Consider the following 133,823-nt stretch of genomic DNA (forward strand, 5'->3'; position numbering starts at 1 on the left):
GACAAGATGGAACTTTCAGCATCCGCACAGATGAAATGTTGTATCTTCTTGCTTCCTTTCAATCCTGGTAATTTAATTGGAAAACCTTTTAGGCTTCCCTTTCCAAAGACATTCTATAAGTGACATGGATGTATTCTGTGCTGTGCTAACAGATTTATCACTAAGTGAAAGGCTCTGGCAGTCTGAACAAAACTGTAACATTAAACACAGCGGAATCTTCTTAGACTGAATGAATTCATTCACAGAAAGCTTTGTTATAAGTAAAGGTTTGCTGCGACTGGAGTCGCAGTTAGCACTGTGTAGTGTATTGAAACAATAATGGAGTTTCACCTATCACAGTTCACTATGAGTATTTTTATGTGCCATTTTTATTTTTTGAATTACTTGTAAGTAGCTATATTATTATTTTATTAATTAGGTATATTATCAGAGCCTCTCGGAGCCTTAGTCATAGACCAGGATCCCGTTGTGCTGGGCACAGTACAAACACAGAACGAAAAGATAGTCCCTGCCCCAAAGTGCTTACAATCAAAGTATATAGTACTGTCAACATTTAAGACGTGTCTTCCCCAGAAATATGTTGCCAGCATGTTATTAAAGAGGGGAAATTCTGCTATCTCGTAGGTGCTCATAACCCCTACTGGCTACAGTGGGAGCAGTGTACATATATCTGTCTACAAATGGCTCTATTCGACACTATGTTAATACATGCTCTAGAAGATCTCATGAGAATGCATCTGTATGCTAGATAAGTGAGAGGGCTGTGTATTGTAACTGAGTCATTTTGACATCCATAAGATAAAAATGACAAAAAACCTAGCCCTCTCATCAGTTACTCATTACTTCCTCAGCAGCTGCTCAGAACTGAGATTGTTCCAAAGACTTTGTTTGTTTAGCATGTTGTCTGATACAGCTCTCTCTTCAGTTCTTATCACAGAACTCTGTAGAGCTCGAAATTTGTTTCTCTCACCAACAGAAATTGGTTCAACCTTGTCTCTCTCATATCCTGGGTCCACCTAGCTAGAACACCACTGCAAACAACGACTATTAGCAACAAGTGGGAAAGAAGGGAAGCCAAAATAGGGAAAGAATAGGTTAAAGAATATTTAGATTAGTTGGATGTATTCAAGTTGGCAGAACCAGTGAAATTCATCCTAGGATACTTAAGGAACTACGTGAAACAATCTCAGAACCATTAGCGATTATTTTTGAGAACTCATGAAGGATGGGTGAGATCCTAGAGGACTGGAACAGGGCAAACATAATACCAATCTTTAGAAAGGAGAAGAAAGAGGACCCAGAGAATTATAGTCCAGTCAGCCTAACTTTGATACCTGGAAAGATACTGGAACAAATTTGTAAGCAATTGGTTTCTAAGCAGCTAGAGGGTAATGTGTAAACACTAATAGGGTAATAAGTAATTGCCAACATAGATTTGTCTAGAACAAATCCTGCCAAAGAAGGAGGTTGTTTTGGCAGGGTTACTGGCCAAGAGGATAGGGGAAAGCTGAACGTTTGCTATATTGTGATTTTAGTAACGCTTTTGACACAATCCCACATGACATTCTCATAAGCAAATTAGGGAAATGTGGACTAGATTAAATTAATATAGGTAGGTGAATGACTCTTTGAGAAACTGTACTCAGAGACTAGTTATCAATGGTTCACTGTCCAACTGGGGGGACGTATCTAGTAGGCCTCTGCAGGGGTCTGTACTGGGTCCAGTACCATTCAGTCTTTTAATTAAAGATTTGGATAACAGAGTGGAGAGTATGTCTAGGAGCAGGGCCTACAGCAGAGGCAATCTGGAAGCAACATAATGAGCGCAGCTGGTCTGTAATAGGCTGCCTGATAGGCTACCCTGCCTGATTGGTTGAAAGTGTCAGCAGACTGGCTCTTAAGCCCAGCAGCAGTGGCAGTTCAATGCCTAGTTAAAGGCTTCAAATGTTTAGGTGTGATATTTAGCTCACTTGGAAGGATCATATTGAAAAAATTAGAGATAAGTGTAAAGGCAGAATCAACTATTATTTAAAAGTATTTCTAGAACTTCCTGGGGTTTGGGAATACTAACAGAAAGCTAAAAAGACTAATTATGGACTATGGGTGCCAGGCTTTTAGTTTGGCATTGAAAATGAATTTGAGAAGCTTGAATCCAAGCTCAGATGTTGCGAATTGCATGAATGCCTTCATCACAATACCTCTGTGTGTATTGCAGGTAGCTGCAGGTGAAATGCCCATTACTTTAAGAATGAAGCTTTTAAACTTAACCTTTTGGGCTAAAGTCATTGAAAACACTAAATTAATATATGATGAATGCTGGGAATTAAGTGGTTAACATATAGGGCAAAAACTCAAAATGTCTCATATGAGTAGGGTTAAAGCAATTAACAGGATTAATTACTGTTAATACATCCCCCTATTACTGTTACAGTAACAGGATGTTAACATCCTGATTCTTTTTGGTTCATACCCCTTAGCTAAAGGAATAGAATAAATGAGATTGTGAGCACAGAAAGAGGTATATTTTTAATGTGCTTTTTCGGTTTATATTGTATTACATTCATCTAGAAAATCAGCTGTGGTTATCCTTAAATGCTTCCTCACCCTATAACCTAACTGAGGATTACAACTCAAAATCCATCTATGTCCTGGTGATTCCCATTCACTAACTTCAGACTATCAGGATTATTTCTCATGATTAAACATAACCCGTTTTTTAACCTTTTCCTCATATATCAGGTTTTTCTAAAGATCACGTTTTCTAAATCTTTTATCATTTTTATTGCTCTCCTCTGAACTCTCCCATTTGTTCAAATCTTTCCTAAAATGTGGTGCCCAGCGGGGCCTCACTACTGCTGAGTAGCAGGGGACAGTTACCTCCTGTGTCTTACATACAACACTCCTGTTAATACACCTAAGAATTATATTACCCTTTTTAGTAATTATTTATTACTTTATTATTATTATTCTTATTTTATTTTTAGTAATTATATTACCCTTTTTAGTAATTATTGACTCATATTTAATTTATGGTCCACTATAACCCTGAGATCTTTTTCAGAAGTACTACTGCCTAGCTAGGTGTTCCCCATTTTGTAACTGTGTATTTTATTTTTCTTTCCTACTGAAGTACTTTGCCCTTGTCTTTATTGAATTTCATCTTGTTGATTTCAGATCAGTTATCCAATTTGTCAAGGTCCTTCTGAATTCTAATCTTGTCTTCCAAAGTGCTTGCAACCCTTCCCAGTGTGGTGTCATCTGCAAATTTTATAAGCATACCATGTCAGCGACTGGTATGTGGGCAATGGTGGCTAGTGGTTAGAGTAGGAGTCAGGAATCAGAGTCAAAGGCCAGGCACCAGAGCCAAGGGTCAGAGCCAAAGTCAGGAATCAGAGCTAAGAATCAGGATTGGGTTACCCAGAGTCAGGCAAGACAGGAGCAGGGCCGGGAACAAGCAGGTAAAGGAGCTATTACAGCTATAGACGAATGCTTTGGGCAGCCACTGAACTTCTTTTTCTTCTTCTTGTGTTTTATGGTGAAGCTGACTCACATGCTGCATCTATGACCGCCAAGCACTGGACACCATTGTCAGGCACTGGACCAGCTGCTGGCCTGCTTCCTGACTAACTCTGCTGCTAGGCAACCAGTGAGGCCAGCTGCACTGGCCCTGATTGGCTGATGGTTTAGCAGCCCTTTTTATAAGCCTGACCCCCATAGCAGATCAGTGGCTGGCTGGAGGCCCTGGCCTGTGGGAGGGAGATGGAGGATTTTCTGGCCCTGAATGAAGTCACTCTGGAAACTGAAAAAGAGTCTATTAGAGAAGGAGAATGGATGGGGGGAGGGGAGAAGAGAGTAGAAGCAGAATCAGATGATGATCATATCAGCAAAAAAAGGAAAGATGAGGAAGGAAATAAACCAAAATGTTATAATTATGAAATCCCTAGCTAAAGAAATAAGATTAGGTGTTAATCCTGTGAGAGTAGCTGACTGGAATAAAAAAGTATAGAGGGAATTGTAAGAGCTGGAGGATTGTGAGATGGTGATCTTTTAGCTGAATGTAAAAACAAAGAGCAAGCTGATAAACTGCGAAAAACTAAAATAGTAGGGAAAGTTAAAATAAGTTGCCAGCTACCCAAGTATTTGACTGAAATGGAGGAGGTAATATACAGAGTGCCATTAGAGCTGGCCAATGATGAGATAACCAAAAGCATAGGAGAAGTTAAAGTGTTAGTAAGTGACTAATTAGTAAATGGGGAGGAGAAAGGAAGCTATCAGCAGCTGTAGTGATTACATTTAAGGGAAAGCTGTACCTGAGAAAGTAACAGTAGGGTTTCAGATATTCAGAACCAAGTTGTAACACCTTGGTGGAGAGGGATATATAAATGCCAACAGGTATGGGCATGTAGCAGCTGTTTGCAAAGGGAAAACAAGATCTGGTAAATGTGGGGGAGAGCATTCCTATGAAAATTGTATAGAAGGGACAGAGGTCAAATGTAGTAACTGTGATGGTAGTCACAGACAGTCTGGCTTATAGGGGTGAATTGCAGTAAGTTGACTTAAAGAGTTACAAAAGACAAACGTTAATATATTTTAGTGGAAGCTGTGAGGACATTCTCAAAGTATCAGGTGGAGAAAGAAGAGACAATCAGCACAGAAAAAGGGGAAGTGTAGACAGCCTCATTCTATAAAGAATATGAAACACTGTGGAAGGAATAGGCAATGATATACTAGTAATGAAAAAATAAAGGTTTATTGAATTTATGATAGAAATGATAAATTGTACATCACAAACTGGTGAAAAATCAGAAAAATGAAAATCATAACAAGGGCAGCAGAAAAATATGTGTATGTTAGCAACTTGTCAATGGACCATATTCATGTAATTTTGAATGAAATTAATGGTGAAATATGATTAGTATGGGGATCTCAATCTTTTGTTGGAATGGACACAGTCCGATAGCACATGGTCAAGAACTAAAAGAAAATATAGTGGAAATGAAAACTAAACTGGATGTCATATGTATCCAGGAAACATGGGGGGTTGAAAAGCTTGCTTTTAGAATTCCAGAGTAGACTGCCTTTAGGCAAGACCGAAAACTAAGTCCTGGTCTACACTTGGGGGGGAGGGGAGGAATTGATCTAAGTTATGCAAAACTTCAGCTACGTGAATAATGTAGCTGAAGTTGACGTACTTAGATCGACTTTCCATGGTGTCTTCACCACAGTGAGTCCACTGCTGCCGCTCCCCATCGACTCTGCCCGCGCCTCTCGCGGTGGTGGAGTACAGGAGTCGATGGGAGAGTGCTCTGGGGTTGATTTATTGCGTCTAGTCTAGATGCGATAAATTGATCCCCACCCGCTGATCCGGTGGGTAGTGTAGACATATCCTAAGAAGAAGAGGAAGCATTTGTATTTTCATAAGAGAAAGATTAAACTACATAGCAGCAGAGAATAAAGAATTAAGATTAAAATATAATGCTGTTGAGATCCCAATGCAGAAGAACAATATTTCTTTAATGATTTACAATATATATAACCCGTATGGGAAATTAGAAAGTTCAAAGTTACAAGAAATGGAGAAGAATGCTAAAAGACCATATATCATATGCGGTGACCTAAACAGTCATCATAATATTTGCTACTAAATTACTTTGGAAAGATCATATAAACTATGTTAAAGATACATGTAGGGCAGCAGTTCTCAATCTTTAGTAACTTGAGGACCCCCATTTTGATTTAAAATTTTGCTGTGGACTGCCAAGCCTCCCCAATCAGCCCCAGGCCCTGCCCCCACTCAACCCCTTTCCCCAAGGCCCCACCCCTGCCCTGCGTCTTCCCCGCCTCTTTGTGCCCCCTCCTCCCTCTCCCTTCCAGCACCTCCTGCATTGGGATGGGAGGAGTTGAGGGAGGGAGGGGAAGGAGTTGATTAGCAGGCCCTGCAGACCCCAGTTTGAGAAACGCTGATGTACAGGAAGGATTAACCTGCTTAAAAGTCTTGCTGGGACTAATTGGAGGGTGGAAAGAAAATACTGATGATGGTATACAGAGCCTTAATCAGACCAGTTATTGACTATGGCTGCCAAGCTTTTGGGTCAGTATCAAAATCAGATCTTAAAAAATTAGTTTTAATACAAGCCCAGGCACTATGAATTGCATGCGATGCATTTAATACAACACCTATAGGCATGCTACAGATAGTGTAAGTGGTATTTCACTAGAAGTTATGAATGAAACTACAGGACTTAACTTTATGGCCAGAGTTAATGGGAATCACAATGATGAAAGTACCAAACAAATATGAGAATTGTTGGGAATTAGATAGGCAAACTATATCACATAATATTAGAATGCCACGTCATTTGAGTTAATGTGTGGATACAGGAGTTGAAAGAGAGGGAAAAGCTGAACAAAGTCAAAACTTTTAGTCATTGGAAAATTAGTTATAGATGGAAAGTCACATATCCAAATGTCAATTTAGATTTATTTTATAAACATAATGGTAAAAAAGAGATTGGGGGTTGATTTGGCGGGTCTTCACTAGACCCACTAAATCGACCCCCCGGTGGATTGATTGCCGCAGCGTTGATCCACTGGTAAATGGAGACGAGCCCCTAATATATAGATGAAAAGTGGAGTTGGTTTTGTCAAATATATACAGATGGATCCAAACAAGAAAAAACAGGAAGAGTAGGAAAGGCATATTGTGTGCCAAAATTGGGAATTAGTACATCTAAAAGAATATCTGATTATGCAGCTGTCATAACAGCTGAACTAGTAGCAATAATGCTAGCATTAAATTGGATCTGGGATGTACGTCCAGCAGCAGCAGTCGTTTTTCCAGATTCAATCTCAGGCCTTATGGCCATCAAAAAGGGTATCTCAGTATGCAGAAGTGATTTATTCAGTGAAATTGTATTTCTAGTAACAGAGTTAGTACATGTAGCATTAGCGTGGATCCCCACACATATTGGGATAACGGAAAATGAAATGATGGACAAACCAGCAAAAGTTGTAAGAAATGAAAGGATTGACATAGAAATAACCTTGAGTAAACAGGAATTAAAAAGCCAAGTACAGAAAAATTTAAAAGGAGAATGCCAAAAGTTTGGATTAATGAAAAAAGAGGAAGAAGATTTTTTTGAATTGTGCCCTAGAGTTGAGGCTTATGATATACTTTATGGCCTGGATAGGACTAATGAAGTACTTTTGTTTTGAGTACTATATGGTCATTGGTTTCAGAGGGGTAGCCATGTTAGTCTGTATCAGCAAGAACAATGAGGAGTCCTTTTGGCACCTTGGAGACTAAGGAGATTTAGTTTGGGCTTTCATGGGCTATAACGGGCAGGCAACTCCTGTCTTTTTATGTGCTGTATGTTTATACCTGCCTACTGTATTTTTCACTCCATGCATCTGATGAAGTGGGTTATAGCCCATGAAAGCTTATGTCCAGATAAATTTGTTAGTCTCTAAGGTGCCACAAGGACTCCTCGTTGCTTTTATATGGTCATTGTGGCTTAAACAAAAATCTTTTTCAAATAAGTAGATACAGTGATGGAATATATGCACTCTGTAAAGTGGAAGAAACAACTGATCACCGTTTATGGGTATGTAAGGGCTTTGATAAAGAAAGGGAAAATGTTTTTGAGAAATTCAAACATTTTAGGATTAAAAAATTATATTGTTATTTAGTAAAAATTAATAAAAAGACACTGTTCCATTACCTGAAAGACAAGGGGCAGAGTGGGAGGGTATAAAGCACTAAATACTGAGGAATTATAGTTGGTAGTGGTTGTAGACTATTCAGTCAAGTCTGTTTTGCCATAAAAAGGAGAAAAAGAAAAGAAAGATGAGTGGCTGCTCAACACATACCATGACAGAAGCTGCGCTTGCCCTTGTTCCAGCCCCTGCTCCCCTCTGGTTTCAATCCCTGGCTCTGCCTCTGGCTTATGACTCTGGTTGACCCTTTTGTGTCTCTGGTACTAATCCCTGCCTCTGCCTCCAGCTGACTGCTCCAGTTTACCCTCCAGTTCTAGCATTTGACTTGTTTCCTGGACTCGGCCTACCCTGGACCCAGCGCTAACTAGTAGGCCAAATCTCCTTTCCACCAAGAAGCCTGACTGTCCATTGCCCAATCGGTTACAAACACAGATAATTCAAGAAAAAATGGTTACTAACCTTTCCCTAACTGTTGTTCTTCAAGATGTGTTGCACATGTCCCTTCTATTGTAGGTGTGTGCATGTCCCAACCACAGTCATCAGAAATTTTTCCCTTAGTGGTGCCTGTCGGGGTGGCTCAGGTGCCCTCTGGTGCCACGCACTTATAGCGCTGGTATAAAGGATTCAGTTGGCGACGCACCCCCTCAGTTCCTTCTTTACCGCCAGTTCTGGTGTTGAGGGGTAGCAGGGCGGCTCGTGGAATGGAGATTTGTAAAACATCTCAAAGAACAACTGTTACGGAGAGGTTAGTAACTATTTTTCTTATTAGAGTGCTTGCACACGTGCCTTCCACTGTAGGTTACTCCCAAACAGTTGAATAGGAGGTGGGATCAGAGTTTATGGGCATGCTGACTGTAAGACAGCTCGACCAAATCTTGCATTGTCCCTAGACTGCTGAGTGATGGCATAGTGAGAAGAGAACGCATGCACTGATGACCAAGTTGATCCTCTTCAAATATCCTGAATAGAGATCTGTGCTAGAAATGCTGCTGCTGATGCTTATGCTCTCGTGGAGTGAGCAGTCAGGATAGCTGGAAGTGGAGCACCTGCCTGTTGTAACATTTGTGGATACATGATGTGATCCAGCTAAATTGCATGAATGCTCCCTGAATCATACAGAGAGAGGCACCAGCCAATCAACCCAGTGTTGCACCCTAGAAATATACCATCTTACACTGTTGAAAATTCTCTTGGACAGCTTAAACTCCTTAATTAGTTCATCACTCCAACAAAAGGGCAATGGATATGCAACAGCCCTTGTTAACCCAACCTGAGATTCCCCAAGCACTTCAACCAAAACCACAATTTTTTAGGTAAAATATAAAACAGATTTATTAACTACAGAAAGATAGATTTTAAGTGATAAGTAGCAGGCATAGAGATCAAAACTGGTTACCTAAGAAATAAAAATAGATATGCAGGCAAAATCTAACTTTCATAGACTAAGCAAGATTTGAATCAAACAATCTCTCACCTTAATAGATGTTACAGGTAGCTCACAGTTCCTAATACACAGACTGAACTCCCATCCAGCCTGGACCAATCTTCCTAGTTTGGGGGTGGGCAAACTTTTTGGCTCGAGGGCCACATCTGGGTATGGAAATTGTATGATGGGCCATGAATGCTCATTAAATTGGGGGTTGGGGTGTGGGAGTGGGGAAGGACTCCAGCTGGGGGTGTGGACTCTGGGGTGATGCTGCGGATGAGGGGTTGGGGGTGCAGTAGGGTGCTGTGGGCTGGGACCAAGGGGTTCGGAGGGCGGGAGGGGGATCAGGGCTGGGGCAGGGGGTTGGAGTGTCAGAGGGGGTCAGGGGTGCAGGCTCCAGGTGGTGCTTACCTCAAGCAGCTCCCAGAAGCAGCAGCATGTCCCCACTGCGGCTCCTACATGGAGGTGCGGCCAGGCAGCTCTGTGTGCTGCCCCATCCGCAGGTGCCACCCCTGGAGCTCCCATTGGCCTTGGTTCCCAGCCAATGAGAGCTGCGGGGCCAGTGCTTGGGGTGGGGCAACAACCGCATAGCAGCAACAACTGCATAGGCAAGACTCCACAATAGGAAGCCCAGATGGAGAACCGCTTCCATTCTGAGAACCGCTTCCATTCCAAGTAGCCCTGGTGGAGGGCTTTCTTCTACCTAATAGGACTAGACAGACCTGCTCTGAGCAGCCCAGTTCTGTGGGGTTTAACCATGGAGCTTCCAGACTGTCAGGTGGAGGGAGCTGAGGTTCAGGTGGAGTAGCTGATCATGATCCTGAGAAATCAGGTCTGGGTATAGAAAGAGCAGGATCAGAGCCACTACAGAGAGGCCTAGCAGAGTGGCAAACCAGTGATGATGGGGCCAAGTTGGGGCTATTTGAATGACTTGCGCCCGGTCCCACTTGATCTTTAGCAGAACCTGGAGCATGAGTGGGATATGCAGGAAACTGTAGTACAGGTGACCTGCCCCCGAGAGCAGGAAGGCAGCCAAGGGTGATCCCAGACTGTGACCTCACAAGGAACAGAACTGGTAACACTTTCTGTCGTACTGGGTTGCAAACAGATCTACCCGGGGAGCCCTCCACTGCTGAAAAATGACCCTCATGATGTCTGGACGAAGGGATCATTCATGGTGACTGCAGAAAGACCTACTGAGGGCTGCCAGCTTGTTCTCTGCTCCCTGCAGATGGAAAGCCTCGAGGTAAATTGAGTGGCTCATGCAGAACTTCCATAGTTGAATTGCCTCTTGACGCTGGAGGGAAGAGCAAGCCTCTTGCTGCCTGTTAAGATAGAACATGGCTGCCATGTTGTCTGTAAGAACCAACATGCTCTTGCCCATAACATGAGGCAGGGACCTCTGACAAGCCAGGCAAACTGTCTGAGCTTTCTGATGTTGATGTGCAGAGAGCTTTTCTGGAGACCAAAGGCCTTGAGTCCTGAAGGGCCCCAGGTGAACTCTCCAGCCTAGCGCCAATGCATCTGAGACCAGAGATATTGATGGGGGCTGGAGCTGTGAAAATGGAACACCCATACAAACAGCAAGTGGATCCATCCACCAGTTGAGGGAGGGAAGAACTGGGGGAGGTACTGAGAGAACCAAGTCCAGATGGTGGAGGTTTGGGAAATACATTGAGGCCAGCCATGCCTGGAGGGGTCTGAGGTGTATGCACTATGGTTGCTGAACTATGTATGTACATGAGACCATGTGACCCAAAAGCCTCAGATAATTCCAGGCTGATGTAATTGAATGGCCCTTGAGGTGTACTATCAGGGATGTGATCACCTGAAACCAGTCTTTTGGGATGAAGGCTCTGGCCTGAGTAAAGTCAAGCACCACTCCAAAAAACTCTATCCCCTGCACCACAGTGCAGGTGGACTTCTGTACATTTATTATCAGGCATAAGGCCTTGAATGGTGACTGGATGAGGTGGATACTGGACTCCACCTCGGCCCTGGACTCACCCTTGACTAGCCAGTCATCCAGATACAGGTAGGCTTGTATCCCTGTCTCCTCAGGAAGGCCACCACTCCCACCATGCATTTTGTAAACACCTGCAGGTCTGCCGACAGGCTGAATGGGAAAACTGTGAATTGGTAGTGTGTGTGGTTCACAATGAACCTGAGGAACCTTTGTGGCCCTGAAGAATCGATATATGAAAGTAGATGTCTCTCAAATCAAGGGTGCTGTACCAGTCTCCAGGATCCATGGAAGGAATAATGGAAGCCTGGGAGACCATGCGGAACTTCAGTTTCTTGAGGTAGCTGTTGAGCTGGCGCAGGTCTGAGACCACCCTTGGCTTTCAGGATTAGGAAACAACAGGAGTACAACTCCTTGCCCCTTAGATTATGTGTAATCTCTTTCACAGCTCCCACCCAAAGGAGAAATTGAAACTTCTGGGCCAGAAGTTGCTCATGAGAGGGGTCCCTGAAGAGGGACAGCAAGGGAGGGTGGTAAGGAAAGGTAAAAATGAACTGGCACCAGCTTCTAATTTCCCACAAAGGTGCTCAACGCCTGCTCAGCTCCACCCCCACTCCACTCCTGCCCTCAAGGCCCCACCTCCGCCCTGCCTCTTCCTGGCCCCACTTCACCCCTACCCCGCCTCTTCCCTGCCTCTTTCCTCCCCTGAGTGTGCCCCGTCCTCACTCCTCCCCCTCTCTCCTGTGCAGGAGGCACAGGGGCTGCCGGTGGCTGGGAGTGGGAGGGAGAGAGGGGAGCTTGGCTGCTGGTGTGTGCTAAGCGCCCGCTAATTTTTCTCCATGGGTGCTCCAGGATTGGAGCACCCATGGAATCGGCACCTATGCCTACTTCCACCATGTACAGCACCCAATGGTCTGTAGTGATATGGGACCATGCATGGACGAAATGGGACAGGAGGTCTGCAATTAAAGGGGAAACAGGGTCCTGAAACCTGGGAACTGGTACGTCCTCGAGTGCCCCATCAAAAGGCCTGGTTGGAGCTTCTCAGGTGTCTGGGTGTGGCAGTCATTGATGCTGAGGTAGAAGGGGGAAGTGGTCTACACCTAAAGCTCCTGCTCCTTTTCTTCTGCATGTCTTGACAGGCCAGTGGGATGGAGTACCAGGAGGACTGCTGAGATCTGTAGTGCTTCCTTAAAGTCGCTGAAGTATACAATCCCAGGGACTTAAAGGTCACCCAGCAGTCCTTCAGTATATGAAGTTTCACATGAGTCTGATCCAAAAAGAGCAAAGCTCCCTCAAAGGGAAGGTCCTGGAGAGTTTGCTGGACTTCCTGGGGGAGGCCAGAGGACTGTAGACATGAACTCCTACACGTGGCTACTGCGGAAGCCATGGACCTGGCTGCTGAATCTGCTACATTCAGGGCAGCTTGCAGGAAAGCCCTCACTATGGATTTCCCCTCATCCACCAGCAAGGAAAACTCCAGCCTGGCCTCTTTAGGCAGCAAGTCTTTGAACTTCAACATGGGGTCCCATATGTTGAAGTCATATCTGCCCAGCAACACCTGCTGGTTAGCAATCCTGAGCTGCAAACCCCTGGTAGAGTAGACCTTTCTTCTAAACAAATCCAAGTTTTTGGAGTCCTTTGCTTTTGGTGTCGCACCTTGCAGACCCTTCCTTTCCCTTTTTTTGGCAACAGAGACCACCAGGGATCCCAGGGTGGGGGGAGGGATAGCTCAGTGGTTTGAGCATTGGTCTGCTAAACCCAGGGTTGTGAGTTCAATCCTTGAGGGGGCCATTTAGGGATCTGGGGCAAAAATTGGGGATGGGTCCTGCTTTGAGCAGGGGGTTGGACTAGATGACCTCCTGAGGTCCCTTCCAGGTATTCTATGAAGACTTAATGCAGGGTGGGGTGGAGGCGGGGGAGATGCAGGGGTGAGTGTACAAGAACTCATAACACTGGGCAGGAACAAAGTATTTTGTCTCAGCTCTCTTTGATGTGAGGGGAAGGGAAGCCGGGGGTGAGTGGGGATGTGCCACAAGGCCTTCACAGGGTCCATGATTGCCACATTTAGAGGCAGGGCTACTTTCAATGGGACCGCCATGGCCACAATGTGAACCAGACTATGGGAGGACTCTTTTACTACCTCCACCTGTATGTCCAAATATTGGGCCACCCTCTTCAGCAATTCCTGATGAGCCTTATAGTCATCTAGGGGAGGCGACATGCCCACTCCTGATACAGCATCATCAGGAGAGGAGGAGGCCAGCACCAGCTGAGGGCACTCCTTTCTTTCTGTGCCAACTGGATCCTGCAGAGCCGGTTCCTGGAACTCGGTACAGAGCGTGGTACCAGAGTCCAGAGTGGGTGCTGCCCAATGGGGTGGCAGGGCCCTTCTCTCGGAGGCCACCAAATAGGAACACTTCGAATGGGCCCCAGGATAGAGGGAAAAGGGCCATTGCATCAGCATAGGCCTCAGCTACCACTAGGCCAAGCACTCGAGGGCACTCCTGTTTCCGGATGCAGGGTAGGGATGACTGGAGAGGTGGTGGGGTCAACTCCTCGAACAAGACCCAACCCAGAGGCGGTTATGGTTTTGTGGGGCCTTAGACCAGAGCAAACCCCGGCACCCCGACCCCCCATCCCCTCCATCTCCTCCCTGCATTGCTCCTGCTGGGGAAATGGAGTCGGGGTGCAGTGGCTTGCCCCGCTCCACCCGTGCACCTGGTGCTCCAGCCGGGGAGTGGGGTTGGGGCATGGGGCTTTGCCCATTTTTCCAGGGCCCCCAATTGGCTGGGGCCCCTGGGCACGAGCCTTGTTGGCTAAGTGGCTAATCTGCCACTGACCCAACCTCTGATTCCGAAGATGAGGTGTGTACGTCTGGTGACCATGGAGGAGTGGTTCCCACAGGTGCTGGAGACCAGTGCTGGGGCAGAGAAGGCTGTGTCGGGGTCAGCATGGTTGGTTTCCCCTTAGACTGTACCGAATGGTAACTAATGGCCATATACTGTCTCCTGCCCACTGGCATCAATGCCACTGACTCATGAGTGGCATGTGAGTCCCCCCTTTGGGGAGGATAGCCATGTGGCCCCACCCCTACTCCACATCCGCTGGGGCCCCGAGCACCCGCCCCCCTGTGCACAAGGAGCCCTGAGTCCACCGCACCCCCACCAGCCAGAGGAGTATGGGCCAAAGCGCCATGGGTCCCTGGCTGGCACCAGGGTGCTGGCCGGCCTCAATGCCAGAAGGGACCAGAAGTTATTGCATATTGGGTCATAATAATTTTCTGTATGACTGTATTGATCTAACTTATACTGGGGGCTGTGAGAAGAACAAACCAGGAAACAATTCAATAGCTTCCCAGCTAATGCTCAAGCATGTAGTAGAAATACAACAGGTAAAGCTATCAGCTTCAAGGACCTTACTCCAGCCTCCAAGGAAGACGCAAGCTTGATTTGCCTGGCTGGCAACTTGGAGAGCTAAAGGATATTAAACAGTTAAAAACCCTCTGAAAAAAAGGGGTGGGGGGTGCCACTTGTCAGAAGCTGTCAGACAGGGTGACCCAGGGAGAGAGACTCTGCAGAGGACATTTAAAGACATTGGATCCTTCCAGATGCACAGAATGGTAAGCCTTAGGGAAAAGCAAGATATGTATGCTCTGTTTTATTGTTTTTAAGATGTGCTTTCTCTGAAATGCTTTTGTTCTAAATAAATAATGCTTTGTTTTAAGTGTAATCCCTTGGGGTTTGGTTTAGAGAGCATGGCCCCTTTAAATCTTTTTTTTTTTTTTAAACTGAAAGTCACTCAGGGGTTTCTTTGCTCTGTGAAGGAGAGCCCAGGGTGTGCAGCGTAGGTGTGTGTACTTGTGTGTACTGCAAAGGCCCCATACAGGCCACCAAGTGTAACTTTAGTGCCCTCGTGGCCAAGATGGAGTTTGCTCTGCAGGCAGCTCTGGCCAAGAGATGTTGCGTGCAGGAATGCAGCAGGAAAAATTCCTTCCACCCCAGGGGCACCTGTTCCAAACCCCACTGAGTGAACACACACCCACCCACAGGAAAAGTACAATGGATATAACAAAGGAAGATATTTATTTACAGAGGGATGAGAGGAGAAAAACAACAAGGGGAAATGTAGGGGGAGCAGTAGAACAGGGGGTTGCATCCAAATCAAGGCTCCACAGGCCCAGTGGTAGCACAGTCTGAAAGGGCAGACACTGAGCAATGTGTCTGCACACAGAGTTCAGGAGGCCTGAGCAGAGTTCCAGTTCAACGGTGAGTCTTGGGTGCTTCTGGTCGTCTTCGGCGCCAGTGAACTTTGCCAACAAACCCCTGTGGTGCCCTCTTCTGCCACTCTCTGCAAAGCCACACAGAGTGACAACCTCTCCACTTAACTAACTAGCAGCCTCCCTCCTTATTCCCAATGCAGAGTCACAAGCCCCAGTACTCTCAGCCCCATGCAGCTCTGGGCAGCAGTGATACTGGGTCCAGCTCCGGCCCTTCTAGGGCGATTTCTCCCTGGCACAGTGCTCCTCCTGGCTCCTGTGCTGGGGTGTCCCCGATCAGCCGCCCTGTCCTTCCCAGGCTTCAGGGAGGTTCTCTATCCTTCACTTTGTCCAGGGCTTCCTGGCTGCAGCCCTTCTCTCCCTGGGCTCCAGAGCCACACCCGCAAGTTTCCCCCCTTTCTCTCACTGCTCCCCCTCCCCAATAGGAAAAAGATTTAAAGGGGCCATGCTCTCTAAACCCCAAGGGGTTACATAAGAAAGCCATCTGGTTGTTATTACCATGGCCATTGCTCCTGGAGGGAACAGAACTGCAGGGTGTGAGCCGAAGGCCTGATCTACACTATGAGTTTAGGTCGAATATAGCATCGTTATCTCCATTTAACCCTGCACCCATCCACACGATGAAGCCCTTTTTTTCGACTTAAAGGGATCTTAAAATTGATTTCTTTACTCCACCCCCGACGAGGGGATTAGTGCTGAAATCGGCCTTGCCGGGTTGAATTTGGGGTACTGTGGACGCAATTTGACGGTATTGGCCTCCAGGAGCTATCCCAGAGTGCTCAGTTGTGACTGCTCTGGACAGTGCTCTCAATTCAGATGCACTGGCCAGGTAGACAGGAAACTTTTGAATCTCATTTCCTGTTTGGCCAGTGTGGCGAGCTCACCTGCACAGGTCACCATGCAGAGCTCATCATCACAGGAGACCATGCAGTCCCAGAATCACCGAAGAGCTCCAGCATGGACCGAACGGGAGGTATGGGATCTGATCGCTGTATGGGGAGACGAATCCATGCTGGCAGAACTCTGTTCGAAAAGATGAAATGCCAAAATATTTTTAAAAATCTCCAATGGCATGAAGGACAGAGCCTATAACAGGGACCCGCAGCAGTGCTGCCTGAAAATTAAGAAGCTCAGGCAAGCCTACCAGAAAACCAGAGAGGCAAATGGCCGCTCCAGTTCAGAGCTCCAGACATGTTGCTTCTATGATGAGTTGCATGCCATTCTAGGGGGTGCAGCCACCACTACCCCAACCCTGTGCTTTGACTCCGTCCAAGGAGTGGGAGGCAACACAGAAGCAGGTTTTGGGGGCAAGGAAGATGATGATGATGAGGAGGTTATAGATAGCTCACAGCAAGGAAGTGGAAAAACCGGTTTCCCCAACAACCAGGATCTGATTATCACCCTGGACCTGGACCAAGTACCTCCCGAACCCACCCAAGGCGGGCTCCCGGACCCTGAAGGCGGAGAAGGGACCTCTGGTGAGTGTACCTTTGTAAGTATTATACATGGTTTAAAAGCAAGCGTGTTTAATGATTAATTTGCCCTGGCATTCACGGCTAGTACAGCTACTGGAAAAGTCTGTTAATGTGTCTGGGGATGGAGCGGAAATCCTCCAGGGACATCTCCATAAAGCTCTCCTGGATGTACTCCCAAAGCCTTTGCAAAAGGTTTCTGGGGAGGGCAGCCTTATTCCATCCTCCATGGTAGGACGCTTTACCACCCCAGGCCAGTAGCACGTAGTTGGGAATCATTGCAGAACAAAGCATTGAACTGTATGGTCCCAGTGTTTGCTAGCATTCAAACAACATCCGTTCTTTATCTCTCTGTGTTACCCTCAGGAGAGTGATATCATTCATGGTCACCTGGTAGTTTTAGTAAGCGGACATTCAGAGGTGCCCTTTCCTGCTGGGCTGGTTGCCTGTGGCTGAACAGAAATCTTCCCCGCTGTTAGCCACACAGTGTGGGGAGGAGTGAAGCCATCATCCCAGAGAATTGGGTGTGTGTGTGTGTATGGGGGTTAGTTGGGTTTCTGCTGCATGTGAACCTGGAAACCGCAGCCCCTCTTTTTAAATTGCCAACCCATTTTTAATGGCCAACCTAACGGCTACTTCATATGGGAAATGAAGGCGCTGCTGTTTGAAACCATTCCCACATGTTATGAAGGTTAAAGAAGCCAAAAGACTGTGGCTTACCATGGCTGCCTGCAAGCCGAATTCTGTTGCCCAGCCCTGCGTGAGTGATCCCTCACACCAAACCGGCATACCCTCAATAAGAGGAGAAAATGCGATCTTGTAATGAAAGCACATGTGCTATGTAATGTTAACAGCAAGGTTTACCATGAAAGAGTGTACCCATTGTTCTATAAAATGTGTCTTTTTAACTACCACTCTCCTTTTTTTTTTCCAACAGCTGCATATGTTTCTCCTTCCCAGAGGCTAGCAAAGATTAGAAGGCGAAAGAAATGCACTCGCGATGAAATGTTCTCTGACCTCATGCTGTCCTCCCACACTGACAGAGCACAGCAAAATACTTGGAGGCAGACAATCTCAGAGTGTAGGAAAACACAATATGACCGTGAGGAGAGGTGGTGGGCTGAAGATGGTAGGTGGCGTCAGCTTGTTGAAAGAAGGCAGGAGTCAATGCTCAGGCTGCTGGAGGATCAAACTCATATGTGCCAGCATGTGGTTGAGCTGCAGGAAAGGCAGCAGGAGCACAGACCACCGCTCCAGCCCCTGTGTAACCAATCGTCCTCCTCCCCAAGTTCCATAGCCTCCTCACCCAGACGCCCAAGAACGCGGTTGTGGGGGCCTCCGGCCACCCAGCCACTCCACCCCAGAGGATTGCCCAAGTAACAGAAGGCTGGCACTCAATAAGTTTTAGAGTTTTAGTTTTAAAGTTCTGTGTGGCCTTGTCCTTCCCTTCTCCATGACCCCACCCGGTGCTTCCCTCCTCCACCACCCCTCCTGGGCTACTTTGGCAGTTATCTCCCTATTTATATGATGAATAAATAAAGAATGCATGAATTTGAAGCAACAATGACTTTACTGCCTCTGTAAGCGGTGATCAAAGGGGGGGAGGGGAGGGTGCTTAGCTTACAGGAAAGTAGAGTGAATCTGGGGGCGCGGGGGATTTCCATCAAGGAGAAACAAACAGAACTTTCACACCGTAGCCTGGCCATTCCTGAAACTGGTTTTCAAAGCTTCTCTGATGTGCATCGCACCCTCCTGTACTCTTCTAACCGCCCTGGTGTCTGGCTGCGCGTAATCAGTGGCCAGGCGATTTGCCTCAACCTCCCACCCTGCCATAAACGTCTTCCCCCTTACTCTCACAGATATTGTGGAGCGCACAGCAAGCAGTAATAACAATGGGAATATTGGTTTCGCTGAGGTTTAACCGAGTCAGTAAACTGCGCCAGCGCTCTTTTAAATGCCCAAATGCACATTCTACCACCATTCTGCACTTGCTCAGCCTATAGTTGAACAGCTCCTGACTACTGTCCAGGGTGCCTGTGTATGGCTTCATGAGCCATGGCATTAAGGGGTAGGCTGGGTCCCCAAGGATAACTATAGGCATTTCAACATCGCTAATGGTTATTTTCTGGTCTGGAAAGTAAGTCCCTTTCTGCAGCTGTTCAGACAGACCAGAGTTCCTGAAGATGCGAGCGTCATGTACCTTTCCCGGCCATCCCACATTGCAGCACCATTGAAAAGTACCCCTTTCGGTTTATGTACTCCCTGCCTTGGTGCTCCAGTGCCAAGATAGGGATATGGGTTCCATCTGTCACCCCACCACAGTTAGGGAATCCCATTGCAGCAAAGCTATCCACTATGACCTGCACATTTCCCAGAGTCACTACCCTTGATATCAGCAGTTCAGTGATTGTGTTGGCTACTTGAATCACAGCAGCCCGCACAGTAGATTTGTCCACTCCAAATTTATTACCGACTGACTGGTAGCTGTCTGGAGTTGCAAGCTTCCATAGGGCTATTGCCACTCGCTTCTCAACTGTGAGGGCTGCTCTGATCTTGGTATTCTAGTGCTTCAGGGAGGGGAAAGCAAGTCACAAAGTTCCATGAAAGTGCCCTTACGCATGCAAAAGTTTTGCAGCCACTGGGAATCGTCCCAGACCTGCAACACTATGTGGTCCCACCAGTCTGTGCTTGTTTCCCCAGGCCCAGAATCGGCATTCCACACTATGAACCTGCCCAATTGACACCATGATGTGCACATTGCAGGGGCCCATACTTTGTGAGAAGTCTGTGTCCATGTCCTCATCACTCTCGTCACCGCGCTGCAGTTGCCTCCTCCTTGCCTGGTTTCGCTTTTCTTGCAGGTTATGGTTCTGCATATCCTGCTGGATAATGCATGCAGTGTTTATAGTGCTCATAATTGCTGTGGTGATCTGAGCGGGCTCCATGTTCTCAGTGCTATGGCGTCTGCGCTGAAAAAATGTGCGAAATGATTGTCTGCTGTTGCTCTGACGGAGGGAGGGGCGACTGACAATATGTCTTACAAGGTTGACTTACAGGGAATTAAAATCAACAAAGGGGGTGGCTTTGCATCAAGGAGAAACAGAATGGCCCCCTCAAGGATAGAACTCAAAACCCTGGGTTTAGCGGGCCGTTGATTTCACCGAGGGAGGGAGGGAGGAAGGGGGGAGAAAATGAATACAAAACAAATCTGGTCTATTTCTTGTTTTGATCCACTTCATCTATCTTTATACATCTTGCTGGCAGGAGACGGTGCAGTGTGACTGCTAGCCATCGTCATCTCCTCGGTGCTTGGCAGAAGACGGTGCAGTATGACTGCTGGCCATCGTTGTCTCCTGGCTGCTCATTAGAAGATGGTGCAGTACAACTGCCTGCAGGACTGAATCACCATGAGACGAAACTTAAAAAGGAAATGACCTGGCTGAGTCACTCCCATGTTTGCCCGGGTGCCCCTGACCAACCTCACCAAGGTCGGCTAAAAGAGCACCCTGGAGTACGGTGATGATGGCTACCAGTCATACTGCACTGTCTGTTGCCAAAAGGCAATGAGCTGCTGCTGTGTAGCAATGCAGTACTGCGTCTGCCAGCACCCAGGAGACATACGGTGACAGTGAGCTGAGTGGGCTCCATGCTTGCTGTGGTATGGCGTCTGTAACCCAGGAAAAAAGGCACGAAATGATTGTCTGCCGTTGCTTTCACGGAGGGAGGGAGGGAAGGGGGGGGCTGAAAATATGTACCCAGAACCACACACGACAATGTTTTTGTCCCATCAGGCATTGGGATTTCTACCCAGAATTCAAATGGGCGGTGGAGACCGCGGGAACTGTGGGATAGCTACCCACAGTGCAATGCTCCGGAAGTCGACGGGTTGCCTTGGTACTGTGGACACACTCCGCCGACTAAATGCACTTAGAGCATTTGTGAGGGGACACACACAATCGACTATATAAAAACGCTTTCTACAAAACCGACTTCTATAAATTCTACAAAACCGACTTCTAATTTCGTAGACCTGCTGAAGTACATCACAGTTGATACACAGTAGACTACATCCAAGGCCTAGTCTCAAAAGTGGGAGAATCATGTGATTCCACCTTGAGAGACAGGTGATGGCTAGAGGTCTGAGAGAGCGGTGGCTTGGAGAGACCAGGAGGGTTAGAGGTGCTGTTAGCCCAGTAACTATGACTGTACCAACCAGCAATTTTCCCCTGCTCCTGTAAAATAGTCACCTTTTTCCTTTATTCTCTTTCTCCTCACACCCCCTTACTTTTATGTGCATATATGATCCTCTCCAGTGTAGGATTTTCCATGTTACATAGGGATGCACAGTGACATGCTAGAAGTTCTTGCATTGCTGCTCCAGTTAGTTTGGTACGTCTTTCTCAGAAATAGTGCTAGTCTTTACTAAGGGCTAGTCTACACTGGAATCGCTACCCAGCGCAGCCGTACCGAATTTGCTGTGCTGCTGTAGCACTGCTGGTGCAGACAGTCTATGCTGACAGAAGAGCGCTTTCCTGTCAGTATAATTAGGGCTCCATGTCTGTCACAGAGGTGACGGAAGTCATGGATGCAGTGTGGTCAGCTGCTCAGGCAGCACCGGGGACAGCCACACTGGCCGCTGCTGGAACAGCTCCGCACCAGCTGCTGCTTGGGTGGCCCCACAGCCAGCCGCACTGGCTGCTGCTGGAGCTGCCCTGGGGCCAGGTGGCCCTGGGCAACTGGCCCCGGCAACCACCCGAGCAGCGGCTGGTGTGGCTGGCCCCAAGGACTGCCTGAGCAGCAGTCCCGGGGGCGGCGGGAACAGCCGGAGCAGCAGCGGGGGGGTGGCCCTGGGGGTGGCTGGAGCAGCTGCTGCTTGGCAGCCCCAGGCAGCTGGGGCCATTGGCCCCGCCCCCAGAACAGTGGCCCCAGCCCATCCCAAGCAGTGGCTCCCCGAGGGCCCCCCAGAGCAGTGGCTCCCCCACCCACCCTCAGCATTACTCCCCCAGAGCAATGGCTCCTCCCATAGCAGCGCCCCCCTCCAGCTAAGATTTAATCAGAGGTATTTATAGTACAAGTCATGAACATGTTACAGGCCATGAATTTTTCTTTATTGCCCGTGACCTGTCCAAGACTTTTATTAAAAATATCTATGACTAAATGCATCCGATGAAGTGAGCTGTAGTTAACGAAAGCTTATGCTCAAATAAATTTGTTAGTCTCCAAGGTGCCACAAGTACTCCTTTTCTTTTTATGACTAAATCATAGTCTTAGGCATAATTACTGCAGCTCCCCAAGCGCTGGTTGCTATGTTGGTGGGAGAAGTTCTCCCGCCAACACAGTGTTGTCCACGCCGGTGCTTAGATCAGTGTAAAGTATGTCACTAAGGGGTGGTAGTCTTTTCATACCCCTGAGCGACTTAAATTATACCAAAGTAAGTGCTAGTGTGTACAACCCATAAAAGTGTGACTTACTGAATTTCATTCTTGGAAAAGTGGAGTTGTTTGGTGAATCGTTTTGTAAAATATTTCTGTAATATTTTTATGTTTGTTTTAATAGTGTAGGTGAACAATTCATTCAAAGACCTAGGGTTTCTTTTTGCAGTGGACCACTGCTATTTTCTAAGGTAACATTTCACTGGGTCTGTATTTCATAAAAGTGCTTTGTAGCTTTATCTACCTTTGCTTTCTTTTGGAGGACATCAACGTGTGTCTCATCTATCGGATAACAGGGCACATATTCCTTCTAAGGAGCAACAGTGCTGTCCTATGGATTGGTTATACCCACAATCATCTTTCAACCAAAACTATAGGGTCATCTTTGATTCCTTCTCTTTCTTGCACATTTAGGCTGTCACCAAGTCCTATCTCTTTTTCCTCCATAAAATATAACCATGTAATCTTTCCCTTCTGTCCAGACACTCCTTGTCCAGGTCATCTCCTGCCATGATTATTATAGCCTTCTGCTGTCTAACCTCCCTGCCATACACATTGTTTCCCTCTCATTTGTCCAGAATTACCTTCCTATTTTGTCAACCAGTAGCTTCTCTCTTTGAATCCTCATTGGGTCCCCTTTGTCTTCTCTATCAACTTTTAAACTTCATGGCTTTTCCTGCACGGCCCTGCACAACTCCACTCCGGCCTACATCATTACTGCCTTCATGTTCTCCTACTCTCAGATCTGTGCTTTCTTTCAATGGGTTTCCTATACATGGAATAACTTCCCTGTCCTTGTAACTAAGCCCTACCCTCTTCTCAATGTAACTTCCCCAAAGGATTCACCTGAGGTCACTGAACCAATTCACACTCACCTGTTACTCGTTCTATTCCAATATTATAGAAAAAGGAGATTATAGGAAACAATCAAATAATTATTCTAAGTTCAAGCCTTCATCTGGGTTTCTGAATGAGTCTTCTGAATGAGTCTGGATGGTGAGCTTCTTGTACAGCGTCTGACTTTTACTTTTGTGCTTTGTACAGCAGCAGAATCTGGCCCACTGTGTCCACTACTTTTCCCCCAAAAAGGTGAATGCATAAGCTGACTTTCTGTACCAATAACTAAGATTGAGATGGTCCCTTCCTCTGTCCCCAGATCCAGGTGCTGAGAGTTCCCTCTGCATACACATTCCCCCTTCCCACTATAAGCCAGTTGTTTCCCTGGCACTACTCCCTTCCTCTTCTCCTCCTTTGGACTTCACAAGGCCCTTCCATGGGTGGGTGTGTATAGAGGGAGAGGAAGGAGAATAAGTGGATCTGGGCATAAATCCTCCCTCCACTGATCAGTGGACCCATCCATGCCTAGGGCTGTAATATCTTCTCTATGGAGCATTCATGTACAACTCTGTATTCTATAAATGAAAAGGGACATTCTATTAAAACTGCTGCCAAGATACATCCAAGATACTGCAAGAGCAAAAGAGTTAAAAGGAAAATTTATAAAACAATAGAACAATTCTTCTCTTTGGAACTTTATTTCCAGAGAGCTGGTAAGCAAACGCTTTCCAGTTATGCTCAGAATAGACAGACATATGGTTGGATCCCCCAGTTTTACTCAGAACAAACTCCAGACACTAATCTCTAAAACCCACAAAAACAGTAGGATCCTGAGTAAATACCTGAGCGAACAAATACATTCTAAGCTTCTGTTAAGAACAAACATGAAGATACATATGCATTTGCCTTCCAAAAACATGATTTTTATACCTGCAACATTTTTTCCATACAAATGTATAATATTTTAATTGCAAATAAAAGGAAAACATCCTCACTGAAATATGAAACAAATAAAATACCCCCCAAAAGCCTCCATTTATTTTCATTCATATTAGGCTTTGTACAACCGATTTCTAAAATTTCATTTATTTTGACAAAACCACAGTTTTGGACCTATACAACTTTACAGTACCACAATAATAGATAATTCTTTTGTAAAGTCAGTTTTCAGTTTTATTTTATTTTTAGACATAGTAGAAGTTTATTTCTTTATCAGCTAATAATTTTAAAAGGCCTTACTGGATGTTTGATATTTTGACTTGATACATGGAATATGGATCAATTTTTTTACACTCATTTTATCTAGTAGCTTTTGAAGGGTTTGCTGTATTTTATAGCTCCTATAGTATCTTTGAACAATGATATCCTCTTGCTTACTATAAATTTTATCACTCTCTAGTGATATTGTTATTAAGCAAGTCTGCAAAAAACATATTGATGGAAAATTGTAAAGGTGTTACTGTGTGGACAAAGAATTCTCCAGGTGTTTAAACCTGTCCCCACCAGTAGATGTCATCGTGACAATGGAAAATACAACAGGGGCTACAGATTCTAGAAATATCATTTGCCTAGCAAACAAAAAAGAATGTTCTTTCTCACAATATGCACGGCTTTTATTCAAGCAAGGTAGTTATAACAATGCTTAGCATTTATATAGAGCTTTCTATTTTCACAACACTTTAAAAACATTAACTAATTAAGGTGAATATTAAGAGGTTACAATAGACACTAGCAATGGAATTTTTGCATTATGTGAGTGCGTCTCTATAAATATGTATAATACTATTGTTATATATGTATGTGTGTGCATATAAATGCATGTGTATGTTTCCTTTGTAACCTTCTTACCTTCTCAGTTGTGCACCTTCATTCATGTGGCCTCCTATACTTTGTTTGGAACAGTCTTATGCTTTCTGTCTATAAAACACCTTCTCTCTCCTTCAAATTCGTCTTTAAAATTAATTTCAGGAAATCCTCTGACTTTTTTTTCATCACAACCCCTCTGCATCCTCCATCACTTGAACTGTTGTCATATATCTTGTTAATCTTAGAATATAAACTGTTAAAAATAAGGAAAGTGTCTTCCTCTGGTTATTAAATTCTTTGTAAATTCACAGCCCTATAAAAATGTGTAGTAATAACCTTAATGTATCAAGTGGAGAGCAATTCCTGAGCAAGTGAGAATCCCAAACTTTTTCCCCCCACTTCCAAAACTTCTGATTCGATACTTGATACTGTTATTAATAGTTAGTCTGGGGATTATCTCCTTTAATTTTCATCCAATGCCACATATATGTTCTTCATGACAGAATGAATCAAGGCAGCATACAATCAGATGGAATGTAACCTAAAGTAAGCTGTGTAAGGCAAGTAAGCTGCTGAGCTCCATGTAAGTGGCTTTTTGTAAAATCAACAGGATGTCCACTGCTATCAAATAATAAATCCATAATTTGAATGTTTTCTATTTTGTAGATTACAGCCCTGTGAATAATAAGGCTCTCTTCTTTAAAATGTCAGGCTTTGGGGGAAGGGAAAGCAGAGAAGGCAGCTGTCTTGATTAATTTAAGAATCTTCTTCTCCTTCCCATGGTGTTGGAGGCTGAAACTAATCCCTATGCTCAAAGAGATGAACTGTGTGGAAGATGGCCAAGTGATTATATCAGCTCCATGGCCTTCCTCACCAAGAGGAAAACTTAAAGGCAACTCTTTTATAAAGTATAAACAATTAAAAAATTGTTGGCTCAGGGTTTGTCCTTGACTAAATGGAAAAGAGATTCTTCTGGACTGAAAACAAGTATTTAATCAAAACAAAGCAGCCAGTGTTCCTGATAGAGGAGGAAGAGACACCTGACTATCAGAGTGCTCTGGATCAGTTAATCCATCTCAGAGCTGGACGGATTTATTCTTCTACTATAGCCACATAAGCATCTATTTAATTATATGGAGATGGAGATATGAATGGGGGTGGGTGGAAGACACTCACTTGTTACTTAGTTGAATTCTCTCAAAGTATCCAAGACCTACATAACAAGAAAAAGTGCTTCTGCATCCATGGCAATTTTAAGATGGATTACAACAGTTAATAATTTCAAGAAAATAAGACATAATGTAGTACATATCATAGGTGCGGACTCCATGGGTGCTCAGGGGCTGGAGCACCCAGGAGGAAAAATTAGTGGGTGCTCTGCACCCACCAGCAGCCAAGCTCCCCCCTCCTCACCACCTTCTCCCTGCCCCCCCAGCGCGCCGCATCCCCGCTCCTCACCTTCCCTCCCAGTGCTTCCTGCTGCCCCACCGCCTAACAGCTGTTTGGCGGTGGTTAGGACTTTCCAGGAGGGAGGGAGAGGAGCAGGGATGCTGTGCGCTCAGAGGAAGAGGCGGAGAAGAGGTGGGGCAGGGGCGGGGACTTGGGGGAAGGGGGTGGAATGGGGGCAGGAACTCTGGGAAAGGTTTGGAATCAGGGTGGGGTGAGGGCGGTGCAGGAGCAGGGCCGGGGGCGGGGGGGGGGGAGAGGGGAAGTCGGCACCTATAGTACATATCATTAGTAACATATTATAAGAGCTGGAAAAACACACTGAGTGTTTTTCAGACATTGAGCATCTTGTTTAGAGAACTGGCCTTTAAAGATACAACTCAAATATTAAAAAGGCAAGTGACATAAACTTGGTAATGATCTGCCAGAAAAGGTAACAAGATTAACTGACTGCCTCAAGTATCAATTTTACGTTTTGTTTCAAGTGTGCATATTTTAATGTTGTGCAACTATTTTCTTATAAGAAACAGCAATCCCATTTCAGAATACCTATAAACCCATTCAGATTGTTTCCATAATTATCCTAAAAGCATTCCATAATACAGTAATTTGATACTGTACGTTTGGTTTCACTTAGTCTTAAAAATATTCAAACCTTAACACATTATATGTGTTGTGAAAAAAGGTTACCATTTATTTTATGATAAAAGAACAAATGTGGCCAATCACTGTCCAGAAAAATCAACCGCTATCCGTCACAAATGACACAAACTTTATTAACAATATGAGTAAGCCCATGGTAAGGACCCCAGTAAGGACTGATGGGAGTTGCACAGAGGAGGGGGCTGTGGACCAGTGCTGGCCCCTGTATGATGGTGTCAGTGCTATTAGTGAGATTCGAGTGGCTCAGGACAGGTGGAAAGGCACCTCTGGGTGCATCTTACTGATGCTCCTTTTTGAAATAGCTTCCACTCTGATTAGAATGTGGAGCTAACTGCAGCATATATCTTAGCCACCTCGGGGCCTAGACATACGCAATTGGAGTCAAGGTGTATTAGAAAGTGCACTAGCTGGTACCTCCTCCTATTTGGAACAAATTAAGACATAGGCACTACAGGTGTCTCTAGTGTCTTGGCTCCTGGAGTCATGTCACTACAATAACTTACTTTTTTTGTGTTTAAATGGTAAGATTTTTCTAACACTTATGATTGCAAATAAAAGCTTGAAAATGTGACCCAAGTGTAACAGATGCAGAGATATCTGTCTGAGTCAGCAGATAGCCTGAAACAATAGCTCTGAGAGGTGTGAATTCCAACACTCACTAGTGTACTCTGTTAACCTTTAAAAAGAAAAGGAGTACTTGTGGCACCTTAGAGACTAACACATTTATTTGAGCATAAGCTTTCATGAGCTACAGCTCACTTCATCTGAGCTGTAGCTCACAAAAGCTTATGCTCAAATAAATGTGTTAGTCTCTAAGGTGCCACAAGTACTCCTTTTCTTTTTGCGGATACAGACAAACATGGCTGCTACTCTGAAATCTGTTAACCTTTGTTCTCCACCAAAGGGGGAGAAGAGTGCACAAGACCTGGTCCACCCATCCAATCACATAAATCCCAGATACATAGATATTAAGGTCAGAAGGGACCATTATGATAATCTAGTCTGACCCTGCACAATGCAGGCCACAGAATTTCACCCACCCACTTCTACAATAAACCTCTCACCTATGTCTGTGCTTATTGAAGTTCTCAAATCATGGTTTAAAGACTTCAAGGAGCAGAGAATCCTCCAGCAAGTGACCCCTGCCCCATGCTACAGAGGAAGGCGAAAAACCTCCAGGGCCTCTTCCAATCTTCCCTGGAGGAAAATTCCTTCCCAACCCCAAATATGGTGATCAGCTGAACCCTGAGCATATGGGCAAGATTCACCAGCCAGATACCCAGGAAAGAATTTTCTGTATTAACTCAGATCCCACCCCATCTAACATCCCATCACAGCCATTGGGCCTATTTACCATGAATATTTAAAGATTAATTAATTGCTAAAATCATGTTATCCCATCATACCATCTCCTCCACAAACATATCAAGTTTAATCTCAGAGCCAGATAGGTCATTTTCCCCCACTGCTTCCCTTGGAAGGCTATTCCAAAACTGATGGTTAGAAACCTTCGTCTAATTTGAAGTCTAAACTTCCCGATGACCAGTTTATATCCATTTGTTCTTGTGTCCACATTGGTACTAAGCTTAAATAATTCCTCTCCCCCTCTGGTATTTATCCCTCTGATATATTTATAGAGAGCAATCATATCTCCCCTCAACCTTCTTTTGGTTAGGCTAAACAAGCCAAGCTCCTTGAGTGTCCTTTCATAAGACAGGTTTTCCATTCCTCAGATCATCCTAGTAGCCCTTCTCTGTACCTGTTCCAGTTTGAATTCATCCTTCTTAAACATGGGAGACCAGAATTGTACACAGTATTCCAGGTGAGGTCACCAGTGCCTTGTATAATGGTACTAAAACCTCCTTATCTCTACTGAAAATACCTCGCCTGATGCATCCCAAGACTGCATTAGCTTTTTTCACATTGGCAGGTCATAGTCATCCTGTGATCAACCAATTCTCCAAGGTCCTTCTCCTCCTCTGTTACTTCTAATTGATGCGTCCCCAGCTTATAACTAAAATTCTTGTTATTAATCCCTAAATGCATGACCTTACACTTCTCACTATTAAATTTCATCCTATTACTATTACTCCAGTTTACAAGGTCATCCAGATCTTCCTGTATGATATCCCTGTCTCTCTCTAAATTGGCAATACCTCCCAGCTTTGTATCATCTGCAAACTTTATTAGTACACTCCCACTTTTTGTGCCGAGGTCAGTAATAAAAAGATTAAATAAGATTGGTCCCAAAACTGATCCCTGAGGAACTCCACTGGTAACCTCCCTCCCTCCAGCCTGACAGTTCACCTTTCAGTATGACCCGCTGTAGTCTCCCTGTTAACCAATTCCTTATTCACCTTTCAATTTACATATTGATCCCCATCTTTTTCAATTTAACTACTAATTCCCCATGTGGCACGGGGAATCAAACGCCTTACTGAAATCTAGGTAAATTAGATCCACTGTGTTTCCTTTGTCTAAAAAATCTGTTACTTTCTCAAAGAAGGAGATCAGTTTGGTTTGGCACGATCTACCTTTTGTAAAACCATGTTGTATTTTGTCCCATTTATCATTGACCTCAATGTCCTTAACTACTTTCTCCTTCAAAATTTTTTCCAAGACCTTGCATACTACAGATGTCAAACTAACAGGCCTGTAGTTACCTGGATCACTTTTTTTCCTTTTCTTAAAAATAGGAACTGTGTTAGCAATTCTCCAATCATATGGTACAACCCCTGAGTTTACAGATTCATTAAACATTTTGCTAATGGACTTGCAATTTCATGTGCCAATTCCCTTAATATTCTTGGATGAAGATTATTTGGGCCCACCGATTTAGTCCCATTAAGTTGTTTGAGTTTTGCTTCTACCTCAGATATGGTAATATCTACCTCCATATTCTCATTCCCATTTGTCATGCTATCATTATCCCCAACATCCTCATTAGCCTTATTAAAGACTGAGGCAAAGTATGCTGGTGTAAGTACTGCAGAGCCACCCCTGAGGAAAAGGGAGCCTCATACTACAGCCCCCACTTCCCTGGGATGGCAAGGTGCTCTCACATAGTTGCCAAGTTTTGTGCAGCTCCATGGATGACATTTAATGAGGTAAGTTGCATATTTGAAATTAATTGGCACATAACCATAAACTTCACCCTAAAAATGTGTGGACATAGGACGAGTGAAGTTGTTATCCTGTTTGTCGTCCCTACTAAATGAAGTCCTCTGTTTTTCTACACTCAGCAGAGAGACAAGCTTCATGTAATGGGAGCCCAAGTATCCTTGAGGTTTTGGGACCTGGCACAGCTTCCCTTTTTTTCCTTGCCCCAAATCAGCTTTTTCCATTCTTCAATCATGTCTTCTCTGCTCCCCATCCAGCCCCCACCTCTCTCTGCTTGCTGTTGTTCTGCTGCTGCCACACCCCATAACAATAGAGTCCATCAGGAGGAACTGCAGCCCCTGCTACAGTTTAGCTGGATGCGTGAAATTTCGACTAAGGCAGGCATGACAGGGCTGACAAATGCAGGCGTGTTACACAATGCATGATAGCTCTGCTCTTGGTGCCCCAAATGGTGGGCAGAGCCATAGTGCAGGGAAGGGAATCACAAGGGGCCCTGTGTCATGGTATTCTAGGGCCCCAGATTGCCTTAATCCAGCCTTACTCTGTGGTGCACTTGAGTGCTATACATTCTGTCCCATTGCTGCGTAGACACACTAAATTGGAAGAGATATCTTTATACATTCCTGTCCACCACTTGACCCCCAGTGCATCTGTTCATCACAGGACAAGATTCAGGCCTCTATACATCCAATTGCATGGTAGATGCTACTCACAAACCATTTACTTTGTGGACCTATCCCTGCAAAAGTAAGAATTCATTTTTAACCTCATGGTGGCTCTATTACCCATCCTAACCACAACCCAATGTGTTCTCTAAAAAGTCTGAGAAAGAGGCAGCAAAGGACTTTCTAGCCCTTTTAAGGTAAGAACATATTATTCTTGGTTTGCATTTGTTATGATTTGGTTGCTGCATTTTTTTTTATCTTGTCATACAGTATAATAGGAGTAACATTTGTGGCAGTGGAATTAATAGCTTTCTGATGTTATCAGATACCTTGCAGACACTTCCCTGCAGTATTTAATCAAAATCGGAGTTATTGCTTCCTGTTCTTCAAGGTTATGAACATTATCCGTTAATCATATTTATGTGAGACTCTGGCACTGAGCATCTTGTTTAGAGAACTGGCCTTTAAAGATATACCATCAGCTCAAATTTGACCCTAAATCTGGGTTTTGTGAAAATTAGTATTTGAAAACCTAAGCCCAGCAGAAAAGCTTCCATTATTTTGTTTTAAATTCTATTGGAGTGTTTTTTTTAAATACAGTAAGTACATATTCCTCTGAAGGAATTTGCAACTAAGATATTGCAGCATTATAAAAGCACATGAGACCTGGAAAGAGAAACTGAGTAGAGACAAATGCAAAATAGATTTGTGTATTTCCATTGTCCAAGTCCAGTGCAAGTGAACTGCGCAAAGAAGACAAGAAACATGTGTTAAAAATAAAATTACGTTGTTTGAAAAATTATTTCAGATTTGATAATATAACATATTATCTGTTATAAAGTTAAGGAAATCATTTTTAAAATTGCTGTACCAATATATAATTTTAAAGCTGACCATGTTCCTTTAAGAGGACCATAAGTACAGTCAGTTGATCAATAAAACTTTTGTAACTCTTTTTGTTGTTCTGCTTTTGTAATTTAAAATGTTTTATGAGACTATAAAAAAATAGAACTAATATTCTATGATCTTTGATCTTTGAGTTTGCTAGCCAAGCAACTACTATAAAGATATAGTCTCCATCTTTCTGGCAAAGGTGGTTGAACATTTTCCAGAACAGTATTCAGTCAGAAAATGCTGATTCGGTGACATTGAAATGTTTTGTGGGACTATATTGATTTTATCAAAAAATGTGATGGGAAATGATCAAATAATTTAATTCATTGTTAAAATATTGATATTAATTAATTATATTAATTATATTAAATTTCAAAATGATAAGGCTGAAACAAAATGTTTTGAGCTGATCTAAATGTTTTGTTTTGATAATTTGGTTTCAGTGTTCCCCAAATGAAATATTTAGGAATATTCATTTGGTGGGGAATTTTGACTTTTGGTTCCAATTCAGGACAAAAGGAAATTCTGAAATGTCAGAATTTTCTGTGAAATGGAAATCCTGTTTCCCAACAAGCTCTGCTTTCTGGTGGCTTTTTTCTGACAAGGTCTCAGTTTTTGTTGTTGAGTTTATTCCTTATGAAAGATGTCAGACAGATAGTCCTGAAGACTGAAGTCTTCTATATAGCTACAAGGCAGTACATCATGGGTAGGGGAATTCCAAGCTTTCACACAATCTTCCACTACCACGCCTCACCCTATTCTAGAAGGACAAATTTGAGGGTCAGAGTATAGTTCATTCTGGCATAGCCTGGCAGACTTTTAGGGTCTCAATCCAAAACAAAGTTAATTGAATTCAATGGAAGTCAGGCTATTGACTTCAGTGGTCCTTCAGTCAACTGCTTTGTATGAAAGTAACTTAACACGTGAATAGTTCTATTTAATGGAACTACTTACAGGTTTAAGTGTCTGCATGATTGGGACCTCAGTCTTTGATCTCTTTGAGATTGCTAACCAAGGTTCCAATGAGTGTCCACCTCGAATCTGGTTCTGAGATGTGGATAAGTTTCTGCTGGGAACTGAAGAATGACTACTCCATTCACACAGGCCACCAATGGTCATCAGATGATAATGACTTCCAGCTGCAATTGATCTGACCTAAATTTGAACTGTGACCCAGGAACAAGAAGTCTTAAGAGTCCCAATTTCAGTACCTCTCTCTAAACAGTGTCCTCTATAATGTCTCATATGCTATAGATTTGATATAAGATAATATAACCAGAAGTAACTTCAGATTTTTCATAGCAAAGGCTCAGATTTGTTACTTTAATAATGTGTTACTAGCTGAATTGAGCTCTGGGTACCTAATCATATGACCCCAGATTACAGTTAAGTATTAGTTATCAAGGATTTCTGCTTTTTAAAGAAGCTTACAAATGCATAGTAGTTTGCAATCTAAATATATGAAATTAAAATTAAAACTTTAGTGCAGAATGAACTGCTAAGAAAACAAGTGAAGTTGAGGGTTAGAAATTATTTTCCTGGGGAACAAAAATATTTTCTGAAACCTACAATGAAACAACTTTCTGGAACGCTTATTTTAAAGGCAGCACTGAGTATCACCAATTGTCAGTGGAAGCGCAACTAGGGTGACCAGATGTCCCGATTTTATAGGGACAGTCCTGATATTTGGGCCTTTTTCTTATATAGGCTCCTATAACCCCCCATCCTCTATCCTGATTTTTCACACTTGTATCTGGTTACCTGAAGTGCAACTGAAGTTTTTATTCTTTGTAGTCCTTATCAGCCTGAAAGGAACACTTGATGGGTAATTTGAAATAGCCCTTTGCTAGCGATAAGAGAGCTGCAATGAATAAAAGAAAAAAAGGTCATAAATTTGGGTCATGTGCACACAACAATAAAAATATGATTACTGAAATAAGAATCCACATACTCCTGGGAAAGTATGTGGACCATTAATAACAGTACAAAGCCACTATAGCTAGAAAAGCCATTTAAAATGCTTGAAGCACCAAAATAGTTTAAACAGTATTAAAACCTGTTGAGATAATACAAGGAAAACTAATTTATTTTGATAACATGACCTAAAATCTCAGTATTGTCAGTGTGAGAATATCCTATCACTTTATGGGATTCATAACACCATTACTTGTGTTAACTATTACAATCATAACTCTTCAGTGACAATAAAACTCATAATTGATTAGCTGCATTTAGGATTATGATCATGCTATACCAGTTTTGCAATTAATAGGTGCAATCAGGATGGTTGCTGCTTCTAAGTCACTTTCAAGCTATAGAATTAAAAATAAATCAAAATTCTCTCTCTTACCTCACTGTATGCAGGTGAAGTACCCACCATGCTCCTAGCCCAGTACACATACTGCAGCTGAATCTCCTCTCACTTACATATGTCTAAATTAGAAGACTCAAGCCCTGTTGGAGTTATTCAAATTTATCCTCTTCCTAAGATTAGTCTTTATTTTTAGCTTTACTGAACATAAACAACCACTTGGTTGTTCCAAAAACGATTCTCTCTAACAGTCCCCATTCCTCTTTACCATGGACTGTTGGGGTTGATAAGACCCACCTCTTCCGGCCAGCCTGAGTAAGGAAAATCACTGTATTTTTATCCCATGTCACAAAAACTACCACCCTATTAAATTAAGACTTTTCAGCGGTAACACACTAGGAGTGTGGCAGAGATGAATAACTGAGCAATGGAGGCATACGTAATTATAAATGAACAGGTCTTTAAAAGTAATCATAGATTTGATTGGAAACAAAATAATCTGATATACACATTGGATTATATGCTTCTACATGTATCTATGTCAAAACATCCAAGTATACATCCAGTTCAGCAAGTAAGATATGAATAGGTAAATACAGAGACCTGGCTAAGGCCCCAATTCTGCAACAAGATCCACACATCACACAGACATATGTTGAAGTTAGGGTGACCAGATGTCCCGATTTTTGGGTCTTTTTCTTATATAGGCTCCTATTACTCCCTACCCCCTGTCCTGATTTTTCACACTCGCTGTCTGGTCACCCTAGTTGAAGTCAACAGAGTTTTGTGTGAGCATAGGTATCTACTAGTGCAGGACCATAGGGTGTACTTCACCTCTTAATATTGTCCATATGATATATAAGGGCAGGGCTTTGAAATGAATAATTGTTTGAGAAAACAGTATTATAGAGTAAGTGTCAAAGGGCCCAATCCTGAATTCCAGTGCTGGGTCTGACACTGATTATCATTTAACTTTTGGCAAGTCAAAAATCTCTATGCCTTAGTTTTACCATGTGTAAAATTGCACTAACAACAGTGACTCATTTAATCCTTATAAATCCTTGAAATTACTGTGTAGATATATTTTCATGATTAATACATAATCTTTATAGCACTTTTACAAATGATAAAGTGCCTTCAATTTTATTTTAAATTAATTCTTCATGATCATCCAAATGGTTACTCATAAAAATAAATGACTGAGAAAAAAATTAATTTTGTCTTGTTCCTCACCACCGTAACAGCACTTAATTTTTCCTTTTTAAAAGTGAAGTATCTTTTCTTTTTACAGTGTAGGTTTTGGAATTACAGAGTGTCTGTGATAGAAGAAAGACTTATTTATGATTGATGCAAAGTTGAAATCATCCATCACAGTTGTTTCATTTCCAGGGGGTTGGTAAGAAGACACTACATATGCATATAAAAAAGTTGACAGCGCTGATCAACATTTAACATTTATTCTTTATAAATGGAAGAGATTAAAGGCGAGATGTTCTCATTAAGGCTTCTGAATGCACCACATAAGGGTCTGTCAGCATTTCCATTATAAGCATCTATTTGTCAGGGCTGTATAACTCATACTTCAGATCACTTTAGGTAATAATTTGCTTACATTGTCAACCCTATTATTATTTCTGAACAATTATCAAAATTGGTTGAGATATAGAGAACAGTAAAACAAGTATATGTGGCTGTTCATGCTACCCCACCAATGTGCCTGAACACTGACTTAAAGTTTAAATTGACACATTTCAGGCCTATTGGTCCTTAGTGGGGTTTTTAATTCATGAAAATTTTCCATCCTTTTTGAGCTCCAAATCTGAGACAATTTTTTTTAATCTTGAGTTAAGATTTCATTTTTGCCAAGTTGTATCCTAAAATGAAAGCATCAGTCCTTAAAGTGGATCAAGCTCTTTCAGTGTACTAATTTCTTCCTAAAATTTCATTACGATAATATTTTGTCTGAGTAAGAAATGTTTCCTGAACCTGTGGTGAATGAAATCAGGGAGCGTAGAGCTAATTGGTTATTATTAATAATTTATGTTACAATTTAAATGTACATGGTTCACATTATTTGGTAGCTAGTGTACTTGCCCTGATTTAAATGCACAACGAAAAGTAAGAGAACTAGGCAAAACAGAACATATAGGAATGGGTGTGTGACCACTACAGTTGCTATACTACATAGATTTCAGAGTAGCAGCCGTGTTAGTCTGTATTTGCAAAAAGAAAAGGAGTACTTGTGGCACCTTAGAGACTAACCAGTTTATTTGAGCATAAGCTTTCGTGAGAAGTGAGCTGTAGCAAGTCCTCCTTCATACTACATAGACTAGCTAGCTTTAAGAAGGGTTATTAAAGGAGGAGCTGGTATGTATTATACAGATAGAGCCTTGTAGTTCAGGGCAGGATCCCCAGTGGTTTGGGCCTATCTCTGTTTAAGAGTGAGGCTAAGGTAATGGATTTGCTTCCATTAGTTTCTCTGTAATCCACCCCATAATGTTGTCACGGCCTCTAATGTTTATGGGCTCCATCGTGTGAAGTGCTGAACCACTGCTGCAAGATGCTGAGCCCCTCCACTCCCTCCTCTGTAACAGCCATCCAGGCTCAGCATCTCACAGGATCACGTTCCCGTGTCACTATCAAGGCACCCGGGCCCCGTGTCCTGAGAGAACAGAGCAGCTGCACCCGCAGGGGGACGGCAAGGACACTCTCACCGCCCCTGACCCCAGAACCCTGGGGGCTGAATGGACCCTCTGCTATCAATCAGATGTCGAAAGAAGTCTGGAAACCACGCCCACAGCCTGTCCCGCCCACACACTCCGCCTCCTCCCTCTTCTCCCCCCACCCGCTCGAACAGGACAGCTCCAACCAGTGGAAAAAGGAGGGAGGAGCCCGTTCTAAATCCCACCCTCTGAGCCATCCCATAGGCTAGCGTGACTGCTCGCCGCCTCAGGATTGGCTGACGCCGCAGCCAGGCAGGGACAGGCTAGGCGGGGTTGGCCCCTTACTTTCCCCCGTCGGCGCCAGGCAGCCCCCGAGGCTAGTAAGTCAGTGAGCGGAGGAGCGGTGGCGTCTCGGGACGAGGGAGCGGCGGACCCCGGAGCCGCTGGGCGGGCGGGAGGGGTGAGTCTGACTAACGGGCGTTCGGGCTGAGGGAACTTTTCTTGGCGGGGCTGGGAGACTTTGGCCGTTGGGACTGTCGGAACCGCCGGGTAACGGCAGCGTGGGGAGCTACCGGCGGCCTCCCGGCTCCCTCCAGTCCCGCGTCCGAGAGCTGTCAGGCGCTCCCTGCAGCGGAGTTCCCCTCTCTTCCCCGCCGCCGCGCCTGGGGCTGAGCTGCCACTGCCCGACGGGCTTCAGGGTGCGGATGCCTGGTGCTGCCGCTGCCCCGGCCTGGCGCCCTGGGCTGGCCGTGCTGGGGCGCCCTGACCCGAGGCGGCGGGGACGGTCCCCCCGGCTCGAAGCCGGTTTGCGGAGCCTGCCGACCCCGCCTGGCCTGGGTCATCACAGCGGCGAGGACTGACCTGATCGCTCGTGCCGGGCTTGGGGCCGCGTGTTCCCGGCGCCCTGGCAGCGGGAAGCGAGAGGGTCTCTGCCCCAAGGCGTTTGCTGGGGCGCGCCCGGGCAGCGCCTGGGGCTGGCGGGGCTGGGAGCGCTGCCCCCGCTATGTGCCCGCACAGCGCCCCGACAGGCAGCTAGGGACCCCTCCCGGACAGATGGGAAAGCGGAGGCACAGGCAGCCTAAGCCACTTGCCCATCGTCTCACAACCGAGGAGTCTGGCGCAGCGGCCTGCGCGTGTTTCGCTTTAGGAGAGGGCTTGTGGAGTGTGTGTGTGTGTGTGTGTGTGTATGTTGCCTTGTGGCACTTTGATTATCAGCACTGGTGACTCTCTGATCTCTTGTTCACATCTTCACAGGTTGAGAGTCCCCGAGTCTCTTGGTCTCCTTTCACACAGAGATGGGGTCATGGGGAAGAGCTGGAGAGATAAGGGGATGGTCTTGCTGAGACTGCTTATTCATAAATAGCTGTACATATCCATCTTGCTTCACAAAACGTAGAAAAGACAGCTTGTGCCTTGGAGTGCTTGCAGTCTGCTACAGACAAGACAAAGACGGCTGCTGCTATTTATCTCTTCTGTTACACTAGGATGAGTGTTTCAGATGTCACTTGTGATGTGCTGTTACTTGTAGAATTTCTGCTTCTTATGCTCAGTTATTAGTCTCTACTTCCTCTGTCACTTCTGTTTGTGTTTTTGTTTAAGCATCTGTAATTATAACTTTTTATGGAAAGATTTAAAAGCGAATTTAGTGCTGTGCTGGTTACATTAGTGAAAATTAATCTGCTTTCATTAATCTCTCCACTGCTTTTCCTTTTCTGCATTGATTTCAATCCACTCAGGCACGGGATGTGAAGGTAGCAGAAAGAGCTGTAGTTGTTAGGTAGTAGGTGGCTGGGTTTGCCGCTATGCAGATTTCCTTATCCAGTTCTTGCATATTAAATTCAGGTAACTTAAATTTTGTGCTGTGTACTTAACATTTTTTGAAAGGCAGAGATCAATGTCTAGAGACTTTTAAAAAAAGTCTCTAACCCTGGAAACCACTGAACTTATCCCTCTTCTCATCTAATTGTATCTCTGCCTTGAAAAGCCTTTGGAAGGATTTTCCATTCAGAAGTGTCAGATGGCTGATTGCTATATTTTTACATATTTGGAGGGTTTGTGTGACTTCTCTGATTTGATACTAACTTTGGCAATTTAGATTGTTCACAGTGAAATGTTTTGGAAGTTAGTTCTTTGAGAAGAAGGAAATGGATGAGTAAAAGATGCAGGTGTCTGTAATGGCTACTTCTGAGTAGTCTTGATGACTGCAAGTTCAGACTTCAAAATAGGAACAAATAAATGATTTATTAAAGAATATTTGTGAAGCAGACTGTGATGTAATATTGGTAGTTATTTTAGTGAGATTTTACAAACATTGCTATTATAAAATAGGATGGTGGAAACTGACCCCTTTTGAAGGTTTTTCTTTTTACAGATTAGTGGTCTATTTTTGGGGTACAAGCTGATTTTAACAAATGAATACATACATTTGGAATATGCTTTAGTCCAGTGGTTCTCAATCTATTTACCATTGTGGGCTGCATATGCAGCTCTTTGTGTTATGTGCGTCACATCCATACAATGTATATACTACCTGTGTGGAGTTGAGGGTGTCACATGGGCCAGAGCTGTGTGCCGACTGGGCTGCCAGTGGGCTGTGGGTTGAGAAGCAGTGCTTTAGTCTGCTCTTCATAGAATATCTTTCCTCTAACATATCAGGTTTAGTTCTCTGTTGTTTTGCAAGTGAAATCTTTCTTCAATTTTGTTGCTTTGGCAATAGGGAATACCACTATAATGCTTTGGTTTAATTTCCAGAGTGTTTTAATTCCTAAGATGAAATTTTATTAAGAGTAAAATACTTTAAGTGTAATTTGAGGGACACAATTTCTTTGTCTTAATTTCTTTGGCATACTTTCCTTCATTGTAAGAAAACACAGCATAAATCTTTCTTCCAAAATGAAGATTTTATTTTTGTGTTGTACCAAACTAAGATTTTATTTTGTGTGTGATACCAAAAATACAAGTCACAAGATAACAAGTTTTTAACAAAGCTTATGGCAATCTTGAACTATAGTGTTTTGTTGGCTGTATTTCTAAGTGTAGTAGTTCTTTTGATTTCAGTATTGAGGTGCATTTTAATAGATAAAACTGTTAAAGGAATATCTTTTTTTCCTGTATTACGCTTTCACTGGTGGTAGTGATATATTTTTGGTCTGCCTGTTGGCTCCCCTCCCCCATTTCATTTTGTTTCTATCAAGAGATTGTGCCACAGGAAGATTGACAAATAAGCAGGAACAGCTGGATACTTACTTCCTTAAGCCCCAATCTTGTAAAGACTTTTAAACAAATGCTTAACTTTACTAACAGTGTATAAAGTTAAGCAGCGCATGTGCTTAAGTTGTTGTAAGATCAGGGACTTATGCCAACGTCTTGTTTGAACTGTGCTTAGCACAATGGGACTGGCCAGAACCCATGACTGGGGTGGCCCCCCATGGTACTGCAATACAAATTATTAATAATAGAACTGTTTTCTTTGTGTACAAAATTGAACGGTATTGTTGTGATATGTGCATGCCTTGGACATGTTCCTTTCAGGCAGGTGGTAACAGATGCTTATGTCTCTGTCTGGTCATTTTTGTGTTGTCTGCCTCACAACGAAAGGTTATTTGGATACTGAGCCAGGTGCCAGTCAAAAGGTTGCAAAATCTGCAAGAGAATCTACAGGAAGAAACAAAACAATAGAGAGGTGGGGAGTGACAGCCTGCTTATGAATGAAGTCAAAGGATGGGATTTGTATATATTGGGAGATAAGCTAACAGCATGCCTGCCTTGTGAAAGGAGAATCACAGCCTAGCATGTCTGTAAAATGCTGCAGGACCTTTGGGTGAGCATTACTCTACTCTACAAGACACCAAAGTATCTAGTTAATTAAGTCTAGGTCCTAGAATGTGTGTTAGGACTTTGTTTTATATGTAAACATTTGTTTTCAATGCTACTACTTGCTATTACTTGAATCTCTATGCTTTGTTAAATAAACTTATACTTGATTTCAATATAAATATATCTAAGTTCAGTGTGTTAAGTGGAGAGAGAATCTGAGGTGGAACTGGTAAAATGGGGCGCCCTGTTTCTTTAGAAGCAGCGAATTGGTTAATGCTGTGGGTATAATAACATAGGTCTTCCCCATGTTCAGTGGAACAGAGGCTGGACACTGAGCCCTTCGAGCATCTCCTTTGAGGGTTGGAGTGTGCATATTGCTAACCTGTAGAGTAACAGTGGAGCTGGTGAGGCCTAGAGAGAAGTGCTTGTGTTGCCTGTGGCCATTGGATTTGGGGATATGACCCACGGAAGGCACAAAGCTTCCTCATGCTAAGGTTATGTGGTAGTGAGGTGCCTCACAATCATGGGTACCCTGGGAAGCATTTTTACAATGTTGGCTAATGGGTTAGGAGAGAGCTTAGTGTTTCCCTTGATCTGCTAGCACATGTTAAAATTTTAGCTGTGTTGTACACATTATTAGAGAGAGGAGATGGGGGCAAAAAACATAACTGGTTTCAAGACTGACCTTGATAAGTTTAAGGGGGGGATCGTATGACTAGACTCCCTACAATAGCATGTAACTGATCTGCAACTGCTAGTAGCAAATATCTCCAGTGGCCAGTGATGGAACAATAAATAGAGAGGGATTTGAGTTACTACAGACAGTTTTCCCCAGGTGTCTGGCTGCTGGGTCTTGCTCATGAGCTCACTGTGTAACTGATCACCGTATTTGGGCTTGGGAAGGCATTTCCCCTGAGTCAGATTACATAGGTAAGAACGGCCATACTGGATCAGACCAAAGGTCTATCTAGCCCAGTATCCTGTCTTCTGACACTGGCCAATGCTAGGCGCCCCAGACGGAATGAACAGAACAAGTAATCATCAAGTGATCCATCCCCTGTTGCCCATTCCCAGCTTCTGGCAAACAGAGGCTAGGGACACCATCACTGCCCATTCTGGCTAATAGCCATTGATGGACCTATCCTCCATGAATTTATCTAGTTCTTTTTGGAACCCTGTTATAGTCTTGTTATAGTTTGGCAGAGACCCTGGGAGTTTTTCACTTTCCTCTGCAGCCAGGGTCACTTGCAGGTTTAAACTAGTGTAACTTGAAGTCTTTAAATCATGATTTGAGGATTTGAATAACTCAGCCAGAAGTTATTGGTCTATTACAGGAGTGGGTGGATGGGATTCTGTGGCCTGCAATGTGCAGGGGCTCGGAGTGGATGATCATGATGGTCTCTTCTGGCCTTAAAGTCCTATGATTCTCACCAACAGAAGTTGGTCCAATAAAAGATGTTACCTCATCCATCTTGTTGTCTCTCTAATATCCTGGGACCGACATGGCTACAACAACATTGTCTGCACAGAGATTTTACTTTTTGTACTAGGCCTGATCTACACCTAAAACTTAGGTGAATTCTTCCATCAACCTAGCTACTGCCTCTCAGAGAGATGGATTACCTACGTGAACGGGAAAAACACCATAAATTGCAGGAAGCATCTACATTAGAGTACTGTAGCTATGCAGCTGTAGTGTAGACATGGTGGTTAACCCATTAAAAATGCACCTTTTTTCCTAGTTAAGATGAGGCCTAAATGTATAGAATATATTTACTAATTATGCCTCCCATAATAGCAGATGCATAGTTTTGAGGAATTCGCATGAATTATAACAGGGAAAAACAATTTTAAAGCAGAGTTTTTCTTTAAAAGTTAAGGTATTGGGAGCACACTTGATACTTGAGCTTTTAAAATGAAATCTACATTTTTAATTGAAACTTGAATGTTAAAATTGCTGGATGTATTAAGTACACTAGAACTCGGGCACCTATCAGAATTACACTAGACACTCTCGAAAAATATGCTCTTGAAAAGACACTGCTCTTGTTCTGGACAATTTAAATTAATTGATCAGCTGACAATCATTAATGGATTGATCCCAAAGTCTTTATAGAAGGTAACACCCACTGGAGTCAATGTGGAATTTTGTCAATCTCGGGACCACAAGATTGTGCCCAAAATATGTTGTTTATGCAGGTAATGTGTGAATCACTGTGCTCTGGAGGGAGTATAATTCAAAGATTGGCATTAGTTGTCAAGCATTCTATCTTCCAGAAGTAATATGCATAAAGTTTAAACAAGATACTCTCAAATTGTATCGATATGAAGTACCATGATGTAATCATATAATTATACTTTATACTACTTTAAACAAGATGAAGTACAATTATACTACTTTATTTATAATTTTATAAATTGATTTATTTATAAAGTACAATTATACTACTTTAAACAAGATAAAGACAATTATACTTTATACTACTTTAAACAAGATACTCTCAAACTGTATTGATATGAAGTACCATGATATAATCATATAATTATACTTTATACTAATCTTTATACTGTACATGCTGCTTCTAACATTTTATTGGAATCTAGCAGGCAGGGTCCAAATTGTAGTTTCTTCTGTTTTTTCCCCTTAAATTTGGAAAACTGGCTCAACCAATGAGTATAAAGTAATTTACAATGGTGTAAGTGATATTATATAAAAGACTGTTTCCAATGCATGATGAGGATGTGGGTGAAAAGCAGATCTGACTTGATTCTCCTGGTGCTGTGTATTGGAAAATTATTTCTTAGAGATAGTATCAGATTACAATATGCTAACTGCTCAGCTAAATTGTGGGTTTTGACTTAATGCCATTGCACTTATTTATTATTAGTATTATAGAGGTGTCCAGAGGCCATAATTAAAATCAGGGCTCCCTCATGCTCAGTGATGTACAATCATATGTAAAAGACTATGAACTGTTTTAAGCAGGGACTGCCAAAATAATCAAGATGTAACTGGTGACTCTAGACCAGCATTGTAGAAATGACAATAATGGGGTAGTCATCTGTTTTTTAAACCTCATAATCCACTGTTTCTGCCTTAATTTATAGAATATCAGAAAGATTCTTTTTAAAGCTTACATCCTTTTTTTCCCTAGGCAAGGATGTGGAGATGTGTAAAGCCATTTTTAAGACTTCAGTAAAGGGTAACAGGTATGCACTGGCTGTTTGTGGGGAAACTAACTTAAATGTTTATCAGTATAATGAATTAGTCTGGACTTCAGTGACATTAAAATTTAAGCTCTGTATTTTACCTGCTTTTTTTTTCGTCTTCCAAGATCTTTGTATGGGATTTTCTTTGAATACAACTTTGTTTTTGTATAGTATGTGTGCATGCGTAGTGTCCTCTTGTACGGATGATTGGAGTCTGTCTTTTCCTTGGTGGCCTGTAAAGGATGTTTCTAAACTGATTTAGTGAAATTGGCACAACTTTTGTGTGTAGACTGTTTTACTTTAAGAAGAAAAGGAGTACTTGTGGCACCTTAGAGACTAACCAATTTATTTGAGCACAAGCTTTCGTGAGCTACAGCTCACTTCATCGGACCCCGCTCCATGGTGGGAGTTTGAGGGCCGGATTAAAATGTCTGAAGGACTGGATGTGGCCCCTGAGCCATAGATTGCCCACCCCTGGCTTAAAGGAAGGCACTTGGGTCTTGAGAGAAGAAGATTAGAACATCAGAGTTGTCTGAGACCTGGAAAGTTGGGGTCAAGTATGTGAGGTGCAGGAGAGAGCTGCCTGAGACTCTGACGGGAAGCAGCAAGAAAGGTGTTCCCTAAGACTGAACTTCAGGAGACCCAGTAGAGGGAACTAGCATAAATTGGTTAGTCTCTAAGGTGCCGCAAGTACTCCTTTTCTTTTTGCGAATACAGACTAACACAGCTGTTACTCTGAAACCTGTTTTACTTTAGAAATATTAGGGCTGTCATCTCTGGTCTTTCCCGGTTTTGCTGGAGTGAGAGCCCCTCTGCGAAAGGCACTTATGGAAGTTTATTTTGAGCTGTCACCTGAATTGAAGGAATAGAATGCTGATTCATTTAAAAAACAAAAACAAACCTCCTTTCAACAGGTATTAGGTATTGGAACTAAAGAGACATTGACAAACTATCCCCATATAGCATTTTTTTAACTGTCTCATTAACAATTCCTTGCTTCTCAAGTGCTTCAATTTCTTGTGATTTCGTTATTTGGCTAATGCTCCAGTTGACCATAGCCTTACAATCTGAACAAGATTTAAATTTCTTATTAAAAATGAAAGTAAGCGGAGGAGCATCCTCCCCCACCTCTTTAGGCTTTCTTTATACATAATAAACAAGTGAGAGGGCATAAGATCAATTTTTCCCATTTGATGGTGACTTTATTAAATGTGATCAATTTATTGGTGACTTTATTAAATGGGACTTATTTATGGAAGTTAGTCTTCATTGTGTAGGTACTTGTAAAGGTACTGTAAGCAACTTTATGGGTTTCTCTTACATTATTCCATTTGATGTCTTTGTTGACAAGTCAAGATATGATTAAAAATTGCAGAATATAAACACACAAGGGCAAATCTTTAACTGGTATCAAGTGTCATAGCTTCATTGATGTCAGTAGAACTATGACAACATACTCCAGCTGAGGCTCTGCCCCATCTGATGGAGTTTCACTAGTATCAAGCTAGAACTAGCTGCTGGCTGATACCTTGTCACAAGGTGACACTAGCTCTTTAAGAGGGAAGAGACCTGTGTACTTGTGACTGGTCAGAGGACCCCTTGTTAGGCTTAAAGTAGGGGTGGGCTAACTTTTTGGCCCAAGGGCCACATCTGGGTATGGAAATTGTATAGCGGGCCATGAATGCTCACAAAATTGGGGGTTGGGATGTGGGGGGGAGGGCTCTGGGGTGGGGCCAGAAATGAGGAGTTCAGAGTGTGGGAGGGGGCTCCGGACTGGGGCAGGGGGTTGGGGTGTGTGTGTGTGAGGGCTCCATGTGGGCTATGGCATGGGGCTGGGGATGAGGGGTTAGGGGTGCAAAAGGGTGCTCTGGGCTGAGACCGAGGGGCTCGGAGGGCAGGAGGGGGATCAGGGCTAGGGCAGGGGGTTGGGGCACAGGAGGGGGGTCAGGGGCGCAGGCTCTGGGTGGTGCTTACTTCAAGCAGCTCCCAGACGCAGAGGCATGTCCCCCCTCCAGCTTGTATGCGGAGGCATGGCCAGGCAACTCTGCGCTGCCCCGTCTGCAGGTGCTGCCCTTGCAGCTCCTGTTGGCTGCGGTTCCCAGCCAATGGGAACTGCGGGTGCAGCATTTGGGGCTGGGGCAGCATGCAGAGCTCCCTGGTTGCCCCTACGCTTAGGAGCCGGAGCGGGGACATGCCCCTGCTTTCCGGAGCTGAGTGGGGCAAGCCTTGGACCCCGCTCCCTGGTGGGAGTTTGAGGGCCAGATTAAAACGTCTGAAGGACTGGATGTGGCCCCTGAGCCATAGATTGCCCACCCCTGGCTTAAAGGAAGGCACTTGGGCCTTGAGAGAAGAAGATTAGAACGTCAGAGTTGTCTGAGACCTGGAAAGTTGGGGTCAAGTATGTGAGGTGCAGGAGAGAGCTGCCTGAGACTCGGACAGGAAGCAGCAAGAAAGGTGTTCCCTAAGACTGAACTTCAGGAGACCCAGTAGAGGGAACTAGCACAAAGTTTTTGATGGGAACTGATCAAAGCTGGGGATGCTTGATGAGCAGAAGGCTTGGGCAGTGGGCCCTAGGAAAAAGGGGTCTATCCAGCTTGGACAGGGGAAAGCAACCAGAATGAAAATTTATTGTGTAAGAGTGGATCTTTGCTGCAGAAATTGCAGCTTTTCCATCACTTTCTACCAATTTGGCAAGATTTCTGAATGGTAAGTTCTCTTTGTTTGACAGCATTAAATATTGTTTTCCCAATACCAGATAGGGATGACAGTTGCATTCTGTTAATGCACATACAGCTGGAAGCATTTTGCAGAAATCAGGTGGCATGTCTGAGGTGACACTTGTCAGTTAAGCTGGGAATGGTGCCTGTTTCAATCTACATGTTATCTGTGTGTTCCATTTTTGGAAAGTAGTGAACAGCCAGGACCAAAACGTGTACCAGGTGATCTAACTATTATGGCTTCTTTGATAGCAAGAGGCCCAAAAGCATATTGGCATAGATAGCATGCAGAAGCTTCTTTGCGTCTGCTTCCTCCTCAGTATTGTACAAGCCTTAAGCTTCTTCAAAACCTCTACTGGTAATGGACTTTGCTATTTCGACACAAGAAAAGCCTCCAACAAGTGAATTATACAAGTAAGTGCTTGTTAGATGCTACCTTTAGCAACATTTGCTATGGAGACACAGGCACTGGTGTTCACCAATCACTTGGCATATCTTACATTCAGCCTTAGAGCTGCCTGGCGCTGTCTTGCAGTTGTCAGAGTTTGACAGATATGACAACAATAAAACTTTTGATTATGGAATTAGCTTTGTCAAATCCTTTAAGGACCTGCCTCAAGTACTCAGCAGCCAACTCCTCAAATGTGAGGAATTAAGTCTCCAGTCATCATTTGTATGACTGCCATGGCATCTCTGATGTACACTGTGGTTTCTTTGTTGCATACTGGTAGCTCATGGATTATTTTGGCTTGAGCTTCCAGTTAATACCCTAATTCAGCCTTGTCTATTCTTATTAATCCATCAGCATGGAAGAGGGACATAGGCACAAGCCCTATTGGGTAACTAAGAATAGTTGCCTTTGAAGCATCTGTTCTGCATCTTGCAATTTCTGGACTGATAGCTTCTGGTGGTTGTCTTCTGTGAAATCGTCTTGGCTGTGTCAGCAGATGTTTTGATGCCAGATTTCTTGATGACTGAGGAAGCTGTGTCCCCCATCAGAATCAAGTGCACCTCTCTCAAATCTCTCCATTTTGTTTTTTACCAACATCTGCTATTTTCAGTTGAGACTCTTGTAGATCTGATGTCACATGCAGTCCAGTAAATACGTTGATAAGAACCTCTGGATGTGACTCAGGGTGAGATGAATTTGTCATATTGTTGTTGTGGTTGGTAAGAGCAGTAACCTGCACTTCATCCCTCTTCTGTGCAGAGGCAAGGACTTGTTTGTGGACTTTGTCTTCATTACTTCTTGGGACATTTCTTTCTTTCATAGCTTTTGAATATTCATAATATGAAGCTGTGTAGTGTCATCTTTGACACTAATACTGACCTGTGCATAAGAGTCACTGAATTAAAAACCTAATTTTAGAATATTTCAAAGACTAGTACTGCAGACATAGGCAATTACAAATTAAAATGTTCTACCGGGCAGACTAGATGCTACATTTGTATGTACAACAACTTATTAATGGAAGAGCATTACATTAAGAATTCATATACATTTGTAACTACCCATTATGCAGAACAATCTATGGGCACGCAGTGTTCTACTACTGTTGCACAACCTTCAGCATGAGACTAATCTGGTCAGCAAATTTCAACTGAATATATAGAAAATTATTATAGTCTTATGAGATACTTTTGACAATTAAGAATATGTGATGTGAAAACACTTCATATTAGTGTATCACAAAAATTGCCATTTTTGCCATGTGATAACCACCTTGATCATTTCTGGAAAAAATACTTGCCCATGCAAAACCAATAAAAATCTTAACACATTGTAGTTTTGGTAGCTTTGACCAATAAATGACACATTAAGGTGTTGAAATTAACTTAAACAGTAAGAATTGTAATCATAGCCATGTTGCAGTATTTCTGGAACTGTGCAAAAAAAAAAAGACACTTTCTCATTTTGGGTACCATTGTTTCACCTCACCTACAGGCTTATAGCACCACTTGACAGCTCCACATCCAACCTGATCAAAATGTATATAAAATAAACTCTCAAATGATATGATGTGGGTGTGTGTTAGGGTGTGCACATTACGCCCCAGAAATATCTCCCTTTTTGGAGAATTGCCTCATGCCTAATCGGGCTGGTTGTGTGTGACTTAAAAAAAACAACAAAAAACTACTGCATCTACTGCACAACATTAAAAACCAGTGAAATATTCTGGGTGTACTCTGTCAATTATGGTAAACTTTCGGTTCATGTCATGTTAATGTCCTGGATGCTGCTCTACTAGAACTGAATTTTTTCTTGCATTTTTTAAATCTACTGTGCAGTATCTGCCCTAATTGGAATTTCAGTCAGAACCAAAGACATAAAAAGTAGTAGGCAGGCTTAAAGTCTGGTAAAGTTGCTGTGTTTAGTTTTGGTCTTTGACAGGCATTTCTTTGCATTCATCACCATGTTAACTAGTGAGCACTTGATTGCCTGAGGCATTACAACTGGAAAGAGTGACCAAAAATATAGTGTGTCTTGGATTGCAAATGAATATTACAAGGAAGCAAGTGTTAACATCTGGGACACAGCCTATTGTAGTCATCATAGTAGTGGCAAGGAATAGGTGATGGGTTCTGTTTCAGTGACTTTCTGTGCAGGTATTTTTGTGATTTTAAGATTACTGGGAGTAGAATTGGGTTGTTTGTCAAGTTAGTGACCTATCCATGACTTTTACTATATAGCCCTAACTAAAACTCTAGGTGGGGGGGCCATGGGTGCTCGGGGGCGCTGGTGCTGGGGGGTGGGCAGGTGGGAAGGGCTGGCAGGCTCCCTACTCACCTCTGTGTGTCCCTGCATCTTCTAGGCAGCAGAGGTGCCGGGGGCTCTGTGTGCTACTCCCACCGCAAGTGCTGGCTACGCAGCTCCCATTGGCCAGGAACCACAGCACATGGAGCCCCCTGGCCCCTCTGCCTCAGAGTTGCAGGGAGATGCCAGTGGGAGCTGGGGAGCCCCCCACCTCGAGGTAAGCATCATCCTAGCCCTGAGCCCAGCACTGGCTGCTGCAGAGGTCAGGGACAGTCACGGAATCTGTGACCTCCATGACAGACTTGCAGCCTTACTCATAGTAACAGTCTATCAAAGGTGGAGCCACCAAGATAGCATGTGAAAAGTAGACAATCTCTTAATCCTATTACATTTTATGGATTGAGACGGTGAGTGGAGGCTCAAATAGGTACTACAGAAAGAGGAAACTAAATGGCCACTGTTGTGGAGGATATGACCTAGCGAGAGGAAGATTGAAAGTTGGTTATCTCTCAAGAAGACATTTTCCTCCCTATTTGACCCCCTGAAAAAATACTGCATGGAAAGCATGGCAGAGAAATTAAAATAAAAGTAATATGGCTAAACAGCTACGCTAGTGAAGGCATTTTTATATATGCTTATTAGCTTCCTTTGTTTTTTGTGGATGTACATTCATTCTGTATAAGAGGTAAGTTGGCTTTTTTTTCTTTAAAGTTAGAAGTTAACCTTTCAATTAAAACAGCACAGTATGGTTTGAAGCACTGCACAAATACTAATTAATTCACTTCAATGCTAAAACCATGCTGTCTCTTATGGCTTCCTGTTGTTTGCACTGGATAAATGTTTGTGCTTCACCAAGGCATTAACTTCATCCTGATGATGGATTGTGTATAAAAAACAGCTTCACCTTGTAAAAAATTAATAGAGGCACTTAAGATTATTACACGAAACAGGAAGCCTTTAGGGAATCTTACTAAAAGTCCCATTTTAACACAAAATCACTTAATTGCTTTTCTTTTATTTCAAAATACGGTAAATCGAAATTATAATTTCCCTACTGGAGAATTTCACTTACAGCAATAGTGTAAAATCCCTTAAACCTAACAAGTATATTCTGGAATTAATTTATGTAATTTGCACTATTAAAATAACTTAAAGCCATTTTGAGTAACACACACAGTATAGAATTAAATGAAACTCTAACTCCGATGTCAGAGTAATACAAAAAAACCCCCACTTTCCTCATTTTGACTTTTTCTGTTTTCAGTTTCAAAAGAGTACTTGTAGAGTATTATTTGGCATTCAAAACTTTAAAAGTTAGCTTAGCTTTTTAGTTTTAAACTGACCTAATAAAACATGGTTTTGAAATATTTCCAATATAAGGAAACTGTTAGAGCATTTCAGATTTTAATTCTATTTTAATATGCAAATTATCTCTTCTGGACATGTGGAGAGGAAAGGAGATTTGAATTATTGAAGAGCTACAGATATTTTCAAACATCAGTGAATCTCAGAAGGCACAATGGTTATGCTCTATTAATATAGACCTTGGGATGTGGAAGTGTCTCTTGATAAAGTAGTTTTTGTTTTGTTGGGTTTTTTTTATACAAACGAGAACTTTTCTAGTAACTACTTCTTAGAAACACTTCCTTCTTAGTGGTAATTTAACAGAAAGCCACAATACAGTCGACATCAAGGGAGAAAATGGGTCATATGATTAGGTTGCAACATCAATCATTCTGAGCTGGGATTAGGGATTTGAGAGGTGTGGAGTGGGAGAGAGGATGTGAGGTCGAGAAATAGATAATGGGTCATCCTTCCGCTCTTAGTACTTAAGCACAAGACTGAAAGTTAGGCACTTCACCAGTCCTTGCAGTAGTTTGGGAGTACGCAGTAGTTTGGGAGTACACACTAGTGATGAGATAATTTAGAATCTGCCCTACCATTTAGGTGTAGCAGCTCATTTTTGGCTGAGTAATTTCCTCTGATAATAGCAAAGGTCATTATAAGATATGCCACCTGCTATCTTCTTGGAGTAGTCATTTACGTACAGATAACATACCTTACAGACTGTATAAGTCTGAGAAGGAATTTTATTCCTAAAATGTCCTTTCAGTGGCATTGTAAATACAATTAACTCTTTATTTATTTATTTACCAAATTATTTTAATAATATTGTGGAACATAGCTTGCACTGTCTGAAGTACAGAGAAATTTTTGGTGACTCATGTTTCTTTGTGGCCTATACAAAAAAGGAAACAACTATCTTGTAAAAATATTGCCAATGTTCTTTTAATATGGGAACACTACTGCTATATCCAGTGCCCTTCAAAGGTTAAGACAACTTTAAAAAACTGAAAAGATTTTTGTGTGCCAAGGTCCGAGTTCAAGGTGCTGTTTCTTCTGTTTGCAACAGATAAAAGTACCACTTAAAGGGGGAGCAGCATTTATCAACTATTCAGGGACTGTTGTTTTCCTGCAACTTAGTTCTCCTATGTCAATAAAGTATTTTCTTTTAAAATATGTTTAACTCAAGCCTACTAATGTATTCATACATAAACATTTTTTATACAGCACTAACAGTATTTATAAATCAAAGATGGTCTAGAGCTTATCTTGTATTTACAGAGGTTTGGACAGTATTCAGTCATCTGTGTTCATGAAGCTATGTCCAAGGAAGTTAAGTAGAGAAATTTATGCTTGTCTCCCCTTCACTTAATTGAACCATTGTAGTTCCTCCTGAATGTGGTAACAAAAATGGTGTATGAACTTAGAAGCAGCACAGGATTCAGATATCTTTTGTTTTCATATGAAGAAGGAACCACAGAAGGTAAAATGGAGTGCATATTTAACCTTTTTTTAGTGGTACAGTGAAATAAATTTGTAAATGTTAAATTCAGACATGGGGGGCGGGGAGGGAGTATTGAAATGAAACTAGATCAATTCTTATTGCTATCTTGCTTTTTCCCTTAGCCTGCATCTGAAGTAGAGGTAGAATTTAGCTTCTACCTCACAAAAGTATGAACACTAGCTATTTTTATACCCTTTGGTTGGAATTTTATTTCTGCTCTTAGAAACCAATAATTTCTATTGTCTATCTTTAGCAGTCAAGCTAGCCTCTGAATCAAACTGGGGAATATGAACAAGATGTTAATTAGGTGATAACACTAGTAAGTACCAGATTTTGCCACTCTTAACTCTTTTTAAGGAGTTGCACTGAAATCAGTATGATTGAGTAAGGTCCTATTCAGTGTGAGTAAGGCCCTGTCTACTCTAGTGAATTGGAATACAGTAAGGCCCTGTCTACGCTAGTGAATACACTAGTGAACTACCCTGTCCTGATGCAGCTGTGCCACTGTAAGATCGCTCATGTAGCCACTCTATGCCGGCGAGAAAGAGCTCTTCCCATACAGCAATCAGATCCAGTGTCCCATTTGCTCCATGCTGGAGCTTGTTTGCGATTCTGGGACTGCATGGTCACCTGTTCTGCTGAGCTCACCACGCTGACCAAACAGGAAACGAAATTCAAAGTTCCTGGGGCTTTTCCTGTGTACCTGGCTAGTGCATCGGAATTGAAAGTGCTGTCCAGAGTGGTCACATTGGAGCACTCTGGGATAGCTCCCGGAGGCCAATGCCATCAAATTTCACAGTGCTGCATCTACAATACCCCAACTTCGACCCAGGAAGGTCAATTTTTAGTGCTACTTCCCTCGTCAGGGAGGAGTACGGCAATCAATTTTAAGAGCCCTTTAGGTCGGCGGAACGGGATTGGTTGTGTAGATTCATTCCTTATAAAATCGACCTAACACAGCTAAATTCAACCTAACTTTGTAGTGTAGACCAGGCCTCAGTCTCTAAACTTGTGAAATAGCTGTTAGAAAGGCACCATGAAAGCAATAAGGGGGTTGTTTAACCATTTTTTTTGAGGAAAATCTGTCATTATTTATGAACCAGTAGGCAGCGTGGCAGTGCTTATCTCCTCCTCTCCCCCTTCACTTTGAGAGGCTAATGGTAAGTTCTGTCAACTTAGTGCAAAGAACAAAAGGAAATACTGTGAAATTTAAGGATTCCCCAACCGAATGTTTTTTAATATAGCTGTCCCCCTATGTTGACAAAGCTTATCTCTGTCTAATGTAGAAGTTTACTTTGGTATGTCATTTTACTGGGCTACCAAAACACAGGCTGTGTGGAAGATCACATCAAAACTTTCTCACAATTCTAGATCAGAAAAAGTGGTAGAATACTCGTATTGGGAACATCTCCATTATCCCTGCCCTCTTCACATATGCTTTGGGAGAAGTTCTGGAATGGAAAGACTGCATTGCTCATGTATAAAATTATTCAAGGAGAACAATTCTGTGAATAAGTGGACGACATTTGGTGATATGGAGTTGGCAGAATGTTCATTTTATAAATATGAAATATGGCTCTGGCAAAAGGGTCAAAATGAAAATCATTGCCAAAAATTGATTTGGAAAAGGACTAATGTGTCTGAGTTCTAGGGGGAAAAGTGAGCCTAGGCAAAACAGTAATGACTTATCTGACAAGAGCTAATTAGAGTAATTTGGATTCACATGTAATCTAATGTGTCTTCTCTTTTCCTTGATCATTCTCAGTCTCCTCCCCTCCATTTTATTAATCCAGAAATACAACTTTTCCCACTAGTTCTAAAACTGGATCCACTGCTTGTATTTATGCAGTACTACCAGTGTTAATTGCTGCTTGATATTTATTTTTGCAGCATACAAATTATAGTGGCATCCTGACTATAGTGACTAAGGCCTGGTCTACACTAGAAAAATCCACACTCCAGAGCAGCATAGTTAAGATGAACAAAGTCCCCCCTCCCCGTAGACAGCTCTGGGCTGACAGAACTGAAGAATTCTTCCATTGACCTAGCTACCACAAAATCTACTAAACTCCCCTCCCAAAAAACAGAGTCCAGAGTAGCAAAGGATGGATTCTCCAAGAAAACCTGAAAGTTTAAAAAGATCTCACTAAGAAGAATGTTTCTGGCTGACAGCATGGAGAACCCTCTCTCTCCAAGTGAACACATGGCAGACAAATGAGGCAGAAATGCCAGAGCTGAAGATCATCAAATGTCTACCAAAGACTACAGTCTGCAGATCTCTGAGTTTATTAAGGCCATTAGAGATGATCTGACAATCAAGCTTCTTGAGGTAAAGAAAGAAGTTGCTAACTTGAGAGAGAGAGTGTCCATGTATGCCTACACATGAGTTAGATGTCTGCAGCTGATCTGTGCCCACTGACTCAGCCTGAGCCCCACAAGCCTAAGGGGCTGTTTAATTGTGGTGTAGATGTTCGAGCTTGCAATGCAGCCTGACGTCTGAAGCTCTCCCACCTTGCAGGGTCCTAGAGCCTGGGCTCCAGCCTGAGCCTGAACATCTGCATTACAGCCTTTAGCCTGAGTCCCTTAGCCTGAGCTAGCTGGCATGGGTCAGCTGTGAGTTTTTACTTTCAGTGTGGACATACCCAGTGCTAGAGACTAAGAACAAAAGAACGGACATACTGGGTCAGACCAAAGGTCCATCTAGCCCAGTATCCTGTCTTCCGAAAGTAGCCAGTGCCAGGTTCCCCAGAGGGAATGAACAGGTAATCATCAAGTGATCCATCCCCTGTTGCCCATTTTCCAGCTTCTGGCAAACAGATGCTAGGGGCACCATCCCTGCCCATCCTGGCTAATAGCCATTGATGGACCTATCCTCCATGAATTTTATCTAGTTCTTTTTGGAACCCTGTTATAGTCTTGGCCTTCACAACATCCTCTGGCAAAGAGTTCCACCGGTTGACTGTGCGTTGTGTGAAAAAAATATTTCCTTTTGTTTGTTTTAAACCTGCTGACTTAAAAGAAGCAGGTGAGAGAGAAACAGAGCTTCATTTAGTGATGAAGCAAAGAGAAAAAGATGCAGCTTCAATTGGATGATATAGAAAACCAATCAACAAGGAACATCATCAAAATTAAGGGACTGCCTGAAAAAGTGTAATGAGGAAACATAATCTAGTATGTAAAAACTTTTAATTGTGGGAGATATTACATCTTAGCTCTCTGGAAGAGGTAAAAGTGGAAAGAGGACGTGGAGCGCTACTTGCCTGATCTGGGCTTCGTCATAATAACTAATCCCAGATGGCTAATTGTGAAACATCATGATTATCAGCAGAAAAATTTAATTATGAAAAAAGGCACAGCGCATTCAGCGCTCATCACAAGTTGCAAATTTGAGTGCCTTTTTTTCATGACCTCTCTGCCCTAACTTAAAAAAAAAAAAAAAAAAAAGAGAGAGTGAGCACTGGGGGAAATAGAGCAGCACTCAGAAGGACAGCTATCTGCTACAGATTGCTATTTAAATTGTCATTCAAAATCAGTGTAATACAATAAGAGATTGTAAACAAGGAAAAATACACTCTAGTCAGTTTGGACAGAAATCCAAATTTCAGATGTACAAGACGACTTTCCAGAGGTAGTAACTTTAGATAAGCTACTAAACATTCTTAGAAAATGGTGAAACACAGGAAAAAGCAGACAGAAAAAGAAAAGACAAAAGACTCTGGAGACCATATTGGCAATGGAAGTGAAGTTGAACAAGAGAACTCAGATATCTGAGTAGTAATCGAAAACCCTAATCTGAAGGGACTTCTTGGGAGTCACCAGGAATGAACAGCCAAACAGTAGCTCAGTTAATGTTATAAAGAAAATAGTACAAAGTTCACTTTAATTGGGGTGGTCAGTAATAGCTGTGTGTTTTGAATTTTAAAATGTAGAGGAAATAAAGGACAATAAGAAGGGAATGGGGAAGGGATTTCAAGGTTGGAGAAGATTGGGGGGGAATAAAAAAGAGAAGGGACGGGAAGGAGCCATTAGGGGTTTTGTTTGAATCCTCCACATAACTCAAATGTCAGATGGTAATCTATTCCTATGGGTGAGGTCAAGGTCCCACATATGGAGAATGTACCTCCTTTGGATTGCAAGAGGAGCAGCCCAATTGCTGATGGGGAAAGTACAGGGGTTCCAGGTTCAGCAAAGCAGTTTTTTGAGGACTGTTTTATGTGTTATGTTGATATTTTGTTTGTGGATTTAGAGTAAGGGGAATGCAAAAAAGGAGAGGGAACAGGGAAGGCAAGGGGGAATTTAATACAAAACATGGATATGGAAGTTTCCAAACAGAAACTAAGCCATATTCAGGCATGCAATAGTGAATGCAACTTAGCCCTGGTCTACACTACAAGTTTAGGTTGAATTTAGCAGCATTAGATCAATTTAACCCTGCACCCGTCCACTCAAAGCCATTTTTGTCAACTTAAAGGGCTCTTAAAATTGATTTCTGTACTCCTCCCCGACGAGGGGATTAGCACTGAAATAGACATCGCCGGGTCGAATTTGGGGTAGTGTGGATGCCATTTGATGGTATTGGCCTCCGGGAGCTATCCCAGAGTGCTCCATTGTGACTGCTCTGGATAGCACTTTCAACTCAGATGCACTAGCCAGGTACACAGGAAAAGCACCAGGAACTTTTGAATTTCATTTCCTGTTCGGCCAGTGTGGCGTGACCATGCAGAGCTCATCAGCAGAGGTGACCATTCAGTCCCAGAATCACAAAAGAGCTCCAGCATGGACTAAATGGGAGGTACTGGATCTGATCGTTGTATGGGGAGACTAATCCGTGCTATCAGAACTCCGTTCCAAAGACAAAATGCCAAAATATTTGAAAAAATCTCCAAGGGTATGAAGGACAGAGACTCACAGCAGTGCCATGTGAAAATTAAGGAGCTCAAGCAAGCCTGCCAAAAAAACGAAACAGGCAAACAGCCGCTCCAGGTCAGAACCCCAGAAATGCCGCTTCTATGATGAGCTCCATGCAATTCTAGGTGGTGCCCTTACCACTACCCCACCCCTGTACATAGATTCCTGCAAGGGGGGAGTCTCATGCAACAGAGATGAGGATTTTGGGGATGAGGAAGATGACCGTTCTCCCCGACAGTCAGGAACTGTTTATCACTCTGGAGCCAATACCCTCCCACGGCGGGCTCCCGGACCTTGAAGGTGGAGAAGGCACCTCTGGTGAGTGTACCTTTTGTAAACATAATACATGGTTTAAAACCAAGCATGTTTAATGATTAATTTTCCCTGAAGACTTGGGATGCTACTGGAAAAGTCTGTTAACGTGTCTGGGGATGGAGCGGAAATCCTCCAGGGACATCTCAATGAAGCTCTCTTGGAGGTACTCCCAAAGCCTTTGCAAAAGGTTTCTGGGGAGGGCGACCTTATTCCGTCCTCCATGGTAGGACGCTTTATGATTCCAGGCCAGTAGCACATAGTCTGGAATCATTGCATAACAAAGCGTGGCAGCATGTGGTCCCGGTGTTTGCTGACATTCAAGCAACATCTGTTCTTTATCTCTCTGTGTTATCCTCAGGGGAATGATATCATTCTTGGTCACCTGGTTGAAATAGGGGAATTTTATTAAGGGGACATTCAGAGGTGGCCATTCCTGCTGGGATGTTTGCCTGTGGCTGAAAAGAAATCACCCCTGCTTTTAGCAACGTGGTAGAGGGGGGCCCGTTCACTCTGAGCTGTTTGCGTTTGGCTGGCAGGGATCTTCCCGATACTAGTCACGCAGTGGGAGGAGGGGTGAAGTGATCATCCCAGAGAACTTTAGTTGGGTTTGTGCTGCACTTTAACCCGAAAACCGCAGCCCCTCCTTTTAAATGGCCAACCCAATGGGTGCTTGGTATGGGAAAGGAGGGCGCTGCTGTTTGAAACCATTCACCGTAAATGAGTCTACCCATTGTTCTCTAAAATGCCCTTTTCAATACTGCTCTCCCTTTTTTCCCCTCCCACAGCTGCAAATGTTTCAACCCTCCCCCTATCATCTCCGTCCCAGCTAGCGCAGATAAGGAGGCGAAAAAAACGCACTCGCGATGAAATGCTCTCTGAGCTCATGTAGTCCTCCCGCACTAAAAGAGCTCAGCAGAATGCGTGGAGGCAGACAATTACAGAGTCCAGGAAAGCAGAGAATGAACACGAGGAGAGGTGTCAGGAGCAAGATAATAGGTGGCGGCAGCATGATGAGAGGAGGCAATGCTGAGGCTACTGGAGGATCAAACTGATGTGCTCTGGCATATGGTTGAGCTGCAGGAAAGGCAGCATGAGCACAGACCACTGCTGAAGCCTCTGTGTAACCGCCCACTCTCCTCCCCAAGTTCCATAGCCTCCTCACCCAGATGCCTAAGAATGCGGGGGTGGTGGTGCACGGGCAGCTCTGGGCACCCAACCACTCCACCCCAGAGGACTGCCCAAGCAACAGAAGGCTGGCATTCAATAAGTTTTGAAGTGCAGTGTGGCCTTGTCCTTCCCTCCTCTCCCACCTCTCCTGGGCTACCTTGGCAGTTATCTCCCTATTTGTGTGACGAATTAATAAAGAATGCATGAATTTGAAACAACAGTGACTTTATTGCCTCTGCAAGTGGTGATCGAACGGGAGAAGGGAGGGTGGTTGGCTTACAGGGAAGTAGAGTGAACCAAGGGGGTGGGTTTTCATCAAGGAGAAACAAATAGAACTGTCACACCGTAGCCTGGCCAGTCATGAAACTAGTTTTCAAAGCTTCTCTGATGTGCAGCGCACCCTGCTGTGCTCCTCTAACTGTCTGTCTGGCTGCGTGTAATCAGCGGCCAGGCGATTTGCCTCAACCTCCCACCCTGCCATAAACGTCTTCCCCCTTACTCTCACAGATATTGTGTAGCACACAGCAAGCAGTAATAACAATGGGAATAGTGGTTTCGCCTAGGTCTGAGTCAGTAAACTGCGCCAGCGCGCTTTTAAATGCCCAAATGCATATTCTACCACCGTTCTGCACTTGCTCAGCCTATAGTTGAACAGCTCCTGACTACTGTCCAGGGTGCCTGTGTATGGCTTCATGAGCCATGGCATTAAGGGGTAGGCTGGGTCCCCAAGGATAACTATAGGCATTTCAACATCCTCAACAGTTATTTTCTGGTCTGGAAAGTAAGTCCCTTTCTGCAGCTGTTCATACAGACCAGAGTTCCTGAAGATGCGAGCATCATGTACCTTTCCTGGCCATCCCACGTTGATGTTGGTGAAACGTCCCTTGTAATCCACCAGTGCTTGCAACACCATTGAAAAGTACCCCATTTGGTTTATGTACTGGCTGCCAAGGTGGTCCAGTCCCAAGATAGGGATATGTGTTCCGTCTGTCGCCCCACCACAGTTAGGGAACCCCATTGCAGCAAAGCCATCCACTATGACCTGCACATTTCCCAGAGTCACTACCCTTGATAGCAGCAGCTCAGTGATTGTGTTGGCTACTTGGATCACAGCACCCCCCACAGTAGATTTGCCACTCCAGATTTGATTCCCAACTGACCAGTAGCTGTCTGGTGTTGCAAGCTTCCAGAGGGCTATCGCCACTTGCTTGTGAACTGTGAAGGCTGCTCTCATCTTCGTATTCTTGCACATCAGGGCAGGGGAAAGCAAGTCACAAATTTCCATGAAAGTGCCCTTATGCATGCAAAAGTTTCGTAGCCACTAAGAATTGTCCCAGACCCACAACACTATGCGGTCCCACCAGTCTGTGCTTGTTTCCCTGAGCCCAGAATCGGCATTCCATGCTATGAACCTGCTCCATTGCCACCAGGATGTCCAAATTGCCGGGGCCTGTACTTTGAGAGAAGTCTGTGTCCATGTCCTCATCAGTCTCGTCACCACGCTGCCTCCGCCTCCTCGCCTGGTTTTGCAGGTTCTGGTTCTGAACATACCGCATGATAATGCGCAAGGTGTTTACAGTGCTCATAACTGCTGCGGTGATCTGAGTGGGCTCCATGCTTGCCATGGTATGGCGTCTGCAAGAGAGCAGAGTTGCAGCAGAAGCGGTGGATGATGATGGTTAGCAGGCCTACTGCACAGTCTGCTGCCAGCAGCACAAAGGACACAACAGCGGCGGTGTCGGTGAGCTGAGCTGAGCAGGCTGCACGCTTGCTGTGGTATGGCTTCTGTAGGAGAGCAGGAAAGCAGAGCTGCAGCGGAAGCGGTGACTGACGACCTGCGAGGTGGATTCAGGAGAGCAGAATTGAAGTGGGAGCCTATGACAGCCAACATGGAGAAATTTGCTATCTAGACAAGAGCAGGAGAGCAGAGTTGCAGCAGAAGTGGTTTGATGACTATGGTTAGCAGTCCTACTGCACAGTCTGCTGAAAGCAGTATGGCGTCCGCATGGAAAAAAAGTGCAAAACAATTGTTTGCCGTTGCTTTCATGGAGGGAGGGGTGGCTGATGACATGTACCCAAAACCACCTGTGACGATGTTTTTGCCCCATCAGGCATTGTAGCTTAACTCAGAATTCCAATGGGCAGCAGGAACTGTGGGATAGCTACCCACAGTGCACCGCTCCATAAGTCGATGCTAGCCACAGTACTGTGGACGCACTTGGCCGACTTAATGTGCTTAGTGGGGACACACACAATCGACTGTATAAAATCGCTTCCTAAAAAATAGACTTCTATAAATTTGACCTAATTTCGTAGTGTAGACATACCCTTATAATTAAAAACAAAAGAGACTTTGGCAACAGAAAGATTCATGTCATTACGCAGTTTTTAAAAAAAATCACAATTTCAAATTTTTCAGTAAGATAAATAATTACTCTCAATGTCTCTTCCTTTTAAAGTAGCATTTATGTCAAAAGGCTAAATAATGTCATTAAAAGGAAAAAAGTTCTAACAGAACTTAAAAAAAACCCCTACTCACATTATTCTATTTCAAGAAACTCCTTTTCAGGAGGGGCAAATTATGGATATGAAAGGTAACTGATTTCGACAGACATATTTTGCTTTCTAAAGAAGAGAAGAGTGAATATAGTATTTGCTAAACATGTACCTTTTCAGATTACAGATCAATTTAAGGATAAGGTGGAATGATTTATACTCTTGAAGGTCACAATCACTGAGTTATTAATAACAATATCAATACATGCTCCCAACCCAAAGCAAAACACCTTTTTTTTTTTTTTTTTTTAAAAAGGTCTTCTTTAAACAGTGCAACGTTTTGGGAAAGGGGAAATTATCCTTGGAGGAGACTTCAGTTGTACACCTATTCTATACTGGGACAGATCTGTTAAAAAAGACTTGGGGTGTAGGGAATCAAGTACAGTACTGATGTCTCTGTGCCAGGTCTTTCAGATTGTGAGAGAATTGTACACAGTTGAAAGAAATTGTGGTTTTTTTTTTTGCACCTTCATCAGTTATATATTAAAATAGATTTAATGTTAATGACTATATCCTTAATGAAGCAGACAAGATCTGCAGAAATTGGCAACGTTATGGTCAGATCATGAACCAATGGCAGTAATATTTGATAAGTGGGTTGGGTCCCAAAGACAACTATATTGGAAAGTGAACTGCTTGATTCTCCAAAGATTGGTTTGCAGCAATTAAAGAGGACATTATTCAATACTTCTAAATAAATGATATGGACAATATAAAACAAGTCTTTCCCTGGGAGGCAGGTAAAACAGTATTTAGGGTGTCAGTTGATAAGCAGAGCCTCTCAATTTTAAAATGAAAACTCAAGAAAAAATATAACTATAACCGGAGATGCATTACAAGACATTCATAAAAACACAGGTTCATAAAAAAACAATTAACTAATATTAGGGGAAAGTTGAATATGTTGATGACAGCTGCCACTGAAAAAGCTAATAGGTATATGAAGCAGACGTTTTATGATAAAGGAACTAATAGTGATAATGTATTGGCTCAAAAACTTAAAGGGATTCAAGAGCAGCGTATTATTCCTCCAGTTAAGAACAATCAGCAAAAGATTGTTACACACCCTAATGAAATATGTGCTACTTTTGCTGCTTATTATAAGAATCTTGGTACCTCAGATACTCCAAGCTCTGAAGTTACTCAATAATACCAAAGTAGCAGGCTTGCCAAAGAGAAGCAAAATTGATGATGAAACTTTAGATAAAGAAATAACAGACGAAATGCTAGAGGCAATAGCAAATATGAAAAGTGGTAAAACTCCAGGACCTGATGGCTTTCCAGCTGAATTTTACAAGGCATTTAAGGAGGTATTAGGGAGTTCCTTGAGAGGTACCTCGAGTATCACTCTGTTACAGGAGGAACTTACACAACCTATGAAAGAAGCTACAGTGGTTCTTTCTCTAAAGATGGAAAGGATTTTATCTCATGTTGTTCCTATAGGCTTATATCGCTGTCGAATTATGGCATAAAGATTTTAGCAAAAATACTAACTAGTATAATGCTAGCAAAAGTACAGTCTGTGCTCTCATCTTCTATTAATCCAGATCAAACTGGATTCATTAGGGATAGACAAATGTCAGACAATATTCTGAGTATTTGGAATCATCCATAATACCAGATGGAAAAAAGTTCTATTTCTCTTATCACTAGACTCAGAGAAAGCCTTCTGGAATAGAATGGAATAGAATGGAACTTTCTGTTTCAAGTCCTGTCCCATATGGAGTTTGTCTACCAGTTCCTTAAATGGATAAGGACACCAGTCCAAAAGCAGCTGTGCATTAGTGGGGTTAAATCCCCCCCTTTGTGAATTACACAGAGGGATTAGGTCGGGATGACCATTGTACCCTTGACTTTTTGCACTGGCTGTGGAGCCTTTTGCACAGAGGATGGATAAGGAACAATAGATCCATCACAGGAATAAAACTTGCAGGAACACATCAGAAAATAGCATCATCTGCATATGATGTAATATTTTTATCTAAACCAAGTATTTCCCTAAAATTAATTTCTAAAGTAATCCAGGACTTGGGGAAAGTGTCTGGATTTAAAATAAATTATGCCAGATCTAAAATGTTAGCTACAAACTTGACAGACTCTCAAAAACTGCTCCTCCAGAAAACATTTGGGTACAAATGGGCAACAAATTCCGTAAAATCTCAAACAACTTAGAAGAGCTCTGTGATTTAAATGTCAAAACCACTACTTCAGCAGAAATTTTTTTTTTTTTAAAAAAAAACCTTGAATGTTGAGGGAAGTCTGCAATTTCTTTATTGGGAAGAATAGCCACAGTGAAAATGAATATTCTGCCAAGGATATCTTTCTTATTTCAAAATCTTTCTGTGACCATCCCAGATAAAACCATAGCAGAAATAGAGAAGATATTTGTTAGAATTTATATGGAATAAGAAAAGACCAAAAGTGAGATCAGATACTTTGTAGAGAGCCATTAAACATGGTGGACTAGCCGTTCCAAATATTCTGTGGTACTGTCAAGCCAGCCAGCTTAAAGCGTAGTGGATTCAGAATGCTCTAACCCAGCCAAACACTGGGTCTTTCTTGAACACAAAAATTGTGGCAATGTAAACCTTGTTCAGCTAGTATGGATTAATTAAAAAAAAAACTCAGTAGAAATTTATGCACATCTTTTAGCAAGGCTGCTCTATGAGTTTGGGATAGATCTAGAGATAAGTTCAGTTCTTTTCCCTCACCAATGACTGCCATTGCAAATAATCCAGATTTTAACCCAAATCACAAACCAGAGAGCTTCAAAGATTGGGGGAGCCATGGAATACACATGGTTGGTGAACTATTCAGTAAAGAAACTTTTCTAACTTATTTAGAGATCAAAACAAACCTTAACTGGCCCAGTCTCCCCTGATACCAATACTTTCAAGTCAGGCACTGTTTCTCAACTTTCTAGAAAACCTATTTTATACAGAAAGCTAACTTTTTTAAATAAAAGCAATGGCATCTGGTCAATTAAGAAACAAAATTATAACTTACTAAACTATGTATATCAATCTTTATAGACAGCTTTCCTAACAAAAAAGTGTCCATCTGTGACATGCTGGGAAAAGGATGTGGGTAGACAGTTATCCCAGAGGAGTGGGGTTTGATCTGGAAAAGAGGACCAGCAATGTCAGTCTGGAGCACAATAAAAGAAAATTTCTTTAAGATACTGTTTCAATGGTATCTCTCACACCAGTCAGGTTAATATATAATTATCATTAGAGAATATTGGGATGCAATTCATAACCAAATATCACAAACTGTTGGATATTTATTACCAAATAATCCTTTGATAATCCTGGGGCTTCCTACTGGGAATGGTCCCACAAAAGGAAATGAAGAATTAATCTCTCATCTGCTAGTAGCTGCTCAGCGATTGATAGCCCATGATTGGAAAAAAGAAAAATAGCCTAGCTGTTGAAGAATGGTTAAAAAAGAATTGGAGGTTGTGGTTATGGAAAAATTCACACCGGTTATGTACCCAGCAAAATAGAGGACAGATAACCAAATATCCAAGTGTCTACCTTTTATTTAGTACTCAGAATACATTCACCTGTTCAAAAAGCAAACAAAAAACCCAGCACACCTGACCAGTTGTTCGAATATGAACATTTGGTAGACATTCCTGATCTGTTAAATGTGTGTATAGTTATTTAATTCAATTTTATAACATCAGTAGAAATGACTGGTGGTATTCTCATGCCCATCTTGTTAAATAGAAAGATCTGATGACTTTATTCCTTTATAATGTCTCTTTAAACAAAAGTTAACTGTTCTAATGATTTTGTTTCTGATATTTACATGGCAAGGATTAGTAAACTTGTTAACACTTCTTAAATCATTTAAAAAATAAATAGAAAGATGTTACACGCACTCTGGTCCAATGTGTGTTGTCTGAGGGGCCAGATGATCTGCAGAGCAGTCAGGGTCTCAAATCCCTTTTCAGTTCCAGGGGATGGTCTGAGTTCTCCTCACACTGGGGGAAGGAGCTTAGATATAAGCTTTCTGCTTTTCCTGCTGGCTGAGGTCATTATCAATGATCAGGCTGTAGTCTGAGGTAGCCAGCTGAACCGTTCAACTGGGGAGTCACTTCCTTTACGATGATATGGTAGGTTCCCATAGGGGCTAACTTGACTGAGTTTCCTAACTGAGACTTGAAAAATTGGAAAAAAAAACCCTGTCACTGTGCCTTAGAGCTTGATGCTCTCTGGCTCTCTCTGCTGCATGCTTCCCTCCCACCCACCCCCACTTTCAGCTGTTACCTAGGAGGGAGCTACCACCCCTGACTCTTTCTCAAGTATAGAGACCAGCTGAGTGAAGTAATATCTTTTTTTTTGGACCAACTGCTTTTGGTGAAAGACACACTTTTGAGCTACACAGAGCTCTTCTTCAGGTCCTTTCTCAACTGTCACTCTAAAGGGAGGAGTACTTGTGGCACCTTAGAGACTAACCAATTTATTTGAGCATGAGCTTTCGTGAGCTATAGCTCACTTCATCAGAGCATCCGATGAAGTGAGCTGTAGCTCACGAAAGCTCATGCTCAAATAAATTGGTTAGTCTCTAAGGTGCCACAAGTACTCCTTTTCTTTTTGCAAATACAGACTAACACGGCTGTTACTCTGAAACCTCTAAAGGGAGGAACTACCTCCCTTCTCCCAGGCATCTGGTCTCTGGGTAAAGAACTAATCCGAGCTCTCCTTTTTGGGACATCTGGGGCTGCTGCTTTAGTTCCCGCCCTCTAGCCTCCTCTCTGCACAAGGGAGGGTTGCCTGGCAAGGGGGCAGCAATGCTCCTAGAGTGCAGTCTTTGGCCCTTGCTGGGCTCTGGTAAGATTCACAGCCCCCTTTATGGTAATGGGGGTAGGGGTTACACTTAGAAGGCTCAAGGAGTAGAATGGGCAGAATTGCTTCAGAAGCAATAGTTCATATTTGCAGATGTACAAAAACTTGTCACTATCTGATGCCTTTAATGTGCATCTCCAGTTAGTGAGTTTTTTTAAACTGTATTTGGGAGTGAAGGGTGGCATTTTTAAATACATTGTCCTTGATATCAATAATTGTGTTCAATAAATTACATAAAAATATTTAATATGTGTTTCTGAGAAGTCTGTGTGTGTGTGTGTGTGTGTGTGGCTGGCTAGAAAATATTTCTGGTAGGACACTTAAGTGACCTATTGTCTAGGGATGGGAATTGAAGTGGCAACAAATTCTACAGGATTCAGTAAGTGGCAGAGGATTGGTCGTCGCAGGCTCTGAAGGAGGATACAGCTCTTCCGTTTGACTATATAACTTTTGTCATTCAGTAATGATAGTGGCCCCAAATGCCTTTTCTGCTAGCTTTATCCTTGTCGGCTGTGCTGCTTTACATATGAAGTAAGAAGTGAGATGATTAGAATGGCAGTAGAAATCTGCAGTCTGAGATTTGAAATCTTGTCATTTTGGCTTTGTGGGAGATTCTGGTTTTTTGGCTGCACTGTGGTATCCTTAAAGTCTTACCAGCAGAACTGTTTGGGTCGTGGACAGGCTAGTTAAACCATACTGTCTGTGTTTGGTTAGTTGAGTGTTTTTCTTACTGCAAGAGTTTTGTTACTGAGCTGACTATTTACATGGGATCAAGTCTCCTGAGCAATAAACATTTATATTTCTACTCAACATTTTGGAATAAACCTCCTAGCCCAGGTCGACAGACTCGAGCTAGCGGGGTTTGCACTAGTGTACTAAAAATAGAAGATGGGTAGGCATCTAGGCTTCAGAGCCTGAGCTTCAGTGCAAGATGCATCTTCAAAGCGCTGTCTATATGGCTATTGTTAGAGCACTAGTGTGAACCTCGCTAGCCTGAGTCGATTGACCTGGGCTGGGAGGCACATTCCAAAATGCTGTATAGATGTACCCAAAGAAACGGCCTCTCAGTGTTTTAGCCAGTGTTGCTTACTGAGGTGATGGGATGTGTTGAGACCTCTGACATGCATCCTTGGTTGGTGAAGGTCAGTGGAGAAATACTGTCTGTTCCACTGTATTGCCTCCCCTTTCAGGAGAGCGTCAGCTGATCTTGAAGCTATTGTGAAGCCTCTGCTTAAGAAACACTCTTGACATTGCTGACTTTGCCACTTACTGATCTATTTACACATTTGTTTTTTTGGGATAGGTCGTTGAAGGTTGTGGCAGGCCAAATCTGGTGATAAGACGATTATTAAATTTCTTTGACTGTTGTCAAACTAATTCAATCAAACAGGAGAACCTGTCTTTAAAATTAGCCTTACCGCAGGTGAGACTGAACTCACTAACAATTAGGTTAAATAACAAGTTTCTGTCTGAACAGCGCTTGGTAATTCTACCTTTTCAGTGGTATTGAGAAGCTGGGGAAGGCACTATGAAGAACTAGAGTTCATAGTACGACAGCAAAAGTACTAGTTTTTGCTCTTAAAAGGGCCTTCAATTGGTAATTCAAGCTTTTTACAGCCTGGGTTTCAAAGTAGTTCTTGTGTAGAACAGTATCCTTTCTCTCACCTTATTTATTCATACTTACACTCATACAAGTTTAGAATTCATTTGAATTTGGTTTGGCTTTGGGTGGAACTCCGTGATCACATTACCAAATACCGTACCTTTGGTGCCAAGAGGAATTACAGAATATGATAACGAATATAAATTCCTTAAAGTATCTCAAAGCATAGAAATATGCTTGAAACCAAACGGGCTCCAGATTGCTAAACTTCTGCAGATCCAGTGGTACAAGTTCCCTTATATGAAAAAAGGGTTAAGAGTACTTTTAGATGAGTCACATGGGGATGTGGTTGGCAGCTCTAGACAGATCTCAGTCAAGAGGAGAGCTAGTACATGCAAAATGGACACAGTTTTTAACCACGGCTCTCATAAGAGCACTGGTTCATAAGAGCAGCTTTATGGAACAAGTTACTTTGAGTCCACGTGCCTTGGAATGAAAGTCAAAGAGGCAGAGACCAGAGAAGTGTCCTTTCAGTTGGCAACTTCAGCACTGTGAGTAGCCATCTCTTAATGTTAAAAATAAAGTGTTTATCTAGAGGTTTGTTATTTACTTTTGGCATTTATTTACATCATTTCTTAAAAGGACTAGCCAACATACATAGCTTTGATCAATATTTGTAAAGAGATTAGTCGTTCACTCCCCCGCCCTTTCTTTTTTTTTTAAGTTTGAAGGAACAACAAGCATAAAGAATTTTTTTTTTTTTGTTAAGTTGGTGTGTGTATATATAGAGTGAAGCATACGGAAGCTAATGAACCACAAAAAACAAACAATGTTTGAAGCATTAAAATAGCTGTTTCCTCTTATAGCCTGGTATGTGCAATACTCAAACATTTTCACTGCATTGTACATCTTAAAAACTATAAGACTTATTGCAGCTGGAATGGCTCAGCACATTTGGAATGGAGTAAGGCCTCTGAGATAGAGGCTGTTGATCTGTGGGATATGATCAGGCTAAGTGGAATTGTAGGTAGCCAGCTCTAACTGAGCTTGTAGCCACATACAGAACAAGAAAAAGCAGCAAAGACAGGGTGACAAAAGGTAAAGTGAGACTATATTTACAAATGGATTGTGAGGGCAAATACTGAGTTATCATTCAAAACTATTATTGTAATACCTTTACTCCCACTGGGGCCTTGAGAGCCAGATTCTCCCTGCTTTAGGGCAGTCTTGTGCTGCTTTAACAATGCAAGACTGGTTTACTAGCCAAACAAATATGACTAGGAGTCCTCAAATGGTGGAGAAGCCACGATATGGGTCTGTTGCTTTCCCTGTTGTGACGGATTGGGTCACAGAGACCCCCTTGGGACTGCCACCTGATGTGCTGAGACTACCTCTGAGCCAGTTTTCCCTGGCAGTGTGGGACTTCAGAACCCTGCCTTGTTGAGCCAGATACACCAGTCTGCTCCAACACAGACCCAGAGTCTGAACCAAAAACTGCAGACTTAACTGAAAATGGCTTAGAAAGTGCTCCTGTCTCTAGCACCCAGATACCCAGTTCCCAATGGGATCCAAATCCCAAATAAATCCGTTTTACTCTGTATAAAGTTTATACAGGGTAAACTCATAAATTGTCCGCCCTCTAAAACACTGATAGAGAGAGATGCACAGCTGTCTGCGCCCCCAGGAATTAATTACTTACCCTGGGTCAATTAATTCGCAAAAGTGATTTTATTAAATATAAAAAGTAGGATTTAAGTGGTTCCAAGTAATAACAGACATAACAAAGTAAGTTTTTAATAGATTCATAGATATCCAGGTCAGAAGGGACCATCATGATCATCTAGTCTGACCTCCTGTACAATGCAGGCCACAGAATCTCACGCACCCCCCCCCCAGCAATAAACCTCTTACCAAGTTACCAAGCAAAATAAAACAAAACACGCAAGTCTAAGCCTAATACAGTAGGAAACTGAATACAGATAAAATTTCACCCTCAGAGATGTTCCAATAAGCTGCTTTCACAGACTGGACTTCTTCCTAGTCTGGGCCCAATCCTTTTCCCCGGTACAGTTCTTGTTAGCTCAGATGGTAGCTAGGGGATTTCTCGTGACTGCTGCCCCCTTTGTTCTGTTCCACCCCCTTTTATAGCTTTGGCACAAGGCGGTAATCTTTAGTCTCTCTGGGTCCCTACCCCTCCTTCTAAATGGAAAAGCACCAGGTGACATGGTCACATGTCCTATGAGACCCCAAGCCTTCATTCTTCCCAGCCTGACTCACAGAAAGGCTTGCAAGTAAACAGAGCCAACTACAGTCAATTGTCCTGGTTAATGGGAGCCATCAAGATTCAAAACCACCATTAATGGCTGACGCTTTGCATAATTACAATAGGACCTCAGAGTTATATTTCATATTTCTAGTTTCAGATACAAGAATGATACATTTATACAAATAGGATGACCACACTCAGTAGCTTTGTAATGATACCTTACAAGAGACCTTTTGCATGAAGCTGTGGAAGTAGATACAGGGAATTTGGATGCAGGCCTCTGAAATGAGCAGGAGTCAGGCTAACTCTAGCTTTAATAACGCGAGATTTGTAGAAGAGGGGATTGTGCAAAACAAGTGGGAAAAGAACTGTGAGAGAGTCTGTTGTGACCTTGTATTAGATAAGAATAGAATGTAGACTATAAGAGAAATTGGTGAGGAAAAATAAGATATCATGAAGGAATATCTATAAACAATATGCAGCTGTTGCTCATTATTGTCTGTAATAAAGGTATAAATGCTTGCTCTAATTGTTTATTTTTAGAGAGACCTGCCCAGGTGGGGGAAAACCCTGTGTCTTAGTGCACTCTCTCCCTCTGTGCAATTGCTTGAGAAAATGAAGTGTATCTGACTTGCTGCACCCAACCTGAAGAGTGAGAACTGTGTTTTTCTCTGACAAAGCATATTCCAGTTACATTATATTCACACTCATTAGCATGTTTTCATAAAATCATATGGAGTGCAACACCCGTCCTTGCAAGTGCCATAACTGGGTTGGTCCATTGGGATTATTGACAGCAACCAAAAGTTAGAACAGTCTGGGGACTGGTACAGAGTGACCCCAGGATTGAGGGTGTGCAAGGCTGGCTGAAAGCTCCTCCTCATCTGTGAAAATGTGCTTCTTGATGGGAGCCAAGGATCAGGATGAAAAATTTAAGAATTACTACTACATATAATATTAAAAATCTCAAAGAGTTTTGAAGAGTTGGTGTAGTTCTTGCTTTTCTCCTAGTAAACTTAAACAGTAAACAGACCCTGCCAGAACAATAGATGCAAAACCTGCCAACATATACTACAATCAGAGGCAGATTAATATTTATTGGGGCTGTGGGCACAAAGAACATTTTGGTTCTGGGGGTCTAGGCACACCAGAGCAGAGGGTGGGGGCAGCATGACTGCCCACTTTTTAACATGGGCGTGGGAGCCTCAGGCAGGTGTGTAACGGTGGCAGCATGGGCATAGTTTGTGGGAGAGGCAAGGGCATTGCCTCCCCCCACAAACTGCAAGCTTCTGGCCAGAGGTGACGGGAGGAGCAGTGCCACACGGGATTGCTGCCTCAGGCACAAAGCCTAGGCAGCAGTGGGGGCAGTCTGTCACTGGGAGCAGGAGGGACTTGGCGGGGGCAGCCTAGCAACAATGAGACCCAGTGGGGGGAGCCTGGCAGCAGGAACTGGGCTCAGGATCTGGGCGAGCCCGAGCAGTGTGATGGGTGCTGAGTCTGGGCCAGTAGCAACTGGAGCTTTGCCGGAGAAGCCCTTCTGCCTGGCTCCTCACTGCCTGTGACCTTCCCGGGGTTCCCCACTGGCTCTCAGCCAGGGCAGGGCCTTTTCTCCCTGAAGAGTGTGTCTGCAGGCCCTGGGGAGGGGGCATGAGGCTGGACCAGAGCCCCTGCCCCTGGGTCCCACTGGCAATGGCCTGTACCGCAGGGTGGGGACACGGGCTGGGGGCTCCTCTTGGGCACCCTGGACCCTGCCTAACACTTCCTGGGTGGCTCTTACCATTGTCCAGCTCCAGCTTCTGGCCTGGCTAGGGGGCAAGGCCCTGGGAGGAAGAAGAGGAGCCAGGGGTAGGACCACAGTTCTGGCACTGGTGGCCCCTCCCACTTCTACTCAGGGTCTGGTGGTCCTGAGGGGGCCCCAAAGTTGGCATGGGCCCCTTGGGCCTGTGCATCAATCCACCCCTAACTACAATGACCAACATCCCCCTCAACACACCTTTCAAGATCCAAGGGTTCTACACATACCTATCACAGCATGTGGTGTACCTCATCCTGTGTACTAAATGCCCCAATAGCAGCTACGTGGGTGAAACCAGATAGTCACTACGCTCATGAATTAACTTACACAGAAAAATGATGAGACAAAAACACCACATCACCTGTGCGTGAACACTTTTCACAAAGTTATCACTCTGTATCTGACTTATCAGTCCTCATCCTCAAACGAAACCTACTCAACACTTTCAAAAGACAAGGATGAGAAATTTAAATTCATAACTTTGCTAGACACTGAAAATCATGGACTGAGTAGAGACACTGGATTTGTGGCTTATTACAACAATCTATAACCCACTAACAACCTCCTTCCCCAGCTGCTTCCCCCCACTCTTTTTCTCCTATGGCTGGAGGGGTATTAAAAGGTCACTTCAGCTTGAATGAGCCCTTGAAATGTGTTAACTACTTATGCCAAACAATCTGTTCCACCTTGTATTTAGCTGTGACATTCTGAGGTAAGTTTCCCAGACCTGAAGAAGAGTTCTGTGTAAGCTCAAAAGTGTGTGTCTGTCACCAAGCTGGTCCAATAAAAGATATTACCTCACCCACCTTATCTCTTTAACTAAAATAGATCTGGCACAAAGAAATGCCTCTCCTCCCTAACCCCCACCCCCACGCACTCTCCTTGAAAGGATTCTAATCAAAGTGAGGTTTGACTTCTGAAGCATTAATTGAGCAGAGCACATAGCTTATATTCAATTCTCAAGACAGTTCTCAAACTTCTTTCTCTTGGAAGGCTATGTTAATAAGTTACAGGACTTCCAAACTCCTATAGCTCCTGAATATTGATAACAAGGAGCATGCTGAACTTGAAATCATCCTTTTCTTCTGGAATGCTTTCTAGTGCTCTGCCATATTACTCAAAATATACATACAGTTCTGAGTAATTGCTTTTAAACCAACTTTCATAGCTAAGAATTTGCTCAGTTTGATAAATTACTCTTAATGTAGTACATAATTTCTTATCCACTTAATATTTCACTTGCTTATAAGGCATTTAGAACTTCATATATTTACTATAGCTCATATCCTGCAGTTGTATCCATGTGGTTGTAGCCACAGAGGAAATAGACATGTAAATTTACCAGAACCATAAATGACTTTCAATAAACATATTAAAGGAACATTGTAATTTAGTCCCAAGCTTTGTTATTTTATGTTAGCTAGTGAAGTTTATACATCAAACAGAGAGCTTTGTAAGAGGAAATTCTCATTCTATATCTCCTGGAAACTTCAGATGAATTGGCCTGTTAATAACTAGAACCTGTTGATCTTCCCTTCAGGGCAACGTGAGAAACCTGTGTGCTGGATCTGTGCACCCATCAGTGAGGCCAGCCTTAGCTTACCACTCTACCACATTCTGTCAGCTATCTTTAGTAGCACAGCAGACTGTTAGCCTCCCTGTGCCAGCAGACACTCCACATAGCTAGCATCTGTAGGGGAAAAGGTTTTCTGCTCTCAATTGTTTCATGTGGGCCAGAGCAGCCCTCTGTCTCCTCAAAGAGTAGCTGTAGGAAGTTTACTAACACTCTGCTCCTTCAAAGCCTTAGAAATCCTGAGGTAATGCCCTTGCAGAATGTTGTAACCTGAAGTGGACCTAGAAGATGATTGCTGTCATAACCTAACAGCCTCTTCCTCTGAGTCAGGGAAAATTGGATTCTCTCTCAAACTCATCGTGCCACCCTTAATGGGAGTCAGAAATCTTCTCCTAAGGGAAATTGCCCTGCAATTAATGGGAAACATTGTCTATTCATATGTCATTTTGCACATCACTTCCTATAGTGTTGTCCAAGGTGATATAACGTTGATTGCCCTCTTTCTCCATCTGGGCTTTTACATTTACTTTTCTTTAATTGGATGCCCTTCTGATGACTGTCTTCTAAAAATATTTCTCTTTCTATAGAGTCCAGTAACTGCATCAGCACTTTATTAATTTACTGAACAAATCCTTGGTATTGTCCATCTTGGAGCTCATTTTGAGATAGAACAATGGGAGAATTACCAGATTATGTAATTCCTAAAATTCTAGTTTTAATCCTTTTTTCTCTCTCTCAGGTGGTCTCCTTCAAATATTTATTGTCCACACTACTCTATTGGTGGTATGCATATATTGATCTAATGAGACATGTAGCACTCCATAGCTCTTCATCCTGAACAATTGGTGATAACTTGAGATTCTTAAGACTCCAAAGCAGTCAGTAATGCCATTGAAACACTGCTTCACAAAACTCTCCAAATGGTTGAATTCAATGCGTCTTGTATTGAACAATGATAGTGACATGTGGACAACAAAATGTACATAAACTACCAGGGAGTGACAAAGAACATGAATATGAGCAACGAGGCCTTCAGAATCTTTTCATCATGGAGAAGTAGGACTTGTCTATCAGGGGGAAAAATGTACTGAGTTCAAGGCATAAATCAGCTGGTTCAGTTGTCATGTGCATGCAGCAGACAAATGGGATGATCATCTGTCCACCAGATGACTTCCTTTCATTTAATTTATAATTTAGAACTGGAAGGTAAAAGTATTTCACTCTTAACAATAGCATCTCTGACTGTGGAAGACAGATCACTGTACTAATGTGTGATTATTTAGTTTCCTCTATTTTCTAAAATAGTTCAGAAAATAAGACTAGACAGAACATCTGTAATGCTTTCATGCCATATAGGCTTCACAGACAACTATTTTCTAGGATTAAAAACGGTAGACTGCAAGGCCTGGAGGTTCAACAATCTGCATTATTCCTGATGACTTTTAGTCACAGATTGGGTTTATAGCCTGAAACTAGAGTCTGAACCTGCAACAACATGAATGCTCTTAGAAATTCAGCTAATTCCTATCTGTCTTATGTACTCTGATTATGATGGTTTCTAAGGTTTTAGAAAACTTGTTCACACTGTTATGCAGGCCTTTGTCAAAATTGGCTTCAAATGTCTATCAAATCTTCATTTTCTCATGGGTGGCCTTCATGAGGATCAAGTCTTAGTTACCTAAAGATAATGGTTTTCTGTCCTTTGGGTTATTAATTTAAGAGATCTGGCACCAGCCTTCTCACATCTGTTTATTTGCATATAATTGTGTAAATAGAATTTAATTCTACAGATCTTTGCAAAACCTTTTTTGTTTTCTCACCCCAGATCCTGTAGAAAGAGCCTCGCTGAATAAATTTTCTTTGTGTAGTAATTATTATCTTGAAGAGTAAATTACTTTGGACCTCTGTCAACCAGGCAACCTTGAAAAGATTGTTCTTAGTGTAGGTCCTGACTTTGAACAAATCCAAAACAAGAATAATATACAAATTTAAACCAATCTCTTCTTTTTTTTTTCTGTAAACTAAATGTTATTAGGAAAACCGTTTTATACTTTAAAATTTTTAAATTCTCATTTCATATCTCTTTACACTGGTCCAAAGAATGGAGTATATAATCTTCAAGCAATAAATATCTGATTTAAATCCAAAATCCATTTTTAAAATTATTTTTATTGACCATGGTCATTATTCAGTAAACTTCCTGTCTCAGTGCATAATCTTTTGGAATCTAGTAAACTGCTGCTGGTGAATATTCCCATTTTGTTTTCAGCAGCTGGCATCCGTGAGGCAAAGTAAAAAAATTTGGAGCTGATGTTGATGTATGATAGGTTAGTGAGCTAAAAAAGCAAGATAATAGATTAACATTTATATAATTATGGTGGCTGAGTAAATGCTCTATACTGCAATAACTTCTTAATGATATATGCTATGCATAAATTGTCACTTTTTAACAAATGTGTCTCTTCTTCAGGTATTTAAGGTTGAAGGTTTCAGATCAGATGTGGGAAGATGTTGGCTGTGGACACAGGAGTTGTGGAGGAGTGGTTATCAGAGTTCAAGGTAATATATTGTGTGATCATTAGAAATAAACTTAGTTTTTAAGCATTATATTATTCAGTAGCAGTAGTAGTACCTGATCAGCTCTTGCTTGTTGCTGAGATGGGTGCTATAGAAAACCCCAAGATAAATTTAAGACAGTTGAATTTCAGTCTGAGAGATGAAAAGATGAAATACATTGTCAAGTATATGACTTGAATTTCCTTTCTTGCCATATTCAGGACTGTATGCTATGTTTGGCTCGTGACAGCCCAATGAAATTCATGCTTGGAAAAAGGAATAAACTTTCAATGCAGTAAGATAAAATAGAATAGATAAAATCTGATTTAAAAACAAATCCTTTAAATGTTAGTGTACCAACTAAATACTCTTAGCTGAAGAGCTCTAGGCTTTCATGTTACACCAAAATGGTATTTTTTTAAATCAGGTTCTTACCATACCTGGCATTTTATTTTCATTTACCCTTCTTCTTGAATGTAGCAACAGCACTTACTGTTTGGAATGTAAAGTAACTCCCAAAGATTGACTTGAAGTTTTATCTGTAGATTTTAATGCTGTGTGTTAGCAAGATAACCTTACTTACTTAACAAGTATTATCTTACTTCTCAAATTTGTGGTCTTATTCTGGGGTGACCTTCAGGATTTTTTTGTTCAAATCAGTGATTTAGAGGCAGCTGCTAACTTCTCTCCATCTCTTTGCTGTTTCCTGCTCTACCTGTTGGCACATTGCGGTGTCCTGTGTCAGACCCAGTGCTGTATTTGAGGGGAGCAGCAATTTCCTCTTGTGCTGTTTTTCTGAAAGTTTCTTCCTTACACATATTTTCACTTTCTCCACCTGACCTTACGATGGAGAATATGCCTTTGAAGGGAACAAAGGTGCAGTCATGGGATTCCCTTAAAGCCAACTATTTCCTCATCAGCTTTGCCTCCAGCCATCGTAAAAGCAGCTTCAATGGCTAACCAGAGAGCTGCCATTTTACCACTCCTATCTGAGAGCACCACATGCAGACCGTTGTTCAGCCGATACTCCAGCAAAAATGGGTAAGCTGTGTGCGCACATCAGGGAAGACATCAGAATTCCTGTAGTCAGAACTTCAGGGCAAACCCCTTATAGCATGCCACCGGGCTGTACAGTGTTGCTGTTAAGTTTCTATATAGACACACTGAACACATGATAAATTGAAAGTAGTAAATGAGTCCAATTATTCTGATGAGGTGGTGCACCATGACCAATGTCACAATTACCACAAAAGTTGCAGCTTCAGTGGGGTAACTGAATGGCATCGCCATGCTAAGAGGTACTCTGAGCCTTGCTCTGAGGACCCTAGCCTCGTGGAGAGCCCAAAGAAAGGAGGATCAGGAAATAGTTGTTGAAATTTTTATGGTGGCCTTTGTTATACAAATCTATCAAAACCAAAACCTACAGTTGGCAACTACCTATCTTTTCAGACTAGACCAGATCTGGTCTTCTGGTGTGGGTGAAGTCATGGCCTGGAGAATCTCTCTTCCAGATGTAGTCCAGAAAATTCACAACTATTCCCACCATCTTCCATGACACTATGTATATATTATGTATCATGGAGAAAATGCAAGTCCCTCAGTTGTCCTGAATATATGCATATTACTAGTGTGGAGTTCAACCCTGTTATGTACTGTTCAGAAATGTCATGTTTTACTCCACTATGGAGCAACATAAGAGTAGTATTCTGGCCTCATTTTGTTGAGATTTTGTATTCAACAAATCCAAGGTAGTAAATACACAACATCCTTGATTGTTAAATGCTACTTTCTAGTAATTCCTAGAAAAATGCCTCAAACCAAGATTGTTGTTGCAATTTTTCATTGAAAGGAGAAGTGGAGGGAAGAAACCAGGTTTGCAGACTTATTTTTATGGGTGGTGCGGTGGACACACCACTTCTGGAAAATGGGTAACCTGTACATAAATGAAATATCTTGCTTTAATCTTCTCAACAGTCCATATATTGTATAATTTGTAATAGTCCAACTACAAGATCTTCAAGAATCTAAAGCTAGTCTCCTAAAAGCCAAATTTAGGCACCTAAATAAGTGGCTTTATTTTTGAAAAGTACTGAGCATCAAATGTAAGATTCTGGATGCTCCATTGCATTTGGAAAATCATGCCATTCATTTAGGTACCTAAATATGGTTCTTAAAGACCAGCTTTAGACTCCTATTTTCAAAAATCTTGGGTTTTCTGTATTTTTCTGGACACAGTTTCAGATATAGAGATTAGTAATTTTGGTCTCATTTGTGATGTCTCTCTTTCTATAACAACACTCCTTATTTTGGAGTATAGAGAGGCAGTGTTGCCTAGTGGGCAGAGAAATAGACTAGGACTTGGTAGATTTGGGTTCTATTTCTTGTTCTTTCAGTTGCCTGCTAGGTAACCTTGGACAAATCACATCATTTCTGTGCCTGTTTCCGCATCTGTAAAATGAGGATTATGATTGCATCCTTTGTGAAGCACTTTGAGCTTTGTTGATGAAAAGCACTATGAGAGCTAGGAATGATGAGTTTAAGTGTAACAGCTCTATCTGAAACATATCGTAAACTGTTGAAAATCTAATAGTGACCTCTGTAAACATTGCCAGTCAGAACTCTGATTGGTGCTGGAAAGGGGGTGAAATGCATGCTCAAATGAACCATATTTGATGCCCCATGTATGTATGTAGCAAGAACCCTGTAGCTTCCATATGGCTGTAGACATTCAGATCATCTGGAACAGAGGACCGATAGCTGCTTGCAGACAAAAAAACAAAAACAAAAAAGCGCGCCTGATTGTATGCTTTTCCCAATCTCAAAGTTGCAGTTCCTGTTGCTCTTTTAAACTTATTATTCTTTTTACACATTGTTCAGGATGGGTAAACGCATGGTGAAATTGTTGCCCTTTAGCTGTATTTTCCACCCAATTTAATTAAATTCTGTACAAAACTCTGGAATGGTAAAACGTAAGTTTTAATAACTTGCCTTCCAGCAGTTTGTCTTAAATACTGAGATTTTATTAAACTGTAAAGATGATTAGAAATGTTGTTTCTCTACATGGAACATATTGTCTCCTAGAGTAAATACCAGTGAATGGATACCAGTGAATGGATTGCGGTTGAAAGGATGTTGTAAAAATAGAAAAGCCAGCTGACACAATAAAATGGCCTTCTTTCAATGCACAGACAATAAGATATTGCAGTAATGACATAAAAGGAAAAATATTTTTGTTTGATTTCAGACCCTTCCAGAAGCTTCTATCTCTAACTATGCTACAAATTTGAAAGACAAGAGTTCTCTGGTTTCATCTTTATACAAAGTTATCCGGGAGCCACAGAGTGAGGTAGGTGCACATATCTCTAAGGTTTTAGTTTGGTGTGGCAGCAGACCATGAATGCATGGATGAACAAAAAAAAAAAAAAAAAGGCCACATTTGTAATTCAAATACTATTTATGATACAAATAGTTATGATTAGACTCTGAGTAGGACTCTGTTCTCTCATAACAAAATGTTAAGATATGGGTATGATCCATTCTTTGGCAGTGATATAATATCATGCAATTAGTTTTTCAGTCTCACTACTCACAAACCATATATAATCTTATAGTTCACATTCCTGTGCTTCAGGACTCAGGCATAGGATTAAAAAGTGAATTGGCAAATTGTATAATCTCAGAGTCTGACATTATGATTCAAGCCCAATTGAATATTGAAGACTGTGTCTGGTTGTGGTGTTTCCATGAGAGGAGACCCTGATCAGTGTTTCCTCTTGCAGTTTTTGCTATAAATGTTTTATTACTTTGCTTATAGTTTTTAATTTAGGTGAGAACATCAGTGATTGACTTATACACATTTTTATTTTTTGTTTTGGAAGTGTTTGGAAAAGAAACAAAATGTTTGTTTACATTCAGGATTGTGTAGCTTCCTTCTGGTTGATTTACTTTTTTAACTATGACCTTAAGTTTCAATTACCAAAGTTTTTGAATGTTGAGCTTGACATATATCTAACTGCCATGCACTTAAGTGCATGGCAATCTCTAAAATTATAGTTTATCATGTTACTATAAAAGTCAATTAATATGTGGTACTCAGTAGGTGTGGAGCAAAAGGAAAGGACTCTCCAATAGGAGTGAAAATCTCAAGCAGCTTGTAATTCAAATGGAAGCTCCTCATTGGACTTCTGGAAAGAAACTAATGGCCTGAGGGCATTAGGAGTCCTAAAAAGTAACATGCTTGTAGCTGATAGTGGCACAAGCAAAGACAAAGTCACAGACACCTCCCTGGGAGTTGGAGGTGTCTTTAGCCATGTCCCTGGATATAATTTGAAAGAATGAGGGATCAACTCGCTTGGACCCTTTTTTTCTGGTTGTTGAACTTGCATTTTAGTCCAGCTTGCAACTGGTATCTTTAGGGCTGCTCTAATGCAAGGCAGTTCCTTGAGGCAAGAGAGTCTGTGCTTCCGTGTGTTTAGGTGTACATGGGCTTCCATGCAACTTGCATACCAATATGTCAGTATCTTGGGTCTGTGCTATGAGACACAAACATCTTTGTGGTTCATGTAACATTAAAATTTTAGCACTCTGTGGTGCTTTGAGCCAGTCAAACATTTCTGCATACCATCATGCTATCCCTCCCGAGGGCATAAAGAGTGAAGCATCCTCAGCTGTCACTGAGTTCCTTCTTACTGCCTGTGCCTACTCAGTGTTTTCTTAGATACTGTATTGTCTCTTGGTTGTTAAGTAATTGTTCAGTAGTTCTAGGATGCCTGTCATTGTTTATATGAGCTCCTAGCTTCCACCTCCTGGAGGAGTTAATTGCTTGGTAATCACCAAGATGGGATCCATGTGTACAGATACTCAGAGAACTGTTACTTACATTGCAATAACTGTGCTTCTTCTTTGTTCTGTATAGATGGATTCCATATCCACTATGTTTTCCTGCAGCTCTTGAATCTTATTGGGATTCTGGGCAGCAAAGGAAATGACTTACAGGTTTTTTGGGTGGGGACAGTGTTTATTGGGGGACAGTGGGGGACACAGCATGGCAGGGGGACCCCACAGGGGGACCCCAGCTTTCCCCTCAGGCCTGGATGCTCCCCCCTGGCGCTCAGGGCCAGGTAGTAGACGAGGAGCCTGATGGTGGCGGCCAGCATTTCCGTGGAGACCCAGGGTCTGCTCCAGGTGCCCTGGTGATCCATGCTGACTGTGAACAGGGCTCAGATCGCCGATACGTCCTCGTTGTTGTGCTGGGCCTTGCGCAGGGCGCTGTACGACTCCTCGTCGAAGAACTTCACTTTGTAGGTGCCCGACTGGGCATTCCTGTGCTCCATGAGACCTGGTAGTACCCCACGTCCTGCCCCCGGGTGACAGGGAACTGTTTGCCATTGACGTCAGCATACAGGGCCACATTCTGCGCCCCATTGTGGCAGGTGAGCGCGATCTCTACCACGAAGATGCTCTCGGAGGAGATGACGGCGTTGGCCATGGTGTAATAGGATGGGACGATGGTGGGCTCCTGGTCTTGGGAGGGGTAGCATGAGGTCATGCAGGGAGAATACTAACAGATACTGCTGGCTAAATAAACTCCGATCTCCTGTGCATGGGGTGAATGTGCACAGAGTGGGATCCAGGTGTTACAGAACATCTTGAACCACAGTTACTGTAAGATAAGTTCTTTTCCCCTCCATTATTCACCTAACACAATTGGGTTTACCAAGGACTAATGTGCTGGTGAGGAAGACCAGGTTTCCAGGAGCTTCAGATAAATATTCTGCTTCCAAATTGTTTGGAAATTTGGCCTCATTTTCTAGTATCTGATGGTGCTCACCCTACTCTAGATTCTGACAGATCATCTGTACCAGAGGTGATTTGTATTCCTTGTCCAGTGGTGTCATCTCCTTCCTTGGTTATAGCTAAATTGGGGAGAAATACTTCCTGGTTCCTCAACAGTCTCTTCTACAAGCACACTCCCTTATAACTGAAGTTATCAATTTGGAAGATCACATGGGAATTAAGTGGTGCAGTCAGAAATAATTTTCAATTGACTGTACATAGTTTATACATCATAATTACAGTTACAGTAAACCTGAATCTCTATCACAGTATTTGAGGGAGTTAAAAAATGTTCAATAATACTTTGTCTCATCATAAGTCAGCTCCTTGAATTTATAAGACTTACTTTGTGGGTAATGCAGTGGTGACTTTACTGCTGAATTTACTTTCTCAATAGAAATTTAGTACCACCCTCTCTCATACCCAGCATTATTTTGGTCCCATCATTTTCTAGGATTATAACTTTTGGATTTTGTGTGTGAAAAATGCCAGCAAAGCTGCAGTAGTGGCCAAATATGGTATAGAATCAGAAGTTAGATGACTTGGAATCCATTTCTGAGAGTCTGTCAGATGAACATTTTCAGTTTTGAGTTGGGTGCAACAATATTAATAGAAGGTCTCTGTCACGCTGTCTGGAGTGATTCACAACGTCGAGAGCCAACCTCAGAACAGATTGTCAAAAAGCAGGGCAGACACCCCAAACTGGTGGTACTGAGTTGGTGAAATCTAATTGTAGAACGTAACAAACATGAACTCCTGAAGCACCCTGACCATTTTACCATGGAGTCACAGTCAGTCCAGTCTATATTGCAACCCAGGCAATCTGGACTTGGTGATAAACGGTTGCTGTGCTCCCCAAATCACAAAATATTCAGGTTGCTTCCAGTCCAAAGAGACCAGTCACTTACCCCCAGGTCAATTTGTACTTCAGATCTCACACCAAAGACAGTGCTTGTAGCCAATCCTATAGTAAACTAAGGATTTATTAACTAGGAAGAAGAAACGAGAGAGCTATTTACAGGTTAAAGCAGGCAACATATATACACAAATGAGTTGCAGTTTATGGTTCCAAAAGGTGATGGAGCAAGAGTCCAGCATATTAGTCATCGTTTCAGAATATTATATGGCCTAGTTACCTGGTTGTTATCAGCAGTGGGATTGCTTGGTTCCAATAGAAATCCCAATAAACTTCCATTTTTGTGCATTGGAGTTAATCAGTCAAACTATTATGGGTGATGAGGTTTTCAAAATCACCCACGGGAATTAGGTACTTAGCTTCTATTGACTTTCAGTGGGAATTGGAGGCCTAACTTCCTTAAGCTTTTGGAAATCTCATCCTGTAAAACAAAACTGCGGTATGTTGCAATTTTTTTGCATTGCATGGTTTGAGTAAATTCATTCTTTCATCATCAGTAGTTGTTTTGTGCTCTGCAGTGAGTCTCTCTTTAAAAATAGAGGATTGGAAGTTCTGTGCCACTAAAGGAATTGATCCTGCCGTGAAGCTTGCATACTGTGTTATGTATTTACTAAAAAATGAAACCTGCAATAATTGCCAGCTTCTGGATATGGAAACATATCTTTGATTTAAATGCTGAGGATTGCAGAAGTGGTGCTTGATGTGGCTAACAGTTTCAACACTGAATGGAATAGTGGTATAGGAAACATGCAACTAACTAACACTCGCTACTTTTGTTCTGGTCTTAGCCCATGGAAGTAACTGAGAAAAAAATCTCCTTTCTGTGGGAGATAACCTTTCCACATGAGACCACATTCTGAAGATAGAACGTGGAACAGTATCATATGCAGTAAAAAGTTGTCAAATAACTTAACAGACAGAATTTACATCACCGGGCAAGGAGGACTAGAACATGTAACAACTTGAGCTCTACTCTTCCCTAACACACGGCTGTCTAAATCCTATACTGTTGGATTGTGCATGTGTAGTGTAGTTTTATATACAATATAGAATTGTGCATTCTGTTGCAGTAAGATACATCAAAGGCAAGGTCCGATGAGACCGGGAAAACACTAATCCTCCAAGTATGTGGGTGCTCAGTAACTCAGCAGTATTTGCTCAGGAGTTGTTCTGTCCTACAAGAGTTCAGGAATGTGTAACTTGCTAAAATGTGATCATGGCAATTGTCATGGTTTAGTTATAAGTACTAACTGGAATTGGTTAAAATAAGTTATAAATTGCATGGAGAATCTCAGTAGTGCAAAGCCTGTTAATTTTGGTGCATCAAGGACCTATTTTCTAATCAGTTTCCTTAGGATGGACATACATCTTTATTTTATAGCCAGGATAAGAGCCTCTCCTCTCATTACTTGTAGATAAGAGATTCAGAATCTTGTACTTTTTGTGTGTAGGACTCAGCCCTCTTAAAATTTAGTCCCTGCCTGTTTCATACGGTGCTAACTTTATTCATTTTGGGGTAGGGAAGGAAGTTCTTTGTAGTCTTTTTCCGTAGATTGTGCAGTAAAGCTGTATATGCTGACTCAGTGAGAATACTGTACTGTATTCATACTTAGGTTTCTATTGTTTTACCTGTTGTGCTGCTACTACTACTACTCACTTATGAATAGGAAATATTCACCAAGATCCTCCTTCATCCAGCCTCTTTATGGGATTAGAGAGGGACAAAGGAGGAAGGAAAGGAGCCGTGGGAATTCTTCTGCAGGTAAAAGTGTAATCTTCTGTCCTATCCACTGGGCCAGACTGGAGGGTGAAGGTGGGTATAGGGGAGATTCAGCCAGCCTCTCTGTCACTTCATAACACATGAAATTAATGTATAATTTGTTAATTTTCAAAGCAGAAGTAACCGAACTTTTAACATTTTGGCCTCCATATTTATTGAGCAGAAGGAGACAATATCCTGTGATCAGGTTTTATTCCATTGACAGTCACATCTTATATTATTCCAGCTGCTAGAGCCAGTTTGCCACCAACTTTTTGAGTTCTATCGCAGTGGAGAGGAACGACTACTACGATTCACCCTGCAGTTTCTGCCAGAATTGATGTGGTGTTACCTGGCAGTCTCAGCCAGCAGAGATCTGCAGAGCAGTGGCTGCATAGAGGCTCTTCTCCTAGGAGTTTACAACTTGGTTTGTATATGTACATAATTATTCAAATACCTAAAATGTTAGTGGGCTTTTTTTGGTAGCAGATAAACTCTCGTATTGGAGTGGAGAGTAAACAATCTAAGGTTTCTTTCAAGACAAAAATGAAGAGTTTGTGTGTTTCTATTCTAGGAATCTTATATATGTTGCTTATATGCAGCTGAAAATGCAACTTTATATATTATCAGCAAGTCCAGTCCTATAATTATAAAAGCTGCACTCTCTCCATTTGGCATCGTAGGGCAAAGGCTGCCTGGCTGAAATCCATGCTGAAGATGCCTTCTTTAATCTGCTCCATATCAACTCTCCTTTTGTCATAACATTGTTGTCTTCAGTTTTCTGTCTCCCTCTCTCTTTTTTGGAAAGCTCTGTCTTGGAATTGCCAGCAGTCTCCTCTTCACACTTTAAACTATCATTGTTGGGATAAGCTAAAAGAACCAATTTTCTCACGTTCAGATAAAGAACATGTTTAGCCAAATCTTCTTAGCAGGGAGTATTTCAGAGGCACTGCATTTGAGACAGTTTTTTGTTTCTAAGGATTGTCTGATTACTTTGGGGAGATGTGCTTTTGCTCTTAAAAATAAAGGACCAGGAACTTGTTAAATTGTTGAGACTTGGGGACTTAAATTGATCTCCTTTCATGCTGTAAAATTTTCCATGGAGATCTTATTCATATCTAATATGAGAATAGTAACTTATTTTTCATTGAACAGTTCCCATCTCTATCTAATGGATTTTTGTTTTGTTTTGTTCATTTGCTTGCATCACACCCAAAACTTGGAGCACAGGCACTGGTTGCTTCCCCATCCTGTTATTTCCAGTCTTTCTCTGCCTTGTACCGAGTGTGTAGTCTAAAAGCATAGTGTTTTCTCTTTCAGGATTTTCTCTAATTTAATTCCTTGTACTTTCTAGGAGAGAGACCAGGGCAATGAGGGAGAGGACAACTTTGTGAAAGGCGGCTTGTTTAAAATTCTGAGAAATTAGGAGGGGTGAAAAGGAAGAGTAGATGTGCCCATTTTGTGGCAAAGTAGTGAAACAAGTTCAGCTCAAGAATTTTTTCATGCAAACTTCAAAACAGTTTTGTGCAACTTTCTCTCTAATAGGCTAAATGCATACCTTCAACCATGCATGCATGCTTCTCCACAGACTTAACTGCAGCTGAAAAGACGATAGCATTCCTAGACAATCTCCTGCACAGACAGGACCGTTGACTCTTGCACTGGGTTTATGCCTGGAATTGTGATTCATTTTGAACTAGCATTCCCTAATAACACAGGTATCCAGGGTGGTCAGAGTATAGCTGGATAACCCCTTGTGTATTCCTGCTAGGATAAAGTCACTCACTTGCATTTCAGAAAGAAAAACCTGAAGCTGTACCCACAACCTTCTCCCTTTAGAATAGTCAGTTAAGAGAGGTTTCTCAATTATTAATACAGCTTTGTCTGCTGTTTCCATCTGTCTTCCAGCTTCTTGGTGCAATAAGGATTTGGTTAAGGTAGACTTACATCTCCAAGAGAGTCTCTGCCTAATATTTTTCCAAGACATTCTGAAATAACACTAACCTACTAATGCTGAGTTTTTATTCCTCCTTCTCACACACAGTTACTCATGTAGCCATAAGTACTGTGTAGTGTTTTAAAAACAAACAGGATATTTCTCTGCATTCTGTGGTCCAAAAGATAATTGAAATGAGCTGTTAGACACTTGATTTGTCCTTTCAGCTAATTTTTTTAAGCTCTCAAAAAATGCCAGCAAAAAAGATATGTAGGCTAATGCAAACAGTGATGATCCCTATATATTGAATGCTCTGGTTTCTTGGGGTAGGGGGAATGAGCCTCTTGAAAACACTTGAAAATTTCCTCACCAAAGGAGTAGTGATTTCAGTCCCCTCAGATGAGCCATTCTTATTGGTTTCCAACTTAGTTTTATATTTAATTTACAGAATTATCTGTAATACAGGGAATCAGTTTCATTAAAATTCATATAACTGGACCAATTGGTTACCTGTAACCAAAACGTAGAGACCTAACAGCTAGGTGAATGCATGGCAGAATGTCAGATGAAAGTGTTGACAAATGAAAGGTAATGCATGCTGGAAGGAATTACTTGAATTACTCATACATGTTGTTGGGTTCTAAACTGGCTGCAACTAACTACTCAAGAATGAGACGTTGACATCGATGTGGTCATTTAAATGGAAACATCCACTCATGCATATAGTGATAGTCCAAAAAAACCTTATTTTTAACATGTGCAAAGGATAGGATAGAAAATACTGAAACTATCATCCCTTATAGAGGTCACCTGACCTCTATCTCAAATAAAGCAGAAATGAAAGGGATCTATTGATGACAAAAATGAGTTATAAAAAGACTTCCATGTGGCTCAGACTAGAAAAAACTGGGACTGTTTTAATTGAGTGAAGACATGAAGGTATGATAAATGGTATAAAGTAGAGAGAAATCCATTCACTCCTTTTATGATAAAGAAAAGTAGTCTTTTAGTGAAATTGAAAGGCAACAAACGTAAGATTCTAGAAAGGGAGGCATTCATTTTTACATAATGCATAATGAACCTGTGGAACTTATTGCCACAAGATATCATTGAGACAAAAACTCGGGAGGTGTTGAAAGATTTTATGTTTATGTGGATGAGGACATCTGTTTATGTCTAGATAAAATAAACTGGGGGATAATCCCTCATGCTTTAGAGCATGAACCCACCACTGGCTGATGGGGCAGGGAGTAGGATGAATTTTCCCATATGGAAATGTTACTCTGTAATTGTCCAGGGTTTCATATACCTTCCTCCAAAGTGCCTGATACTAGCCTCTGTCACGCAAGACCCTGGGCAACATATTACAATTCCTATTGTCTGAGAGAACAAAATAGGTGTTGACTGTTGAACACTCTGCAGACAAATGTCTTAAACTGAGGGTTATATGTGAGAGAGAACAAATTCTTCAAAATGTTTCTCTATCCCAAATCACCTCAGTCTTTCCAAGGTTAGCTTAATCTAGCTGCTCCTCATTCAGGGGCTGATCTCACCCAAGCCTTTTGACAGCTTGGTGCTGTTTGCTTCTGAATTACAGGTGGGTAAGATCTGCATTTTGCAGACATTTTAGACCAAGCTGTTTCACAATCCCTCCTCAAGGCTTCATATAGATGGACTGGGATGTGCGGAGATGATGGATCCCTGTGGGACTTCTACAGATAAGGGTTTTGGTTGTGTAGGTGCAAGTGCACCATCTGTTACACTGAACAGTGGTTTAACTCCCGGCCAACTGCTTGCATGCCTTAGAAGTTGAGAGAAAGTAATTTCTGCCCTAAAGGAGCTAGTGCACTTAACTCATTTTGTTAAGACGTGCATAGATCAGAGTTTTAGTTCATTGTTCAGTTTTCCTGCTGTGCTTCTGGGCCTATTTCTGGTGTGAATGGGCCCAATTCAGATAGGGAAATTGTTGGCCAGGCCTACGTCTGTATGGTGCTTGGTATCCTGAAATATTGTCTTAAATGTAGTTGACTTTAGTTGAGAAATAAACTGATAGCATCTCACATTGAGAAGAACTAGGTACTGGAGGTATTCATGGTCATGAATAGTTCAGTGGTGTCTGATTTAGCAGCTGCTACTGTGGAAGGCTCATACGAATTCTTTGCTGCTCCCACAGTCAAACTGCATCTATTCATGGTTACTCCTTTCTGGCTTTGTCTATCAGTTCTAGATCTCTGGAGCAACAAGGAGGGAATGAATGCTTCAGTGGAGTATCTCAGTGGCTCTGGTAACTTTTTCTCAGACTGGAAGTGTCAGTCTAGAAGTGGACAATTGGATAATCATGTCTACCAGCACTCATGGAAACGGCTCAATAGAACAGTTTTAGCACCCAAAGGCTCCCGTAATCATAAGCAGGCATTGCACCACAGTCGGAATTCTGCTTTTCGCATAAGCAGTTTGGTCTTGTAATGCTCTACAGGCAGAGAGAGAACAGTAAAGTACTAGGCATTCCCCCAAAGAGTCTGTTCTTCTTTTGTATGTTCTCTTTTCTTATCTCTTTCCCAGACAGGCCTAAGTAGGGTACTTGGAAAAGACCATTCTGGTGACGCCTGTCTGGCAGGAGGTGCTTTACTTATTCTGGCCACAGAGACTTCCTCCCCCTCTCCATCTTTGGGCCAGTTTGACTATGGGAGCCGTAATCAACTGCCTCTTTCTGGAGATTATGGGTTCATTGGAAGCTTGTGGAGACCAGACTTCTAGTCAATTACTCTTGCCTCCTGGCTAGGGAACGAGGGAATGCCAACAGCTGAAGGATCCATGGTGACATGGAGAATGATGGGGGCTTGTAGTTATATTCTGGCCAAAGAACAGTGTACCTGTGAGATTTCATCTGCTCCAATCTAACCATCTGTCCTGCTTTGCCACTCCCTCACTCCACCTTAATACCTTTGGCTTTCCAACATAGTGATGATATTGTCATAGAGTCCATCTTAAAATCCAATTCTCCTTAAACTTTTTCTCTGCTCCTATCTTTGGAGATATAAATTCTGATGCTGAAGGGTTCAGTTACCTAGAAAATGTTCCATGCTTTAGATAACAAATATTTATAGTACACAGCCTTCGGTATCCTGAATTTCATGTTATTGACTGAATCCATAGAGATAAAGCTAAAAGATGGGGTAAATTATTCATAACTGAAATTTTTTTTCTAAGTATACCATCTATGCAAAATTTTAACTCCTGGATGTTAGGACCTTAACATGAGACTGAAATCCCCTAGCTCCTAGATGTGTTTGACCCTTGAGGAGAGCAGTATTTGGGGTAGAATGTAAGCCAGGCCTGCCTCTGACTGACAGTCCCAGATGACTGCTTGCTGAGTATACATGTTATATCCTGAATGTCTTGGGTCCTTCGTGATCATATTGGCTGTGCTACATTCTCTGTTGCTCCCTCTTTCCTGTGGATTTCAACAGCACAATTGGGTATCATTTGTTGATTCTGCCCCAACTCTTCCAGTCAGGTTTGATTCAAAGTTTCCCATTTCTGAAGCCTTTGCTTTGAAACGCTGTGGACCAGTGCTCTTCTGTGGTATTGTTAGCACATCTTTGCTCGTTCTATTAATCATGCACTAAGATGCAGGGATAAAATGCCCGTTACTCTGAAGGTCTCATCTTGCAGGAAAGTAATTCCCTTTCTTTGAACCCTTGCATCCAGGAATATAGTTTCTTTAGGGTCCTCCCCCCTCACCCATGTGTAGATATGTACTAATAAACTTTGGGTTTCTTGTGCAAATGTTCTGAGATATAATTTAGTGTTAGATCTTAGTGTTAGGCTGGAGTTGGATTTAAAACTTTTAATTAAAAGTGTTGTGGTTTTTGTTTGTTTGTTTTTGTTTTTTTTTTAAATATCCAGTTAGCCATTATTATGCTATTGAGAAGCAGGTTTTCTTACCAGGTTTAGACACCTTCAGCCTTTACTCCTCAGTAGTAGTAAAGAATAGGTACAATATAGCTTTTAAAAATAATGGATAATACTGTTAAATCAAAGAATTATATATCTATTTCAAGACAAATATTTTGCAACAGACTCTATAGAAATGTATATTTCTTTTGTACACTATTAACAATGTCCAGTATGTATCAATTAACAAATACCAACAAATGTCTTTATTTTAAGTGAATTCAAAAATAGCCAACAACACTTAGTTTCGGGGAAAGTATCAAGGCTATGTTAAGCTTCTAGCTGACTATTTGCATTCTAGAGCAGATAATGATATTTAACTAATTCAGAATTTTCCCCTAGAATATAAAATTTCTTGCATGTTAACTGAGCTCTTCTGATTTTCACAATAAAAATTTTAATATCGTAACCCTTGATGTCTTTTGTGTTTTACAGGAAATAGTTGACAAACAGGGGCATAGTAAAATGCTGAGTTTCACAATTCCATCCTTGTCCAAACCTTCAGTGTATCATGAAGTGAGTGAAATTACTTAAATGCATGGTTGTTACCAGATAGACTGTGTAACTTCCTTTTATCCTGAGGCCAGTTAAAGAAGGCAATGTGTTATACCTGATGATGTAATGACACACTTGACTTTTCAAACAATACCTTTTGTGGCTATTGTCTTCTAATGAGGCCATTTAAGCTTGACTTGTTTTTAAAACAATTTTTAGTGCCAACTTTTTCATAGCTTTGTTTCCTAACTTTTTCTCCTAATCTCAGGGCAGTTGCTATATTACATAACATAAGAAAGCAGCCAGATAGATTTATGTAGGTTCAAAATGTATGCACAGGTACAACTTTTCCATCTTTTTTGTCGTTTTTTTACTCCACTTTGTAATGAGACTTTATGAGGACAAATGTTTGGAATCCATTATTCAAATACCTGTTTACTTTAGCCTTCTAGCATTGGTTCCATGGCTCTTACAGAGGGAGCTTTATCCCAACATGGTTTGTCCAGGGTGGTGTACAGTGGACCTCATCCTCAAAGAGAGATGTTAACAGCACAAAACAGGTAAAACTGTAGTAAGATCTTGCATGAAAATCCATAAAAATGGTTAAAGCAGCTTCATTATTTTTTGTTGTGTGTTATCCTGCCATCTTTTTCATCTAATATTTTCTAAGTTTACAGTTGTACGTAGGTATCTTGATAATTTAGAATCTTAGGAATTAGTTGCTAGACATGTGTGTTTAAAAATACTTTCATGAGGCATATTTTTAAAATTACATCTTAATCTAGATTTGCAAATAACTACTTGTGTTGTATTTCACTACATGAAGAGAACGTTGACTTGCAGATTTAAACCATTTAACTGCTTCTGTCTACAGCTTTAATGATATATGTTGCTAAGTCACTATGTGAGAAAATCAAAAAGAGTAAGGCACAAAATGAGTTACACCTAGCAAGGAACACAAAAGGTAATAGAAAGAGATTCTTTAAATACTTTAGGAGAAAGATGAAGTAAAGTTTAGCTCTCCTACTTAGTGGGAAGGAGAGCTAATAACTGATCACATCAAGAAGGCTGAGATATTTATTTTGGTTCCGTCTTCACTAAAAAGGTTAATGGTGACCAGATAGTCAAAACTTAATATTAACAAGGAGGAAGGAACGCAAACAAAATAGGGAAAGAACGTGTTAAAGAATATTTAGATGAATTAGAAGTATTCAAGTTGGCAGGGCCTGATGAAATTCATCCTAGGGTACTTAAGAAACTAGCTGAAGCAATCTTGGAATTGTTAAGAATTACTTTGCAAATTCATGGAGGACAGGTGAGGTTCCAGAGGTCTAGAGAAGGGCAAACATAGTACCTATCTTCTAAAAGGGGAGTAAAGAGGACTTAGGGAATTATAGGCCAGTCACCCTGATTTTGATACCTGGAAAGATACTGGAACAAATTATTAAGAAATCAGTTAGTAACCACCTAGAGAAATAATAGCATTATAAAGAATCAGCATGGATTTGTCATGAACAAGTCATGCCAAACCAATCTAATTTCCTTCTTTAACAGGGTTCCTGGCCTAATGGATGGGGGGAAGCAGTAAATGTGATATATTTTGATTTTTAGTAAGGCTTTTGACAGTCCCACATGACATTCTCATAAGAAAACTAGAGCAATGTGGTCTAGATTAAATTATCATAGGTAGGTGCATAAATGGTTGAAAGACTGTACTCAGAGTAGTTATCAATGGTTTGCTTTCAAACTGGAAGAATGTATCTAGTGAGGTTCTTCAGGGTCAGTCCTGGGTCTGGTACTACCCAATATTTTTGTTAATAACTTGAATATTGGAGGGGTGAGTAGGTTTCTAAAACTCGTAGATGATGCCAAGCAAGGAGGGGTTGCAAACACTTGGAGAACAGGATTCAGAAAGACCTTGACAAATTGGAGAATTACAGTAGAACCTCAAAGAACGAACACCAGAGTTATGGACTGACTGGTCGACTGGACACCATGTGAAACCAGAAGTAACCAAACAGGCAGCAGGAGGGGGAACAAATACTGTATTGTGTCTGTGTGGCATCTTAAAGATAAGCACATCTGGGCTGCCTGTCCCCGCCCCACACCCACCCCCATGTGCGGGGCAGCCACTTACTGCAAGACATGGGCTGCCAGCCAAATGCAGCCGGAGCCAGCAAAGCAGGAGCAGCACTGGGGTCTGCGCCATTTTCACCCTTTCCCCTTCCCCCAGCTGGGAGGGGGATGTGCTGTTTTTACCTCCCTCCCCTGGCTGGAAGCCGGATGCACTGTTTTCACACAGGTATGGGTGAGGAGAGGGTCAAGCTTGCAAACTCCTGTCGGCACTGAGTAGGGAGCTCAGCTGCTGCTGAAGCCGGGCCTGGAGTGTCAGCTGCTGGATCTGGAGCCCGAACTGCGCTTTGTTCAGAGTTACAAACATTTCAGAGTTACGGACAAGCTCCATTCCCAAGGTGTCTGTAACTCTGAGATTCTACTGTAGTCTGAATTCAACAAGATGAAATTCAGTTAATAGAAGTGCAAAGTACTGCACTTAAAGAAAAATCAAATGCACATCTACAAAATGGGGAATAACTGGCTAGCTGATAGTACTGCTGAGAAGGATTTGGGGGTTATAGTAGGTCCCAAATTCAGTGAATCAACGATATGTTGTAGTTGTGAAAAAGGCTAATATTCTGAGGTGTATTAACAGGAGTGTTGTATGTAAGAAACAGGAGGCACTGGTGAGGCCTCAGCTGGAATATAGTGTCCAATTCTGGGTGCCACCCTTTGGGAAAAATATGGGCAAACTGGAGAGAGTCCGGAGGAGAGCAACAAAAATTATAAAATATTTAGAAAACCTGACCTATGAGGAAAGGTTAAAAAAAAACAAAACTGGTCATGTTTAGTCTTGAGAATAGAAGATGGATGCAGGACCTGATAAGTCTTTAAATATATTTAGGGCTGGTATAAAGAGGACAGTGATCAATTGTTCTCCATGTCCACTGAAGATAGGATAAGTAGTAATGGAAACTGCAGCAAGGAAGTTTCTAATTAGATATTAGGAAAAACTGTCAAACTATAAGGATAGTGAGGCTCTGGAATAGGCTTCCAAGGGAGGCTGTGCAATCCTCATCACTGGAGGTTTTTAATAACAGGTTGGACAAACACCTGTCAGGATTGCGCTATGTTTACTTGATTCTGCCTTAGCACAGGGGGCTATACTAGATGACTTCTTGATGTCCCTTCTAATCCTACGTTTCTGTGATTCTACGATGCTGTAAATTTGTGTTACTTATAGTAGAATCTCTTTTATATGGTTCCTGTGCATGGCATAATTTGTTAACTTATTCTCTATAGTCACTTTTAAAAAGGGAAAAGTACTAAAAATATGTTGATATTTTAAACTTACATTTTTGATCATTTTGAAAAAATTTTTCTTTAGGTTTGAAGTGCTGACATTCCTCCTGCTGTGTTATAATGCTGCCTTAAGCTACATGCCTGCAGTTTCTCTTCAATCATTGTGTCAAATTTGCTCAAGGTAAACTTTCTTTAGGCTGACTATATTAAAGGGACACAGGCAACATGAAGTCCAGGCAGTTTTAAACTAGAGGTTAAAACAGTAATGTAGTATACCTGAAAATACTACCATTATGTAGAACACCTGTAGTCCCTGAAACATCCTGTAAATTGTTTTGGTTTACAGTCACATTGTCTACACTTTAAAATGGCTTTTCTTTCCTTTCTTACTGCATGAGACTCATCAGTAGGGGAAACAATGAAACAATCTAGAATTTTTTTTTTCTAATCTTAGTTATAGTAGTAACTTTTTGTTGAAGCACTGAGTAAAAATTGTCAGTATCCTTTAATACTAGTATCTCATTGCAAAGTTTGTTAAACAGAGTTTTGATGCTTTACAGTTTTGTTGCTATACAACTGGGAACTTGACTGACTTAATATTTTACTAAGATTTGAGAAGTCTAAAGAACTTACAATTGTCATGATATTGAAAGTGGAAATACATGTGACAAATGTGTATCAGTCCTTTGAAATTTTTTATTTCTTGTTTCTCATTTTATAAATGTTTGTAGTATATCTTACTTTTAAGCTTAAGGATAACCTGTTTCATATATTTGTTACCCTTATATTTACCTTAAATCAGTCATTCACCTGAAAACTCAGACATATTTGCTCAAGTGTAAGAAATGCCCTGCATTTTTTTCCACAAGAAATATACAACCCAGTAAAGAAGATGCAGTGAAGAACATGACTCTCTTAAAATCCAAACATCCTGTCACAAATCCTGCAAATGTGTCTTGTGGCTAACTTTGAAGTGAGGTGGTGTTAAGGATGGGGTGACACTCTTATGCAGATAAATACAAGAACTAGAATCCTGAAATTCCATAAACAATAACACACAACAGTTTTCCACTAGTCACTAACTCAAAGATCTCAAGCACCATCACACAAGCTTCAAAAGAGCAGCTATTGCTGTCAGGTTTGGGTTTGTGTGTGTTTTTTGTTTTGTTTTTTATCCTGAGGGAATAAGATTAGTAGGATGCTTTTTCTTTTTTGTAAGTACCGTAAAGAATCATAGAATCATAGAATATCAGGGTTGGAAGGGACCCCAGAAGGTCATCTTGTCCAACCCCCTGCTCGAAGCAGGACCAATTCCCAGTTAAATCATCCCAGCCAGGGCTTTGTCAAGCCTGACCTTAAAAACCTCTAAGGAAGGAGATTCTACCACCTCCCTAGGTAACGCATTCCAGTGTTTCACCACCCTCTTAGTGAAAAAGTTTTTCCTAATATCCAATCTAAACCTCCCCCACTGCAACTTGAGACCATTACTCCTCGTTCTGTCATCTGCTACCATTGAGAACAGTCTAGAGCCATCCTCTTTGGAACCCCCTTTCAGGTAGTTGAAAGCAGCTATCAAATCCCCCCTCATTCTTCTCTTCTGCAGGCTAAACAATCCCAGCTCCCTCAGCCTCTCCTCATAACTCATGTGTTCCAGTCCCCTAATCATTTTTGTTGCCCTTCGCTGGACTCTCTCCAATTTATCCACATCCTTCTTGAAGTGTGGGGCCCAAAAGTGGACACAGTACTCCAGATGAGGCCTCACCAATGTCGAATAGAGGGGAACGATCACGTCCCTCGATCTGCTCGCTATGCCCCTACTTATACATCCCAAAATGCCATTGGCCTTCTTGGCAACAAGGGCACACTGCTGACTCATATCCAGCTTCTCGTCCACTGTCACCCCTAGGTCCTTTTCCGCAGAACTGCTGCCTAGCCATTCGGTCCCTAGTCTGTAGCTGTGCATTGGGTTCTTCCGTCCCAAGTGCAGGACCCTGCACTTATCCTTATTGAACCTCATCAGATTTCTTTTGGCCCAATCCTCCAATTTGTCTAGGTCTTTCTGTATCCTATCCCTCCCCTCCAGCGTATCTACCACTCCTCCCAGTTTAGTATCATCCGCAAATTTGCTGAGAGTGCAATCCACACCATCCTCCAGATCCTTTTATACGTGGAGAAGCGTACCTGACATCTTGTTAGATAGTAATGGTATCTTGGAGACCTGAGGAGGAGGTTTCAGAAATGTGTAGCAGTTAAGGGTTGCATAGGAAAGTGAGGCATTGATTATCCTGCTTCATTAAGTTGTGATAGTTATCTTGAGGTTAACCAAATAGAGTGGCTGCAGATGCGAGGTGCAAACCAAAGTTCATTCCTGAGTAAACACTATGAGTTTGGGTACTGAATCATGGTCCATTTTGATGCTTATAAAACTATAAACATGAACTTCGTAATAGCAGGACTTAAATTCCCTCAGTCCCTCATACAGTCTGCCTTCCAAGTCTGTAAGTCTTTCCAAAGATCTCCTGGCTGAAAGCAATTTAGGGAACCAGGGGAATGGAAGAGGTTTGCACAAGAGGTCCAGGATATGTTTCAGTGTGTTTAAGTGTTCAGTGTGTTTAAGTTATGATTTAACTGGGAATTGGTCCTGCTTTGAGCAGGGGGTTGGACTAGATGACCTTCTGGGGTCCCTTCCAACCCTGATATTCTATGATTCTATGATTCTAAGTCTGTAGATGTGGATCTGCTGATGAGCTAAGTCTGAGGAGGATCTGTGGAACAGGTAGTGGGATTCCCTTTTTAAAGAATTTTCCCTTTCTCCTCATTTTAAGTGAATCAGCAGGATATCTTAGGTGTTTCCGGTTCATATGGTTCTGCTGAAGGATCTGCCCAAATAAAGGTAAAAGTCTGAGTTACACTGAACAGCCTTTCTAGAAAGGTTAATTATTTTTATCAGAGATTTGGAAATGTAACGCTGTTGCTATTCATCATGACAAACCTTTACAATATCAGTTTACAAAGGTCAAACTCAAGATTAGAGATAACATTGGCAGCACATCAATTATGTGAATTTACCTAATCTTTGATTTTATTATATATACAGAATTCTCTGTTTAGGTTTTTCTGTTTAGATACCTTTAGTAATACTGGCGGAATGCCTCTGTTTTTATTGTCTTTATCTTACTTTGATGCGGTGTAGCAGAGGAATGCTGCTCCCCTCTCTCCATTTTAGCTCTTTTTTTTTTTTGTGGAAAATAACTTGGCCTAGGGTACCTATTTAGAGTTCTGAGTGGTATTGGCATCAGATGGATGGCTAGATTGGGAAGCCTTTCATGATTTTAGCAATTACAATACATCACAGATTTCTATTTTCAATCTAATACACCTTTTAAAAAAAATAAGTGTAGCTGAAAATCAGAACAAATTTCTGGTTATTTTCTGGTTATAAGCAGGGCCTTATGCTTACTTATGTATTACCGGTAATCATTCCATAAAATAGATGTATCCATACTAAGGAAGCCGTGCCCATTAAAGCATATAAGTAGTTGATGTTGGAATAAAGCTAACGATCCCAATCATTGTAGCCAAATGCCTCTGCTTTTAACCATAGTTGGTTAGCTTTCTATATGCCTAGACTCACACTGCTACTAGACTTACCAAGCAGCCATCTGCTATTGAGTGGTAAACAAGCATATTGTTCACTGAAGCTTATTTCATAATCTCTACTCCCTGTCTCAGATGCAGGTTCCAGTAGGAGTACATGAGTCTCAGCATGACTCTTTTTTTGTCTTTTGCTCTGATGATCCAAAGATAAAATCTTTTGGGTTTCTTTCTTGTTGGATGCATCCTGAAATCAACATGCAAAGTGTCAGGCAGAGTGAAAGTGATAACCATTGCAGTTATTGTACATTTATATTTGTCTCCAAAATATGCCTTTTTTAGATCCAGAAAAATGTGAAAGATGAATGGTGACAATACAGACTTTCCCGCAATAACCTGCTAATGAACCTCAATCCTATAGGTTTGCTTCAGAACAGGAGATTGTTTCCATCTTTGTCCTCTCCACGGATATCAGTCTTGTCTGTGGTTTTCTCACCATCTATCCACTAAAAGATTAGGTATGGGTATGCTACAGAATATATACTGAGGCTACTGTGGTGCTTAGAGGCCCCTATGGGATTATGACCCCATTTTGTCTGCTGTGTAAATAAAATTGGATGTGTTTCCTGCCCTAAAGAGGGTATGATCTAATTTCACAGCCCTGGACCCTAGTCACATGTGCCCTAAAACCATTTATTGGACAATATGGGTTTTAGTTGAATGCTAAAGTGTGTCTTAAGTCCCTAGGCCTTGATCTAGGAAAAGCACTGAAGGAAAGCAAACAAGCGTAAGTTTCCAGATCAGATAGAGTATAAGTCTTGTGACATAATCTTTATATATAGGGGACTTGCTGGATCTCAACTCTATCTCTTTAAGTGGACTATCAGAGAGGGTCCTGAGCAAAGATGAAATAGGTCTTGGGCCTCAGAGTGTTGGTGGCATCTCTTGAAATCCCAGCCTGTGGACTCATGATCTCATGTGCGACTGTCTAGCCTCTCCAGGTATATCACAGGGCTGACACCTGCAAGAGCTCCAGGCCAGTATTTGCCCCTGCAACCAGTGTTTAATGCAGCCAAATATTAAAGGACTCTGCTACCTGAACTATAAAGGGAGGAACAGGTGCCAATGTATTTTGATGGAAAAGAGGGATTGTGGGGGAGAAAAAAGTCCACCACCAAAAGATTGTACCTTCAGATAAGGAGACTGATTGAGTAAAGCAATCAATCAGCCATATTTCTCTTGCTCCTACATAGTGCCCATAATGCATACAGCCTGATGTAAAGGCATTGCCTTTCCCTACACATTACCTTCAAATGGGACCTCTGCAGCAGCAAGAAGCACCAGCACCACTCCAGCCGTTATGCATGTCCCTGCAGAAAAGCACCATCAGGGACCCTAAAATACCACTCTGGCGCTATCCTGTGTAGTCACTGGGCCACTGTATCCTCCTCAGAAGTAAGAACTGATCATAAGGACTAGTGGTTCTTCAGTACTCACTCACATGTGCTAGCCCAGTCCCTGCACCAACATACAGAAGACATGGAGTTGAGCAGTTAGTGGGTCATGGTGAAAAATTAGTACTTGCCAGTGTCCTGATATGTTTTGACAGAGATGCAAGATTATGGGAAGATCACAAAGAAATGAAGCTATCATGCCTCAGAAGCTTTGGCAACACTGAAAGTCTCCTAGCACAGAAAAACTGAGACTTTTTTTCTCTCTGAAATGAATGTTAGTCTTTGGGGCTTTTTCTGCCGGCTTCATTTGGGAGCCAGAGATTAGTTTGGTTTCTGCAGCAACAGAAACAAGTAGTTTGAGCAAGATCTTAGCCAAATCTGTCTTGTTCATCTGCCTCTTCTGTGATACCATGTAAAATACTACCAATATGTCTTAATGTTCTATAGCCTCATTAGCCTCTGCTAGAAGGAGAGGGTGTGAATTAAGCATGGAGATGCTATAATGATGAGCAGGGTATCAGTGAAGGGGAGGGGAAAGGTAGGTGTGTCCACTGTTCCTCCCTACCAACTAAATCAAAATTCCACAGAACTGTCCTTCAAAACCAAGCTGTCAGCTCTCTCATTTCAAGAAAATATATTTGGCCTTTAAAAAGTTTGTCACTGATTAAAAAGATCCTCCTCATGGGTGAGACATTCAATATATCTCAAATTCCAATACATAGGAACATCCAAAAATACTAGAGCTTGTTGACAAGGCAGAGATACCAAAATTGGAGCTCAACAGAAGAAGCAGACTTGACTGGAGTAACTCTTTTTGTTCAAAGGAAGGTTGACATGAAGATCCAGACCATTCACAGAATGCAGTCAGAAGCAGTACATTTAAAACTATTTTATGCATGAGCCTCTATAGCAATAGACCACTCTGGGTTGTATGCTGTGGCAGTCAAGTATCTGATGGAGGATTTCATTTTTAACTAACTTTATTTGTTGCACTGTCCAAACCTTTTCAACAGTGAAACCATTGTGGGCTTAGATAAAGGGGCAGCAATAAATAACTTCTGTGAATTACTGACAGATTGGATAGCAGGAAGCATCAAAAGTACAGTGGTTTGATTAAAGTATCTTGCTGGTGAGCCTGGGGAAATGTGAAATCTTGTGGTAGACAAGGAGATATGCAGAAAATGAGACAAACTTTGACTGTGTATGGACCTCCAAAACAAACACAAAAGCAAGGAGGTAGTTCAGGAAAGTTTAAGAAGTCTGGGGCAAACAGATGACTCGATATGGGTTTTTTCTAGGCAGTCTAGCAGAACTTTGCCATGTTTGCATGGAAGTTAATCCTCCTAGCTCCAGACTGATCTAAGGCCATTGTGCCCATATCTAATAAAGCTGTCCATGATTAAACCATGGACTGAACAGACGGTGAGTCAGAGGATTTCCTCAGAGTCCCTCTTGCTTTAGGCTTTTCTCTGGGCATGAGGCAATCAAACTTTAAGAAAGAGGGAGCTGTCAGATTGTGGGTACTCTCCTGAAAACAACCTACCTCTCTAACCTACTAAGGGATTTAGAGATCTTATTCTTCTTTATGCAAGAGAGTGAAAATAGACCTCTCTCAATCTAGAGTTCCAGACATTCTGGAATTCCTGGCTTTGGGTTTGAGTGCTAGTTTAATTAAAGCACATTCCACAGCTTTTGCAGTGCTCTGTGGTACAGTTATTTTTTAACCCATCACCAGGATCTGGTTTTCTGGGAACTAATTTTTATATAAGTTGAACAAACAAGAGCTGACAGCTCAAGGCTACTTTAATCAGATTCTTAATTAGAGGGGGAGCACCACCCCCAGGTGGTGTCTAACTTTTTCTGTCATAAATGGTTGCATCATTTGTTTGAGAAGCTCAAATACCACTGTTTGCTGCAAGCCTTTGAAATTGGGCAGGGATAAACCAAGACCAGGGAAGTGCTTCTGCTTTGTCCCATTTAATTCCTTTCAGGTTTAGCCAAGACAAACTTTTGAAAATCATTTCCCCCTTCTGTCACTTGTTGTGGTTAAGTTATTTTGGCATAGTGCCAAAATTTTGTAACAGGTTCTCATCTAAGGGAAGGCCCATGTCTCTCCTGCAGCTGCAAAACACACTGCATATGAAACTCCAGGAGCAGGAGAGGAGAGAAGCTGGGTAAGGCTCTTCTAACAAACCCCTCTTCCAGGCCCAGCGTATGATCTCAGTAGCCCATCTTCCCAAGTATTCACCATTCTTTGCAGGCTTTGGCAGGCGTGCAGTAAGAAGGAGACTGGCCATTGACTGGATGATGGTAAAAATGTTGAACAGCTGCTTCATTCCCTGTGCACTGAACGAAGCAGGATCATGTAATTAGACTGTTTTTAATTTATACACATGAGGGACCAAATTAAAGTTTCAGGGCAGCCTAAATTCAGCCATTTCCTAACTTCTGAGTGCTTGACTTTGCAACCTTAAAAGAACATGGAAAGCCAGAGTGAGTGATGTGAGGAAGTGCCTGATGCAGAATAGAGCAAGCATGGTTACCAAGGAAACTCAAAAAGAAAAGGAGGACTTGTGGCACCTTAAGAGACTAACAAATTTATTTGAGCATAAGCTTTCGTGAGCTACAGCTCACTTCACAAGTCCTCCTTTTCTTTTTGCGGATTCAGACTAACACAGCTGCTACTCTGAAACCAAGAAAACTCAGTTTCTGGAAAAAAAGAGGAGATGGAAAAATGGATCCAGAAGAAATGACAAATGTCTATGCTGTAGTGACTGAAAGCACTAATGTGGAAACTCTAGCTAGCATACTCATATAACTTAGTCCACAAAACAACTCCATAATCCTTTTCTCCAATCCCCGATTATCTTATAGCCGACAAACTCTTCTATTTCATAAACTATAGAGACTCGGAAAACACCCTTAAATATACAAGAAAAGTTCAGTTTTCCTAATTTCACATCTCTTATCCTTATTGCCATCTATCTAGACATTCAGTATCAGAGGCAAGACTTTCTTGGTTAAGAAAACTTTTTTGTTACCAGAAAAATACTCTAGTTTATGCCCTGCAAAGATGAAAATAGAAAGGACTATAAAAGTGGGATTTTTTTTTGGAATCCATTAACACATTTTAACAACATTTGTATTACTGCCTGTTGGAATTTTTCTAGTCAGCATTTGTCCAAAAGTAGAATGTGTAAGATCAAACTGCATAGCTAAACCTGGCACTGTTTTTCACCATGGCTGAGCACTTTAAGGAAAAATATTTGTGTTTTTTTTTTCTATTTGCTAAATCACCTGGAATCTAAAGGCTAAGTTGCGTGCTTTGCTACTTAGCATCATCACCAGTAAGGTTGACCCAACATATGTGTATTACAGTGTACTAGTTTAACTGTAATTGGATTATAGACCTTGGTTGGGTCAAGTTTACTAGTGATGAAGACATGCAGAAAAACACAGCCAGTTGGATCTAATGTTCTCTAAAATACCCTTCAGATGAGAAGACTCTGTTATTTTGTGAAGCATGAAATAAAACTCATGAATGGTTGATGAACTCAGAAATGCAGTTTATTTTATGGGTTCATATTCTGAATGTTTCCCTTCATTGACTATCTGTTAAATCACATAAAATCCAAATATAAACTCTGTGGATCCAGATGCTGCTCAGATCACTTATACATCAAAATGAATGCTCGTAATCACCACTGTCAAGACAGACTTGGGGCATGAGACCACATACTTAAGGATAACTAAATGTAAAATTAGCTTCATTCCCCAACAAGACCATCAAAAATCCTCTTCAGACATGTAGGAGGCCTATAAAAATTCATGCAGCATGCCATCACTCTTACCACATAATCAGAGCCCCGCAAATCTGTGGATATCCACGGACCATGTTTGTGGATCGTGGATGAATGTGGACCCAAATTTTATATCGAGAGTCCTGCAAATCTGTCAATATCTGCAGATAAAGCAGATATCCATGGACCGTGTTTGGGAGCCTGGTGTTAGAATTATTTTTATTTAAACATGGAATAAATTATAACAGGAGGAAAATATTGATGTCTGAGGAATAGAGATTTGTAAAGAAGGGATGGCATTACAAGAATAAGATAGAAATTGTGGAGGTGTAGTAAAAAGATTCAAAGGATTGAGAGGAAACATTCAGTCAAAAGTTGTACGACAGTAGTGCCTCGAAACCCAATCACATACAGAGAGAGAAGTTCTTCATCTAAAGAATTTACAATTTTAAATAGGTATGACAAAGACTGGGTGGCAGAATGAGGCACAGAGAGATGAAGTGATATGTCCAAAAATGCCCAGCAAGTCAATGGCAGAACCAGGATTAAAACATAGGACCTCCTAACTATGAAGAACTATTGGCACCTGAAGGCACTGTTCAGTAGAAGATCTTTGGACTCAGTCTCAGAGTCATTTCTTATGTTTATGGCAGAAAAAGTCAGATGCATGTACTAGTTACTGTAAACTGCAAACAGAAACCAGGGGAGTGTTACAAGGATAAAGTATCTGCTAAGAGAGTATTTCATTATAACAGTTCAAAATTAAAGGATCCGATGAAGTGAGCTGTAGCTCACGAAAGCTTATGCTCAAATAAATTGGTTAGTCTCTAAGGTGCCACAAGTACTCCTTTTCTTTTTGCGAATACAGACTAACACGGCTGTTACTCTGAAACCAGTTCAAAATTAGTTTCTGATCTTTAATATCTTCCAGTCTCCACCTTGAGGAAGACGACATAACAAAACTTGATTAAAATACTGCAATTAAATTACATTATGTTCTTTTAGTTTTTGAAAAAAGTCTATTCATGTATATTCCGTGATTTACTATGTGTGTCAAGTTTGTCATTTTTGATCTACAAAAGCCACATATGTTACAATCTGTGATGGAATCTAATTGAAAACTTGCATCAAAGCAGAACAGATTTTTACCATTTTTAGATTAATTTTGTAAATGTAGAGCATGTAATATGCTGTAATACTGGCAAAGATAATTTTCATTTTATGAGGAGCAACATATGGTAGATTCACTAGTGTGTGCGTGTTTGAGAAGTATAGTACAATGAGTAATCTGATACTTCTGTATTTCGTTGCTATATGCTTGTAGGATGAGTGACTTACATTTCTTTTGTGTGTAAATGAAGTATGAAGGACTCATACTCCACCAGTAGAGGGCATTTTGAACACTTATTTGACACACATTTTTCAAAATGGATACATAAGTGTGATCTGGTTCAGAAAAATTGATTGCTGGATGGGTTCGCTTTGTGGTTTCCACTTCTAGCTGTGGCATATAGTAAACTCTTCTTAGCTTTGTAATATTTTAGATAAGGAGTCATCTAAATTAACAGCTGTACTAATGCCAAATGCATGGTTTCTCTAGAATCTGTGTCTGTGGATATCCTCGGCAACAAGTAAGAAAATACAAAGGAGTAAATAGCAGGATTCCAGTTTCTTCTGAATTCATGGTGCAAATGCTAACTGGGATTTACTATGCCTTGTAAGTTTACCATATACATAGGACAGCTTAACTTGTGTATTCTCTCTAGCACAGATGTTCTTTTGTACCTGTTAATTCATGATTGGCAGAATTATGTTTAGGATTATGTTCTCCTAATATTCTCCTAATGGGATAATTCTGTAAGCTGCAAGGAAGCATGCAATTTGAGAAGGAAAATTCCACTTGGTAAATTTAACTAATATCAGAATATTTTTAATAACCATTTGCAACTAGTGTATCTATTCATCCCATATCCATTCTTACTCACATATGTGTTCATGCTTAGAAATGACACATGTGGTTCCAGTTTTGGAAAATTTATTTCAATCTTAAATTTTTCTTGCCACATCCACATTATTGCTTCTCTTGTCTTCAACACTCTTATCATCCACTAATGTTCCAAGGTAAAACTAACTAAATTTTGATGTTGTTGTATTAACTGAAATAACTGATCTCATAGACTTGTTCACAACATTAGTAAATATTCAAAATGTGGAACAGCAGACAGCATACTAGCTATGCAACTTCTATTGAAATTCCATGACTAAAATGCAATAAATTGTTGAACGTTTACCTAAAATTAAACCACTCAGGAGTGTAAGTTATTGATTATAAACAAACTGCTTTTAAACTTGCATTTCTTTTTCTTTAATTAAAAAGTAAAAACTATCTGTTTATAAGAGAATTGTCTCCCTGTACGTTTTGTTCTTATTAATAGTAAGTTTAATGACTCACCTGAACTGATTTCTGAATAAGGTTATTGTTAATGTTTGAAGGTAATGTGACCAAGGAGAGACACTCGGCTTTTACTTAAGATAAAAATGAGGGTGCAGTTTATAAAACTTTGTAATCATACTAAATTATAATTTTTCTAGTTATAATGGAGAATGGGATCTAGCTCGTAAAGCAATGGATGACATTTTATATAGAGCTCAGCTGGAGTTGTATCCAGAACCACTGCTGGTAGGTATTATGTTGGGATTTTTTATACAAATCTAGATACAAAGTAACTAAACTGTAAATCATGCTGGTGATGCAGCATTATAATGAACCAATGAACCATAGGCCCACAAGGAATCATCTGTGTCCTACCTATGCTAAAGATGTTTGGAAGCATGCATTTTTAATACTCCTTCACCCCCATCCCCCCCCCCCCCCCCAAAAAAAAAGTTGTTTATTTTATGCACTCAAACAATGGAAAAGTAGAATTTAAAGCCTTGGGGGAGGCACAAAAGCACCATGAAGCATGTGGTAAGTAGTCATTGTTTTAAATGGGGACTACCATCAAAGCAGCTGTTTAAAGCATTGTGCTGGTTGCTTGATTTAAGACTCCAAACCAACAGGAAATAAAGGCATAATTGCTAACAGATTTTAGTCTAATCTTTGATAATTACTTTGAATCATATAATCATAGCTGATCTCAGATTGCATGTGGTATTATATTTTTTCCAGAGTTGTAAAAATATTCTAATTACTGTAAATAATACTTCTGTTAGAATTCAAATCTTGATAAGAACTTCACCCACATTTTTCCTCCCTAGGTTGCTAATGCAATAAAGGCATCACTGCCTCAAGGTGCCATGAAATCTAGTAAAGAAGGTACAAGATGTATTCAGGTTGAAATTACGCCCACTTCATCTAGAATATCAAGAAATGCTGTGACTAGCATGTCTATTCGGGGGCACAGATGGAAGAGACATGGTAAGAAACACACTGCACACATCAAATGTTATGCTTTTGTTATTAGAGCTATTTTTTTTTAAAAGTTGAAATTCTTAGAGTAATGCACACATTTTCTATTTAATTTTAATCTTAACCAAAATGTCTCTGGTTAGTGAGTGAAAGCTGCTATATACTAGTCTCTCTTTAAAAATCCAATATATTGGATCTTTCTCTGAAGAGTACGAACAGAGCAGTCTTAGCAGCTCACTTGGTTCTGTATTGAGTATTGCCCAGTTGGATGTTTGAGCCATTGTGCTATTGAGTTAGCTTATGTCTAGCTATTATATACTGAGACATAATTGCCAGTAACAGATTCCTTTTTTCTAACTGGGAAATACAGATTTCCTTGCTGTAGCTCTGAGTGAACATTTTCTGTTTCTCTCCTCAGCTATTCAGTTCTTCAAAATTTTTGGTTTTATTTTAAAATGTAGGACTGTACAAAATTCTTGAATCTGTAGCTAAAGAAGTTACACATACCATTTATTTAACTTGAAGCATTAGTATATCAAATATCTGTTAGTGTATCCCACATTTGTGTCCAGAATGAAGCAATTATTAGTTGTAATAACCAAACTAATTTAAAGCAGGTAATGTTCTCCCTATAGAACCTTCATGCAAAATGTTCAAAGAAAGCTGGGCAGGGTGTAGAGTGGGAGAAGATGGTCATGTTACAATGGTATTAATAATTATTATCATTATGCATGAATAGAAGCTTAAAAAATAACTTAATCAGAGGTCTTTAATCATGCCCAGTCTGGGCTGGCAGAAAACAGCACGTTAAGGCTTCTGTTTTTGCGGTAGTCCATTATCTGCACTCTACTTTTCCAGTCTGAGAAGGAAGAACAAATCCAGCACAGATCAGTGCTCATGTTCGCTTGCTGTGCCTAAGGCCTTGTAACTACCACCTTGGGTTGAAAGCCGGTGAAGATCATTAATATTGGCTCTTATATAATATGGTCATTCTTTATCTTTAATTGATGTTTTGACTGTTTTGGGATGGGCTCAGTGTTGGTATTACTATGATAGGCATCATTATTATATAGGCAGTATAATAACTAAATTACTACAAGACTGTTTAAAAAATGGTATATGACCTAGTGATCTTGGATAAGTGCTGATTTTTTAAAAAATGATAACATCCAAATTTGTAGGTAATCTACAAAACTCTCGCTTATTTACCTTGACGTACAATAATGCCCACTGTGGTAGTATTTACATCAATCTCTTCATGAAAAATTTAAAAGTATCAGTGAAAACGGGCTGAGTGCAGTGGTCCTAAGGGATGGCTGTTTATGGGTCAGAGCCAGTGCTGGAGAATACAAGTGCTTAGATAAATTCCAATAGTTATTACTAACTGAAATCATAGGAGTACAAGGAAGTATATCAACCTACAGTGTGTGAAATGGCTACTGGCCCTTTCTAATTAGCGGAAGAAAGTAAGGCAGGATCTGCTGCTGCCTCAGACTTGTCAGAATCTCCTTGAAATCAGTAAGGGGCCAGCAACTCTCAAGCAAATGGCAGCACAGCCTTTTAATCAAGAAACCATCTCTGAACATGATTTAGCCAGTTGTCAGTCTGTCTTTAATCTTGCTCCTCTGTGTGGCTTTGGTGTTGGTAATTCAAACTCATTGATACAGGGAAGCATAGAGCGAAGACAGTGGATCTGTTGTTGCTTCTTTCTGAGAGAAATTGAAGGCAAATTTAACTCTCTCCTGGTGTCTTCTACTTATTGCTTTTGATAATACAGAATAAAAACATGGATTATAATGGGCCAATACTAACAAGTCTTATTTCATGCATTTTAAAGATGCTGACTATCCAGCAAAGATAAAGGTCTTGCAGTCTTTACAAAAATCATGCTTTGATATTGCCTTCTTGCAGGGATCATGCTTCATACAGATGGCGAAGTTCAAGAGACATTGGGTGGGACAAGTATTTGCTGCAGCAGATAACAGTAAGGCAAGAGGTTTGATAGTGTTAGTAGAGACACAAACTCCCATGAAACATAGAAAAAGCTATTCACTTATGAAGAGAGATGGTGTGACCGTTAATAGAGAAAAGCATAATATTAATCTCATTCTAAGCAACTAGTGTGACCCAAGCAAGGAATGATGGTAACCTCTGGGAAAAAAATAAGGGCTCTTTTACAAAAAAATAAGTTCTTGCCAAGATTCCATTTGATTCAGGGAGGGAACTACAATCTAAGACTTTGGATGGTGGCACCAAATGGTTTAACGGGAAAAATTGCACTCCTGGAATAAACTTGTGTAGCCAAAACTTTTCAGCCAAAAATGATTGGGTGTCCCTAATATCCTGTCACTAGACATTTCCAGTATGCCAAAAGTGAATCTGCAATATCTGTTCAATGACTGACAAGGCTTTTGGGGGGTTATAGATGGAAAAGGCTCTGTGTATTATACCAGTTTCAGTCTACCTCATTTCCAAAATGTTGTTTATAAAAATTCTAGCAAAAACCCTGACTATTGGACAGCAGGAATTTCTTCCTGAATCATAAATCCAGGCCGGACAGGCTTTCTTAACAGGCCATTAAATGTAATATATAGACTGGGGGGGAAAAAACCCTCAAACGTTACAGCTGCTCCTTTTTCTAAGGGGTCAGGGTGTACTTTTCTGGGTGGAGGAAAGACTTGCTTGAACCATTCTCCAAATTTGATGTAGACAAACTCATTATAAAGATCAAAATACTGTGAAGTAACTCTTGTGTTGCAGTGGGAACTGACTTATTAATTCCCGATGAATTTCTTCTGAGGAGCTGGATAAGATTTGGGTTTTGGACATAAATCTTGAACCAACAGCTCCTGCAGTGATTAGACACTCATAGACCAGAGAATCCTGAAAAAGATATTGCCATCATACTTGGAATAGTGGGGCTCCAAGGGCTGCCTCACTTTTTCCTGGCCTGTGGGTAGAAGGTAAGAACAAGAACAGCAGCCAGGGATTGGATGTGATATATCTCCTACCTTGCTACCTCTTATCCTTTACTATCATGAAGTCTCTCTCTCTTGTGGTGCGGCGGGGTGGGGATGGATAGCAGCTGCTTTGAAACTGCGTATCCATCTGTCTACCAGCTTCCTCTCACTCTGCCAACTGCCCCTGGACTATTTAGCCATGGAAGCAACATGTGAGGAGGCAGCCACCTGCCCCACCCATGGGAGTAGCAGGCGGTGGTTGCTGTTTTATGAACTACTTGCAGATGTGGTAAGTCAGCAGAGACACTGAAGGTGGGAATGACAAGATGTGGTAAGTCAGCAGAGACACTGAAGGCGGGGAGAGAAAATTGGAATGCCCTTTAGGGACGTGTGTTGTGGAGAGAGGATAGTCTGAACGAGGGTGAACATCCAAGTTGGTGGCAAGAAGGGGGAGGGCTTGTGAAGGCTACTCTACTGACTATATTGTTAGAATTCATCATCTCTTGTTTAATTAGTCTGGGGGCTCTTACTAGGATATGCAGAGAATCCCTGTTCATGACATGAATACAAAGTTAGTCTCAGCTGAAACTTGATATCAGTTTTTAAAAACTAAAGGAGTTTTGAGATTAGTTTATTGTTTAGTAGAAACACTGACAAGCTAGATGTCTTGGTGCAGAAAATAGGAATTTAGATGGACTGCACAGTATAAAAATATTTGGAATACAAATCACACACTCTTACAAGCTGCTATCTCAAGAAAATTCTTTCTTTGCTACAGACCATTTATGGGCTGGGTGTGTGGACTAAGTTAATCAAAATGTGCTATTTACCCCAAATCTTGTTATTGCTGGTGGCTGTAACATATAGATTCTGATAAATAGTTCTAAGAGCTTCAGTGAAATACTTTTATATTTGTTTGAGGAAAATGGCTTTGACTATCCAGTAAAATTTCCTCTATGCAGAAATCCAAGAGGATGGGGATTTCCTGATGTTTACAGCTATTAGCTGCTGATGTCAAATGCATTACACAATGAACACTTTACACTGAAAAGCACAGGCTTTGATTCTGTGAAAATGGAGTGACTTCTGACATCTCAAACTTCCTAATACCAATAGTTAGGTACCTGGAGATAGAACACCCTCTTATGAAAACTTTCAACATATAAGCTGAAAAGAAAATGCAATTAAAATCTGAAAGATCTGTTCTCTGGAGACATTTTGGAATAATTTGAACTCTTAGAATGGAAGTACAGTATTATGATGTCTTCTAGTACAGACTAACCTTCACTAACTTCTGGGAGCATCCAAGTACAGTAGTTTAGTTGGAGAAGTGTGGACTTATGACAAAAAACAAAATAGACGGTTGATTTTTTTTAATGTAATGACTTATTGGAATAAGTAGCCCACGAAAGCTTATGCTCCCAATGCATTTGTTAGCCTCTAAGGTGCCACAAGTACTCCTGTTCTTTTTGCGGATACAGACTAACACGGCTGCTACTCTGAAACCTGGAATTAGACACAACTGCAAAACTAAGATGAGAAAGACAGTGGAGAAAAATGTGTTAAACCACTTAATCCCAAAAACTGGGAAATCCATATGGAGATATACAAGGGCATCTGAAAAGCTGTGTAGTTTAAAATAATTATGCTACATAACTCAGTTGGCTCAGGATGAAATTTCAAAAATGTTCTTATTTAATTTTAGAAAGTATTTGCAATTGGAGAAGTTGTTGACAGCATAAAGCCTATTCAGCATTAAAATCTGTGGACTGGCTGAGGGTTAGATATGCTCCCTATGGATCTGGTGATACTGCTGTGTAAATTCTGATTTCATGACATAAAGGACTGGAAAGTACTTTCGCTAATTCTGACAACAGCTAGTTACTGCCTTTTATGAGGCTGATGTACTGATCTCACATGGAATGCTTAAATTTGAGCCACCAACCTGAGTATTGAAATTTGACTTATTTCCTAATACTGTGACGTGTATGCCCACCCATCGTCCCCTCCTCGTCATCATACACACACAAAATGGAAGACTGTAAAGCAGGAGCATGGGAGGAGGAGTTGAGTGACACATCCTGGAGCAGTGGCTGTAGATTTAATAGAAAAATGCATTCAAACACAAAATAATATACTGTTTATTACTAATGTTTCAGCAGAGTTTTTTTAAATGATTAAAAAATAGTTTTTCCAATTCTTGAAGAAAATAAGCATATGTAAATGGCAGTTGTATAGAGTATAGATAGAAAGGATAAGGACTTATTTAATATTAGATTTTTATCATATCTCAATGGTCTGGACTCTTACAATTTATAATCTTTTAGTCTAATTTTAAAATTTGCTTTTCAGGAGTAATCAATCTCTTGATAAAATGCATTGTTACCTAATGTGGAAAATTTGCATTGAAGTAAGCCTGTCCACACCAAGTTCACTATAAAATATAACTTACTGCTGTGCTATAAATAAAATCTGTCTTTTGAGAAAGATCTGCATATTGTTTAACAGGCTTAGAAATATTACCCCAGTCTCTCTATTGACACTGAAAATCTAGCGAATAGTCTTCATTATAATGGTCACATTTATATGTAACTTCTACTGAAGAAAAATATCATTGTTCTTAGCTGTCTTTCCTGAACAGCACATGCCCTTTAATACCTGTAGTCCAGTCATGACGACTATTCCACTGTTTCCATTATTCCTATAATATGTGGTCTCACTTCCTGTATCAGTAGTTCTAGTTCCTCCATTTCCTTGCAGTGGTGTACAGCCATCTCAGTTGTTCCTTTTTGCCTTCACCCAGATTCCTCACCTGATTAGTCTGTCATTTTACTGCCACTGTTGCCTGTCTGACTGTTACTGTCAGTGGTATTGACACGATCTTTCTTCTTGTTATCCATTCTTCCACCCTCTGTTCTTTTTTTCATTGCTGTTCATTGTCTTTTACATGATTTTCCTTTAGCTCAATATTAGAATGAGGCATGGAGATTATATCTCCCAACCATCTTCCCTGAATACCTAGCTTAAAGCTCTCTTAATCAGTCTGTCCTGTGGGAGACAGATATCTTGATCTGAGCTGTAGCTCACGAAAGCTTATGCTCTAATAAATTGGTTAGTCTCTAAGGTGCCACAAGTCCTCCTTTTCTTTTTGAGTCCACCATCTATTCATCAAATTGTGGCTGGCTTTTTATTATTGTTGCTATTGACTTGGTTTTCCTGTAAATAATCTGCCTAAAGGCAAAATAATTTCTTGCATTATCAGTCCTTATAGTTCTATTTAAAAATAGGTATGTAGGGGCTGTTCTGTCTCCAACCATAAATAGAAAAATATGTAGGAAAATTGAATGTCTTGTATAAGGTTAAAAGTTGTATTATTTAAGGAAGAAAGAAAAAGAAAATTGAAAGCAAATGGGATAAAAGCTCTGGCAGCACTTGTCTAGTGCATCTTAAAGTCTTAGATGCAGACTAACAAATCTATAGTAGCTTTAAGTACATTTTTGTTCAGTTTTGTTTTTATAACGTTTTTGTTTTGTCTTCACTGCTGAAATTTTGACAACAGGCAAGCATATATATCTATATAGATACTGAAAAATATAAACCCCACACACACCTTTCATCCTCAAGAATTCCAAAACACTTCAAAAATATTAATTGCTATCTAGCATGCCAAAAACTACAGTGACCCTTCAGGGTTAGGTGTTTTTTTGTTTTGTTTTGTTTTTTTCTGTCTCATCCCATGTTCTTGGCAGTTAGATGTATTAATTCCTTTGGCATCAAATGAGTAGACCTAAATAGTGTCATTTGAACCAAAACTGTAAAAATTGGCTTTTGGGGGCAGGGTGGGAGAGAGGAAACAAGTTGTTAAATTACAGCTGAAATCTGAAAAATGTGAGGCTATAAATGAAAATACCAATCAATGAATTCTAACTATGTGTTTAAATGTAACTTAGTAACACTTTTGAGATTGGCGTTTCCAGTGCATTGTCATAATGGCTACACACTTAGGCATGCGCATGCAGACAATTTTAAACAGAATTTTAAGATTCCTTATGTCCATTAGAGACAGTTAAAGGTGTTTTTTAGCTATAAAAGATGGGATGTGGAAGAGCTTTGTGGCCAAAATAGGTATTGCCACTGCAAAAAACTGACTTCTCTGCTGCTTTACATAAGTACAGAGCTGTGTAGCCATGTTGAAATGCAGTTGGTTCACCTTATTAGTTAGTACCAGGTGGTGTTCATTTGTTACCTTTCTTCCCTACTGTTGTTATTACTCGCTCTAATCAAAAAAGTTCCTGTTAACTGAAATAGACACAATACAAATAGACACCCTTTGGAGGTAACCTTTGTGCCTCCACTCAGACTCCTAAAAAACCTAACAGTAAGTTTTCCTACTTAATCCCTTCCACAAGTGTTGAAATCAGACTTATCTTCACTGCTGAAATTTTGACAACAGGCATGCATATATATCTATATAGATACTAAAAAATATAAACCGCACACACTTTCATCCTTGAGAATTCCAAAACACTTCACAAACGACAGTACTGTGCTAAAGCCACTTCACTTAGAGAGTGGCAGCCTGCCAGCTGATAAAAATCGTGCTAAGCGGTATGGGAAAAGTTTTTGTTTTGGCCATTGACATACAGGCAAACCCCTAACCTAAACCATTAGAAAGGGTCTTCGGATGTTTGCTCATGCAATGCATGGGGGGGCCTTTTGCCATTAAGTTGTTCTTGAAAACATTTCACAAACATTTCACCATTATAGTAAATTGTCAGGTATTTAACTTACTTTCAAATCATTCTGTCCAGCAGATAGCATGACTCTGGTGGTCAAATAGACTGTGTAGTAGCTGAATGTTTGCGAGGTTTCATGCCCCTGCGACTTCAGTGTTTACTCAGATATTTATCCTAAATTAGTGTTCCTTCAATATTCATATGTAAGCTTCATATCAACAAGTTTGAAAGTAACCTTACAGCCCAGACAGTTGTTGTCTGCAGTTCTAAAAACTCAAATACTCTTAATCTTGATATTCTTTACTTAGTCCTGAGGATTTTGAAAGAACTGTTTCACTAATAAATTACAGGTTTCAGAGGAACAGCCGTGTTAGTCTGTATTCGCAAAAAGAAAAGGAGTACTTGTGGCACCTTAGAGACTAACCAATTTATTTGAGCATGAGCTTTCGTGAGCTACAGCTCACTTCATCAGATGTTTACCGTGGAAACTGCAGCAGACTTTATATACACACAGAAATCATGAAACAATACCTCCTCCCACCCCACTGTCCTGCTGGTAATAGCTTATCTAAAGTGATCAACAGGTGGGCCATTTCCAGCACAAATCCAGGTTTTCTCACCCTCCACCCCCCGACACAAATTCACTCTCCTGCTGGTGTTAGCCCATCCAAAGTGACAACTCTTTACATAATCAAGTCGGGCTATTTCCTGCATAGATCAAGGTTTTCTCACATCCCCCCCACCCCCATACACACACAAACTCACTCTCCTGCTGGTAATAGCTCATCTAAACTGACCATTCTCCAGGTTTAAATCCAAGTTAAACCAGAACATCTGGGGGGGGGGGGTAGGAAAAAACAAGAGGAAACAAGTCTCCCAACAAGTCTTGGGAGACAGGCCAGTCCTTGCCTACAGACAGCCCCGCAACCTGAAGCAAATACTCACCAACAACCACATACCACACAACAGAACCACTAACCCAGGAACTTATCCTTGCAACAAAGCCCGTTGCCAATTGTGCCCACATATCTATTCAGGGGACACCATCACAGGGCCTAATAACATCAGCCACACTATCAGAGGCTCGTTCACCTGCACATCCACCAATGTGATCTATGCCATCATGTGCCAGCAATGCCCCTCTGCCATGTACATTGGTCAAACTGGACAGTCTCTACGTAAAAGAATAAATGGACACAAATCAGATGTCAAGAATTATAACATTCATAAACCAGTCGGAGAACACTTCAATCTCTCTGGTCACGCAATCACAGACATGAAGGTCGCTATCTTAAAACAAAAAAACTTCAAATCCAGACTCCAGCGAGAAACTGCTGAATTGGAATTCATTTGCAAATTGGATACTATTAATTTAGGCTTAAATAGAGACTGGGAGTGGCTAAGTCATTATGCAAGGTAGCCTGTTTCCTCTTGTTTTTTCCTACCCCCCCCCCCCAGATGTTCTGGTTTAACTTGGATTTAAACCTGGAGAATGGTCAGTTTAGATGAGCTATTACCAGCAGGAGAGTGAGTTTGTGTGTGTATGGGGGTGGGGGGGATGTGAGAAAACCTTGATCTATGCAGGAAATAGCCCGACTTGATTATGTAAAGAGTTGTCACTTTGGATGGGCTAACACCAGCAGGAGAGTGAATTTGTGTGGGGGGGTGGAGGGTGAGAAAACCTGGATTTGTGCTGGAAATGGCCCACCTGTTGATCACTTTAGATAAGCTATTACCAGCAGGACAGTGGGGTGGGAGGAGGTATTGTTTCATGATTTCTGTGTGTATATAAAGTCTGCTGCAGTTTCCACGGTAAACATCTGATGAAGTGAGCTGTAGCTCACGAAAGCTCATGCTCAAATAAATTGGTTAGTCTCTAAGGTGCCACAAGTACTCCTTTTCTTTTTACTAATAAATTAAGCACTTCAGAGTAAGGATGAGCTATCATTTCTGGCTATTGCTATGCTTTCATTGGATTTTTTTCATTCTTGTCAAGTTTGTTACTATATGCTCTCAATGTACATAAATAGTATTCTTCTGTGTGATTCTTCTCTCTTCCTGTGCTTGCTTTTGTATGGTATAAATGTGATGATATCAACTTTCATGATGGATACCCAATGACTGCTTACACTTGGTAGCTTCCCCCATCACAAAATCCAGTTCATAGTAGATCTAGTGATGAAAAGCCATTTGACTCCTGAATGTTTTTATTGTCTTAAAGTTTGGAAATCTGTGGTCTAATTCTTTAAAGGTTTTTATAATGCTGGTAGGTTGCTTGGAGTGTAGTTTGTCACATTATATATTGTAAAGTTTGAAAGTTTATTTTTTTCTCTTCCTCCTTCCCCCTCCTCCCCATTCACATTTCTCTCCCTTTCTACCCTTAACCTCTCTTGACGGGTCTTTGTTTATCGGAATCTAACTTTAGATAGTAAACTCTTCAGGGAAGGAATTTGTCTGTAAAGTGCCTTGTGCATCGGGGTGGTGGGAAATAGTTTTTCCATTCTGCAAAAATGTTCATATTTGCAAAATATTTTCATTCAGGTGAAGCCAATACCTTTCAAAATTTTGTACAAGAAACTGGAAGAGTGAGCCTGTTTAGGACACTCACCTTGAATGTGAAAGATGAAAGTTCAGGTCTCTGCTCTGAATTAGGCAGGGACTGTCCTCATCCTAGGTGAGTTCCCTAACCACAGGGCTATTGGCTATTCTAGGGAGGGTTTCTTTCTCTCCCCTCCTCCCAAGCCCCCTAAAAATTTCATCCTGGACCCAAGAAACCTTTGCTGATGAATGGACATAGAAAGTGATGAGTTCCCCTGAAAAATGTAGGTTTTAACAAATTGGCATTTTCTGATGAAAAATTGTTTTGTCAAAATTCTTGACCAGCTCTACTTATGCACCATTGCACTTTAGGTTCTGAAGATCTTCCTGTCCCTTTTTACTATAGAAAAATACCACTTTTCCAGTTCAATGGTACTATTTTTATTCATGTGTATGGTATCAAGAACTGCAGCAATCACTGATTTTTGCCACCATTACTGTAAATATCCAGGAATGTCAAAGTATGCTCATACTACTTTTTAAATGATGGCCCACTCTTCTTTTGCTGTGGGTTTAGTATTGTTTGCTCTCTTCCCCTCCTCATCCATCAGTCAAGTTATAGTACTTTGAAGCTAAGATCATCACTTGTGCCTCAACTTGTTTCCATCATTCTCCAGCATTGCAACAAACTGTTTCTCCCTTATAGCCCATCTTCTCCTGTTTGATGCTGCAGTGAGGTAATTGGCTAGTACTTGAGATCAGTCTGACATGGAAGTGATAAGGATATTATAAACCAAGCTTCACTGTAAGCTCAAATAAGAGCAGAAAATGGGCTGAGGTCAACATGTTTATTGCGCTACTGGGAAGTGCGCAGATGCTATGGAGATGGATGTGATACAGAAATTTCTATAGAATAAATATTCCGTGTTACACCTGCATAGCTTTTGGCAGGTGTTACTTGCAGATTTTATATAAAGGTTAAGTGAATTTTAAGTTGCTGTACTTGAAAGTTTCCTAAGTATGCAGACCTGTTCCAGTTGAAAATAATTTTAAAAAGAGCACAGAGATCAGGTACAATTAGATTGCCACTTTAGCTGATCTGGCTCTCCAGATGTAGGAGTTTCAGTTCAACCACATTCAAGAGATAGTGCTATATCAGTGCATACTGAAGGTATAATCTCTGCTCCTATGTGGTAGTACTTCAAGTTAACATAGAGATAATTGTAAAGATGATTTTAAAAACAAAGTTTTTCTTTACATCTTAGTACAGCTGATACAATATTGTCATAGGGCTTGTCTTCCTGGAGAGCTTTCCTGTTGACATAGTGCTATCTACACAGGGGCTGGGGGTTAAGTTGGTATAACCATGTCACTCAAGAGTGTGGATTTTTCTCACCTCTGAGTGATGTAGTTATACCAATATTGGTCTGTACTGTAGATCTGGCCATAGAAGTGAATTGAGGGGAAAAAAGTTAAACTCAATTTTGATGTCTAAAATAACATTAAATTTTTGAATTTTCAAGAACACATGTTTCAAGAGCATTTTTCAGGTCTTTAACACTGAAAGAAAAAGGATATTGGAGGGGAGCATAGCACAGCATGGGAGAAATTCTATCCCATCCTCACTAATACTGTTCATTAACAAAAAGTTAATATGCAAACATCTGGCTTAATTCATAACGCTTCAGCCATCCAATTCTGTGTTTTGTTGTTTCATGATTTTGTTTCAGACATCTTTTTTTTTTTCCTTCTTTCTTATCCATCTTCATTTCTAGAACAACCAGAGAATGGTAATGATGCTCCTGAATTGGGAAACTTTGTCATACCTGAGATTAGTGTCACAAATGTGGCTGGAGAGAGAACCGGGAATGGGGAAAAAAGCAGAGCACTAACAGAGAATGATTCTCAGCATATACAGGGTGTGCAGGAAACAGCTACAGATCCTAGAACTGACAGCAAAGGCATGCCAGAAATCAGGAGGCAAAAATCTGTAAGAAAAATGATGGAGGATGGAATAAACTCATCTGGCAGAGTGCAGTTTTAGCAGAGCACTTTGTAGCTGCCCTCTAAGGTACCATTGATGGAAAGGGTCACTGCTGCATGTTTGGAGAGTTGCAGTATGCAGTTATCGTGTTTGCATGTTGTCATTTAATAAAAACACAAATGCATGCACTGCACACACAATTTCTTGTTGTGTCTGTGCCACATACAATGATGAAATAACTTGGGGAAACCACACTGTGAAACTCAACACTGACAGAAAATACTTTCCTATTCTTCACTTTGAGCTTATTTTGCATATTTGTTGGATTTACAAATTAAGTTATCAAGGAAACAAAGTGGACTATTTCAAACTTATGCAAAAAGCATTTCAGTACGCTTTACGGTCTCCCCTGCCCCCCCATTATACTATTTGAAACACCTTCATGATGTTGAGACATTCATACTCCAGTGTTAAATTTCTAACCTAGTTATACTGGTAAACAGATAATGCAGAAGGTGACCTTTTAGTCATAAAACTGAAACATTGTTGGGTTTTCTAAACTTTCAGGAGCCATAATGGGTATTTTGTGGCATTGATCTACCTTCATGATTAATTTGCTTTGCAAATAGTATATAGAAGCATTTGCACATAATAGGATTTATACCGTGTGGTATCTTTCTGATCTGTTCCTAATCTTTTGCATGAATAATAGTGCTTTTTTTTCAAAATCACTACAAAATGAGATTATGCAGGCATGCCTTGTGGTTTAGTAAACGCAACTTGATGAAATTTTAAATCATAATGAATCATTTTCTAAAATTTAATGTAATAGGTAAGTGTTTTATGTTTTTCTACTTTGCTCCATACTCTATTGCTTTATTGCTTCGTGTTTGAAAATGACAAAGTCTAACTGTATATATTTGAATTAATCACAATATGAATAACACTTTTTAATTAACACTTTTCTTGTTCCTTTGCATAGATAATACTGATCTAGCAATTCCAGAAGAACTGATAGAAGTATCTGAGGTTGACGAAGGGTTTTACTCTAGAGCAACTTCTACCACAAGCCAATCTGCCTTATCAAACAGCAACAACACCAGCAACAAGATCCTTTTAGGGAAGAGCCAACGAAGGTCTGGAGGAAACAAAGCTGGGGGGAAAGAAAAAGAAGCTTCTGGGGAATCCTGCAAAGAAGACATTTCTCGAAAACAAACTCAAAGAGCCCTGAGTGAGAATTTAGATCTTCTGTCTTTAAAGAGACTGACATTAACTACTAGCCAATCCCTGCCTAAACCTGGCAGTCATAGTTTGGCTAGAACTACCACTACTGTTTTTAGTAAATCCTTTGAGCAGGTCAGCGGTATCACAGTTCCAAATAACCGTAGTGGTGGAAATGGTACTGAAGCAAATAGGTTTTCAGCATGTAGTCTTCAAGAGGAAAAATTGATATATGGAGCAGAAAGAATAGATCTTCCCATTTCAAACAAACAGTCAAATCAGCAACGACCTCCTAGCATCAGCATAACACTGTCAACAGATTGATGTTTGACAAATTACGTAGTATGAACAAGGAATCTGGAGATTCCGTTGATAGTGTTGTACATTGTGCTCCCCATCTTCCCCTTTTAAAATCTAACCCTCCAAATTCTTGATATCGTTAGAGCTTGGCTTGCATTTGACAGTGTGTTTAGATTAAAATTTTAAACTATTTTGCATTGTTTCAAATGTTATTAATAGCCTACAGCATTTTTTTTTTACACTTGCACTTCCTATTATTTACGTCCCCCAGTTGTTAACAAACATTGGCAGCCTCTGTTTAGCCATGCTGGCATAGAGTGTCTGTGTGTTGTAAAATATAGACTGCAGAGCAAAGGGATCCTCTTTCTCAGGATGTAGCTGTTCAGTCACTGATGCAATGTAGTTACTTAAGTTTTCTGTTAACAGGGGTTTGTGACTCAGGAATGAAATTTGGGATGACATTTGAATAGGTCCATACAATAAAATCAAGCATCGCAGACCAGGCCAGAGAAAATGTGCTAATGTGAGAGATGTACTTTGTTATATGCCTACAGCTAGAAGCACCAGTTCAGTGTTCCATATTAAATGGAAACTTTCATAACAGTGGGCCAGATCTTTGCATGTGCCTGACTTAATTCACAAACTCCAATGTGTTTGCACACCACTTGAGTTGCATATTCCTGTAAGTATATGGGTATATGCAAACTGAGTTTTTTGTACGATACATCTCTGTAAACAATTGGTTGAAAACTTTACTCCAAAAGTCATACAATGGCAGATCAAACTTCTGCTGGGGACAGGAGTTTTCTGTGATGAAAATGCCATAATACTCAGAAAAGTGACTAAAAATGGCACTGGGTGGGTTCCATGTTTGATTCTGAGTTACCAAATGTGCTCAGTTCAAAAGCGCCAAAAATAAAATAAACGAAATAAATAAAATTCCACCAGTCCTGTTAACTTAAAGTGGAGTCTAGGAGGGAAGGGTTTTTTTATTATTTCTGGCTCAAAGTTTCACTGGCAACAAATATTATTCAACTGGAACTCTGTGATCAATTCTGATGAGTGAGCTAAAAGAGCTTCCTGCTGTTTCCCCTAGCTGCATTGACTGCAATACCAGTCTGTTTAGTCACATTTTTTACCCGTAACCATGTTTGAAGATCCAGGATAGTCATCCTGCTGGGAAAGACTGTAAACAGTTTTTTCTTTCCATTTCTTCTGCGGTGTGGTGGGATGTAGAATTACAAAGGAGCAAGTCCTCCTCCCAAACTTCCCTCCTGCCCACTCTGAGCCACTATGTTCTGTCAGAACATGCAGTGACTTTGGTTTCTTATCTAAATCATCAGGAGTAGGCACAAAGCTACTAATTAGAAAGTCATGATCAGCATTTTTCATCACTCTGTGGAAAATGTTCATAATTACAATATCAGTACGTTTATGCTGATTTTGACACTTGTTGCATTGAATCAAGCACATAATTTTAATGGAATAATGTGTTTAAAGAGCAGGCTTGTTCTTGAATGAGATTAGGACAATATTACAAAAGGACATATACAAATTAAGAATCTTGCAAGCACAAAGGGAAATGATACTGTAATTATTTTATACCTAATTTCATTTATGTTGTAACTTAATGTTGTTGTAACTTTCATTTATGTTGTAACATGTAACTCATGTCACCATTATTTTGCCAGTTTGAAACTACAAAATATCAACATTCTTTAAGGTTACTATAGTAGTGTTTTAAAAAAATCTTATTAGCTGAGATTATAGCTTTACAATGCTTATTGATTGCAAACTACACACAAATGGGGAGAAGAGAAGCTGGCAATAACCACTCCTCGAAAAGTGAGGGAGTGTTTTACATTGTATAACTATGTGGTCTTTTCTCAGGGGAAGTGGAGAAAGTAAAAGGGAGGTCTAATGTATATCCATTCATGAGTATTCAGATCTCTTTGGTGAGGTTCCTTTATAGGCCAAAAATGTCAAAGGGCATCATGACACAGAGCAAGGACTAAAGCTTTTTTAGACTTCCCCTAGTTGAGTGTTGCCCTGAGATCCATTCTTGATTTGACTGAAAACTAAAGCACAAATACATTTAAATAAGCTCTCATTGTAGACTGTCTGCAGCCTCTTAAGCACCTTTTAGAGTGGGGTGACGATGCTGTGTTAAATTTTGTTAATTTCCAGCCGTTGCCTATTTATAGCATCCAAACCACAGGCAGTGGAAGAGTATTGGGGAGCTGGTAAGAGGTATTACTAGGTAATGTCTACATAATAGACATTCTGCATTTAAGATAACTTGAAATTCCTCCTGGGAGACCAAGAAGGGATGTCCACTAGAGTTTTGCACAAGATCCTTTCCTAGCTCTCACTAAGCAGAAAGCACAGCCTTCCTCTGATTTCCTAGCTGTAGGGTAATACAATTTTAAAATTTGACTTGAACTGTACCTTTAAGTTGACTTATAACTTATTGCTTTAAACTGTAATTCCAGTAAACTTTTTATCATGACAGTATTAAGCATGGATTAGCTTTAAGAATAAATTTGTATTTTAAGTAGTTTCTTTTCTAGAGAAATTGTGATTTTTTTAAAAAATTGTCTCCATAATAGTTAAACCCCCTTTTTGATTCAATAGTGGTAGAAAAGATTTTGCTATACTGGAAGATCCAGCCATTTAAGTTTGAAGCTACAGAGTAACCGAATTAACTGTCTTTTTTAGAAGTGTATTTGAAATGCCAGGGATACAAATGAGTAACTTTAATGTTTACAAAGCTGTCACTTGACTGTTCTCCAAACTACAGATCAAATGGTATTTTTTAAAAGGGTAAACTGGTTTTATCTTGCACATTTAATCATTCTAACTTTGGCTGTTGGTTTTTTTTCTTCCTAGGCTTAAATAAATGTTAAAACAAAATGATAAAACCCACATTCCTCTTATACAATAGAATTTATATAAGGTTTTATGGTTTTCAAGTAAATGTGATTTAAAGGAAAGATTTCTTAATGCTAAAGGGCTACTGCTTGTACTTACACATGCAGCTTTATGTACATAAGTCTTTATAAGCCTATCTATATGGTTTATTCATTGAGTACATTTTGTGTAACTGCCACAACCTAGGTCCTGGCAATACTGAAATTTTACTCTAACAACCTTTTTATAACCATAAGTATTTAAACTTATAACTGTATTATTTAAACAACTGCAGGAAAGTTTTAGGAATACGTATGTTTAGCTTAGTGTCTGAGACTGTCCAAATACCCACCAAGACTTCTACTTGGAGACAGTGTTAATTAGTGAATCTCGAGAGTTTTTAAACTTAAATTTTATACTAATCAAGTTTGCATTGAGAATATAAAAGTTTTCTTTTTTTAAAGTAAATGTTATTGTAGTCTTAAGAAATTACATCTATATTGTACAATGTAGAGTTCATTTTGAATGAATACATTTCAGGAGTTACCACCATTTAATAGAATATTCTGTAGAAGTAAACAAGAGATCTCATTTAAAAACAAAAAACTCAAATAAGTGATACTAAAGAAAAAAATAGCTAATGCTTACACTTAGGTTTGAACTCCATTTCATTATATCAAATGGAAATGTTTCCAGTGCTGCATTAACACAGCAAAATCTAACATCAAAGTATTTGATTACCTAAAGATTAACAGTGAACTACTATTTCCTGTTGTCTAGAACTAGGACACTTTTGTGCAAAGATTGTAGACATTTTAACCACCTTGTGTAGCTATGTTCTGTAGTAATTTTTTTTGTTGAGAAATTGTTGACATTCATGAAAGGTTATTGGAGTTCCTATTGCTAGAAAAAGTAATACTTAAAAAAAAAAAAACTTTCTAGAGGTAACCAGACTCCTTTTGATTAGCATAAGGATTATACAAGTTTTTAGTTTAGTAATTATGGCAAATATTTCTTTAGTCAAAGTTTAATTTTTGAGGTTTAAAATGCTGTATATAGATGTGTAACATATTGGATTTTGTATCTGTGTAACTCCATTTCTAAAAGACTGCAACAATGGACTAGATGTATATTTTTAGTAACACAGGTCTATGGAATAACTGCATCAGTTCACAGGTGTTCTCAGTCTTAACTTGAAAGGTTAAGTTGAAATGAAGGTGCCACACTTTTTCATATTTTTCATGTTTTGCATCGTTTGTGTGATTATTTTTCTGTCTTCTATTTTGGTAATGTAGTGTTTCATTTTCTATATAGTAAAATATGTTTTAAATTGTACTCTAGAGTTAATATTCCTGAAGTATAAACCATGAATTTGCATTGTTTTGTGTTTAATATTTTTGGCCATTGGAATAAACAAACTGGAATTTTGTTTTTCAAGTTGTATACATTTATAAATACTTTAGTACTCCACATTTTTCATAGCAGAGTTTTCCCTCATTGACAGGTTTTGTTGAAATAAATCTTGAGTGGTGAGATTATACTTCTCAAAACACTTGTTCACGTTTGTATGAAAGAATCTAAAGAAAGATTTAGAAATCTAAAACAAAGAATCTAAAATTGCAATAGGACTGATCATGCTACTACGATGGGGTAACTTGGGGTATATTCATGCATACCCTGGGCTCTACATATGGTATATACTGTGGCCATGTTGTCCTATCTACACTGCAAATAAATATGCTGGACAACAAATGTCTGTAAGCATGTCAACAGTGGCAAAGATTTGTAAGCCTGGCCTACACTAGGAAAATTAGATTTTATTTTTCACTAGCAGTGCAGCTCCACTGATGGCAACATGGTGCTAAAATATCAGTCCTGTCTACAGAACAGTCACAACTGGTAGAGCTGCAACCGTGCTGAATTTCGGGTCCTTATTTTGCCAGAACTGATAGCCATAATATACACAGGGTGCCTTCACTATCTCTCCAGTCCAATAGTTTTTGTACTGCTGCAGTAAAGAAGCAAACACGATCAAGCAGGCAGTTCAGAGTAAATGGACTTAGTACTGGTGTACATTCCTCACCCACTTCTCTTTTTGATGTAGCTTGAGGAGTTGAGTTGGTAGCATGAGTAGAGAGGTAATGTTAGTGGTGGTGTTTGCTATCAGCTGGTAATGCTGCATGGAAAGGAAGGTATACAGTAGGACTTAATGTAGCATTGAGCTAGTATCAAGCTAATGCCATTGAATGATGTCCATTATTTAATGTTTTTAAAACTACCTGAACTCTTCTCTTCTTCCTTCTGTGACTAGGAAACAAGATGTAAAAAGCATCTTTAGGAAGGAAATACTTTGTGTTCAGGTGGATTAGTATAAATGTTTACTTTTTTCTTGTTTTTAGTGTGTTGCTATCCAGAATAGAGGTCACACTTAAGAGCTGCCTAACTTATTTGACGTGTTTAGAGTTTTCTTAAGTATAGTTGATACAGCTATGCCATGTATCTCTAGCATTAGGTTCATACTCATCACCCTAATTGCTAAATTATTATTTATTCCTATTGGACTTCATATTTGGGAATCAGACAGTGTAAAGCAAACTCTTATTTCCATATAAGCAAGTTCCTGGCTGAAGAGTCTCCTTCAAATACCACCACTGTGCTTAGCTTAGTGGATGGGGAACTGGATGGCACTAGTTTCAGAGTAACAGCTGTGTTAGTCTGTATTCGCAAAAAGAAAAGGAGTACTTGTGGCACCTTAGAGACTAACCAATTTATTTGAGCATAAGTTTTCGTGAGCTACAGCTCACTTCATCGGATGCATACTGTGGAAAGTATTCTCCACAATATGCATCCGATGAAGTGAGCTGTAGCTCACGAAAGCTTATGCTCAAATTGGTTAGTCTCTAAGGTGCCACAAGTCCTCCTTTTCTTTTTGGATGGGATTAGCATCCCAAGCCCCAGAAGGAAATGAGGTGGAGGTGGGAGCACATGCCGGGAGAATGCAGGTTGGCCCTCCTCATCCTCTGGAGGCTCTATCCATCAATGGACCAGCTGGAGGAGAAGAACTGATTAGCCCCTCACTTTCCCCTTTCATTAATTTAAACCTTAGCCTCAGTCCTTGGGGGAACCTGTTCCTTCCTTCGAAGCCTCTGTTTCAGCAAACTCTTTCTCCTTGTAATTAGTCTCAGAACTGTGTTTTTGCAGATGCTGTGGGTCTGACTGATCACCTGTTATGGGCATCAGGAAAGGAATTTTTCTTCCTCATGGGGCCAAATTGACAGAGGCTTGGTGAAGTTTTTCCACCGTACACACAGCATCTGGGAGGCATAGTTAAATTAAACAGGAGTAGGATTTAGCTAATTAGTGATAGTACAGGATAGGGATGTTAGTTTGTCATAACTTGCAGCCCGTTTCCAGTGTAGTTAAGAGGCTAAAAGGGCCACTCCCAGAAGTAAGACCTGGGATTTTGCTAATTGACCTTGTGTTTATGGGATAGGGGAGTCCTGACCTTTTTAGTACCCTCTGTCCCCCTCACAGGCAGGGGAAGGGTGGGCAGCAGTGAAAGGATTCAGAAGAGTAAGCTAAATTCTAGGGGTAGATTGAGAAGAGTTTATTCTGAGTTATAAGAAAAGGAGTACTTGTGGCACCTTAGAGACTAACCAATTTATTTGAGCATGAGCTTTCGTGAGCTACAGCTCACTTCATCGGATGCATACCGTGGAAACTGCAGCAGATTTTATATACACACAGAGATCATAAAACAATACCTCCTCCCACCCCACTGTCCTGCTGGTAATAGCTTATCTAAAGTGATCATCAAGTTGGGCCATTTCCAGCACAAATCCAGGTTTTCTCACCCTCCATCCCCCCACACACAAACTCACTCTCCTGCTGGTAATAGCCCATCCAAAGTGACAACTCTCTACACAATGTGCATGATAATCAAGGTGGGCCATTTCCAGCACAAATCCAGGTTTTCTCACCCCCTCCACCCCCATACACACACAAACTCACTCTCCTGCTGGTAATAGCTCATCCAAAGTGACCACTGTCCCTACAATGTGCATGGTAATCAAAGTGGGCCATGTCCAGCACAAATCCAGGCTTTCTCACCCCCCCATTTTTTTCCCCCCCGGGACACACACACACACACACACACACACACACACAAACTCACTCACTCTCCTGCTGGTAATAGCTCATCCAAACTGACCACTCTCCAAGTTTAAATCCAAGTTTAACCAGAACGTCTGGGGGGGGGGGGTAGGAAAAAATAAGGGGAAATAGGCTACCTTGCATAATGACTTAGCCACTCCCAGTCTCTATTTAAGCCTAAATTAATAGTATCCAATTTGCAAATGAATTCCAATTCAGCAGTTTCTCGCTGAAGTCTGGATTTGAAGTTTTTTTGTTTTAAAATAGCGACCTTCATGTCTGTGATTGCGTGATGGTGTCCCCTGAATAGATATGTGGGCACAGTTGGCAACGGGCTTTGTTGCAAGGATAAGTTCCTGGGTTAGTGGTTCTGTTGTGTGGTATGTGGTTGCTGGTGAGTATTTGCTTCAGGTTGCAGGGCTGTCTGTAGGCAAGGACTGTCTTGGGAGACAGACCATCATAGGGCCTAATAACATCAGCCACGCTATCAGAGGCTCGTTCACCTGCACATCCACCAATGTGATATATGCCATCATGTGCCAGCAATGCCCCTCTGCCATTTACATTGGTCAAACTGGACAGTCTCTACGTAAAAGAATAAATGGACACAAATCAGATGTCAAGAATTATAACATTCATAAGCCAGTTGGAGAACACTTCAATCTCTCTGGTCACGCAATCACAGACATGAAGGTCGCTATCTTAAAACAAAAAAACTTCAAATCCAGACTCCAGCGAGAAACTGCTGAATTGGAATTCATTTGCAAATTGGATACTATTAATTTAGGCTTAAATAGAGACTGGGAGTGGCTAAGTCATTATGCAAGGTAGCCTATTTCCCCTTGTTTTTTCCTACCCCCCCCCAGACATTCTGGTTAAACTTGGATTTAAACTTGGAGAGTGGTCAGTTTGGATGAGCTATTACCAGCAGGAGAGTGAGTTTGTGTGTGTGTGTGTGTCCCCCGGGGGGAAAAAAAAAGGGGGGGGGGGTGAGAGCCTGGATTTGTGCTGGACATGGCCCACTTTGATTACCATGCACATTGTAGGGACAGTGGTCACTTTGGATGAGCTATTACCAGCAGGAGAGTGAGTTTGTGTGTGTATGGGGGTGGGGGTGGGGGTGAGAAAACCTGGATTTGTGCTGGAAATGGCCCACCTTGATTATCATGCACATTGTGTAGAGAGTTGTCACTTTGGATGGGCTATTACCAGCAGGAGAGTGAGTTTGTGTGGGGGGGCGGGGGGGTGGAGGGTGAGAAAACCTGGATTTGTGCTGGAAATGGCCCAACTTGATGATCACTTTAGATAAGCTATTACCAGCAGGACAGTGGGGTAGGAGGAGGTATTGTTTTATGATCTCTGTGTGTATATAAAGTCTGCTGCAGTTTCCACGGTATGCATCTGATGAAGTGAGCTGTAGCTCACAAAAGCTCATGCTCAAATAAATTGGTTAGTCTCTAAGGTGCCACAAGTACTCCTTTTCTTTTTGCGAATACAGACTAACACGGCTGTTACTCTGAAACCTGTATTCTGAGTTATGAGTTCTCTGTGGGAGTTCTATAATCCCTGTACTGCAACCACTTAAAATGCCTGGTATGTGAGAGTATGGGTGACAGGGTGGGTAGTGTCCCTTCCCTGTGTCAAGTTTAATAAAGTTGCAGTTACTGCTTAAAATCCATTGCACTTACTGCACAGAATGTAGCTGATCATTTTCATCCAAAGCCATTTAAGAGCAGAGGTGTGTTTTTAAGGTTTCAAAACAAATTTTGGGAACTCTGTACATTTCTTCCTTTCTCAGCTTGCTTTTTTATTTCAGAAAGTCAGATTCAGCACTCTCTCTTTTTCTGCTTCACTGGGGTAAGGCAAGAATGAGCAGAGTCTCAAAGGATATTAACCATATCCTTTCCAATGAGAATACTCAAACATACAAGCTTAAAACTTTGATTTTATAAATAGTCTTAACTAAAATTCTATCACTTGACTGTCCAGGAAAACACACAAGCTGTGCAATTACTAGGGCCCTACCAAATTCACGGCCATGAAAAACACAGACTGAGAAATCTGGTCCTTTGTGTGCTTTTACCTTATATTATACAGATTTCACAGGGGAGACCAGCATTTCTCAAATTGGGGGTCCTGACTGAAAAGGGAGTTGCAGGGGTTGCAAGGTAATTTTAGGGGGGTCGTGGTATTGCCACTCTTATTTCTGCACTTCCTTCAGAGCTGGGCGGCCAGAAAGTGGCAGCTGTTGGCTGGGTGCCCAGGTCTGAAGGCAGCACCCCGCCAGCAGCAGTGCAGAAGTAAGGGTGGCAATGCAATACCGTACAACCCTTTCTCCTGTGCTGCTGCCTTCAGAGCTGGGCGGCCGGAGAATGGTGGCTGCTTACTGTGAGCCCAGCTCTGCAGGCAGTAGCTCAAAAGTAAGGGTGGCCATAGCATGCCATCCTTACTTCTGCCCTGCTGCTGGCAGTGGCTCTGACTCTCCAGCTGCCCAGCTCTGAAGGCAGCACTCCTGCCAGCACAGCACAGAAATAAGGGTAGCAGTACCACAACCCCCCCTACAATAACCTTGTGACCACCCCACAACTCCTTTTTAGGTCAAGACCCCTAAAATTACAACACTGAAATTTCAGATTTAGATGGCTGAAATCATGAAATTTATTTTAAAATTCCTATGACCGTGAAATGGACCATGAATTTGGTTGGGCCCTAGCAGTTACAGTCAAAGCACATTCATTTTTAAATTCAAGGGAATGCTCATAGTAAGCACTTTTTTGCTGTAATTGTTCAGTTCTAGTCCTGAGTTATTAATTCCCAACTCTGGTTCACGATACAGTAAATAATATAACCAAAATTAATGATCTGGAGGATGGCGTGGATTGCACCCTCAGCAAGTTTGCAGATGATACTAAAATGGGAGGAGTGTTAGATACGCTGGAGGGTAGGGATAGGATACAGAGGGACCTAGACAAATTAGAGGATTGGGCCAAAAGAAATCTGATGAGGTTCAACGAGGACAAGTGCAGAGTCCTCATTTCGGGAGGAAGACTGCCAGGCACTGCTACAGACTAGGGACCGAGTGGCTAGGCAGCAGTTCTGCAGGAAAGGACCTAGAGGTTATGGTGGACGAGAAGCTGGATATGAGTCAACAGTGTGCCCTTGTTGCCAAGATGCCTAATGGCATTTTGGGCTGTATAAGTAGGAGCATTGCCAGCAGATGGAGGGACGTGATCATTCCCCTCTATTCGGCATTGGTGAGGCCTCATCTGGAGTACTGTGTCCACTTTTGGGCCCCACACTACAAGAAGGATGTGGAAAAATTGGAAAGAGTCCAGCGGAGGGCAACAAAAATGATTAGGGGGCTGGAGCACATGATTTATGAGGAGAGGCTGAGGGAACAGGGATTATTTAGTCTGCAGAAGAGAAGAATGAGGGGGGATTTGATAGCTGCTTTAAACTACCTGAAAGGGGGTTCCAAAGAGGATGGCTCTAGACTGTTCTCAGTGGTAGCAGTTGACAGAATGAGGAGTAATGGTCTCAAGTTGCAGTGGGGGAGGTTTAGGTTGGATATTAGGAAGAACTTTTTAACTAGGAGGGTGGTGAAGCACTGGAATGGGTTACCTAGGGAGGTGATGGAATCCCCTTCCTTAAAGGTTTTTAAAGTTAGGCTTGACAAAGCCCTGGATGGGATGATTTAGTTGGGGATTAGGTCCTGCTTTGAGCAGGGGGTTGGACAAGATGACCTCCTGAGGTCCCTGATATTCTATGAGTCTATGAATCTTTATGGACTGATACCTAAATGTGCTGACCACAAACTGTCTAAATGCAACATGTACATAGATTGCAGGATTTAACCAATCTGAAATCTTCAGAAGCAAGTATGCTTGATTCTCTTTAATAATTTGTCATTAGTGTGTTGAAATATACTGTGCATTGTTACAGAACACTTTTTCCCCTAAAGATCTCAAATGTGGCTAAGTTTTTGTATTTCACAAATGGGAACGTTGGGGCAGAGATGTGGGCAGTGCCATTGACACTCTAGGAACTGGAACATGGGATTCCTTACAGCTACCAGTAGTTCTGTACAACGCCTCAACCACATGGCTTTTAAAGAACACGGCCTTTAAAGAACAAAGCTAATAGTATGCCCATCACCTTTTTATATGGACTTTGTATTTGGCAAATGGAAAATTGTATGATCAGATAAGTCCTGTTCCTTTTACCATATTTATGCATCCTGTGCAAGCACGCAAAACTATCTTCTTTTATTAATATGTTCTAGGATGTCATATTACACAGATAAATACATGTGCATATTTAACACTGCAAAACAAGGTGGTAAATAATGAATAATCAACCGTTCAATGTCCAGATACATTACCTTGGTCATTATTGCTTTATGAGAAGATGTAACAGAGAGCAATAGACAGACAATATCTGAACATATAAACATATAAACTTGTATAGGAAAAGAGAATGGCTTGCTGTTAAGGGGGGAAATTTTGGGGTGGCCTAGCAGTTTCCTTTTTTATAAAAGGGATTGGAAGATAAAAATGTGTTACCTCTTTTCACTCTAATAAGGAGTTCCAAAATAGAACAAATTAGGAAAGCAGAAGGTGGTGGGGGGAGGAGGTGGTCTGGTAGGACTGCTTCATGCAAACGTTTAAAATACGACACGTTATCAAAAGGTGATTGAAGCAAAAAATACCCATGTGTGGGAGAGCATGTGACCTTAGATTGCCTTTTGAAAGGAGACGATTACATGCTGGAAAAAGCAAGTAGGTGAATGAAGACAGGCTGGAATGCTCTTTTCTGGGATAAGTGGCTTCTTATTCCTTTAGTTCTCTTAGTTGCAGATGATTACCCAAAGCAAAGAGCTTGAAACCAGATGTTCTTGGTTTCAGATCCAATTTGTAATCTACTTCTAAGAGTATCTGAATTTCCCTCTGCATAATCAAGAGTAGAGGCATGACACCCCCGCCCCCATGCTACTTGGATTTTGTGATTTTTATTTTTTAAGACAAAATGAGAAAAAGGAAGCTACTTTTAATTGGCTTCGTAACTTTTCTTCTTGCCAGAATCAATGGTACTTTTTGCTGATTAAACATATGTCATTATTCTAGCTGTTCAGTGCTGGAATAAACCAAACCTCAAAGATGCCAATAGCTTGCCAGGTGTACTGTGACTCAGGCAAGTACTGTAGGTCCTTCAGTAGCTAGGCCTTATAAGCACTAGTGCTGGTGGGTCCCAATAACCACTCAGACAAAGTCCTAAGGGAAACAGTATATTAGTAGCATTGTCAGGAAAAGGTTGCAGATACCCACGGTACAGAGGCTTAAACAGTTACAGTTCAAAGTGAGCAGCAATGGTTCTATGAGTTCCTGAGGCAGTTCAACTGAAAATTAGGACTCATCAGCCCTACTGCCTAGGCTGCTTTGCCAGTCAAGTCTCTATTTCAGGCAAATAGGAGCTTGCCAGTTTCCAGGCCAGGCTAACATCGTCTATACTTAAAATGCCACAGGGGAAGGTGGCACTTCAGCGTACGCGTTACCTATGTCGACAGGAGGGATTCTGCTTGGCGGCAGAATTCTTCCATTGACCTGGTGCTGTCCAGACAGAGCATTATGTTGGGTTACCTACGCTGCACAAGGGTGTGGATTCTTCCCATCCCTGAGCAATGTAGTTATGAGGACCTAATTTTCTACTGTAGACCAGGCGTTAGTGGTGTCTCTCTCAAAGAGACCCCTCAGCATTGGCTCCCTGCCCAGTCACAACTGCTCCCCTATAAACCTTGTCTTGAGCTACCCAGCCACACAGCTGCTGCTTCCCAAAAGCCCCCAGTCACTTCCCAGTCAAGGTCCTTACTCCTTCTTGGCCAGGGGAAAAGGAAGCATAGTGAGGAGGGGGCTGATGGGAAATGTAGTTTCTTGTCCAAAAGTTCCTGGTAATTTCCTGGGCCCTCATCCTTGCTCCTACCTGGCCAGGAGCAAGTGTTATGCTTATAAGAAGCAAATGGAATCTTTTTAAAGGGGATAAGGCCGTAAGCTGTGTTTATTGAGAGTACAATTTAAGCATTAAAATCAGCATATGCTTCCATTCTCTCTCACACACACACACAGGCCCATGGCAATACACCCTTCTTTTATAGTGATAAGTTCCCATACATGTGACCTTGCTGTATCACACCGGAGCTGTCAATCACGAGGTATTCAAGGTTCCTCTTACTTAGCATTATTTTGAGTTGTTACTGGGAGGATCCGCAGCTGTTTCTTATCTCGTCTCTTTGGCTCAACTCCTTATCTTGTCCTTGGGGCATATGCCTTTGCTTTAGGGTCGTCAATCTGCCATCTGGGTAATTGATAATTAAGTTGATGCCTCTTGACTCCTCCACTCCCTTCTTGACCACCTGGCCCAGTTGTCCTTTCTCAGTTAATTACCATACAGTCACACCAAATAGTAAATAAGGCAATTACAGCCATAAAACTTCTTCTAAGAACACATGTAAACACAATCAGAAAAAAATAAACTCAGAACAATTTCTTCTTACTAATTCAAAACTAGCAAAATGGAGTACAATTTTACTTGAGACAATTTCTTCCCATTCATGTTTTGGCCTACACAAGTGGGATCAGACTGACCAAGTCTCCCAGTATGTTAAGGAGACTCCCATTGGCAACCAGAAAATTCCCAGCTCCTGATTTAATAATGTTATCTCCTGCATAAAAACTAAATTACCCAGAATTGTATGTCAGTCACACAAGTGCATCAGCCCCCTTCCCTCTCTTTGAATCAGGAGAGAGACTGGTGTGGCTGAAGTACAAGATTCTGGGTAATGTAGTTGATCTCTGCTCTGTTTTTGCTGATTCTTCCAGTGCAGAA

The 133,823-nt window shown here is 41.2% G+C and overlaps 2 protein-coding genes across 12 annotated transcripts; one reads left to right on the forward strand and one right to left on the reverse strand.

Annotated features, from left to right (window-relative positions):
* Positions 1-37,120: 37,120 nt before the first annotated feature.
* HYCC1 (hyccin PI4KA lipid kinase complex subunit 1) lies at positions 37,121-121,670 on the forward strand. 11 transcript variants are annotated; one of them, XM_073333730.1, is made up of 13 exons: positions 43,134-43,719; positions 52,293-52,358; positions 57,109-57,265; positions 75,546-75,634; positions 78,876-78,977; positions 84,389-84,568; positions 90,470-90,550; positions 90,974-91,089; positions 93,972-94,067; positions 104,335-104,451; positions 105,327-105,414; positions 105,993-106,152; positions 119,344-121,670. In XM_073333730.1, exons 4-13 carry the CDS (start codon positions 75,584-75,586, stop codon positions 119,904-119,906), a joined length of 1,554 nt encoding a protein of 517 aa, XP_073189831.1. In that variant the 5' UTR covers positions 43,134-43,719; positions 52,293-52,358; positions 57,109-57,265; positions 75,546-75,583; the 3' UTR covers positions 119,907-121,670. The 11 variants fall into 11 exon arrangements, with proteins under 11 accessions (XP_073189836.1, XP_073189834.1, XP_073189831.1 ...); XM_073333738.1 differs by lacking the exon at positions 43,134-43,719 and adding an exon at positions 118,153-118,448 and having other exon boundaries at positions 49,416-52,358; positions 119,344-119,419; XM_073333729.1 differs by lacking the exon at positions 43,134-43,719 and adding an exon at positions 49,418-52,018.
* Positions 80,563-81,194, reverse strand: SSR4 (signal sequence receptor subunit 4). The gene is given in 2 exon segments (XM_073335031.1): positions 80,563-80,960; positions 80,963-81,194. Coding segments are annotated over 2 exon segments (615 nt in total). The 5' UTR covers positions 81,180-81,194.
* Positions 121,671-133,823: the final 12,153 nt, after the last annotated feature.

This window comes from Lepidochelys kempii, chromosome 2, assembly GCF_965140265.1.
Source record: "Lepidochelys kempii isolate rLepKem1 chromosome 2, rLepKem1.hap2, whole genome shotgun sequence".
NCBI lineage: Eukaryota > Metazoa > Chordata > Testudines > Cheloniidae > Lepidochelys > Lepidochelys kempii.

Excerpts from the sequence above, each read along its gene's own strand:
- HYCC1 (XM_073333735.1), top strand. The coding sequence starts at position 75,584 with ATGTTGGCTGTGGACACAGGAGTTGTGGAGGAGTGGTTATCAGAGTTC. Across the intron at positions 84,569-90,469 it reads TCCTAGGAGTTTACAACTTG|GAAATAGTTGACAAACAGGG; the intron begins GTTTGTATATGT and ends TGTGTTTTACAG. Across the intron at positions 90,551-90,973 it reads AACCTTCAGTGTATCATGAA|CCTTCTAGCATTGGTTCCAT; the intron begins GTGAGTGAAATT and ends TGTTTACTTTAG.